General features: G+C 35.6%; 11 protein-coding genes and 1 long non-coding RNA gene across 17 annotated transcripts; 5 read left to right on the top strand and 7 right to left on the bottom strand.

Annotated features, from left to right (window-relative positions):
• The first annotated feature begins 5,865 nt into the window (after positions 1 to 5,865).
• LOC109134136 (uncharacterized) lies at positions 5,866 to 9,385 on the top strand. Of its 2 annotated transcripts, none has more exons than XR_008969703.1 (2): positions 5,866 to 8,409; positions 8,500 to 9,385. XR_008969703.1 is itself a non-coding variant. In XM_057395362.1 (2 exons), the coding sequence occupies exon 2, from the start codon at positions 6,344 to 6,346 to the stop codon at positions 7,529 to 7,531; it is 1,188 nt and encodes a 395-aa protein (XP_057251345.1). In that variant the 5' UTR covers positions 5,866 to 6,180; positions 6,329 to 6,343; the 3' UTR covers positions 7,532 to 9,385. The 2 variants fall into 2 exon arrangements, 1 of the variants encoding a protein (XP_057251345.1); XM_057395362.1 differs by having other exon boundaries at positions 5,866 to 6,180; positions 6,329 to 9,385.
• LOC125491532 (uncharacterized) lies at positions 8,408 to 9,965 on the top strand. The gene is made up of 2 exons (XM_057395363.1): positions 8,408 to 9,754; positions 9,838 to 9,965. Exon 1 carries the CDS (start codon positions 8,469 to 8,471, stop codon positions 9,609 to 9,611), a length of 1,143 nt encoding a protein of 380 aa, XP_057251346.1. The 5' UTR covers positions 8,408 to 8,468; the 3' UTR covers positions 9,612 to 9,754; positions 9,838 to 9,965.
• Positions 9,966 to 10,034: 69 nt separating this feature from the next.
• On the bottom strand, positions 10,035 to 10,944 carry LOC104889323 (uncharacterized). The gene is made up of 2 exons (XM_010674520.3): positions 10,511 to 10,944; positions 10,035 to 10,432 (listed from the first exon to the last, which is right to left on the bottom strand). Exons 1-2 carry the CDS (start codon positions 10,655 to 10,657, stop codon positions 10,148 to 10,150), a joined length of 432 nt encoding a protein of 143 aa, XP_010672822.1. The 5' UTR covers positions 10,658 to 10,944; the 3' UTR covers positions 10,035 to 10,147.
• A 4,075-nt stretch (positions 10,945 to 15,019) lies between these two features.
• On the top strand, positions 15,020 to 15,736 carry LOC130591929 (AP-1 complex subunit gamma-1-like). Its single transcript, XM_057395923.1, has 2 exons — positions 15,020 to 15,139; positions 15,473 to 15,736. The coding sequence occupies exons 1-2, from the start codon at positions 15,020 to 15,022 to the stop codon at positions 15,644 to 15,646; spliced, it is 294 nt and encodes a 97-aa protein (XP_057251906.1). The 3' UTR covers positions 15,647 to 15,736.
• Positions 15,737 to 19,003: 3,267 nt separating this feature from the next.
• Positions 19,004 to 22,929, bottom strand: LOC104897273 (protein POOR HOMOLOGOUS SYNAPSIS 1). Of its 2 annotated transcripts, XM_010684119.4 has the most exons (8): positions 22,534 to 22,929; positions 21,073 to 21,189; positions 20,571 to 20,636; positions 20,384 to 20,475; positions 20,122 to 20,303; positions 19,987 to 20,048; positions 19,800 to 19,827; positions 19,004 to 19,163 (listed from the first exon to the last, which is right to left on the bottom strand). In XM_010684119.4, the coding sequence occupies exons 1-8, from the start codon at positions 22,852 to 22,854 to the stop codon at positions 19,105 to 19,107; spliced, it is 927 nt and encodes a 308-aa protein (XP_010682421.2). In that variant the 5' UTR covers positions 22,855 to 22,929; the 3' UTR covers positions 19,004 to 19,104. The 2 variants fall into 2 exon arrangements, with proteins under 2 accessions (XP_010682421.2, XP_048503342.1); XM_048647385.2 differs by lacking the exon at positions 19,800 to 19,827.
• A 324-nt stretch (positions 22,930 to 23,253) lies between these two features.
• On the bottom strand, positions 23,254 to 25,514 carry LOC125498398 (replication protein A 70 kDa DNA-binding subunit B-like). The gene is made up of 9 exons (XM_048646564.2): positions 25,366 to 25,514; positions 25,002 to 25,275; positions 24,801 to 24,888; positions 24,578 to 24,705; positions 24,388 to 24,469; positions 24,160 to 24,289; positions 23,919 to 24,076; positions 23,711 to 23,831; positions 23,254 to 23,600 (listed from the first exon to the last, which is right to left on the bottom strand). Exons 1-9 carry the CDS (start codon positions 25,495 to 25,497, stop codon positions 23,406 to 23,408), a joined length of 1,308 nt encoding a protein of 435 aa, XP_048502521.1. The 5' UTR covers positions 25,498 to 25,514; the 3' UTR covers positions 23,254 to 23,405.
• Positions 25,515 to 25,815: 301 nt separating this feature from the next.
• On the bottom strand, positions 25,816 to 29,684 carry LOC104896527 (uncharacterized). Its single transcript, XM_048646726.2, has 3 exons — positions 29,252 to 29,684; positions 28,971 to 29,154; positions 25,816 to 28,880 (listed from the first exon to the last, which is right to left on the bottom strand). Exons 1-3 carry the CDS (start codon positions 29,498 to 29,500, stop codon positions 25,816 to 25,818), a joined length of 3,498 nt encoding a protein of 1,165 aa, XP_048502683.2. The 5' UTR covers positions 29,501 to 29,684.
• Positions 29,685 to 30,195: 511 nt separating this feature from the next.
• On the bottom strand, positions 30,196 to 33,144 carry LOC125498945 (uncharacterized). 2 transcript variants are annotated; one of them, XR_007275541.2, is made up of 5 exons: positions 32,793 to 33,135; positions 32,558 to 32,691; positions 31,317 to 31,366; positions 30,782 to 31,180; positions 30,196 to 30,467 (listed from the first exon to the last, which is right to left on the bottom strand). It is a non-coding gene; the product is annotated as an uncharacterized LOC125498945 (long non-coding RNA). The 2 variants fall into 2 exon arrangements; XR_008969702.1 differs by having other exon boundaries at positions 30,196 to 31,180; positions 32,793 to 33,144.
• A 35,906-nt stretch (positions 33,145 to 69,050) lies between these two features.
• On the top strand, positions 69,051 to 78,920 carry LOC104897274 (hypothetical protein). The gene is made up of 10 exons (XM_010684120.3): positions 69,051 to 69,534; positions 74,849 to 75,328; positions 75,493 to 75,650; positions 75,905 to 75,988; positions 76,084 to 76,136; positions 76,530 to 76,611; positions 76,863 to 76,970; positions 77,170 to 77,293; positions 77,411 to 77,496; positions 78,489 to 78,920. Exons 1-10 carry the CDS (start codon positions 69,165 to 69,167, stop codon positions 78,705 to 78,707), a joined length of 1,764 nt encoding a protein of 587 aa, XP_010682422.2. The 5' UTR covers positions 69,051 to 69,164; the 3' UTR covers positions 78,708 to 78,920.
• Positions 78,921 to 90,118: 11,198 nt separating this feature from the next.
• On the bottom strand, positions 90,119 to 94,453 carry LOC104897275 (ribose-phosphate pyrophosphokinase 3, mitochondrial). The gene is made up of 7 exons (XM_010684123.4): positions 93,943 to 94,453; positions 92,299 to 92,614; positions 92,112 to 92,207; positions 91,903 to 91,971; positions 91,113 to 91,241; positions 90,789 to 90,888; positions 90,119 to 90,461 (listed from the first exon to the last, which is right to left on the bottom strand). The coding sequence occupies exons 1-7, from the start codon at positions 94,329 to 94,331 to the stop codon at positions 90,328 to 90,330; spliced, it is 1,233 nt and encodes a 410-aa protein (XP_010682425.2). The 5' UTR covers positions 94,332 to 94,453; the 3' UTR covers positions 90,119 to 90,327.
• Positions 94,454 to 116,391: 21,938 nt separating this feature from the next.
• LOC104897276 (glutamate--glyoxylate aminotransferase 2) lies at positions 116,392 to 125,009 on the top strand. Of its 3 annotated transcripts, none has more exons than XM_010684124.4 (14): positions 116,392 to 116,551; positions 117,574 to 117,737; positions 118,483 to 118,548; positions 118,652 to 118,769; positions 119,663 to 119,744; positions 119,859 to 119,946; positions 120,081 to 120,239; positions 120,647 to 120,820; positions 120,920 to 121,051; positions 122,490 to 122,555; positions 122,661 to 122,725; positions 123,525 to 123,616; positions 123,725 to 123,881; positions 124,690 to 125,009. In XM_010684124.4, exons 2-14 carry the CDS (start codon positions 117,621 to 117,623, stop codon positions 124,817 to 124,819), a joined length of 1,446 nt encoding a protein of 481 aa, XP_010682426.2. In that variant the 5' UTR covers positions 116,392 to 116,551; positions 117,574 to 117,620; the 3' UTR covers positions 124,820 to 125,009. The 3 variants fall into 3 exon arrangements, with proteins under 3 accessions (XP_010682426.2, XP_048502246.1, XP_010682427.2); XM_048646289.2 differs by having other exon boundaries at positions 116,410 to 116,551; positions 117,536 to 117,737; XM_010684125.4 differs by lacking the exon at positions 116,392 to 116,551 and adding an exon at positions 116,587 to 116,610.
• Positions 125,010 to 126,958: 1,949 nt separating this feature from the next.
• Positions 126,959 to 134,704, bottom strand: LOC130591881 (uncharacterized). Its single transcript, XM_057395828.1, has 7 exons — positions 134,212 to 134,704; positions 129,995 to 130,167; positions 129,636 to 129,707; positions 128,434 to 129,552; positions 127,899 to 128,346; positions 127,477 to 127,796; positions 126,959 to 127,210 (listed from the first exon to the last, which is right to left on the bottom strand). Exons 1-7 carry the CDS (start codon positions 134,702 to 134,704, stop codon positions 126,959 to 126,961), a joined length of 2,877 nt encoding a protein of 958 aa, XP_057251811.1.
• Positions 134,705 to 144,179: the final 9,475 nt, after the last annotated feature.

Genomic DNA, 144,179 nt, shown 5'->3' with positions numbered 1-144,179 from the left:
CTCTCCCACCAACCCCTCTCCCACCCTCCCACCACCCCCGCCCCTCCCCCAGCCCAGCAGCCCCCTTCCCCAGCCCAGCAGCACCCCTTCCCCCAACCGCAACCGCCCTCCCCTTCGCAGCCCCTCCCCCACCCCTTCGTATCCCCTCCACCCTCCCCTACCCCTTCGCATCCCCTCCACCCTCCCCACCCTTCGCAGCCCCTCCCCCCATCCTAGTCGAGTTTCTCAGCCCCTCCCCCACCCCCGTCAAGTTTCGAAGCCCTTCCCCTACCCCCGTCGAGTTTCGAAACCCCTCCCCCCCACCCCCGTCGAGTTTTACAGCCCCTCCCCCCACCCTCGTCGAGTTTCGATTTTCTGGGCTCGAAACTCGACGGGGGTGCATGGGGTTTTAAACTCGAGGGGGGTGGGAGGGGAGGGGATTCGAAACTCGACGGGGGTGATGGGGGAGGGGATGTAGATAGATAGCCTTTTTGAATACAATACAAGTTTGTCACTTGAAATGCAAATATTGTACATCATTACGATGTACTAGACACAGGTGAATTGAGGGAGAAAAGAGATGTAAAAATTGGTAAAAATAAGTTCAGTCTTGAGCCATATACATTGCGTTCAATTTTTACTAAACTGAAATTATTTAGTGACTAATTTGCTTTTTTAAAACTAGTTTTTACTTATTTAAAGTTATTTTCATTAAAGGAAAATTTCTAACTCTCCTTATTTATTTTTCCCTTCAAATCATGTTGATCAATACTCCATTAAGTTATCATTTTACATACATACGAGATCAACATGTAATGTTAAAGTTATTAATATCCATCATCACTTTACTATTAAGTTTTACGTATGGGATCAATATTAAATTTTAATGTTCTTACTCGTCATAAAAAAATGTTAATATTCAATTATCATTCTACAACGAAGATTTTTTAACCCATATATTGGTTTTAACTCTCTTCTCATATATAAATGTTAATATTCTACTAATATATAATCATCTTCTCATGATGAGTTTCAACTTTATGTTATAGTTTTTCTACTAGAAGTTCGTTTATTAGATAGGATTGATTCAATCTTCCAACAAGTAACAATTATTTATCTACAACCAATTAAATCATATCAAACTCAACTTCAAAAATAAACTAATTAACTATGGTCCTCTTCATGAATTTTATACAATAGGGTTGTTAAAGTTGGCCCGATCCAGACCTAATTCGAAATAAATGGCTTTTAAAAGAAAATTTAATGCATTTAAGTAATTGGATTTATCCGATCCCGATCCAAAATTAGTTGGTTTAGGTTTTGGATTGAAAATCACAACTTAAAAATAACGCATCATCTAACTCATTTAAAATTTGGTTTATGTATTTATTGTTTTAGTAAAGAATTTAGATTTAATGTCATATTATTTGCAGCCCGTTTTTATTTAACACCGCTTGTATTTATATTTATTTTTCTTTTTCTTCTCCCTCCTCTACTTTTTCTTCCTTTTTTCTAACCTGCCACCACCACCCTCACAACATATCCCACGCATCCTCATCCTCGCCACCACCACTATTTTAATCGCCTTCCTCGTTCCTCCTCCCTCTTCTTCTTCCTCTTTTTTCCTCCTCCTCCTTTTCACCAGTGCAGCCCCCACCCAACGCAGCCTCCCCCCCTATGCCACCACCATTCCCGCACCCCTAGTAGCGCCACCACAACCATTTAATCTCCTTCCTCCTCCCTCTTTTTCTTCTTCCTCTTTTTTCCTCCTCCTCCTCCTCTTTTCTCCTCGTTCCTCCTCCGACATACATAAGCTTCATTAATTTAAAAATAATAATATGTCATACATGTGAGGCTCGGGTCAACCCACTTGTTTGCAGGTTGTATTCAAGTTTAATTTTCTAGTCCATTTACACAAATAGTTTGGGTTTAGGGACTCTTACTTATTTACATAAATATATAGGTAAACCAAAACCTAAATCGACTATACTGGATTGCCACCTCTATTATATAATGCACCAATGATATGATATAGGGTATATAAAAGTGTTAGATCTTCATCCACCATAAAAATATCAATAATAGTTTTTCCAGGTGGGGATTTATATGATTTAGTCTAATGAGAAGGTAAATTGGTCGGATTATGTCAAATTAGTTTTTCTAGGTGGGGATTTATATAATTTAATATGATATAAAGAGTTGGTAAACAAGTTGAACTCTCTCAACTCTCAACCCTAACCCTCGTTTATTAAACATATCCTGTTGGGTTAGTCATCTTACTTAAACTTACAGGTTGTTAACCTCAATCCAAACAAATCTTTTGTCGAGGATCGAGTCGAGAGTTAAGAAAATATGCTCAAACTATTACAAGCAAAACTAATAATATTGAAAGTGTGGGTTCAGAAACCACAGCCAGGGAAGGATGGATTTGTCACTGTTACTGGGAAGCCAAAAGAAATAGTGATAGATTCTACTATAATAACAACACATAATACATTCATGGCACTACAGAGTGAAGAGGAACAAATGGAGACAGTCCATGTTACTCAGGGTGAAAAATAAGTGAGAGTGGTTCAGGTTGGTGATATGGAGGTGGTGGTGGAACCTGGGGTATTAAGGCAAGGAGGGAAACTCCCTAGTCCTCATGGATAACATTCTTTCATGGAATGTGAGAGGTTTGAACAGTAGAGATAAGCAAAGGGAGGTGAGGAGCTTTATTGCTACTCACAATATAAAGTTGTTCAGCCTCTTGGAAACAAGGGTGAAAACCCCTAATATTGGTAATGTATATTTGAATGTGTGCCCTGGATGGTATTTTTCTCATAACAATAGCTACCATAGTATTGGGAGGATTGTGATTGGGTGGTGCCCAAGATCATTTACACGGAATATTCTGAAAGTTCATAGCCAGTTCATACACTGTCAGGTACAACCTAAGGGTGATGAGTTATGGAATTGTACTTTTTCTATGGGCTCAATGATAGTAATGAAAGGGAATATTTATGGAGCAACTTGAACCTGATTGCCTCTGGTCTATGTAGTCCATGTTTGTTGCTAGGTGATTTCAATGCTTTGAGTAACATGAATGACAGAATAGGTGCTCCAGTGAGACATGAGGAGATTTCTCCTATGGTGGCATGCTTACAATATTGTCAACTAATGATGTGAAGACAACAGGGAGATATTTTACGTGGAACAACAAGCAAGAAGGGGACAAAAGGGTGTTCTCAAGGATTGATAGGGCATTAGCAAATGTAGAAGTTGTTTGTCTTCCATAGGGCACTTTTGACCACACTCCATTGCTGCTCTGTATCTATCCTGATATAGGGCTGAAAAGACCATTCAAATTCCACAATATGTGGTGCTCTCATCCTACATTATTGAGCATTGTGAGGGATGAATGGATAAAGGAAGTTAATGGGTGTCCCATGTATGCTGTGACTATGAAGTTGAAAATGGTGAAACGGACTTTAAAGGAGTTGAATAAGGGTGGTTTTGGGGAGGTGGAAGCTGCTTTTGTTACAGCAAAGAGGGAGCTGGGCTCGTATTCAGATGGAAATGCATGATGATTTGAGTAGCATAGGTTTGATTGCCAGGGAGAAAGAGGCTCAGGTGAATTACAGACAGGCTGTTCAGAATCATGTGTCCTTCCTTAGGCAGAAATCCAAGCTTTTGTGGCTTAGAGATGGTGATGAGAACACCAAAGTGTTCTACCAAGCAATTAAGGTAAGGAGACAGCATAATAGAATTCATTGTATTCATACAGAGGATGGTAGATGGGTGAATGATAAACCTCTGGTGGAAGAAGCTTTCTTGGATTTTTACAAGCAGCTATTTGCTTTTAAAAGGCAAAAACAGGAAGTGCTACCTAGCCTAATTAGCAGAGGGAGGATACTAATAGAGGAGCAGAGGCAAAGTTTGGCTAAAGAAGTTACCAGAGAGGATGTCAAGAGAGTCATCTTCAGTATCCCAGATGACAAGGCTTCAGGAACTGATGGCTTCAATAGTAAGTTCTACAAGCACTGTTGGTAGATTGTAGGGGATGATGTCACAAGAGCTGTCCTAGATTTCTTTCAAACAGGCAAACTCTTGAAAGTAATTAATGTGACAACATTAACTTTGGTACCAAAAGTTGAGTTCCCTGAAAAAGTGTCTGATTTCAGACCAATAACTTGCTGCTCTATTCTATACAAATGCATCACAAAATTATTAAGTGAGAGACTGAACCAAGTGTTGCCTGACATTATCTCACCTAGCCAAGGTGCATTTGTCTCAGGGAGAAGCATCCTCAATAATGTGATGATTTGCCAGGATTTGGTGAGAAATTATAAAAAGAAAGGGAATGCTGCAAGCTGCCTCATGAAGCTTGATCTTAGGAAAGCTTATGATACTCTGAGCTGGGAGTTCCTTGAACAGATGCTGTTGGGTATTGGCTATCCTAAGAAGTTTGAGGAGTTAGTGATGATCTGTGTTACAACCCCAAAGTTTTCTCTCTTTCTCAATGGATCCGTCACTGGTTTTTTTGGGTCACAAAGAGGGCTAAGACAGGGAGACCCCATGTCCCCCCTGTTATTCGCTTTGAGCATGGATTACTTGGATAGGGTGTTAAATTATATTGGTGATTTAGAGGGATTCAAATTCCATGCAAGGTGTAAGGAACTAAGACTGATGCACTTATGTTTTACAGATGATCTCCTATTGTTTTGCCATGGGGATTTCAGATCAATTTACATGATGCTTCAGGGTTTTAAAATGTTCTCAAATGCTTCAGGGTTGGAGGTTAATAACACTAAATATGGGGTGTATTACTCTGGGGTGGCTGAGCAGGAAATCACCAGAGTAACTGAAGTTAGTGGCTTTAAACAGGTGCTTTACCTTTCAAATACTTGGGTGTACCTATTTCCACTGTAAAACTAAATAAGAAGGATTATCAAGCCTTGGTAGACAAGATGGTGAAAAGAGTGTGTATGTGGAGCTCAAGGCACCTCTCCTTTGATGCAAGGTGTCAGTTGGTTAACAGTGTGCTTATGAGCATACATGTTTACTGGGGGCAGATATTTATTTTTCCTAAGGGTGTGATTGAAGACATCAATTCTGTTTGCAGGTGCTTTCGACTGGCACATATAATGACTCAAAACCTAGGGCTGTAGGGTGGGAGCATTTGTGCAAGTCTAAAGAGGTTGGGGGTCTGGGATTCAGAGACTTATACTAGTAGAAAAAACCTCTTTTGCTACTTTACAAATGCTTGGGTTGTTTTAACAACCCGAGCATTTGATAAGTTTTTGGAAAATTAAAAATAAAAATTCACAAATGCTCGGGTTTTTAAAAACAACCCGAGCATTTGACTAATTTAATACTTTTTTTTTTTTGGAAAGGAATTTAATATTTGGAAGTTGGAACACAAAGTCTAAAATTATTCCCCTCTAATCTCTGTTCTCTCTCTCTTTCCCTCTCCACTCACTCACAATCTGCTTCTCTTTCTCTCTCTTCGCCTCTTCACTCACTCTCGATATGCTTCTCTTTGCATGTCCACGAAGAGCATTGCCGCATCCTGCCGCCGCTGCTGAAGAACCAAATTTTCACGAACAGCAGGAGGTAGAATAGTTCGTTGATGTCGTTAGATCTCAAAGGTAACCCTAATTCTTGCTTTCTCTCTCCTTGTTCTCAAATATGAAGGTAACCCTAATTCTTGCTTTCTCTCTCCTTGTTCTCAGATCTGAAGGTAAAATTGACTTTCTGTTGGTGCATTTTTATAGGTTTTGCGAATTGATTCTTCATTTATTTTGTTTAATTCGTGAATATCAATTTGCCATACTTGACTTTCTCTACATATTTTAACAGTCAGCCGAATTGATCATTTATTCGTAAAGTATTTATATAAGGAAAAATTCACAGGAATAATCCCAACTATTGAACATCTTCCATAATTAATCCCAACTATGGGTTATTCCTGTATAATCCAATTTATAACCTCATTAATCCAAAAATACTCCCCACTAACCAGGAACTTGTTTATCCGGTAAACTTCTCCTTCCCTCCAAAACTAGGAAGAGAGTTAATGAAGGTAGTTAATAGCGTGTCTTTTTCACAACCACCATGAAAGTTCTGCAAATCTTCTTCTTCTTCAACACAGCAAGGTGAATTTTGAATTTCGCAAATCTTCTTCTTCTGCAAAATCTACTGAAGGTTCTACCATTGTAGGTAAGTAAAGTGTTGAATTTTGAATTTCGCCATTAATGTCAATTTTTTTTCTTCATAAAGTTTTGAACTTTGATCAATTTCGTGCATGTAAACTCTCTGAATTTTGTTGTTTTTAATTGTTAAATTTGGTGTGTTGTTTAATTTATAGGTTTAGTTGATTCCTATGGATACAATTGTTTGTATAAGAATGTGGCATGGTGGTCAGTTTAAGAAGAATAAATACGGAAACCTAGATTTTGTGGGAGGGGATGCCAGGACTTTTCAGGTGGATGCAGATGAACTCTGTTGGTTTTATTTAGAGGAATTGGCTAACAAGTGTGGCAAATACTCTAGCATTTCTGAGATATATTATTTGACCCCCCATTGTAAGTCATTTGAGCAGGGTTTGAAAAGGGTGTACAATGACTCAGAGGTTAGGATAATGACAGAACTTGTGCTTAAAAATAGGTTTATTGATTGCTATGTAGTTCATGGGGTAGACACAGCAGAGGTAGTTCTTGAAATTGAAGGAGGAGAGACACAAAGCCAAACTAAGGTCTCAAATGTAAGTGAAGGAGGGAGTACTAGACCCAAAAAACTTACCCCTATTAGAGGAGGGAAGAAGGGGCATAAAAGTCCAGTGGTCCCAGAAACCCAAAAAGCTACCCCACTACCAGAACCAGTCAGCAACTCAGGGGGAACCCTTCACTTTACCCAAGCAGAATCTACAGCTACACAACAAAATGAACCTCATCTCACTCATGTTGACTCACCTACCCTAGATAACACCTTCACAGAAACTATATTAAATGCTAGTAATCAATCTGAAACTGAACAAAGACAACAACCAGAAGCTGAAGGTAGCCATCAGCCTCTTAGTGAACTAATCCAACAACCTGAAACTCAACAAAGCCAAATAAATCAGTACACTGAAAATCTTGAAGAAGGGTATGAGACTGATTATGATGAGCATCCAGATGATTCTGAATTTATCCCTGATGATGTGGACACATCTGATGTTGAGACAGAAGTAGAAGAGGAAGATTTTGAGGGATTAAGTGATGAAGGTGAGGAAGATATTGCTGGTGAAGGTGAGGAATATGTTGAGGGATTAGAGGTAGGATCTGATGGAGGGACTGATGATGAGGAATGGAGGGTGGCCAAGGATAGCCTCAGGAGTTGGAACAGTAGGATAGTTGGGATTGCAAGAGATCTGCAAAAGGAGGCTGCATCAGGTAAGCTTACTGGACAGCAGAAGCAGCAAAGGGTGAGCCAAGTGGAGTTGAAGAAACCAACAATGAATTCCTTAGTGAATATGAAGACACTGATGAAGAGGCAAATACGCCAGGTTCAAGTGATGAGGACAACATAAGTAGCAGAAAAAGGAGGGCTAGGGTTCAAGTTGTGGATGATAACACTGACTTCAACACTTTGCAGTGGAAGGTTGGCATTAGGTTTCAAAATAGAGATAAGTTCAGGGATGCCATTGTGAGGTTTGCAGTTGCACAAGGAAGAAACTTGTTTATTGCAGTGAGTGACAAAAAAAGAGGACAGAGGCTAGGAGCAAAGTGTGGCAAAGGTTGTCCTTTTAGGATCTATGCAAGTTGGGACAACAGTAAAGCATGCTTTGTAGTTAAGTCAGTGAAATCTGAGCATACTTGTAATAGAACCATGGAAGCAAATAGGCAATTGAAAGCTTCTTAGGTGGCAGAGCAGTTTCTTGAAGTGTTTAAGAGCAGACCCCATTGGCCTGCAAAGGATATAATTGAAACAGTAAGAAGGGCTTACAAGATTCTTGTGAAGAAGAATTGGGCCTACAAAGTGAAGTATTTAGCTCACAAAAAGCTTCATGGCAGCATGAAAGATCACTATAACAAACTGGGAAGGTACTTAGAAGCACTGAAACAAGCTTCACCTAACAGTTGCTTTAAGTTGGAAACTGATCCAACTAGGGGAGTTAATCCTCCTGTATTTCAAAGATTTTTTGTATGTTTTGAAGGTGTAAAAGATGGTTGGCTTGCTGGGTGTAGAAAGGTATTGTGTGTAGATGGTTGCTTCTTGAAAACCTTCTTAGGAGGCATGTTACTATCTGCAGTAGGTCGTGATGCTAATGACCAAATGTATCCTCTAGCCTGGGCAGTTTGTGAAGGGGAAAATAATGATAGTTGGCAATGGTTCATCACTGAGCTAAGAAAAGTGATTGGAAGCATTGATGGTGAAGGCATTACAATAATTTCTGATGAACATCAGGTAAGCACTTTGCCATTAATTTGTACTTATACATACATTTAACATATCCTAAACATGCTATGAATACTAAAACAAGCTCTTTGGTGGCAGGGAATACTCAATGCAGGCATAGTGTCCTACCTAAAGCAGAACATAGGCACTGTGCACGCCATATCTTTGCACTATGGCACAAGAATTACAAAGGTGAGGAGTTCAAGTTTATGTTTTGGAAAGCTGTTTGGGCCTACAATGAGGTAGATTACCAGGATGCACTGGAGGAGATGGGGAAAGTAAGTCCAAGTGCAGTTGAAGCTTTCAAAGGGTATGATCCAAGGTGCTTTTGTAGAGCATTTACAAATACAGTGACCAAGTGTGATGTTGTTGTGAGCAATATGGCAGAAACCTTTAATGGTTATATACTTGGTGCAAGGACAAAACACTTGATATTCATGCTTGAAGACATCAGGACATCACTAATGCAAAGACTAATAGCTAAGAGAGAAGAGTTGGAGAAGTACAAAGGGAGTATTTGCCCTAGAATTCAAGCAAAACTGGAAAAAGAGAAGGATTGGGCAGCTTCTTGTAATGTGATGCCTTCTAGCAAAATGGTATTTCAGGTGTCCCATAGGTTAGACACTCTGACAGTTGATCTAACAAGGAGAGTGTGTACATGTAGAAAATGGGAATTAACTGGAATTCCATGCTGCCATGCTGTGGCTTGCATCTTTTTTTTGCACCAAGAAGCTGAGAGTTATGTGCATGAATGGTACAAGAAGGAAACACACTTGCTTTCATATTCATCTGCCATTCCCCCATGTGTTGGGGAAAGGCACTGGCCAAGAGTTGAATTGCTAATTGATCCACCTCCAATTAAGGTTGGTCCAGGTAGACCAAGGAAGAACAGAAGAAAGGATCCACATGAAGATCCAAAGAAACCTGGAAAGTTAACCAAGCATGGGACTCAGATGACTTGTAGCTTGTGCCAATCAACACAACACAACAAAAGAAGGTGCCCTGAAAAAGGTAAAGAAGTCCAACCACAACCCAAAAAGGGCAGAGGCAGGCCAAGGAAAGTTGGGAATGGATCAATGGATGGCACTCAGGCTATGAGCTTTGACCACCACAATCTCTCAGCACAACCCACACTCACTGGCAAAGGAGGAAGAGTTTTGTACAGAGGAAGAGGCAGCAGGGGTGCTAGCACTAGTAGGGTGCATCCATAAGCAGAGTTGCTAGCAACAATATAGGAGGTGGCAGGGGAGCTAGCACAAGCAGAGGTGGGAGGGGCACATCTACTAGAGGCAGGAGAGGTGCATCAACCACCACAAGGAGAGGTGGGAGGGGTTCATCAAACACCAACAACAGGGTTAGTACTAAGCAAGCTTCACCTATTAACAGCAGCAAAGCCTTTTTTCATAGTTTCTAACCTTCTGTGTTATTGTTTTGCAGTTGGCAAATTTAATTGGAGTGACTACTAGCACTGCTGCATGTGATATGAACATCACCCACCCAAATTGATCAGTTCAGAAGAAGAATTTGAATAGTGTAATGTGTAGTTAGTTGCTTTTTTCAGCATAATTTAGTTCTAGTTATGAACTTGGATATTTGAAGCTGTTTGTTTTGAAGCAATGTAATGAAGGTTGTATTGGACCAAAATTATCATATCATATCATTATGCCATTGTTTCAGGCAATAACAGTTACATAGTAGCTCTAAAGTACTGTCTTCATGTGGTAATACATGAACTAATTGACATTAATTAAAATCCTTTCAAATACAGCACAAGAGCAAATAAAACCCAAGAAAAAACTAGTGCAGTCATTGCATGCTTTTCCCTCTTTGTAGTGTTTGAAACAACCATCTTCATCTCAGTTAGGGCATCCTCCAGTTGTTCTTTCTTCTTCTTCAGCCTCTGCACTTTTCCTTCTAAAACCTTCTTCTCATTCAGTAATTCGTCAATCAACATTTCTTTCTCTCTACTATGGTCTTCAACATCTCCAATTTGGTTTTCATCTACCCATAAGAAAAAGCCACAATCTGATTTCTGCAACATATATAAATCATAATCAAAAAAAAATCAAATCTTGCAAAAAAACAAACTTCGAATTAGAGTTGTACTTACAGGCCATAAAGCACATCCATAGAACTTTCTTCCATAATTCAGACCCCTTGTTTTCGCTGTCCTCAATTTGGGGGGAGTATTGTGATAACAAAGTGTTACCCTCTCAGCAGACCTCCAAGAAGATGATCCAGAAGAAGCAGATTTCATGGCAACTTTTTGGGGAGAGGAGATTTTTTACCGTTAAAATGCAAGCTTCTTGGTGAGAATTCCCATTTTCTACAAGAAGCTGAGAGTTAAATAGATTTGAGAAGAAGAAGTAAGTCATGTGAGGCTCACATGACTAGGTAACCGGTTAATATAGGTTGCAGTAGGTGATTGGAGTATTTTTGGATTAATGAGGTTATAAATTGGATTATACAGGAATAACCCATAGTTGGGATTAATTATGGAAGATGTTCAATAGTTGGGATTATTCCTGTGAATTTTTCCTTTATATAATTAATTGATACTTTTTGACTTGCCGAAACTAAACTTTTAGTTACCCCGATTTATCCAATTCAAAGTACTCATAGGAGATAGCAATGGATTATCAAAACAATTGGCGTAGCTAAGTTTTGTGTTTTTGCCTTTAACTGTATATGCCTTAAATCTGAGAAGCTTGCAAGATAGGAAAAGATTTAAAAATATAAAATTATGCAGAATTATATTCATATACCGTGCCGAGATAAGATTAGCCAACGAAAACATACAATCATGAAAGATAAAACTTTAATGGTGCAAGTGATTATGCTAATTTAAGAATGATACATGGAATAAAATGGCGCCATGCTTTGTGTGAGCTGTCACAATAGATATACATGTTAGTGTTGTAAGTATCAGGGCCTCATAGAGTTCTTTGTCGGAACTGCTTAGAAGAGCATCAAGAAGCTTTTGTTGGCCTGTTTTGGAAGATTATTTGTCATTGACCTTGCTCAAAGAATTGAACTTCTATGGCTTGCTTTACTACTCATGCCTCCATCAAGGATCTTTGCTTATGTTTACCAAACTTCACTTTGTTTTTGTAAAAAAGGCTCATCGTATCGTATCCACTTCAATGCAGAGAGGTGCAAGAGCCCACAAATCCATCTTTTTGAATGCGCGATCATTTATTCATATTTATGAAAGAAAAACTTCAGATGAAAACTTTCTTTCTAAAAAACTAATGCATACTCTCTTCGACCCAACCTAAACTTTATCAATTTGGACATGGAGATCAGGATAGTTGTTAAAAGTAGAAGAACCAATTGGTTGTGGTTAGTTAGAGAACCAAGTATTCAGATGGATAGAGAAAGAGGTTGATAGGATGGAGAGGAAAAAGAGGAAATACGTGAATAATAAACTTTACCCTAATAAGAGATAAAGTTTACGTTAAAATAAGGTAAAAACAGAATATGAAGTCTATTTTGGGACGGAGGAAGTAGAATCTTTGAGCAAACCATTGCCCTTATTTTCTGTTTTTTTCCATATTGGTAAAGGTCTCTCTTGTACACCATGTTTTAGATTGTGTGCATTGATGTATCATTATGGTTAATGGTACAAGGATGCACCGTCAGAATAGTTTAACAACCTGAATTAGCAAATTGTGTGCCCATATTTGTTCCAGGCACCAAAATATGTCGTGTTCTATGTAGGACCTACGAAGTTCAGACTTGACTACTGGTGTTAGAGTTGGGTATGTGTCGAGGTGTCAGGCTCAGCCAACTTATAGAGTTCTGCTTATAATATTCTTTTATCTAAAATGAACACATCTATGCTAGAGTTTGGAGTATGCAGTACTCAAGGAGAAACGAAATAAAATGACATGAAACCTTTTGTATAAAGTCTTCATTTCTTACCAATCTGCTTTTTCTTGGTGAACTAGCAAAACTTGTTGATTTCCCTCTCTCGACTATTAAGATTCTTATGTTTGTGTGATCTTCAGGCCGGTTATACAATGTCGGGTTGTTAATTGCTGGGAAAAACAAAGGGGTCTGCTCATTGAAGCTTTTCATGTTTTTCTTGGTAACTTCCTCTTTACTTTCTTGCCTTTCACTACTTTACATTGACAAGTACGTATAATCATTGATGATGATTTGTCCATAACCTAAATGTTACATAAATGTTCGTGAAGATTTTCGCTGCAACTACAACATTATCTCTAATTCATAACATGTCTCCTCCCAAAAGATCATCTTGAGCCTCCATGTTTTACTAATAGATTTTCTCTATAGAATCTTTCTGATTCTCAGAATTTTTAGTTCCCTTCAACTAGGTTTAAGGATCTCACCAAGAGCTCCAAAACCTTGTCATTTTGTATACTACACTACTCAGAAGTGAAATGATATGTTTGTACCATTAATGTTTTGATTTGTTATTTGTGAAAGTGACAATAATAATTATATCACCTAAGGCAAAGTTAAAAAAGAAACACATTATTCACAGTTCTCCCTCAAAGATTTATAATGTACTTCTACTGTCCTATACAGCAAGCTTTTTAAGCTCAAAAGCAACTGATACTATATCATCTATTCTTGATTTTCTTCCGTTCTTAAAAGAGTTCTGTTTTTGCACTTCTTGGATCGACAAATCTGGGGCACCTGTTTCTATCCTTCTGATGGTTTATGAAGCAGCTAGGTGCAATGCTGGTGGGCCACGATGTTCAACAGAGAGCAATGATTCAGGGAGCTTGATGTGGAACATCTTTATGATAGCAACTTGGCCTCCTTGACATGTCTTGGGAATGGGGTAGGACGCGTCTTTGTTGAGGTAATTAATAGATTTTTTAAACTTTTTAAAGAAGTAATAGACTGTGTCAACATAAACATTGAATGCAGCATAAGAAAGAGGTGTTAATCCTTCTTCATCTTTAGACTTGATTAGCTCACCTTGATACTTGAGTATTGTTTGTACCATTTCTGTGATTTGACAAACAAACAGTCAACAAATTTAAAAGCTTTGAATAACTGTTCTACCATATTAACTCTGAATATGAAATAAAACTTTATTGTTATTATTAGCATTATAAGATAGGTAATATTGGATTGAATCCCAGTGATGATAATATTTAGTTATCCTAAACAAAAAGTTTTGTGCCTTATAATAGGCTACTAAACAAACAGTAGAAGAGAGGCAGGGGAAATAATGATAGATAGACCAAAGTTTTGTGCCTTTAGTTCTTTAAAAATAGAGGCATATAAAGTGGTAAGGAATAATAGAAGCAAATAAAGTGGTAGGGGAAATTAGAGGCAAATAAAGTGGCAAAGAGAGTGATCATATAGAGGGAGGGAATCCTTGGAAAACCTCACAGAGGGAGGGAATCACTAGATTCACTACCTTCTACAACGATTCTAATTGTGCACCCACTGAATGAGGTTTTCAAGGAAGGTATCCAATATGGAGGAGTCAGTCTCTACTATGCACGATATCGGAGAATGTGTATATAGAGATGCTTTTGGAAAGAATAATTTCCTAGTTTGTCACGCTGTCACTTCATTTACCTCAAGTGTCGCGTGTCGACACTCTATTTGAGTTTGAGCAAGTAACTAACGAGAATTTGTTCTTTGGTTTAATTTGTAAAATATAATGATTTACCTTGTGAGATAGTTGTTCTTTTTCTAAGTTTTGTTATTATACCAAGTGACTGTAGATTTGAAAGTAATGAGCCGAGTAATAGAAGGGTTATGTAGATTTTCAGAGTTAGAAATTTATTGATAGCGCATTCAACTCAATGTCATGATAGGATCCACTACTCCCTTTTATATTTCCATGTTTTTTTCTTTTAAAACGTTGTGATTGATTTTGAACCCAGTGACTTATTATTTACAGGTGAGCTTGATGTTAATATGTGAAGAGTTTCAGAATTTTCACGTGTTGGTTGAAATATCTGTGATTTCTTTTCCCTTGGATGCTATAACCTTAGTCCCTTTGTATAAGCATACTCCTTCAAATAGAGAGACTGATACAGCAATAGGTACCTGCAATCGTCAAAATTAACTCTCTTTTCATTTATATGGTACTACTATATAGTATTAAGTTCTCATGTCGGAAGTTTAGCTCAAAGTTTTCTAACAAAGTACATGTATAATTCAGCATAAGTATTATCATTACGTCCATTTATTATTGTGTATAGCAAATGAGTAAGTACACAGCAGGGAATACATACACATACCTTGAGAAGTTGAATAACAAGGAAGCCCAGCCAAACAAATGAAAGCAATGATAGTTCTTTCCAGTATATGTTGGATAACATAGGAACCTAATAATCTTCAGTTTCAAGCAGCAGTTTCAAGCTCCAATGGGCCTCCTTGAATTGTCTTCAGTTTCATCCATGCCTGTGCAAGTATCCTCTCCTAGTGGAGCTGCTCCTATTGTTGATTTATTGGATGGTTTATCTTCCACTCAACCAACTTTAGGTGTGATATTTTTCTGTACTCTATGTGTTTGCAGTCACAACCAACCTGTATGTATTACACTGATTGTTGCTTTTGAATCTCAGAGATCAATGGTCCACAATTCCCATCCATAGCCGCATTTGAGAGCAGCTCCCTGAAAATGATGTTCGACTTTTCAAAGTCTGCTGGAAGTCTGCAAGTGACATCAATCAAGGCTACATTTACTAACTTATCCACTAACATCTACACTGATTTCCTATTCCAGGCAGCAGTTCCCAAGGTAACAATAAATAAAACAGTGAACTCTGTGATTTTGCTTCTTGCTTACGCTCTGACTTGCAAGTCTACATATTCTAACGTGCTTTTATTTAATCTTAGGTCTTGATTTTGTTGGTCTTTAAGATAGTTTTGCAGATGTCATTCAAGATGTGCTTTTATAGAAGGCCTTTTGCCTCTATGATTTAGGACATATTGTCTAAAGTTCTGTCTTCAGATATTCTTGTCCACGAAATATTTGAAATTTGCCCCTCATGCCTGAAAATTTGTTCATAAAATACGCCATAAAGGCTTCATGGCAAAGTGATCTGATACATATTGATGTTTTGATTCTCAGTTTCTCCAGCTGCACCTTGATCCAACTAGCAGCACTAGTCTTCCTGCCAATGCTAATGGCTCCATCACTCAGACTATGCGAGTTACTAACAGCCAACATGGGAAGGTTGTTTACTTTGGTCTTCGCCTCTTTCAGCTCCAACGATATTTTAATATGTTCATATGGATATATTAGTTTACCTTAATGTTAATTGTTATTTATTTGTACTATATCTTGTATTTATGAACAAAAATATTAGAAATAGAACTTTTATCTACATCTAAATGATTGTCCATTAATTTAGGATAAAAAAAGGCAAAAAAATTTTTTTTTTTTTTAAATTTTTAGGGGCTCAAATGCTTCGGTTTTATCTTAAAAATCGGAGCATTTGTAACACAAATGCTCCGGTTTTTAAGATTAAACTGGAGCATTATTTGTGTTACAAATGCTCTGGTTACAACCAGAGCATTTGCAAAAGTCTCAAATGCTCGGGTGACATCTGCTACGCGTCAAATACGGAGCATTTGTGGCCTAAAAAACCGGAGCATTTGAGGTTTTTTCTACTAGTATATGTTGGAATTTGGCTGCTATTAGCAAATTAGCCTGGCATATTGCTAATGATGACAAAGAGAACTTATGGGTCGAGTGGGTTAATAGTGTGTACATAAAAGAGACAAGCTGGAGTAAGTATGTTGCTCCAACACATGCTAGCTGGATATGAAAGTTGATCTGTAAAAATCAAAAAATACAATCAATGAAAAATTGCAACACATATAGTGGCTTGAAGATAGTAAATTCAGTATCAAAGAGCAATATCAGAAGCTGCAAGACGAAATTAGAACCCAGGCACCTTGGGTTCAGCCTATGTGGAACAGATACTTTACTCCAAAGCACAGGTTCATATTATGGTTGGCTGTTCAAAATAGGTTGAAAACCAAAAGCATGCTTGTGCAGCTTGGGTTGAGCACTGATGACAGCTTCCCTTTATGTATGTAGAGGCCTGAACATATTCAGCATTTGTTTTTTGAGTGTGAATTCAGCAAAAGTTGTATGAAGGAGATTATGTTGTGGCTTGGCATCAGGTGGGGTGGCAAAAACCTGATCCAAACTTGTAGATGGTTGAGAAGTAGGCATGCAAGCAATCAGTTTAAAAGGCAAATTGGGTTAGCTGCAAGTGCTGCTATTGTTTACAAGATTTGGTTGAACAAAAATCAGGCTGTATGGAATCAGATTGTGAATACTATTTGTCACACTGTTAAAGAAATTAAATATATAGTGAAAAATAGAATTGTACAAAATTTGAAAACAAAGGTGAAAGAGAATGATAGGAGATGGATTGAAAATTTGTAATTACTGGGGCCTGTCCAGTGCTAGGTTTGGGGCTTGCTAATTTGTAAGCTGCCTCTAGGTGTTGTCTGCTTGGTTTTATGTTATTACTTAATTACAAAAAAAAAACTAATAATATTGATATTAGCATAGACATTTAAGTATTATGGGTTGGTATGTCCAATTTGTGTTAGTAAGTTCAAAACTAACCCAACCTGTTTAATAAACAAGTCGTGTTGGGTCAACCCGCTTACTGAAATGGGTTATAAACCTTAATCCAAACCCACTAACTTCGTGTAAGGGTTGAGATGGAGTAATGAGTCGTAGCACTTTTTACCACCTTTACAACTTTACTTATATGTATTTGTTAGATTTATTATATTGTAGATGTCAGTTTGACTTTTACTAAAAACAAAAGAATTTTTTCATGTTACTTGCTCCATCCGTCCCAAATTACTTATTATGTTAGCTTTTGGTGAGAATATTATAAAAGAAGATAGAAAAAAGTGAATGAGTGGGTATAGGATCAAACGTTTTTTTAAAAATGTACACACAATTAAATTGCCAAAAAATGTATACCAAGTAATCTGGAACATTTGTGAAAAAAATACACTATACCACGTAGTACTTAGTCACTTGGTAAGACTCTTACATTAAATCTTTGAGGTACTATGTTCAAATTTTGCCCAATGTAGTATTTTGGAGTAAGAATTCCCTCATATCCTACTCTCAAGCACATGATCCACAAATATAAGATTAATAAACTATAAGGGGGCGTTTCGTTGAGGGGCTTCAAGAAAGGGTAAGGGAAACAAGGCTCTTGATTTCCTTTATTGATGTTTGTTGGGTCCTTTTAATCATTCTCTTTACCCCTTCCGTTCCCCCAAAGTCCTCTACATCCATTCCCCACATCCCCCTAGGGTTTCACTTACCCTTTCCCTCATGCTACTCTACGGTCATCTTGACTCATTATTAATTACCACTCAAGCCACCACAACCACCACTCATGCCACTGAACCACCACTACAGCCACCCCGCGACACATTGAACCCGCCCACCACCCAACCACCCCGCGACATATCGAACCACCACGAAACCAACACCCACCACCACCCAACCACCGCATGAAAAAACCCAACCCCCACGAAACTAACACCCACTGCCATCCAACCACCACAAAAAACACCCACCACCATCCATCCACCACACGAAATCAACTACCCACCACAAAACCAACACTTACCACCACCCAACCCACCCCACGACATACCAAACCACCACGAAACCAACCCTCACCACCATGTAACCACCTCGCTGAACATTCAGCCATCACAAAATCAATATCTACCACCACCTAGGCTCCCCACGAAACCACCAAAAACCCGAAACCAAAATCAAACCACCACCCCACCACCATCACAGCCACAAAACCACATACCAAGAAAACCCAAAAACGAACAAAAAACAAAGTAAAAAAATTTACCTTTTCTTTGATTATGGTTTTATATGGTTAAATTCGACCATGAAAACTTCAGATCTGAAGTTTTTATGGTCGAATTTGACCTTTAAAACCTAAGATTTGAGTTTTTATGGTGGTGGAAAAACGAGACGGCAAAAGGGCACCGGCGGCGGCAACAAAGGAGAGGCGTTGATGGCAGCAAAGAGGGGGTAGCGCGCCGGCGAGATGCCGGCAGCGGTGAGGTGGTAGCGGCGACGAGGTGGTGGCAGTGGTTATTGGGAGAGAGTGTGTATGTATGTTAATAGTGAGAGGAGAGATATATTGATACTAACCAAACAACTCTTTTAATTAAAGGGTTTACCTTTCCATTCTCCTTGTTTCTCTTTCCTAAACCCTTTCCCTTTCCCCTTCATAAACCAAACACTCCCTAAGAGTCGAGCCGTTGACAAGGTCCATCATCTCCTGACCATTTGAAAAAGAAATTTACAGTTTGTAACAAGTTTAGTTAGTTTCCTTCCCATCAGTTTTAAAAAGTTCGAATCGCATGCCTGATAAATTGGTAATTGTATATGGGGTAATAATAACTGATAACTAAGATTCGGGTTTAAAACTCGACTGCTTACAATCGAAAAAGAGAGACACAGTAATTTGAGATACAGTTTCAAATCAAGTAAAACATTGATCACATGCATAGAAACTCAATTTCTTCCATCTTTTTCCAAGCAACAGTAGAAAGGACGTTATATATTCATTTCAATGTTCACAGATTACCACATAAGAATATGCTGCTATATTGCCTATAAAGTATATACCCAAGTGTAGCACTAGCACAACAAATGAATTAACGTTGAGATTAAATCTAGGGCTTTTACATCACGAAGTCACCTCCAAGTTCAGTGATGACCTCATTCACTTTATCCACCATATCTGAAATAGAAACATTGAACAGCAGTCTTAGCACAAACTAATGAATAGCGAAACAAGTCACTGTTCTTCATTGGCAGTGGATTTAAGTCTTGAATATGGAATCATACTGGCAGATAAATCTTCACATGGAAATCGTCAAGATTTATCTGCCAGTATGATTCCATATTCAAGACTTATCTGCTGCCATGTAGTTATGATACATCCTTTAACTGATAACTAAGAGAGGAATTTAGTGCTGAATAACACCATATAGTTTTGATACATTTTTCAACTATCTTGAGCAAAATTTGTCTCGATAAGTCGATAACCATGTTTTGTCTAGCATATGGGCAATCACTCACATAGTATGATAGAAAACCTAAGAAACTATGCTCTAGGAGTCAAAGCAACTATCTAACTGTTATCTACTTTTGGAAAATATTATGATCATCAGTTAGACAAACTGCTTAAACATGTTATGTGCCTACGTATTAAAAGTGTTAGTTTATGTCACTGGGCCAGGATAATCGTTGCATGAAAATTCACAAATCGAGCATTGCTCTTGCAGAATGCTTTATCAAATGGCATGACTTACAGTAGAAAATCAGATGAAAAGTGATATGGAATCACCAAAAGCAAATCAAAAGAGCTACTTACCAAGGAAAGATGCATCTTGCATATATTTCTGCAAGGACATGTAAGTAAAGGAAAAAAAAATACCAGAAGGAAGTGTTAGGACTCATAGTCAGATACTGGAAGCAGTACCAAGTGTTCAATTTTGCTTCAACATGATAAGAGGCTCCATATTAGTATCAAGATAGAAAGAAAAGACAAGAACACGTACCGAAATTTGAGCTTTCAGATCAAATGACCGAGGTTCAGCTGCAAGAGCAAGAGCTTGTTTACCTGCGACCGTGGGAAAGACATTAATGCACTGTTAAAGGAGCATGAAGTTTCAGTTTCATGACAAAAGGAATACCCTGTTCGAGCTCAGCAGAGCAACTGGACACAAGCGATGTGAAACGAGGAGGAAATGCTTCAATATTGCTTTGAGAATCAGCAACTGTATCTTGGGTCAGTGAGTCCAGCTGATCTTTGTTATCCCAGTTCTTTGGTGTGGGAGAATCATATATGGGGTTCCTCACGCTTGATGTGTCAGGTCTACAAATGGATTTGGTTGCAGTCAAGATCTCCTTGGTGCTTAAGAATCATTCAAATATGTAGGTAAAGGATAACTTTACCTATATGGAGGAATACAGTCAGACTGAGAAGATATTGCAGAAATGACATCAAGAGCCACATGTCCACTAGGGATCTTATTTGAAAGCATATCCTGCAAATAAAATATGACAAATTTTGTCTTCAATGATGAAAGCATTTCATCAATACAGTTTCATCATATTGAAAAAACTTGGTTTCAGATTGCACCTCCAATGAGGTAATAAAGTCTTGTACTTCTGAGACTCCTGAAAATCGCATGGCAAACTTCTGCTTCTGCAGATAACCAAAAAAATTCAGAAGTTTTAGACAGAAAAGCATTGCAAAAATAAGCAAGGTTTTTTGATGGCAACAAATCTAGGTCGATCATGACTTCAGTTCCTGATGTTTACTAGTACTTCATGATTGAAGTTTTATCACATTAACAGAAACTGAAATGATAATACCTTTTTAATGTGTAATCTCAAGAACTATAGTAGAGAAATGGAAAAGATTTCTTCTAAACTGCTAACTGATACTTCTTGATCAAGGGAGGAAACCCAATTAATCAATTGCTTTGGCAAAACAATATCCAGATCCTTTTTGCAGTTTGAACTAAAGGGACTTGCTTTCACATATTCCTGATTCCAATAATTATCACTCACATTGAAGAGCAACTTAATCCAAAAAGGATAGCCATCTGAGCATCAGAATACACAATGAAACAGCATACCTCATCTAAATTATCAGTGTAGCTCGCTAGAACAACAAGGCTACCTCGAGTAGGAAACCCGGAGAGACACGACACCTGAGGCCAGACAAAGTGCAGCTTGGAGATGAAGTGCTCTTCCTGCAAAAAAGAAAAATAAAGTAATGAAAAAGAAACCTGTGTCAAGCAACATTCAAGTTAGCCAGTTTAGCAACTTGCAAAGTAAAAACTAATAATCAATCAACTACTAGCTTGAGTAACTTTTGGTACTTGACTTTGCTAATACTCAAATTTGCTAAGTAAATATCATACTGAAGTACACAACCTATAAGCACATCCAGTAGAACCTCACATTAAATGTGAAAATTAATTGATCGAACAAGTTTTGTTATGAGCTTCAATTGCTCATCATTAGCTCATCAATAGTGACATTTATCCAAAAATTTGGTCAATTACCATAATTTCAACGCAAAGATGAGAAGAAAGTGAGCAAAAAATGAATTAAACTCATCATTACTATAACACCAAAATTTCAGTTAAGAACCCTTCTCCTCAGTAATCAATCAAAATATCAAGCCACAGAAGATCAGGTTAAATTGATTAGGTGAATCTGAAGAAACTTCAGAACCAAAGAAAAACTCAGCTCATATATCAACCACAATAACAGTAACTTTGAACTTCAATTATCTCATAAACCAAGTAATATCTACTATCTAAAGCTCAAAATGGACATATTACATAATCTGAATCGACATACCACAAAAGAAGGTAAAGTATGCTCGAGATGCAAACAAAATGATTATTGGGAGTCACCTCACTAAAATATGACCATTGGTGAATGTCGTTCTTCAATTACACCGAGATTTAAAAATTCTAAGTTTGAGGCCAAGTTCAACAAAAGAATCATGATCAATAATCAGTAATCACACAGAAGAACATCCAATACATTCAACAGAAAAAGCAACATGCTAGCAACAAAACTTAGCTCAATTATTAACCAGAAAACGTCAAAACACAACTAACTCAATCACAGAAAAGAACATCCAATACGCCAAACAGAAATCACTCAGCAACTGCGGAGCAACATGTAGCAACAAAAATTAGCTCAATTTTTAATAAGAAAACACAACTAACTTCTTCTTGCATAAGAAAATGAAGACAAACTTGACGCAAATGTCTCGCAACAGCAAAGCAAAACTCCAGCAACCAAATTCAATTATCTCGCTTCAACAACATTCATCAAGTTCAGCAACCAACCGAAATCCATCATCGATCGCAAAATCACAAAGATCTTCCGTATTAAACCTAAATAGTGATTCTCTTAAGAAAATCAAGACAAAATTGAACAGAAATCTGTGTCTCAAACGCAGAAATTTTCAGAATCACTTAGTAATCAACTGAAATCCATCGACATTCGCATAATTAAAAAATCATAGTAGCTACAAATTCTCGAAACATTCATCATTCTAGAGAGAGAAAGCGTACAATAATAGTTCCTTGTAAGGAGACAGTGAGGATGGAATCAGCAGCAGAGTCGCCATCAGCGGAAGGATGAAGAGAGACGGTGGAAGGTCCGGATGAAGATATCCAAAACGGCCTGAATTGACTTCGCTTGAGAGGAGAGAGAAAAGAAGGAGGAGAAGGAGAAGTAGTAACGGTGGTTTTAGAAAGGTAAGAAGAAGGATAGGTAAAGCAACGAGCATATTGAACCTTCCATTGCCATTGATTTTGCTCTAATCTTGTCGTCGCCATTATCGATTTCTCAGTTTCTCTCTCTACCATTTGTAGTTCCAGAGCTCCCGCCATTTTCTTTGTTTGATCGTCAATTTTTTGAATTCCAATGGGTATGAGGTTATTATGTATGCTGTATTGGTGTCTGACTGTTATGGGGATTGGGGCCTCGGGGATTCTCAAACTAATATTTTCAATCTAGTTAGCTATAAATTAAACGGTTATTTCACCAAATACCCCCGACAAATCGCGAAATTCACAATATACCCCCAATGTTTCAACAATTCACCATATACCCCTAACTTTTCATTTTTGTGCACCAAATATCCTTTTTTTAACTGCCGTTAACTCACAGTTAACTTTATTTACCACTAGCTTTATATGCACGCTATGCGTGCGAAGTAGTTTATGTAGTTAAATTATTCCATACTTGCATCTAACTCTTTCTATATAAGTTTTTTGGGTTTTATGTATATGCATGTGAAATCATAATCGGATGTATATTAGTTGCATAATTACATCTAGTATTATCTTAAGGAAAAATTATTTACAAAATTCACCTACAAAAAAAATCTCTGTAATGTAACAATATAATAAGAAAGATAGTAAATGAAATATCTAGTGTTTCAATTATGAAATTTGCCTTCATAAAACTTGGTTAACCACATGCATTCCTCAGCCCAATCGACCTGCAGCACATAGCTAACTGTATAAGAATGTTCCGGATTGAAGTCTTGTATTGGTGGAGGTATGATCCAACAGAAGGTTTTGTATCCAAGTTTTGAGACCAATATTTCCATGACTCGTTTGCGTCCATTTGGCTGCAGTAACACAAACAATTGTGCAATTATTTTCAAGGGTGAGATATGGGATTCGAAATTATGCAATGTATCCAAATGCAATGTGAGCTAGTTTGTAATAGACCGAGAACCTGTTGAAGTATTAATTTTATGTCCGTAGCCGGGCATCCCAAAATGAGTTGTGCAAGATCATGAAGCATTGTGATTTTTAAAGTACCACTTCTATCACATATCTCTATTCGAACTAACAATCTGTTAATAATATAAGATAAAAGTTTATCAGGTTAAATAAATAATGGTTGTTTGATGATCGTGATCATATGAGATCGAAAATTATACCTTGGAATGGTTACAACATCTGTAATATTGCAAGACTCACATGTGGGAACTCCATGGAAAGAGTTAACTTTTTTGAGACAACGATGACATGCTTCATATATGATATTGTCAACATGCTCAAGGTGACACGTATTGGCAATAACTCGACAATATTGTACCTGTAAGACAATTGTAATATATTTATTCATGTATAGGTTTATTTTAGTTTTAAAAAATAAGGAGAAAGGGTCTAATTACTTACTTTTCTCATAGCATGGAAGCTAGCTAATCGAACCCGATGAGCATTTGAAATATCAATGGATGATTGTAAGGAGAAAGGAGTTGAGCGAAAACAGGCAACCCTTTTCTTCGCTAATTTATCAGATTCATACCTATAAATTTAGAAGATAAAATTAGTCAATAAAACAATTAATTTAGGATACACATTAATAAAAAAAAGTAGTATAGGATCAAATTATATTGTGCATACCATGTAGATAATGAAGTAGTTAAGTCATCTACTTTGTTAACATAAATCCTGGAGTAAAATCCTGTTGTAAGATATGTCCGGCCTATGTTTAAGATTGAGATAAAAATATTATCACATATTAATATGACACTTATAAATATGAAAAATGAAATGCAAATGATGACAATTCATATATAGTTTAATAGTGTACCACGAAAGCTCTTTACATGTAGACCACATGCAAATAGAATTGGACAAAAATCAGCTTCGGTGTTAAGATGTCCATCATCAAGTATGTGCACAAATTCATTCCAAATGGTGAACTTTATAATCGTCAAACTGCGAGTAAGAAATTCGATATTTAGGAACATTTTGTGTTAAATTAATATAGAGATAATATGCAAATCTCTATTATTTAATTATAATAGACTTACGTTTTATCCATTATGGCCAAATCTCTTTTAACCGAGTTTTGTCCAACTGACTCAATTGGTGAAACATATAGAACTAATCCCGTTGCATCTTAACACAATCAAAATAGTATAATTAATGTTAGTTTCCTTTAACGTGAATAGAGGGGTAGTAAAAGTAAACATAGTATTAATTTAATATAGGTAGAAGGGTAGTAAAAGTACCGAACACCATATCAGTACGATTGGCATGAACATGGAATCGGTTAAAAGCAACTAAGTTGTAGAAGAATGTGGGAATTGCAAGGTCATCATGCTCTTCGCGTATCACAACTGTTGTTGATGTTATTGTCATTTGTTTCCAGTTTGGGACGATTTTATTATTCGCATCGGCGTGTACTACTTGTACCCCACGTAGTACATAAATAAATCCCTCGTGAAACATTCCTAAGAAGTTTTCAACATGGGGAGAAAATATAGTGCATTGTACGCACTCACCCTATCATTCAAAATAAAATAAAAGTTGCTAAGAGTGTCTTGTACCATTGTGAAATAAATTTACACTACATTAATCTAAATTTTATTTTACCTCGACATCAACGAAAAGCATTTTCCATATCTGCTTAGTTGTTCCGCGGTGATTGTAATTGAATACATCGTAGTTACGAACCAATCGAGCCTTGACATTATACCGTCGTACCCCGCAAGGATATAAATGCATAAAGGGTGGATAATGGATCTCCATCCTAAAGAGATATATTAGACATAAAAATATAGTTACATGTAATTTTAAAATGAATAACATGATATGTACATCTACATCAAATTACAATATGTTAGGTATCAAAATAAGATCATAATCGTAATGATGCAATTCAATCAGTTATACGATCACGATATGAGCATGAGATTATTATGAAGTAACTCATAATAGTAAAATACATAAATTAGGTAGAACCATGACTATATTTCATTCAGTTACATTGTGCTATTATTACAAAGTGGTATTTCAAGCTTGTACACAAAAGGTCGGCTACGACTATTCAGAAGGCAATAAAACTTCTTTATATATAATATTCTTTGTAAATACCCCTTGATGTCCTTGTACATTTCCTTTTTTTACCACAATCTTTGTTGTGTTCTCTGAGGTTCCGCGTGATAATGCCACATAGAGTTGCCTGTGGCTGAATACATGATCTGGTAGGTAGATGCCAACATTGGGTATAGTTTGCCCCTGAGACTTGTTTATTGTCAAGGCAAAACTAACCTTCACTGGAAATTGCTTTCTAACCAGCTCAAATGGCAATTTTATATCTTCAGCACTCTTTAATGGAATTCTGGGCAGGAAAACTCTACTTCCCCTAGAATGCCCTGTTAAAATCTCAGCATCTATAAAATGATCCTTTAGTCCACGACAAAGCAATCGTGTTCCATTGCAAAGCCCATTCTTAGGATCGATGTTTCTCAACAGCATTAAGGGTACACCAGGTTTCAAAGTGAGAGCATGCGGAGGCAATCCCGAAGCTGAAATTGAATTTAGAAACTCTTGCTGATACAAATTTCTCCTATCCTCGGGAACAGAATCAATCGAATAGTATGTTTTTCCTTCTCCAAGAAATTTCTCAACAACCTTATCATTAATCTTGTCAGCATCTTCGTTGAGGGGTGTGATGATGGCCCTTTCAACCATATACTTTCCTTCTCCCACATGTTGACTTAGATTTGGAAAAACCTGGTCAATCAACATTTCGATTGAGACATCATCAGTTGATGATGGTATTACCATATGGTTCGGCAGTTTTATCATGTGATCTGACACGGTTGGTTCATCCCCGTTGCCAATTGAGAGCAATCGAGTAGCAAATGCGCTATCATTTCTTGATCTCATATTTTCTCTCAAATGCAAAATACTGACGTGTCTCCAAATAGGGGACTTAACAAATGACGCATCGATCATTTGAGCTCTTGTTCCGTTTCGAACCACTGGTAACACTTGTCTAAAATCACCACCAAACACAATAATTTTTCCTCCAAATGGTAAGTCGTTTTCCATTAAGTCTTTCAGTGAACGATCAACGGCTTCAAAATGATATATATGTGTCATTGGAGCCTCATCCCATATAATTATGGAAGAGTGCTTTAGTAAAGTGGCAGTTTTAGAACGCTTGGTGAATGAGCAAGTTGAGTTGTTATCAGGTTGCAGTGGAAGCTGAAAAGTTGAGTGTGATGTTCTTCCCTGATGCAACAACGTCGCTGCAATTCCAGATGTTGCCGTCGGAACAGCAATTTCACCTCTTCCTTTTACGGTTGCTAAGAGTGCTCTGTATAAGAATGTCTTGCCTGTACCTCCTGGACCATCAACGAAAAAAGCTCCACCAGTTTTTGAAATCACAGCATCCATAATTGTGTTGTACGCAAGTTGTTGATCGCTATTAAGAGTGTCAACACACGTTAAGTCTTCTTCCGGTACTGGCACAGAAAAGTACTCCTCCATGATTGCTGGAAGATCATCGATGTCCTCAGTACTTTCAGGTAAACTTGGCAACTCTGTGAAGTCAGAAATTCTTTTTCTTAGCGGTCGTAATAAACGATCTAAATCCTGCAAAAGCTTGTGAGTGAGAACACCATTGTTAGTTGTTGTGCTTGAAGATGGATAATCCTCAACCATGTATGTGAAGAACTCATCCCATAGGGCACGTAATCCAGTGGGTTGGCAGTATACCAAGATGGTTGCGAATAATCTTCGTAATGATGATGGCATTCTTACAAAAGACGCTTCTAAAAGACACTGACGGATGCTTTCATCACTCTCAATTAGACCAAGGGATTCCGCAGCAGCTCTGAATGTCGGTTGTGTGACACCATTGACCGTTCTCAGATGTTCAAATGATTGGGGACCTCGCACGTGGTTGAGCAATAATCTCATGTAAAATCTCTCTCCTTCAAGTGGAGAAGCTACATACAATCGACCAATAACTCGCTGATTACTTCTCCTAATCTGCCACTCACACCTAGACTTAATCCACCTGTAATGCTCTGGAAATTCTCTATAAAGAAATCTTCTTGCACCTGGATCAATTTCATTTATCTTAAAGAACTGAGTCAGCATCGTTCTGGAGTTTCTTGGGTCTTCTAATACGTCTGAAATTAGGCAGTTCTCTTCGAATCTCACTTGATGCATGTTTGGCAAATGCACTTGCAAACGATCAACAGATGGATACATTCGAGTTAATGGGAATTTGTAGATTTTCCAAAAAGCTTCGGGTGCACAAATCCATCTCGCATCCACGTATTGTGCAATCTCATCACCATTCTTAACTTCCATGGATACTCTATCTGAACCCTTATGTATATATTTATAGAGATATTTGACACACTTAATGCTGCTGCATATCTCTAAATTGACGTGACAGTCGTACTTCAAGAGCAAAAATGGATTGTAGGGAACTACCCATCGGTTGTCTACTTTTATCCGAGAATTTTGACGCAATGGTACAGGTGGACGATCTTCTCGGCGACGATATAGAGGATATGAGTCATTTCCCTGCATTGTTGCATTAGTAAATGACTTTGGGAATCCTTTTTTACATCCCCCTTGTTTCATGCATGGGGAATCCCTGTTGTGAACACCACATGGACCGTGAATCATGTGTTTAAGAACTTTTTTGTACAACTCTGGTTCTCGTTGTTCATCTGGAATTTCTGCTCTGACAATTATATCGTAGTCATCCGGAGTGGTTAGCTTGTCAGTTTGTTCGAGGATCAACAACATATGTACATGCGGAAGACCCCTCTTTTGGAATTCAACTACATATACATAAGCAACCACCTTTCCAAGGATTCCCCTTTCTAGAACATCTTTTTTTAACTCTTCAAATTTAGCATGAAACACCCTTGTAAGTAGATCTGGCCGATCATTTGGAACTTGTCCAGGCAATAGTTCTGCTTGTATTTCCGACCAAGATGGATTGCATGTCATTGTCAGAATTATGTCCGGCTTGCCAAACTTCTGTACCAAGGCCATGGCATCTTGGTACCTCTGGTGCATATCTCGTGGGCTTCCTACGAATGAAGATGGTAGTATCGTCCTTCGACCAACCTTCTCTGTAGATGTAAATTAATGGAAAAAAATTAATGTTAATTGAAGGGTTTTGTTTCTAAGAAGAGTATTGGTATAGGTAAATCAAAATAAACCTGTGTTATGCTCTCCAGCATTTAGAGAATCCTCTAAGCCCTTGTACAAATCAGCACGTACCTTGTCTTGATTGAGTGCAATCCATCTCAGCTTGGATGCTTGCATTTTGACACAGTTATCAACAACATATTGCTGGAGTAGACGACCACCTCTTAATAGTAGAGAATCAAGATGTTGTCGCATCTAAGGAACAATTTTTTTTGTTGTTGTTAGAATGATATGAGTATGAAGCTGTAGGAAAAAAGGACATACACATATAGAATTTCAAAACAATTTTCACCTGAAACATATATGCATAGAATTCTCGGCATGTCAGCTTCCTGCCAGTAGTAGTACAACTGTTTAAATCCCAACCATAAGAGCCATAAGGAAATAATAGAGGATATTGTAGTGGGTCGTAATAACCGGCCGTATCTTTGATATACATCAGTTGCCCATTGATAGACTCTATCATAATATCTCTCTCTTTTAGGTTAGCCATGTCATCCCCTCCAACGACGACGGCTGCCACTTGGGATGCTGAAGGCATTGAGTATTGACGATTATTAGCAGGTTGCTCTTTGATGACAAACTTGCATTCGTGTATGTCCGTACGTTGTGCAAGATGGCGAAGATTATGAACAAAAGGATTATGGGCATTTAGAATATTCTTAATCCTGTCAATGATGTCGATCCTTAATGAAGAATTTTCAGCTGCACGATTTTCATTTTCATGATCACACAACAAGAATGTCAGCCTTTAGCGTCCGCAAAAATCAGACGCTAAAAACACGGAATCGGACGCTAAACATATTAGCGTCCGCCGACGGACGCTAAACGGCTGATGCAAAACCCTTGGTCGCTAATGTTCCAAATAGCGTCCGCAAAGCGGACGCTAAAAATTTAGCGTCCGATGTTTTGCATTTAGCGACCGCTTCCTTGGAAGTCGCTACTTAGCAACCGCCCACCGCAGACGCTAATTAGCGACCGCCTGGGCAGTCGCTAATTAGCGACCGTCATCAACAGTCGCTAATTAGCGACTGCCTAGGCGGTCGCTAATTGCCTTGGCAGTCGCTAATTAGCGACCGTTTTCAAGCGCAACCTGTTTTTACTTCTTTGTACTCCCATCTGAAATACTACTTGAAAGTCCATATTCAACTCAAAGAAGAAGGAAGCAACCGTTTCACAGACCCTACTCTTGAAAGCTTTTTTCTTTTAATTAATTGATATTATTAAGATATGAAATAATGCAAATACAATACTTCTTTTATTAAGGCAAACAAATTAATCAATTTAATTATTATTGATAATAAATGTAGATACAAGTGAAAAAATAATTTGAGAACTAAATTCTAGTATACTTAGAACAAAATCTAATACAAATCTCATATAATTACATGTACACTAGTTTAAACTCCGCAACAAAAATCTGGAACAAATGGGCTTATGATAACACGATTTGCCCCTTGCTGGACACACAAATCAAAAGCATCTTTTATAGATGGATCTGCCAATTCCTGAACAATGAGAAAAGACAAAACATGGTTAGGAATCAAGATGACAAGCTCAGTGTAAAACAGCAAAGTACCAGAATTAGAATATAGAAATGCATGTACAATTAACAAGCAAACTTAATTCTAAAGTTTGGGTGTAGATATAAATGAATAGCGAATTTCATTGAAAGTTCTAAGTGATGACCAAGTATCAGTCCGCCATATTCCTCAACACACTAGAAAGCTAATGAGATGTTAGCTGCCAAGTCCACTCAGCAATTTCATCTCCATTTGCAAAATAAATAGCATTACAATGTAATAATTAACAAGGTAATTACCATATGAGCAGGCTCAACAATGGGGTATCCAGTTCTGCTTTTAAACATTAGCACAAATTCATCTGCAGTATATGAGTAAGCACACTTATATAATAACTAGAGTATAAAAATAGTTGCAACAATACCCCCCCCCCTTTCAAAGGATACATGTACAAAGAAAAAAAAAACATAGAAGCATTACTCGGTAAGATATTAGACTCTTTCCGGCGAGATCCGTGATCCACGATAATCACACCATCCTTCTGACCCACACCAAAGGCACCCTCATGCACGCTTTTCTGATCCATAGGAAAGCACAAGCTTGGTGACAGGCGCTTAAGTTGAATACTTTTTGGTGGTTTAAAAATTCGAGGTGCAACTTCTGTACGACTTCCTTTTGCTGTTGGTAAAGACACCGGGCTGACCACCACAGAAGAAATAAAACAAGGTGATAAGAAAGTGAAATTATTTGGATAGGAAATGAAGAGTGGCTATGTTAAAGTGTCTCAAAATTTAATACTTTTGAAGGTGAACCCACTGGTTACAGGATAAATACCTTAACGACATTTAAGCTGCTGTTAATCCTGCTTATCATTTATTCATCAGCTGGGAAGAGAAAAAGAATGTATAACATCAAACTTACATAACTCCCTAGAAGAGAGGCCAAACATTATTTAGCCAGCCAACAAAACAAAATTCTGGTACAAGCTCAACAGGATCAAATTAATTAGTTCAATACCAACCCTAAGTTCAATGGGAATGAGGCAACTATCCTCTTAAACCTAGTAAATACCAAGGTGTCACATCCAATTTACTCAAAGACACCAACCGCATCAATCAGAACATTCAAATTTAGATAACCAAGTGGCAGTGATTAGAGCACAAAAATCACCACAAATCAGAATGAGAAGAAGAATATGATAAAGCAAAATATAGCATATCATTAACTCCAATATTTTTTTAACTCAGCAGGTAAGAGATCAAAGATCAATTCAATCCACAGTCCACTATGCAGTTCATCAATCGCAAAAAACACCAAAAGGATACGCAAGTCAATGTAAACAAGAAATTGGACAGGACACGACGATAGTTCCATTCCACGGTCAAACCCCACCCACCCGGCCACCCCCCACCAACCCCCCTTCCCCCAAAAAAAAAGAAAAGAATGGACCCAAAATCTTATTGCTTCAGTCACAGAAATATTGTTTCAATGAGCACCTAAAACATAACACATCATCATGAAGCCATTCCTAGTAAGAAGTATACACCGATTTGTGAAACACCTGATGGAAGATCTAACCCCATAAAGTCCAAAGCTTTCTCCTCAAGCTTATCATAATCAATATACCCATGAGTTAAATGTCCACCTAATGGAAGATCTAACCCCATAATTCTATCATGTGGGTTTAAAACTGCTGTATATACGCAATATTTGCTGGACTACACCCCATTTTTCTAGGTTTAATCTGTAACATTCAAGTGCTCTTGATCAATGTGTTCATTAAATAACGATTTCCGGGCATACCCTCTGAGTATTTGTTGTTAAAGGACTTCCTAAAGCTTGAATTACTGCAAAATATGTGAAATTTTCTGACGCAATAAGTTCAATTCCTCTACATTGACGACAGTTTTCTTTTTCAATGAGAAAAAAAAAAAACATACGAAAAAATAAGGATTCGAAATTACAAATAGAAAAAAGAGAGGATAAATATGGGGTTTTGAAGGAGAATTGAGAAATTAACAAAAAGAAACTAGATCTGAAACAACCCACATAAAAAACCCAAAAAAATCACTAACCCTAAAACGAAAACCTGCGACATTGGCTCAGAAATCGATCGAACCTCCTTCAAATAAGAGAAAGTGCGGGCTAGAGTTGTGCTTCTTTGATCCTCACACGCCACAAATGCAAAACCTTTGGACTTTCGCCATATCTTCAAAGAATTCAATCAAAAAACAATAAATTACTAAACGAATTGAAAATTTGACTAAACAGATAAATTAACGAAAAAAATTGAAACAGATGATTTCGTACTGGGCAAAGACAACAAGAAGATCGCCTTCAGTGAGATCGTAAGGTGCCGCCGACGAAAACATAAGCAGAATGGTGAGAGAGAAAAAAATAGATAAGAACTTAGAGATAGGGTTGGAAATAAGTGGGTCGTGATTTTTGTTGATGACCATTGAATACCGTCCGTTAAGGTAGACGGTAAACTTGTACAACGGACGGTAATTACCGTCCGTTCAAAAGTCGGACGCTAATTCTATAAAAGCGGATGCTAATTAGCGTCCGTCCAAAAACGGACACTACTTTTATAAAAACGGACGCTAATTTGCGTCTGATTGGGCCGGACGGTAAAGTCAGACGCTAAAAGCGCGCATTCTTGTTGTGTCAGTGTCATAAATGTAGAGCTGAAGGAACCGAGGACGATCATTTGAGTTCAAAGGCAGAAGACCGCCTATGCGGTGGTAAATAGACATTTGAGCGCGATATGTGTACACCCCCTTGACGTGCATTGGCCGATTCATCATCTATTTCTACTCCCATTGAAGTGAACGCGAAGACATGATTATACTTACGGATGTTCTCTCTGAAATGAATCCCGTTATCCGATTGATCCGAGAATAGGTCAAGTAAATCAGTCGACAAAGGTAACTCAGGTAGATTGACCTTTCCATTTAAGCAGAAAAGTTCGGGAGATTCAGATCTAAACAGGCGTGCTTGACAATGTGGACACGTTGTCATTGTAGGCGAATTGAATATAGGCACCCCTTGTGACTCGGTATAATTTCTTGCACAATTTCGATAACCATGTCTCCCCACTTTCCAAACCCTTACATCATCAGAGATGAGACTGATATGTTGTTCGCATGGGATCTATTGATGTTACCGATTTCAAAGAATGGATCAGGCAAACAACTTTCTCTCTCAATCTCAGCTAAGCGTGGAATGTCTCTTGCATCGGTTATGAGTTCCAACATATCTACATTTGTTCTACTACTTTCTCCTACACAAAAGGTTCGACTGGGCAAGTTGCATCCATTTGGTAAGTCCCCGTAACTTTCATTGGGCATTTGAATATGATTCTCAACATCGGCCCGTGTGTCAACTGAACGGAGTTCACCAATGGGGTGTGCTGCATAATTGAGAAGGTTTATATTTGATGAGTACATTAAATGGTGTTGTGTGTATTATCACTTTTAATCTATTTACTTTAAAGCTCTTACAATCGTGTATTTCGCATCCATCTCCATTGACAATATGATTGTAGTTAGTAATGTCTGTCATGGGTCTTCTAAGTTCTGAAGAGTTGGAATCATCGTCACGATTTTGAATCATGTTGTGGCCTTGTGCAGATGTTGCTTTAGCTCGACTTCCTTGAAAAGCAACGACATTTTCTTCACATCCACGGGCATATTCAGATCGTCTTTTTGCATTCACGTGTCCTCTTTGTTCAGGTGTGAATGATTGTCTGTGACGTCTTTTCCTATCACTCCATTTCCTCCTTTGTTGTTGAACTTTTTGTGCTTCATTTTCATCCATTACGAAACTACATAACATATCTTAACTTTGTTATTGAGATATACGAAATGCTATTATTAATTTTAGAACTTATCCCTTTATATGTAATTTTCATATAACTTTAGTTCAGTTATATTTTGTTACTTTTTTGTATGTAATTTTCATATAACTTTAGTTAAGTTCGTTTAGTTCAATTAAGTTGTGTTATGCCGAAGAGAACAAACATTTCATATAGTTTATATTCAACAATAATTAGTGATATAATTTCTAAGTTTCCAACAATGAGTTGATACTTGAAAATGATTTTTTGGTTAATCGTAGAAACTAACTATAAGTAATATACGAAATGCTGTTATTAATTTAGAGTAATCCTTTTATATGTAGATTAATATTTTATAATTGTGTTCTGTTACTTTTTTAGAATGTAATTTTCATCTATGTTTTTTTTTAGATATAGACACCTATAAATTTAAATCTTTGCATAACTAATAATTTTGAGGTTTAATAATTTCACTTATAATTTAGTTCACAATCATTAGTGAATATAATTTCTAAGTATCTAAGAATGAGTTGAGAGTCGAAAATTTATTATTTTATAAATCTAATTATCTACCTGTAATTAATGTTTACGTAATAATAAACTAATTTTTAAAAGTTGTTGATATCCTTGTTGTATAAATTTCATAGAACTACCTTTCAACATATGGACACCTATAAATTCTTATATATTTTTTTGTGTCCTATCTCTATTGAGTCTTGACGTATAAAACAGGGATAATAGTTGGAAAAGTATAACATACAAAGGTAAAGCAGACATTTCAATAATACAATAATATGATACCAATATACATGGAAAGACTCAAGGGTGTGATGTAATGATTTCTACATTAACAATAGAGATTTAGCATGCTCAAAGTAATATAATAGAGATTTAGCATGGTCAAAGTAATATGGCAGATATTTAGCATGCTCAATTTGATACCAAATCACATTGCAATGTGATGTAGATAAACTTATATCATGTTACAATCCCTGCCGTATAGCAGATAAACTAATGTTGTAGTCCCCCACTACCCCTTACATAAAATCAAACTTATACCCAGTTTGAAAATAAGTGTAAAAATCTCTCATTTATTATTTTAGCATATTCACTCTCTTTCTCTCTCTAAATATGCATTCACTCTCTTCAAATATGCAATCAATCTGCTATGTTCATCCATCATTTTATCTCACTCACTCTCTCTAAATATCCATCTTCATCCATCATTTTATCTCTCTCTCTCTCTAAATATCCATCTTCATCCATCATTTTATCTCTCTCTAAATATCCATCTCTAAATATATTGAAGGTGTAGCAAAAATAAATTGGAGAAGAAATTCAGTAAATGTCGAATGCAATTGAGCAGGTGAGTTTGAAGTAGTTTCATTTTTTTTTTTTTGCATGCAACATGTTCGAAAATCTGTAAGTTTATTGTAGATTGTTACTGTTTTGAGATTATTTTTTTTTTGCATGCAACAGTGGTTGATGAGTTTTTATTTTTTGAAAGTTCATTAAAAATTTGTAGTTTGGTCGAACTAAAATTAGTTTATGCGAATTGAAAAAAATTATTTTTTCGGATTGAAAAACTATAGATCTATATGAAATTGGTTGATGGAAAATATTTGTATTTTCGAATTGAATGTTCATAAAAAAAATTAGTTTTTTCGAACCAAAAATAATTTTTCGAACAAAAAATAGTTTTTTGAAATTGAAAAAATCAGTTTTTTTCGAAATGAAAAAAAGTGGTTGATGGAAAATATTTGTTTTTTTCATTAAAAAAAATTAGTTTTTTCGAACAGAAATTATTATTTTCAAAATGAAAAAATCAGTTTTTTCGAATTGAAAAATTCAGTGATTTCGATTTTAAAAAATCAGTTTGTTTTCTAATTGAAAAAAAGTAGTAAAGTTAGTTTTTAAAAAATATCTACATGAAATTGGTTGATGGAGAAATTAATTTTTTCAACTTCGCAAAATCAGTTTTTTTCGAAATGATAAAAATCTGCTTTTTCAAATTGGAAAAAGTAGTAAAGTTAGTTTTAAAAAAAAATAAATGTATGGTTGGTGGAAAATATTTGTATTTGCGAATTGAATGTTCATAAAAAAAAATTAGTTTTTTCGAACAATCACTTTTTTCTAATTGAAAAAATCTTCTTTTTTGGGCTGACTACTATTATTTTTCGAATTAAAAGAAATCTATAAAATGAATTATTTGGAGTTTTTTTTTATATATACAAAACGCACATTGTAAATTTATAATGGACATATTTTTTTTAGATAGAGTTTGTTAGTAGTAAAGTTTTTTGTTTTAAGAATTAAATTTGGTTTTTAGAATGGAAAGAAATCTTTAAAATGAATTATACTGATTTGCAATTGCAAACATACCTTTTCCCTTGTTTCTTGATTGACCTTGCAAGTGGTGTTTTATTCTGGTTGATGGTACTTCGTCCACAGTTGCCCTCTTCTTCTGTCGAGAAAAATAACATTATCACATTAAATTATAAAAAACAAAATCCTTATAATGTATATTTGTTGATTGTAAACAAATTAATGTTATATATCTCTATTTGATTACCTGTTCTTGGTGCAATCTATATTCTAATATCTTGGATATTTTGCTTGTTTTTTTTGTGAACTGAATTAAAATGGAGATTATGCGAAAGGAGAAAGGAGAAAGGAGAAGAAGACTAATTGAGAAAGTGATTTCAGTTTACGTGGGTGAAGACTTGTAATTAATTTTTTGAAATTCCTGTTGCAACTGTCGGGCAGTTACTAATTTGTACACGTTCTTTTTTTTTTCTGAATTGTTTGTATTTGTTTTTTTGAACCAATTAGTGATTTTTTTTTTTTAGTATTCTGTCATAGAGGATAAAATGGGTATTTTGTAAATTTGGTGTCCTACCCCTCTTCCCATATAGAATAGAGATTTTGCCACAATTAACTCCTAACCCTAAAAACTAAACCCTAATCTAAATACTAACCCTAAAATCTAAACCCTAATCCTTAACCCTAAGCCCAGCCCAGCCCAGCCCTTCCCCCTCCCCCTCCACCATCTCCCCACCCCTCCCCCGCCGCAGCCGCCAAACCCTCCCCCTCCCTCTACCGCAACCCCGCCAACCCCTCCCCCTCCGATCCCTCTGCCGCAACCCCCACCCCCTCTCCCTCCCCTTCCCTCTGCCGCAACCCTGCCAACCCCTCCTCTTCCCTCTGCTGCAACCCCCACCCCCCGTAGCCCAGAAATTCGAACCACAACACTGACGCAGCAGTGGAGCGAGCGGAGGAGAGAATTTCCGGCGAAGCCAGTGTGGTGCGACGCGACACTGACGCAGTAGTGCAGCAACGTAGGGAGTGGTGCAGCGAATTGAAGGGGATGGTGCAGCGAAGAAATAGAGGAGAGAGAATCTCCGACAAGCCTGGCAAATCGCCGGCGAATTGAAGGGGATGGTGCAACCACGAAATAGAGGAGAGAGAATCTTCGACAAGCCTGGCAAATCGCCAGCGAATTGAAGGGGATGGTGCAGCGAGGTCGGCGAAGAGAGAAGAATAAGGGAAAGGGGTTGGCAGAGGGAAGGGGGCTGCGGCGGAGGGGGATTGGGAGGGGGATGTGTGGGGGTGCTGCACCGGTGAACGAAGAGGGGAGGGGAGTGGTGCTGCGCCGGTGGGGGAGGGGAGGGGGAGGGGTTGGGGTTGGGGTTGGGGAGCGCCGGTGGGGGAAGGGGAGGGTGGGGGCTGGGGCGGGGGAGGGGGCTGGGGTGGGGGAAGGGGCTGGTGTAGGGGAGGGGGTGGGTTAGGGTTTACATTTTAAGGTTAGGTTTAAATTTTAGGGATTAGGGTTCAAATTAGGGTTAGTAAATAGTGATGGCAAAATCGTAAATAAAACAAACGGCAACCTAACGTCCGTTAGAAAAAGGGTATATGGTGCACAAAAATGAAAAGTCATGGGTATATGGTGAATTGTTGAAACATTAAGGGTATATTGTGAATTTGTTGATTTGTCGGGGGTATTTGGTGAAAAAACCGTAAATTAAATTAGAGCAAATTCTAGAGCTGAAAATTATCACTTACTCCTTCAAAAATTTCCGTTCAAATTACTATATGTAAGCTATAAATTGAATTAACAGTTTTTTCACCAAATACCTATGTGTAATTCTAAAATTCATTTGGTATCCTTATAGTTTGAAAAATACACCAGTTATCCTTACTATTTTAATAAAATCCACGAAATGTCCTTAATAACTAACGGTATCAAGTTTTCATTAATAATTAACCCTAATTAAGCACTGTAACCCCTAACCCTGTAACACCTAATCCCAATCCTAATGCACTAACCTCCCCCAACTATCACTACCTCCCCCCTCCACATTGCCCCCCTCCCCCAGTCCTACAACCCCTTCCCCACCCAAATAGAATTCCACGACACGCTTTCCTATGCCATCATATTACGAAATACTTCTGAAAACTCTCTCTACCTGCAAACACTTCACATATTCAAACACTTTTAATTTCCATTAAATCTCCATTCAAGTTTCAAGATTGTTTCTCCTACAGATCGTTATTCAAGACATGCACGGGTGACAAAATGTATAATTTTCGATGGTCAATTCCAACTTATTTCTTATTTTACTAACAACTTACTTTTATAATGTAGATTGTTAAGGAAATTAATGCTCTGTTGTATACATATACAAAGGGATCCGAATCGGACCTAAATGGAAATGACATGAAAAGTCTTTTTCAAAACCTAGCATTAAGGGCGTTACGACAATATACGAGAGGAATGGAGAAAAACTCGTGATTGGTGTGGAGAAGAAGATCTGTTTATGATATAGTTCAAAAAAGAGTCGTCTCATTTTCTTACTTCTTCCTTCCTTCTAATTCATTCACTTCAAGGCTGGTTCTGAACGCTGCGTAACATCATCTTCAACCAACCTCTACCGTACGTACAGAAAAGTCACAATATTAAGAAGCAAAGTCCAAGAATGAAGAAGGGGTAAAATGACTGAATGAATACGAGCTGTGGCTAATACCCGAGGCATAAAAGAAGCATTTTTACGCACTAGTAGAAAAATGACGATTTGTGTCACCCCATTTGCGTCGCATGAAAGGCAAAACGACGCAATAACTTAATTTGCGTCGCACGTAGAGAGGAGTGCGACACACAACATGGGTGCATAAGCACCAGATACGCCCCATTTGTGTCGCACATGCCTTAGGTGCGTTGCAAAAGCCAAATGTGCATCGGATTGCTTGACTCATGCGACGCAAATCATCTCTACCTTAAAAAAATTGAAACTATCTGTGTCGCACGTCTTTTAGGTGCGTTGCAAAAGACCCAATTTGCATCGCAACATTCAATGTGCGACGCACATATTAAGGCCACGAGGCCCAGCTCACGACGCACATATTCAATGCACGCAGCCACGCACCTTTCATTTCTCCCTCTCCCTCCCTCACTCAACCCTAATGTCGCTGAACATATCTCCTTTCATTTCTCAGCCGCTTCTCTTCAAACCCCAACAACTTCGAACACATCTCCCTTTCATTTCTTAGACGCAGATAACCTTTCATTTCTCAGCCGCTTCTCTTCAAACTCCGCCGCTTCTCTTCAAACTCCGCCGCTTCTCACTCCACCGCTTCTCCCAATTTGCATCTCTCTTCATTTCTGGCGAACGAACGACGAGGGCAATGAACGAAAATGAAAAAAACTCCGCCACTTCTCACTCCTTTTCGTTTGTTCTCATGCGACTTCTCAGATGTGTCATTGAAGATCTCATTTTTCATTCAATTTCGTGAACTGCATACGTGAATAAGGTAACTTGTCTAGTTTTTCTTTTTCTTTTTTTTTTCGCCTGTCTTAATTTGTCGTTATTTGTCATTTTTTCCAGATCTGTTTGAAGATCTCGTTTTTTTTATTTTCGTCTCAACATTTCTTCGCTTTCTTCATCAACTCAACAAAAAAAAAGTAGACATTTTTCAGTTTGAATTTCCATAAAATTTGACAAAGAACAGCTGAAGAGGAGCGAGAAGATAATTGAAGAAGAAGAATTTTTTTTGGAAATTCGAATTTCTTCGCTTTTTAGATCTGATTTTGTTTTTTCAGGTTCAATTTTTTATCTTTGTTTTGTATTATTTAGATCTGATAAAGAACTAGAAAGAAGAAAAATAATATTTTATTTTCGTTCAATTTTTAGATTCAATTTAGTTTTATTTTTGTTCAATTTTTAGGTTCAATTTCGTCTGTATTATTTTCGTTCAATTCATGTGTTTCATTCTGTTTTGACATTTTGTATTTAATTCATGTTTGGGTTTTTATGGAATCTCAAGGAAGATGAACGACGTTGAACTGTTGAAGTGGTGATTATATATAAATTTTTTTGTTATCTTATGTTAATTACTACTTTATTATGATTACCGTTTTTCTTATATATACACCGTTTGTTTTTGTTGTATTTAAATCGATCTTGTATTAAATGTATTTTGATTTTGGGTTTCTAGATTTAATTATCATCATCTTTTATGAAGTATATATATTATATATACACATGGGTAGAGTAAAATTCTATGATTTTTTGTGTATAAATCTTGATGTTCTTGAAATTGTGGGTGCTTAACTGCTTGCTTATGTTTTCTAATTTTAATATGTGTTATTTAGGGTGATAAAGATGATAATGTTTGTTTAAGATAATGTACAGATGATGAAAATCAAAATCTTTTAGGTTTAATTAGAACTCTCAAGGATCTACCTACTAAATGTGGGTGCTTAACTGTACTTTGAAGCTTTTAAAGCCTTGAGATTGAATTTTAATTATATGAAAAAGCCAGTGAAATGGTGAATTGATTTTCTTTTTTTTTTTTTTTGAAAAATGAACCATTTGCGTTGGATGTGGCCCAAAATCCGACGCAAATCGTACTTTTTTTTTAAAAAAAATGACACATATGCGTCGCAGATAGCCAAAGGTGCGACGCAGATGAGTGATTTGCGTCGCACCTTCGCTATGTGCGACGCAAATTCCCCTTCTTTGTTGGGCTGGGAAAGCCATCTGCGTCTCACCGTATACAACGTGCGACGCAAATAGCTAAACGATCTGCGTCGTTTCTGCATACGACGCAGATCTACTATAGGTCATTTGCGTCGAGACCTGTGTCGTCGGACCCAAGTCCGACGGAAATAGGGGTCTCAGGTCCGACGCAAATCGACCTTTTTCTACTAGTGACGGGATCCCGAAACCACCAGCCACCCCGACCTAATTCATGATGAGCCCACCAACTTCCTGGCAAGATGCCTACGGTTAAAAAGCACCGACATGTCAAGATCCAAGCAACCAGTCCCCTTATCGACATTAAGTATTTAACTCTTCTTCCTTTTCTTTTATATTTTTCTAAAAAGAAAGAATGTCGTGCTTAATGTCGATATCATTTACATGCTTCTGGGGGACATTATAAAAGCTATACTCCTCGATACTACTGCCGCGCTCAATGCGACAAAGCCAACGAATATAACAATGAACCTCGGCTAAGGAAGCGTCGGGGTCCATACCACGCAATGCTTTCGGAGTTACTATAATATTAGTAACAATATGACGGAAAGCCTCCTCCGGAGGAATTCTTTCCGTTATCTCCGGAAAGACATTCTGTGCCTCTAAAAATTTAGCATGAATCCGGGAATTGCCAGTATCTTTATTTCTATTTCGTTCTTCTTTTCTATCACCCATAGAAGTTCTGGGCCATCTATATTCTCGGCCTCCGTTAATAAGTTCGAGATACTTGCTGTTGGGGAAGGCAATTCAAATATTACGTTTCCTCCCCAGCACAATGGGAGATGGTAAAAGTAACGGGATTATCCCAACCAAAATACTTATATGAGTTTTGGCCGGTAAAACCGCTCTATTCCCACTTCTAATAAGCGTATTCGAGTCAATTCTGCCCAACCTAAATTGCCAGTTGGTTCTTAACCAATCATCCAGAAAGCATAGGAGTCTTTGGGCATAAGAATTGCCTGGGCCGAGTTGTAACACCTCCAAATTACTCATTTTTAAATAAATGATTTAATATATAATATTTGAGTAATTTAGGAGTATAGCCGCCACGTGACTAAGACGCTTTCGGCAACCAACTACTAACTAACTAAATAACTTGCAAAGGAAGACTTTAACAACTTTAACCAAAATAATAGTACTTTTTTTTATTAATGAAAGTAAATATTATCTCAAAATAAATAAAACACCCTAATCTAGGTGAAGATCCCCTTCCTAGTATGCTCCCACGCACCTACAAAATTCACCTGCAAAACTGCTTATCAAAAGGTAAACAGGGAAAATCCAAATAAGGAAATACGCGTCAGTATAAAACTAAGTACGAAATTTACTAGATAAGTAACACATTTGTTAGATCATAACAATTTACATTTCGAAAACTCCATCACTAATAATTTAATAATAACTCTTTAAGAATAAACTATTTCCAAATACTTTAACTAATAATTCAAGAATAACCTTTAAGAACAAACTCTTTCCAAATAACTTGGATAGAAAATAATCTTGAAAACAATTTCTCTTCTTATTTTCCCTTCCTTTTCCTAAGTTTGCACACCCCCAAACTAGTCATCTCATCACGGATCTATATCAAGGGATAACAATGATTGCTAACAAGTGGACTTTGAAGCATGAACCCTTCTTGATGTTAATCAAGCGTTAATAATAATAATAATAATAATAATAATAATAATAATAATAATAATAATAATAATAATAATAATAATAATAATAATAATAATAATAATAATAATAATAATAATAATAATATATAATAATAATAAATAATAATAATAATAATAATAATAATAATAATAATAATAATAATAATAATAATAATAATAATAATAATAATAATAATAATAATAATAATAATATGACTTGTAATTCATCAATAAATCTCCTTTTCTCTTAAATAACTTTTTGAACATTCAAAGTTCATAAAAATCAATCAAACCATTCCTTGTAATAATAATTTAAATTTCAAAAAAAGATAACAAATCTTTTATATAAAAATGATCGATAACAATCATTCCTTCTTTTCACTTCCAAGAGTGAATAATAAAATATTGTAACCATTTAAAACCAAATTTCCAAGCCAATCAAACCATTAAATCAATTAACAACTTCAGCACATAAAACATATTACAAAAGATCTAGCTACATAACGTACCTTGATATTGCACAAAGAGTATATTAGTATATGCACTTAGTATTAATCTTGAACGATCTCCTAACGAACAAATAATATAAAGCTCTAACAAATATCTTATCACATGAACTTAATCATGAATATAAACATTAATAACAATGTTAAAGCTATCCTAAATTTCTATAAAAACATCAAAGCCAAATAAAACAATCTTACTAGAAATATTTAAGGAACAAGTTCCAATGTAATATATGCGTATAAAGAATATCTCAAGGAAGAGATACTTACATCAAAGGGGTTGTTCATAATCCTCGAGTGACTTTTAATTGTGTATAAAAAGTCTGCCTTCACTTGTTCCTTTGAATGACATCGGGTGGAGTTCCTTTCTCGTACGTGTTCTTTCTTCTTGCAGGAACTTAACTCAGCAGGGTTTCCTGCCTATCAATGAGTTCCGGCTCTGATACCAATTGTTATTTCACTAGGAACACTACAAGAGGGGGGGTGAATTGTAGTGTGGAACTTATTGCCCAAATAATGCGGAATTTAAAACATAAGCAATAAGGAACTGAAGTGCAAGAGAGATTTTTACGTGGAAACTTCTTGTCTCAATACAAGAAGAAAAACCACGACCTACTAGGATTAAACTCTTCACTATAATAGGAAATCTCCTATGATTCAACCTATTACATACTCACGTTCCACTCGGAACTCCAACTCTCTCACAATCTCCACTCTATACTCTAGACTTAACTCTAAGTCTTTCAAGAGTTCCCACAACTCTTTACCAAAGGTTTACTCAAACCCTTCACCCCTAGATAGACTTCACCCTAAGTCTACGCATACACAATAAGAACTTACTCAAGTTCCTAACTCGAACTTACTCAAGTTCCTAACTCGAACTTGATACAAGAATTCACTCAAACCCTTTACTAAGTTCCCATTACAAGAGTTCACTCAAACCCTTTAACCCCAAACTCAAATACAGACGCTTGATAATTTGGTTTAACTCTAGTATATAGAAACTGAATAACTGTAAAGGAACATGGCACTCGTAGGAACTTGAAACTCAAAGGAACTGACTCAAACAAGGAATAGAAAATATATTTCTTTTGTAATAACGCTATTCCTTAAGCCAAACTTATGGAATGACATAAGTGTAACACTGTGGAAAGACACCAGTCAGACAATTTGAAACTCAATTGAACTTGTATATTTATAGCATTCTTTTACAATGAACGTGGGATGAATCATGTGTTAGTGGTTAAACCATTATCCCATGATGTTCCTTCCCTTAAGGAACACGTTCCTTAACACATCCCATGATCTCCATGATCACTGTTAAACGTGGGAGTGTTTTTAGTTACTGCTCCTTAATTTTAGCAACGACTTTAAGCATTACTTGAAAATCTATTTTAATTAAAAACATATTAATTATTAAATATGAAATTAAATCATTTTAATAAAAATATTATCTTTAAATTTCTTTATTTTTATTATCTTTTGAAAAATAAAATCTTTTACTTAAAAAGATTTTCCATAAAATCAGATTTTTACTTAAATAAAACGGTTACCTAGAATCTAGGCGTAATTTACTCAACTGACATAAATGAATCGTTGTAATGTTTCATCCTTAGTCTAGTTCCTTTAATAGTTAGTTCCTTTAACTTAGATTAGTAGACTACCACGTATGTTCCTTTAGAGAGGAACAGACAGACAATTTCTTTAACAATACTCATTATACGTATTATAAATCTAGCCTTTTTATTTTCCAAAAACTAAAAAGATAAAATTAAATTAAATTAAATCAGATTTATTGACTCTTAAATACTTTTGACTCTAAGTTCCACGAGTTCCTTTGACCTTACGAGTTCCTTTAGACCTTGTTCCATTACCTTTCAGTTTCCATTACTTACATGAATCCTAGAAAATAAACTCATATTTTCTGCCTTCATGCTCCATGCTGCTCCAACTCAAGAACCGCATGTTGATAGCTCCACCTTTGGAACTTCAGTGTGCTAGTTCCTTTAAGAAACTTCGCACTCATAGTTCCTGCTCAGGAACTTCTTGTTTCAACTCTGAAACGTTATATTGCTGCTCCCACTCAGGAACTGCTCCAGAACTTCATATTCAATGTTCCTCATAGGATGTACCTAGGAACCGCTCTATTTGTGTTCCTTATAGGAACTCTTTTAGGAACTTCACTTGTGGAAACCTTCATGATGTGATATATTCAACCTTTGATGACTTGTTTCATGTTAATGTAATATGCACATCTCAAACACACATGTTAGTTAGATAATCATCATTTGTTTACAATCATCAAAATACTACATGACTCAACAATTTCCCCCTTTTTGATGATGACAAACAAATGATGCTTATCACAAATTAAGCAATAAACGATGTACTTTAATTCCCCATAATAAACAAGTCATGCATGTATATGAAGGAAATATCAATAAATAAACACATATACAAAGAACATTCATCATAGAAGGATCATATTAACTATATTTGACCTTAAGCATCATACATATTCTTCCCCCTTTTGTCATTATCGAAAAGGATCATCTTACACACATTTATTTTAGGTAAATCATATACACATTATTTTATATGCTACACTTACCACCATCTGGTTAAACACTTGTTAGTCCCAAAAGCCTCAAGAATCTCAGTTTTCAAACTTAGGATGCAGTGCTACACAAATTTCCAACTCACAATCCAAAGACCCAACTTCAAAAACCATTGAAGGAACTTGACAGGTAAGAAAATAAAAGTCAAGCAAAAATCAATTTTGAAAGTCAAGAATGGATAAAGAGATAGGACATTGTAATATCCGGCTCAAAGAAATATGAAAGAAGTTTGTGGAAAATTTTGAGTAGAAGGAACTTGAGATATATTGTGTGCTCTATGGTTTAGACTTATAATAAGAGGTTCTCAACAATCATTATAGTTAATCACTTCACCTCACACTTTTTAAATCTCTGTCAAACCCTACACACATTCACCTTGATATAATCTATCAAGTTCACTTTACTTAACTAAGCACCATGAGGAACTCATTGAGTGAAAAACTTGAACAATTCATCTTTATAGTCAAGTTCTTTCAATCATTCGCTTATGTTCCTCTTCTCAAATCATCAAATCCATGAGTAAGCATTTTCACAACCATATATATGACATATTGAATTCTAGAAAATAATAAAGATTGGATCACCCTTGTTTTTTACTTTTTTTTTTTTTTTTCATTTTTTTTTTTAACAAGGGTGTCATTACAAGATGTTGTACTTTTCCTAGAATGTCACATTTACCTACCACAAAGAAGTAAACATATATATATCGATTCCTTCCTTATTCCCCCTGAGTTCTTTACCATTCCTTCATCATTAGGAACTTATATGAGTAGCTCCATCTAATGATATATCTTTCTGAGCATCAATTGTTAAAACATATAATACTTGCTTCTCACTTCTTCCTTAACTTCCCCCTCAAAATGTATTTACCATTTATCACTCTTTATGTATCATTGAACCATAAAAAGTCAGAATTTTAATTTAGAGCACACGGGAATTAGGATATTTGAAGTGACAGGATATGAATGGAATGATAAATTAATTAATCAAAGGGTGTTTGAAGAAATGTGGTGTGAACTGTTGATAGTTGGCTAAGAATAGGTTTGTTCCCTCTAAAAGTTAAATGAAATGAAATATATTAAGGGAATTTACCATCTTGTTCCAACAAGGTTTCTTTCATTGTATCTTTGGCAACTTAGGACTTTCATGTTTGCCAGCATCCACAATTCTATTATGAGACCTCTAACACTCTTAGGCAAGGAATATGCCTTTACGACACAAAAATTAAGTGTAACATATTTACTCTAGTGTGCATATAATCACTTCAATTTTAGTACATGTAAGAACCCAATTCGACAAAACTTTTGGAAAAGAACATGTTTATGCTCAAGTCATACTTCATTAAGTCTTGTTCCTCTAAACAGTCCATGAATAGGTGAAATTATAAAGAACATATATTCACATAATTTAAAGCAAGACTTTTAAAATTTATGCATTCAGATTAATAAATTTTAACAATGTAATATATTAATGTGAATAGGAACATCATAACTTAAGTCATATTTCACCATGAATATAGAATTACCTCAAGTACTGGACTGATTTTGATGACTTACTTTTGAATTCCCGAACTGTTAGTTCCATCATTTTGATGTCTTCACATCTGATGGATACTTCCATTCCAACTTGACTCATACTCATCGTTCTTCAAAAGTTCCTTGACATGTTTTTGTCATAATATCATTATGCTCCAAGAGAGTAGTTGAGTTCCCTTATCATGCTCGTGTACTCATTTGCGTATAAGGTTAGCAAAAACTCTTGCATAAAATAGTTAGTGTACCAAGCATATTATCCATATTACGATGTACAACTACTAAGTCAATTCCTCTTGAAAACAGAAATTATTGAATTTTGAAATCATTTTTCAAGAAGAAACTTGATGTTGTTCCTCGTAGATTTTCAGAAAAAAAATTCTTTTGAACACATTGAAAATCTATTTGGAACGTCCTAAATATCATGTAAGAAACAAAAACAATTAGAATTCTAATGGCTTCTAGACTAGCAACAGGAGCAAAGGTTTCTTCATAGTCAATTTCTTCTTGTTGATTATAACCTTTTACTACAAGTCTAGCTTTGTTCCTAACAATTGTTCCATACTCATCTAGTTTATTTCTAAACACCCATTTTAAGCCAATTATTTTTTTGTTTAGAAGAAGGAACTAGATGTCATACCTTGTTTCTTTCGAACTCATTTAATTTGCTTGCATGGCAGTGATCCAATCAGAGTCAGTTAGGGATTTTTCATGATTTCATGGTTCCATCATTGATAGGAACGCATGAAATGCACAAAAATTCCTTAACTGAGATCTAGTTTGCATACCTTTGGATATGTCACTTATTATGAGTTTCACTGGATGAGATTTCTGATGTCTCCAAGGTTTTGGTTGAAACTCCTTGTATAAAGTTTTCTTTGCCTATGTCTCTGTGAATGAGCCATAGGAATACTTCTTATGTTCCCGTTAGAATCAAGAAACTCGATTGTTGGAACTGTTTGTTCCTACTAATTATGTAGGAACTCGCTTACACATATTCATTGAGTTAAAATTTTATTTGATGAACCTGAACTTGATCTTCATTTTTAAGCTCTTTTCCATATGTTCATATAGCTGACTATTATTACTTTCTAGAGTGACATATTTCATATTAAGAACTCTAGCTCCACAGGAACTTGTGAGTTCAACATAAAAATTCATCTTTAACCTCATCGTTTCTATTTTTAAAGTTCCTTAGATGATTCTTATTGCTATTAATTCCAAAACACTTAAATCAAATGCTTAAGAATATAATACCAATTTTTCTCCTTTGAAGATGTCATAGGATGTCTTGTTGATCAATTATAATCATCCTTTGTTGATGATTTAGCAAGTGACATCGATTGCTATTCTAACTTGTTCCTTGTTCCTGCATACATCATCAAACTTGTTTGGAACTTGGTTCCATGGTTAGATCTTGAATATAATAATTTATGAACACTTATACTTTTAATCTTCTTAGCAATGATTTCGCATTATGTAGAATACTTACTTTGTGATTAAAGGAAAGAATCAAGTGTTCCTTAAATAACTATAAACAAGAAAAATCTCCTTCAAAATTCTAATCTAAACACTTAAAATGCCACGCAAATTCATGTGAAAAGGTTCGAAGAATTTGTGATGCACACCAAATTTTGAAAGAAGATAAGATCACATACTATCTTCATGGACACAATATACAAACGTATACCTTTAGGAACTAGATATAAGATATACCTATAATCAAGTTCCTTGGTCTAAATTTGTCAACCATGATGAAGTTAGAATGTTATTATTTTGATAGATATAAGTAGATCATCCTCAATAATGACTAGTCATGTCATGTTGTTAGGAACCAAATTGAGATCCACAAAGTATGTGTTCCCTACTTGATTCCCTTCAAGTGTGACATTTCTAGCTTTTATTGAAGACACAATTTAATTGCAAGACAACCAGAGTTAGTGAACTTTAAAAACTGTAAACATAAAGTGCTTCATTAACTCGACAATAAATATGTATACAATGAAACAAGAACTTAACTTACCAACATTTGATTATTAAACAGTCTTACCATTTTACGTTGGTTTCTGAAGCTACAATTCCTTCATCATAAGCATATAGCGAGAGTAATGTTGATTTGTCTATCATCATATGCTTGGAACACTCGTTGTCGAGCTATATCTTACGAGTTGTTCCCCTCACTAAATATTGTTTGTTCCTTCAGTTTGGGTTGTCATAAACTAAGAAATATAATCCATAAAGCAAACCAAAAAGAAATACTTTGTGCATTTTAATATTAGTAGGTTAGTCAAAAGAGATAATATAATTAAAGCATATAATGAAATAAAGTTCCTTAAAAAATATAGTCTCATATAAGAGGAACTTCTGCTTTGTTCAAGTGAACTAAGATTAATTTCAAAAGAATTAGAAACTTGTTCCAAATGTTGGTATTTTCTATACCATTTAGTAGTTCCACTAATTTAGTTTACCATCGCTTCCTTCAAATCAATAGTCAATGTTTCTTGATTTGAGAAGCTGATTTTATGCATTTAATTTGGTGGAAATAGAATAAGTAGGCAATAGGAACAATTTGCTATTATAAGAGAATAAAGGCACTGAGACTTTAATTACTTAACTCACTTAATCACTTAGTCAGAGACACTTAGAACTTCATTAATTAAGATCCTATATAATAGTTATTTAGATTAATCATGAGATTAGATCATAGGATCATGGATTTACACGTTTTTCCTTTCCTTGAGGAACAAGCACATCATGCCACTTTTATACGTTTAATTGAACGTGTTATATCCAATATCTTACTTTCCTAAATTCTAGGAAATTGTTAAGCATAAAAATTAATGTTAGTTCTTTTTAATAATATCCAAGAAGGTTTTTCTTTAAATATAAAAGATTTAATTTTTTTTTATTAAAATCTTTCCATAACCAAAAAAAATCTTTAAAATGATTTAACTTAGTCAAAATCTTTTTCGTTAAAACCTTCCTAAATTATAGCCTTAATTAAGCTTCTATTATTATTTGAAAATGAACATCAGTTAATAGATCTGTTGATTCATGCTTAATTACTATACTCATGTGATTATATTAGAGTTCGTTTGAATCAATTTAGTTGTGCCAATAAGTTTGTTCCTTTCAGAGGAACTGATAATCATTCTCTTATTACATCTATAAGTTCCTTTACCAATATTAATTATATCCGTAGACAAACCTACAAGATATAATTTTACTTGCACAAAAACTTGAAGAAAGTTAGATTGAAATAATTCATATATATGTAACGATCATAAAACAACTTCTCTTTCATTACCTTCTTCAATCATGTATTTATAAGAGATATCAAAAATCAAATTTGATAATTATGACCAAGATATATAGTATGTAAAGATTATTACCCAGTTTTCTAAGAAATATATTTCACCTTTTACATACTTTTTCTACCTTTTGTAGTCATAGGAACTCATGTCTAGAACTACATTCTAGAAACAACTAACCTCTACATCAAGAGATGTCAGTTCCTTTCACATTACCTGCAAAATAAGCAAGTTCTTGGTTTTTGGTACCCAAATATATGTTGGGTCCTTTCTTGTTAGTAGGAGAACATAAATATCCATATTCATGATGTACGCACATATCTACCACTACTAACAAGGAACATCATGTACCGACATAAGAAATATTTCAAATATTCATGATGCATAATAAAACTATCATTTGGCAAATGAATAATAATATGATGTGATATAACATGCCAAAAATAATGGATTTTCCTTAAGATGAGAAACCAAGTTCCAAGACACAAATATGCATTGTTCCATATAACTTGTTCCTTCAACTATTTCTAGTATATATTCTTTGATATTTTAAAAAAATTGGAAATCTGAATTTTGTCTTTAAAAACAATGTAAAGCTATCCTAAATTTCTATAAAAACATCAAAGCCAAATAAAACAATCTTACTAGAAATACTAAGGAACAAGTTCCAATGTAATTATGCGTATAAAGAATATCTCAAGGAAGAGTACTTACATCAAAGGGGTTGTTCATAATCCTGAGTGACTTTTAATTGTGTATAAAAAGTCTGCCTTCACTTGTTCCTTTGAATGACATCGTGAGGTTCCTTTCTCGTATGTGTTCTTTCTTCTTGCAGGAACTTAACTCAGCAGGGTTTCCTGCTATCAATGAGTTCCGGCTCTGATACCAATTGTTATTTCACTAGGAACACTACAAGAGGGGGGTGAATTGTAGTGTGGAACTTATTGCCCAAATAATGCGGAATTTAAAACATAAGCAATAAGGAACTGAAAGTGCAAGAGAGATTTTTACGTGGAAACTTCTTGTCTCAATACAAGAAGAAAAACCAGACCTACTCAGGATTTAAACTCTTCACTATAATAGGAAATCTCCTATGATTCAACCTATTACATACTCACGTTCCACTCGGAACTCCAACTCTCTCACAATCTCCACTCTATACTCTAGACTTAACTCTAAGTCTTTCAAGAGTTCCCACAACTCTTTACCAAAGGTTTACTCAAACCCTTCACCCCTAGATAGACTTCACCCTAAGTCTACGCATACACAATAAGAACTTACTCAAGTTCCTAACTCGAACTTACTCAAGTTCCTAACTCGAACTTGATACAAGAATTCACTCAAACCCTTTACCAAGTTCCCATTACAAGAGTTCACTCAAACCCTTTAACCCCAAACTCAAATACAGACGCTTGATAATTTGGTTTAACTCTATATATAGAAACTGAATAACTGTAAAGGAACATGGCACTCGTAGGAACTTGAAACTCAAAGGAACTGACTCAAACAGGGAATAGAAAATATATTTCTTTTGTAATAACGCTATTCCTTAAGCCAAACTTATGGAATGACATAAGTCTAACACTGTGGAAAGACACCAGTCAGACAATTTGAAACTCAATTGAACTTGTATATTTATAGCATTCTTTTACAATGAACGTGGATGAATCATGTGTTAGTGGTTAAACCATTATCCCATGATGTTCCTTCCCTTAAGGAACACGTTCCTTAACACATACCATGATCTCCATGATCACTGTTAAACGTGGGAGTGTTTTTAGTTACTGCTCCTTAATTTTAGCATCCACTTTAAGCATTACTTGAAAATCTGATTTAATTAAAAACATATTAATTATTAAATTTGAAATTAAATCATTTTAATAAAAATATTATCTTTGAATTTCTTCCGTAAAAACCGAATAATATTTTTATTATCTTTTGAAAAATAAAATCTTTTCCTTAAAAAGATTTTCCATAAAATCAGATTTTTACTTAAATAAAACGGTTACCTAGAATCTAGGCGTAATTTACTCAACTGACATAAATGAACCGTTGTAATGTTTCATCCTCAGTCTAGTTCCTTTAATAGTTAGTTCCTTTAACTTAGATTAGAGACTACCACGTCTGTTCCTTTAGAGAGGAACAGACAGACAATTTCTTTAACAATACTCATTATACGTATTATAAATCTAGCCTTTTTATTTTCCAAAAACTAAAAAGATAAAATTAAATTAAATTAAATCAGATTTATTGACTCTTAAATACTTTTGACTCTAAGTTCCACGAGTTCCTTTGACCTTACGAGTTCCTTTAGACCTTGTTCCATTACCTTTCACGTTTCCACATACTTACATGAATCCTAGAAATAAACTCATATTTTCTGCCTTCACGCTCCATGCTGCTCCAACTCAAGAACCGCATTGATAGCTTCACCTTTGGAACTTCAGTGTGCTAGTTCCTTTAAGAAACTTCGCACTCATAGTTCCTGCTCAGGAACTTCTTGTTTCAACTCTGAAACGTTATATTGCTGCTTCCACTCAGGAACTACTCCAGACTTCATATTCAATGTTCCTCATAGGATGTACCTAGGAACCGCTCTATTTGTGTTCCTCATAGGAACTCTTTTTATAGGAACTTCACTTGTTGGAAAACCTTCATGATTGATATATTCAACCTTTGATGACTTGTTTCATGTTAATGTAATATGCACATCTCAAACACACATGTTAGTTAGATAATCATCATTTGTTTATAATCATCAAAATACTACATGACTCAACAATAACTGATATGAGTAATATTTTTTATTAAGAAACATGGAAATCTTTTTCTTAAACTAAAGAAAATTGAAACTTAAATAAGAAATATGAAACAAGAATAGATAAGAAGAGACGGAAGAACCTTGAAGTAAGAGAATATGGATTCTTCAAAGTTTTTGAGTGGAAAAGATGGCTGAAGATATGGGGTATTTATAATAGTAGAATATATAGTACATAATTTCCAAAATTAAATAGTTTGTAACATTCACCATAAATTAAGAGATTAAACCAAGATTTGTAACCTCCATCATAAATTTTGAAGTTTTAGGAAAGCAAACCCCCATTTAGTATAGAATCTTGTAAAAAAGAAGGCAAAAAAAAAGGCTAAAAAAAAACCTCAAAAAAAAATGTTTTTTTCGGAAAACTTATTTAATAAAATTTTGCCTAGGATTTAAAACCAAAATCTTAACAAATCCAATTTTGACGTCATCTCCCACCAAAATAATTTTAAAACGAGTGAAGTTACTAAAATACCCTTTGCTTAAAATATTGATTTTTAAAAATAAATATTTCATTTACTTAAATAAATACTCAAACATATGAGGTACTAGAGTCTATCCCCCCTTAAAAGAAGTTTTGACCTCAAAACTTAGGACAAAAAGTCATAATCCCTTTCCGAAAACGGATAAATCCAAAATTACAGTTTATGACTTAAATGCTCATGTGAAAAATGCATATAATGACTGAAAAATATGTTAAAATGCAATAACTATGGTCAAAGAACGAAACTCTATCACATTCTATCACTCTTAAAAGGAATTAAGACCCCGTAACTCGACAACTAACCTAGGAAAACAACGCCGAATAATTCTTGTGCATGTTGCTTCCTCCGTCTGATGGTTTGACCATAATACTTTGACTAATCTTACATCCTTAGTTTGAGTAATTCTAACTTTACTATCAAGGATTCATACAGGTCTTTCCTCGTAAGTCAAACTATCATCTAACTCAATGTATGGTCTCAGGTTGCAGCACATGAGACACATCCGAAATATACTTCATTAACTGATATATATGGAAAACATATGGACTCGACTTAAGTCATTTGGCAAATCCAACTTATATCCCACTTTTCTAATCTTAATTCTGAACACCTCATATGGCCTGATATACTTTGCGCTTAACTTTTCCTTCTTTCCAAATCGCATCACCCCTTCATTAGAGATATTTTCAATAACAGATTATCTCCAACCTGAAACTCTTTATCCCTCCGCTTCAAATCAGTATAACTCTTCTGTCGATCTTAAGCTGCCTTGATCTTTTCTTGAAGCACTTTCACTTGCTTCACCGTCTCTTCGAGGAACTCGGCTCCAAGCACCACGATTTCACTAATATCATTCCAGCAGACTGGACTTCTACATTTTCGACCATATAAAGCCTCAAACGGAGCCATACCAATACTTGCATGATGACTGTTGTTGTAGGAAAATTCTACCAAATCTAAGAAATCTTCCCACAAATCTTGATACTCCATAACACAAGATCGCAATATATCTTCTAAAGTCTGAGTCGTTCGTTTGCTTTGCCCATATATAGCCAGATGAAAAGTTGTACTCATTAACAAATTAATTCAACCAAAGCCTTCTGCAAACTCTGCCAAAAGCTGGACAAGAACCACGAATCACGATTGGAAACAATGTCCTTAGGCACACTATGATATTTCACCACCCACTTTACATATGCTTTAGCCAATTAATCCATCGACCAAGTATTCTTCATGGGTATGAAAGTTGCTGATTTAGTTAATCGATCTATCACTACCCAAATTGTTTCATTTCCAGCCTTAGTACTTGGTAATGCAGACACAAAATCCATTGATATAGAATCTCAATTCCAACTCGAAATATCCAAAGGCCGAATCTTCCCTTGCGACCTCTTGTGCTCAAACTTGACCTTTTGGCATGCGAGACACTTAGCCACAAACTCTGCTACCTCTCGCTTCATGTTTGGCCACCAAAACGTCTGCTTCATATCCTTATACAACTTATCACCACCTTGGTGTACAGAATAAGGTGAGCTATGAGCTTCTTCCTTTAATTTTCGCTTCAACTCTTCTCTACACCTCCCCTTGAACCGGATACTTTCATCATCAGCTATCTGGAAATCCGACACCTGACCAGTCTAGATCTTTTCTCGAATCTTTTCTAGCTTTTCATCCTTTGATTGACCCTCCCTAATCTCATCATAGATTGAGGGTTGAACTGACAAAGAACCCAACAATTCCTCAACACTGGCTTCTTCTAGTACCTCCAATGACAGTTTCTGAAACTCTACATAAAACTTACTCGGCAGCACCATTACATTTACTGAATGACTCGACTTTCGACTCAATGCATCAACAACAACATTAGCTTTCCCTTCATGATACCGGATCTCCAAATCATAATCCTTGATCAACTCCAACCACCTCCTCTGCCTCATGTTCAACTCCTTTTGAGTGAAAATATACTTTAAGCTCTTATGATCCTGTACAACTTACAGTTGCCCCATACAAGTAGTGTCCCATATCTTCAAAGCAAACACTATTGCAGCTAATTCAAGATCATGGGGATATTTCACCTCAAATGGTTTTAACTGCCTAGAAGCATAAGCAATGACCTTTTTGTTCTTCATCAATACACACCCTAACCCAAATTGAAGCATCACTATAAACATCATATTGCTGACTCTCGTCAAGTAGAGCCAAAATAAGTGTTAAAGTCAACCTTTTCCTTCAAAGTTGAAAAAGCTTCCTCACACTCTGGAGTCCATACAAACTTACATTTTTTCTTCATCAGACTAGTCACTGGTCTCGAGATCTTCGAGAAATCCTTTACAAATCTTTCGATAGTAACAGCTAACCCAAGAAAACTCCTTATATAACACCGTCTTCGGTGTTGGCCACTCACGCACTGCTTGAATCTTAGCAGGATCTACCGAAACTCCTTCCTTTGAGATAACATGTCCTAAAAATGCAACCTCATCCAACCAAAACTCACACTTAGAGTGTTTGGCGTACAACTTATCTCTCTAGGGTGGACAAAATTCCCTCAAATGCACTCATGATGCTCCTATCCTTCGATATATCAAAATACCATCTATAAACACAATCACATATTTAACCAAGTATGGCCTGAAAATTCTATGCATCAAATCCATGAACACTGTAGGTGCATTAGTCAGACCAAACGGCATCACCGTGGACTCATAGTGACCATAACGCGTCCTAAATGCGGTATTAGGAATATCACCCTCAGCAATCCTCAATTGGTGATAACCTAACCTCAAATCTGTCTTCGAGAAAATCCTCGCTCCTTTCGACTGATCAAATAAATCATCTATTCTCAGAAGCGGATACTTATTTTTGATCGTCACATTGTTCAACTCTCGAATGCGCAACCTCAAACTACCATCTTTCTTTTTCAAGAAAAATACAAGTGCACCCCAAGGAGACGAACTAGGTCTTATATACCCTTTTTCCAACAACTCCTTCAACTCAGCGTTTAACTCTTTCATCTCAGCTGGAGCCATTCTATACAGAGCATTTGAAATAGGTTCGGTTCCTGGTATCAAGTCTATGGTGAACTCAAGAACCCCAACAGGTGGCATATATACCCGATATCTCCTCAGGAAGCACGTCAGGAAATTCAGATACAGCTGGAACCTCTCCATTCTCATCTTCTTTTTCAATCCTCTGAAGTTCACATAAGAATTACACACACCCATTCTTCACATAAGATTGAATTCTCATCGCCAACACTATCTTCATTCCCTTCTCCTTCCCAAGCTTGCAATAAGTCACCCTTTCTTTCTTAAGGCCAACTAAGGACACCTTCTAGACCTCATAATCCGAGGAGCTTTGAATCTTCCCAGCCAATACATCCTTAAAACTACATCAAGGTCTGACAAGTCAAACTCAACTAAGTCGGACGTAAAGTTCACCCAAACTATCACTAAAGGTACTTGATTATACAACCTAGTATAATTAAACATCTACCCTGATGGCAATGCAATATCTAATGAAATAGACACTAGACTAATAAACTGGAGCTTTTTCACTAAAGTGCTAGAAATAAATGAATGAGATGCTCCTGAATCAAGAACAATTTGACAGATAGAGAATTAATGAAAAAGGTTCCAATTGCTACCCCAGAAACATTCTCAACCTCACGACGATTCATCACGAAAACTCTATCTTTAGACTAATTTATCATCCCTGGTTTAACACCAGCATCTGGAGAAGCTAACTTTTGTTGATCATTCTGATGGGTCTTACTACTTGGGTCAGGTTTGACTGCAGGTTCTCCATCACATTTTCTAAAGCACTCATACTCCTATTGTCCCAATTTCTAACAATCACGATACGTCACCAAGTTACCCTCGCAATCCTTTCCAGGGTAGTTCTTATCACACCTTTTACAAAAAAAGGTTCTCTCAACTTTCTTCCTATTTCCTTGGTTCCTATTAGGCTTCCGACTAGGTACCTATTGTCTTTCTCAGTTTGGTTAAATCTACCATTGGGCTTAGGCTTCTTATCTCCACTTTGTTGATTCCCATTGCTGTTATACTTCCTCTTTTCTCTAGAGCGTAGAGGAGGTCCCTTCAAGCTCCCTTCCTTTGATCCCGATAAGTGAGAAGATCTACCATATATTTCATCAAGAGTCTCAAAAGTTACACCTCCCAGCTTACTTTAGAGAGTTAAAGTTAAGCCTTGCTTAAACCTTTGGACCTTCAAAGTCTCATATGGTACTATCTCATGTGTGAACCTCATTAACTCCAAAAATTTGCTATAATAATACTCATTAACAGACATAGTCCCCATCCTCATATTGATGAACTCCATAGTCTTTTTCTTCCTTGAAGACGAAGGGTAAAACTTAGTGCCCGAGGCATCTTTAAACTTGTTCCACCCAAAGCCTAGATCCTCTAAAAGATCATCTTTCTTTGTTTACACCATATGTCTATCCCATCTCTCAAATGATAAACAATATTATTAACTCTAAGATTTTCAAGACACACTATGGCATCAAAAAGCTTATCGAATCATCAGATTCAGTATTTTAAGCTAGATGGGTCCTCTTTTCCATGGTAAGTATGAGATTTGGCTGTTGCTACCCTCTTAAAGACCTCACCAAGACTATTGATCTCACTCTTATTGGTTTCTCGATTAGCTATCACCTGAGTGATGTTTTTAGTTATCTTTGCTAGCCTTCTAACCATAGAACTTGTACCCTTTCTTCTTATTTCTGCCATTTTGCTTGAACTATGAGTGTTTGAGGATAAATCTCAACTAACACTCATAGACTAGTTGTGTAACTACCAAACAATTCAATAAATATGTAAGTATAACTAGTTCAAAACATAGTAATCATATATCATGGCCAAATATTAGGCCTTATATATAACAAGTACTAGAATATTTGAGTGTATCAAAATATTCTTAAGACAACTAGGTTGTTTCATGGCTGAAACAAAACTATATATTTCTTCGGTTATTGGAGACTTCAAACTCTGGGTAGCCTGCCTCAATAACTTTTTTCAACTTGTTAATGGCCATATAATCATATTGGCCTGTGTATTCTCGAGGGGTAAAAATAATACACATAATACTACTACTTGTTAGTCAATATAATATGACTTCCTTGCTTATCCCATACAAAAGGAATAACATAAACCTTTTCCTCTACTTCCAACAATAATTATATAAAAGCAAGAAGAATTGAGATATTAAAAGAACAACATCATAAGAGTAATACTAATATATGATAACTAAATATGGTCCAGAACTTGTACTAGATGCACCACTATTGCTTAAAATATTTATTTCAAAATTTTTAAAGCGTACTTGATTTCAAGATATAGAATAGACAAGGTGATTATAACTCCCAGGTAAGGAAGTTACCCACAACGTTGGGGAGAGCCTTCCTAATCCTAGATAAAGCTTGTCACCCCAACATATCTACACCCTTCATATTTTCAAACAAAAAAAATACCTTTTTGTGACACTAGAAAGATGCATCTATTCAAATTGTCAAAAAGAAAACCATTAAACTTAACAAAAATAATTTATAATGCAAATGTCAAACTCTGCCTGCCCAACTTTTGTCTACCCATCAATTTTAATGTTCAACTTTTATCTTTTCCAAACTTGAAAAACTGATACCACTTTGTAACACCACCAAATTACTCACTTTTCAAATAAATAAGTTAACACTTAGTATTTGAGTAATTTAGGAGTATTACCGCTACGTGACTAACACGCTTTCAACAACCAACTACTAAACAACTAAATAACTTGCACCGGAAGAATTTAGCGACTTTAACCAAAATAATAATACTTCATTAATAAAAGTAAATATTGTCTCAAACTCAAAATAAATAAAACACCCTAATCTAAGTGAACATCCTCTTCCTAGTATGCTCCCACACACATTCAAATTCACTTGTAAAACTGCTTACCAAAAGGTAAACAGGGCAAAGCCAAATAGGAAAAAAGGGAAATACACGTTAGTATAAAATTGAATACAAAATGTATTAGGTAACACATGTGTTAGTTTGTAACAATTTACATTTCGGAAACTCCATCAATAATAATTCAAGAATAATTCTTTAAGAATAAAATATTTCTGAACACTTTAACTAATAATTCAAGAATAACCTTTAAGAACAAAGTCTTTCCAAATAACTTGGATTAAAAATAATCTTGAAAATAATTTCTCTTCTTATTATCTCTCTTTCCTTTTTCTAAGTGTGCATACCCCCCAAACTAGTCATCCCATCACGGATCTATATCAAGGGGTAACAATAATTGCCAACAAGTGGACTTTGAAGCATGAACTCTTCTTGATGTTAATCAAGCGGTAAAAATAATAATATAACTTGTAAGTCATGAATAAACCATTCTTGCTGTTAATCAAGCGATAATAATAATAATAATAATAATAATAATAATAATAATAATAATAATAATAATAATAATAATAATAATAATAATAATAATAATAATAATAATAATAATAATAATAATAATAATAATAATAATAAATAATAATAATAATAACAACAACAATAATAATAATAATAATAATAATAATAATAATAATAATAATATGATTTGTAAGTCATGAATAAATCTCCTTTTCTCATAAACAACTTTACGAACATTCAAAGTTCATAAAAATCAATCAATCCATTCCTTGTAATAATAATTTAAAATTTTCAAAAAGGATAACAAATTTTTTAAATAAAAATGATTGATAGCAATCATTCCATCTTCTTACTTCCAAGAGTGAATAAAAAGATATTGTAACCATTTAAAACCAAATTTCCAAGCCAATCAAACCATTAAATCAATCAACAACTTTACCACATAAAACCACATTTCAAAAAATCTACCTACATAACGTACCTTGATCTTGCACAAAAAAGTATACTAGTATCTCCATTTATATTAATCTTGAACGAAAAGAAGGAAGAACCTTGAAGTAAGAGAGTATGGATTTTTCAAAGTTTTTGTGTGGAAAAAATAGCTGAAGGTATGGAATATTTATAGGAGTAGAATAGGTAGTACCTAATTTCCAAAATGAAATAGTTTGTAATCTTCACCATAAATCCCATCATAAGTTTGAAAGTTTTAGAAAATAAAATCCCCCATTTAGTATAGAATCCCATAAAAAAATGGCTCAATTTTTTTTTTTGGGAAACTTCTTTAATAAAAGTTTAACAAATTCAATTTTGAAGTCATCTCCTGCCAAAAAATTTAAAAACGAGTGACATTACTAAAATACCCTTTGCTTAAATTAAAAAATAAATATTTTAATTACTTGAAAAAATGCTTTAAGATATGGGGTATTACACGAGTCTTCAATGGCTACAACGAAAAATCCCTCACTGCACACTTTCTAATCTTTATTTGTTATCGGTTACTGTAGGCATGTTTTTATTTCGCCTACGCGGGATAAGCACGTATTAGATTTGAATATCCCACTGTAATTGTTTTTGTATTGAAAACGTTTTTGAAGTCGCCAATAATTCTTTAAATGAAGAATCATAAACCTAATTGGACATTGGGAAACAACATGGATAAAATAGGGACTTATCCAATGTAGATTTCCCTGTCTGGACTCCATATATGGTTAGGAACCAAAAATAAAGTTCAGGTGTGATGGTACAATACAGTCAGGAACTATATTGCCTATTGCTGGCTTCTACTAAATATCTATTCATTACAGATTTTATGCAAAATAATAATCATTTAACATTTTAATACACTCTAAAAATATTTAGTCTAGGTTGGTTCACGAAACACATAAAAATACTATATTTTTAGTTAAATGTTACTCCTTTCGTTTTATTTTAATTGTTACACTTTGATATTTATTTACAAATTTCACTGTTGACCCTTGAGTTTTGAAGATGACCTAACCACAAAAGACATAGTATATTTTATTTATGTTGTTGCAAGGTAATTCATGCTCGAGCTAAGAGAATACTTGATTGAAGATTAAAGCGGAGAATTAATCAAGATCGAAGTAAAGATGTTCGAGAGATGAAGAATCAAGCATGGAATGAAGATTAGAATACATTAGGGTATTTATTAATCTTCTTGTTAAGGTTGAGTAAAAGCTTAATTAAGTTCGTGGTGAATTCTCAAAGGAACTTGGTTCTGTTCCCTTGAAAGGAACAGACCTGGCACTATAGGAACAAGGCTAAGGAACAAGACTTAAAGATTAGGGAACAAGACTTCAAACTAATTTAGGAACTCCTAAGTGACTCTAATATTGTGCACCTAAGTGAAATCTGTGCCCAATATAGTTGTTAGAGTTTTTAGGGATATTTTGACTAAGATCCATTATTTTAGGAATTTAGTTTAAGTTTGTTAGGAAAAGATTTTAAAAAGATTTTCTGATTGTAAAATTAGCTGATTTTCAAATATTATCTTTTTAAAGTTTATATTTTATCTTTTATATTTTATTTAAAAGATTTAGTTTTCGAAAATTTAATATTTCCGATTTTTAAATGTTTCGGATTTTTTAAATATAAAACTATTATTTCCGGTTTTATAAAAGATTTTGAAAAAGATATTTTTCCTAAAAACTAGCTAAAGTATTTTATTTATTTATTTCCTAAAAACTAGATTGCACGCCTAAAGTCTACAGCTACACGTTTTATGTAGTTAGTGGATTTAGTGGCTTAAGTTAATTATCCTTCAAATATTTATTTAATTGAATAAGTTTAATTAATCTCCAAGTTTCTAAAAACCACGTAATGTGTTATTGCTTCTATGAAGTGAAGTAGTGGATTAGTGGATGCTTTACATGACATGGAATAATTAATTTAATTTAATTAATTAATTAAACATCATGGAGATCATGGGATAATGGTCTAACTTAGTGGTGATAATGTCTTGTCTTAATTGTCTATAAATAGGCGCCTAATTCATTTGAGCAAATTGTGTCTGACTTAGTTAATTTGTCTTAAGTTATCTAAAGTGTCAGTGCCTTTTCCTTAAGAGAATTCATATTTACATTAATCGAGTTTATTACTCTTCCATTATTTTATAAAGTGTATTTTTGAGAAAAGGGTTTGAGTGAAGTCTTTGTAAGTGTGACAAAGCTTTGAGTGAAGCAAGAGAAAGAGAAAGAGAAAGAGAAAGGAACTTCGAGTGAAGTTTGAGTGAAAAAGTCAGTTGTGGGAACTGTCGTTGGGAACTTGAGTTGAGTGACTTAAGTTGAGAATTGAGAGAAAAATAATAGGTTGTAATCAGAGTTGTTTTGGCCTATTATAGTGGAAAGTTGTTTAAAATCCCTTGTGGTCGAGGTTGTTTCTTCCTACTACGCCTAGGAAGTTTTTCTTCGTAAAATCTCTCGTGTTCCCATTGTTTGTTCCCAAGTTTACTTTTAATTCCGCAAAAAGTATAGCTTATTCTCTCACTATAATTCACCCCCTCCCCCTCTTATAGTGCTCATATTATACAACATTCACTTTGACCATCATTTGTGACTTATACGCGGATGAAAATATAGTCATGTGGGATATTGTTAGATTCATCATAACATGTATTTTATTAATATGTACTTTTTATAATTTTTAGAAATACAAAACTAAAGTTATATGTTCTCAAAGTTTTGCATTGGCATGCGTGAAAAGTGTAGGTGTGTAGATTAAAATGAAACGGAGGGGGTATTACACAATCATTTTACATGGAACCTAGCAGGTTATCCAAATTAATCTGGTTAATATTAGAACAGTTCTTTAGGTCTTGATTATCAATAATAATATATAGGTGATAAAAGCAATAAAGCAGAACAATCATATAATAGGCATAAAATGATCACGCAAGCATAATATAATGTATGAAAATAAATAAAAAGAAAGAAAAAGGTTTAGAATATACATTAGAACGATTTTATATTAAATATCTATATCTTTACATGCAAAACATAAAAGTGCATCTAGAAAAGTGGTCATGGTTGAGTTAGGAGCGTCATGATTGTCTACCTCTTCCCATTTCATCCCTGTTATCCCTGTCAATCTTACCTTACCATATTCAATCAATTCCCAAAAAAAAAAAACTTACATTCACTAGGGAAAAAAAAAAAGGAAGGGCTGCGCAGGAAGGGCTGCACTTTTTCAACTAGCGCAGCCCTAATAGTGAAGGGCTGCACTTTTTCAACAAGCGCAACCCTAATAGTGAAGGGCTGCACTTTTCTTCAAAAGCGCAACCCTACATAACAGAAGGGATGCGCCTTTGAAGAAAAGCGCAGCCCTAAAGCGCAACCCTTCTGAATGTAAAAAGGGCTGCGCTTTTTCTACAAGCGCATCCCTACTAAGTGAAGGGCTGCGCTTTTCTTCAAAGGTGCATTTTTTCTGTTATGTAGGGCTGCGTTTTTAAAACAAGCGCAACCCTTCTTAAAAAAATTTGAAATAATAGATTCGCGGGCTTCAAATATTAAGCGGGCTTCAAATATTATCCCTCCTTCTCTCTCCTCTCTCACATCCCTCCTCCCTTTTCCTCCTTCTCTCTCCTCTTTCACGTCCCTCCTCCCTTCCTTTTCCTCCTCTCTCATCCTCTTTTCTCTCTCAAAAACTTCCAGAAACGCGACAAAAAGCCTGAAATGATTTGCGCTAATCGGGCCGACGGAGTCCGATTGCCTATTGTGATACCTTTTCGGAAGCGGAACGGGCCAACGAGTCAAACTCACTGCTATGCTATGATGTATAGGCTTTTTGAGCCATCCGAGTTCGTTTAAGGCTCGAAATAGGCATTTTAAGTATTTTCGAATTTTATTATTTCCTTAATACATATTAGGGTTTTGTTTTACGTATTTAAACATTATTAGGTCAATGTTTGGAGGCAGTTTTTGACTTTTCAGATCTATAATTTCTTAATCTTTGTTTTGATTAATGTTCTTGTATTTTCAGATCTATAATTTTTTCTCTTCTGTATTTTAGTTTTTGTTCCTTTTTTTTTCATTTTCGTTTCGTTCTTTTTTTTTGTTTTGGGTTTAGTTGCATTGTATAATTCTCTATGTGATAACATTTTTTGATTTCCTGTTTTAGTTTTAGTTTTCCTGACCATATTTCCTATTCCCCTTTTGGATTTGGATGGTTTAATTTAAAGTTAATGCAAATGTTAAAATTCAGAAAATGTGAGATTAATATATGAGTAAAAAAATGTCAAAAAAAATTTTTTTTTTGGTAGGAAGGGCTGCGCTTTTACCTAAAAAGCGCAGCCCTTCAAGCTTAGAAGGGCTGTGCTTTTTAGGTGAAAGCGCAACCCTTCGTTGTGAAGGGTTGCGCTTGAAAAGCGCAGCCCTACTTAAAAAGTGAAGGGCTGCTATTGAAAGGACTGCTGTCAAAAAGCGCAGCCCTAAGGGCCTTTTTTAGCGCAGCCGTTCCTTATTTTTCCACTAGTGATTTTTTTTTAAAAATCAATCCTACACCATATTCTATTCTACTCTTTTTCGAAAAGCGTTTGTTAAACACCATCATACATGACATTAAAAAAAAAAAGGAATTTTTTTATAATTAAGTCAATCTTTACATGGTAATCTCACTTTAAGTCTACCTTTTAATTATCTATGATTGAGTTAGGTTTGTATGTATGTACTTGAAGTTCTCAGTTGTCCTACCTTTCTCTTTTCTTCTTTCTATACGAAAAATGGCCATCTTGTAGCACCCTTCTCTCAATTTTCTTATTTTTCCGAGCCCCCCAGAAAAAGCTCAAAGACGAGTGTAAGTGTATTTTGCTTGCTGAAAGGTACGCACCTATTATGTTCACCATTCCTAGGGATGCTGGCTTTAGGTCGTTCCCTCAATGGTCATTTTGTTAGGAGTGTGAGTTCGATCAAGAATCGCAAGTTATGCATGGACTCCCCTACACCGCATGGAGTAGGATATATTCTCTCTACGCGTGTGGGATCGAGCCATCTTTTAGGCGCTTTAGTTATGACTCCAATTTATATCCCGCCTTTGGCCATATAAGCATGAATTATTCGAGTGCGCAATCAACTTCCTTCACTTCACTATTCGCTTATTTCTTATTTCCTTGGATCATCTACCCGGTGACATGAATCCCGACGATAGTTAACTTTCCATGGTCAATGTATACTCAGGTTAAATTCCAGGAACTAGTTTACTGTCGTGCAAATGCTGATCAAGCAGGTATTTTCGAGTCTATTTTGAGATCATGTAGGAAAGTAGCCCAGGTCAAGGGGTTATCTAATGATCAGTTGTTGAGGCGATTCCTATTGTGAACACTGGCTTTAAGGATGACGGATATAGTAAGCTAAGGTATCTCCTGAACGTATTCAAGCAAGCACTAATGCGTTTGACCCATGATTGGTGTATGGCCGTTTTAGAGTGTATAGCCATGGCCTAATAAATAGATAGAAAGCATAACTTTTAACCAAACTCGACCTCTTCCATTTGCAACCTTCTAACCTTTAGGTAAATCTGATAGGTAATAATTTGAGTTTTCCTACGATTTATCTTTTGCTACTGATATCTTTCCTCTATCGTTCCAGGAGACATTAGTTGATAGACTAAACAATAAGACTGTTCGCTTTTCATGGATTGTTTCGAGATTAGGTTGCAATATCTTTCTTGCTCCAACCTCCCAAAAGCGTTCCCCATTTTTTGTCCAATTCCATACTAGTCAACAACCTTTGGGGACTTATTTCCTTGTCTAACTGAGACCCGTAGCAACCTGAAGATGGGATGGAATAACTTGGGGCATTTTTTCATCTAAGTCCCTTTTTAATGGATCAAACTCGTCCTCCAGAATTGCTAAACAACCTAGCACATTCTGAAACTCGTTGCCGAAACTCTCAACCTTGTCCAGCAAGAATCTCTTATTCCGTTTAACGCCCTCTCTTCTTTGAATGAAGTTTGCCTTAAGTAAGAGGAAAGAGTAGTTTTAATATACCTTCTTGTCTTAGCTTTCCAACTGAACTTAATAGCCTTGCCTCCCCGTCGCTAGCAGAAGTTAAGCGCTTTGAAAAACGCGCTAAAAATGTTGCTTCTATCGGCCTTTCTGTGTAACAGTCCACCAGTAGCGGAAGAGAGGGTTATATCGTACATAAAATACTACTCCAATTCTAACGGAAGCTCTTTTTTACCCGTTAAGTAGCACAATAGTTGTATCTTATAACCCGGCGCGACGGGTCACCTTTTGACTTCAGTAGATAGAAGAAATTCTTAGATAGATAAGGAGTAGGTGAGTGAGTCCTCAGTGACCTAAGTGATTTCGATCACCTAGCAGGCTTTTTATTTAGTATGTAACATCGTCGAAGCGTATTAGCTGATTTGACTACGAACGATGATTGAGAGGGCACTGTTTTGTGCAACGCAACAATAGTTGGCCCTCTATCATCTTCTATCTGGTAGACTTGGTAAAAGGGCCCTTACTTTTTCCAGAATTAGAGTTCGACCACAGCTGCTCCCCTTTTGGGGGGAGGATCAAGTTCCTTGCCAACTATCGACCCCGATCTCTTTTCATTTGTTTTGGATATTTCCAAACCTAGCCTCCATCAATCACACCAAAGTAGAGCACCCAACTATGCCAAGGCCTCCCTTAAGGGTTAGGTTAGTAAATCCGGCTCGAGACGCGTTCGTTGACAAAACTGCCGTAGGAATGGAGACCTTTCAATAGAACAAAGGCGAACTGATCAACGAGAAAGAGGCCCTACTCACTACAAAGGAATACACTAAAAGATCGGAACTGCACTCATGCCTTTTCCGCATCAAGTTGACCGCTCCCCCCGCCCCCTACGTAGTGATTCTATCAATCATGTACGTGGGTAGGACCCTTCATCTGCTTGGTATATCATGAGAAAAGAAAGCCATTTGTACCAGGCGCACATCGCTTTCCCTTTTCCAGATGTTCGCCTCTCTAAGTCAAGTAATGGTGACCCGACGAAGACTGACTTTGCCTATAATATCACCGCTCTCTAACCGACCGATCCCGCTGATCATATAACTGGGAGGAACGTGTCATATTAGGGGTGAACGATCAGAGGTCTCCTCTAATATGTATGTATGTGTGTGTGTGGGTGGGGGGGGGGGGTTGAACACATAATTTAACTTTTTATACGCTTTCGCACGCATGGCGAGCATATAAGACTAACTTACCTAAAAGAAACGACTATTGAGTTTTGATAGGATTTCTTAGTTGATAATTGACTGTCGATTGATTTGATTCCTTGTATTGATTTTTTTTAATGAATTCAAACGGTTTAAAGTTAATAAAATGATTCTCATACATTGAGTATATGAATATTGAGTCGTGTGTCGGCCATTGTGCCGACAAAATTATTGGTTCTGCCATCAAATAATTTTTAAAACACATTGTATTGGTGGATCTTGTTTCTTGTAGTCATATCTATTGATTTTCATCCGAAAACAATTTTCTAAAACCAGCCACATAAATATATGAATGATTTGCTTTGATACCACTAATATTATCATTATTCAATAATAAAAAAAACTAACCTTTAAATTCAAATTTCTCCTTTGACCAGACTAAACATAAAAAAATTTAATTATCCATCACAACACCAACTATAAATCACACAAAAACCCGAGTATCGAGAACTTACTATATTACTCAAAGTAGAACCAATAAATCACTGCACAAGGTTGTGAATTTTAGCAAATTTTATTTTCTTCTCACCCACTACAATTGTGCCTTACAATGTGCATTTCAACAAGGAAATTTAATTTCTAACAGTATAACACCGCACGCACGACGTACTACTTTCACCTAAGTCCTAACTGAAAAACTTGTATTCTATTTATTCTATCAATATCAATCTCTCCATTTCGGACCTTCCTAGAAACCAAAATAAACCAGGGGCGCATTAGCGCACACCAAAATCTCAAAAAATGAAACTACTCTTAAATCCCGATCGCATATATCCGTTAAACTCGCCGGTGCCGGCGAAATTTCCTACCGTTAGAACGACAAAATCTCAATTTCTTCAATTAATTTCAGTGAAAAACTACTGTCGGATGAGATGCAGGTTGACAATCAATGCCACAACGATTGATTCAATGAAAATGGAAAAATTAGGGTTTCCTGATGAAGATAACGGTCGAAATCCTGCGTTGTCAACGACGTATCGTAGTTCGGAACTTCCGAGGCCAAATCAAACAGTGCTAGAAGCTCAAGGCAGAGTTTGTACTGGTCCTACTCAGACGAAGCCTCTTACTCAAGAACAAGCTTTTAAGGTCTTGGATATTATATTGAAATCAGGTCCAATTCTTTGCTTTTTTTATACAGTATATATATTTTGTCTATCCAATGTGGTGTTTATTTTTCCGGTTTTTCAAGTGAGTTGTGCAGTCGACTTTGTTTTAATGGGATTGAGGCTCGGACATTGTTGTGGTGGTTGTTGTAGAGTTAAAGGAGATTTTTTTTTAGTGAAATGAATACACTTGTTTGGGTTATAATGGTATTGTGTAGGAACATGATCATGGAAGAAAAAAACTTAAATGGACCCGGTGCATACTAACTTAGTATGCACCGGGTTGGTAATTGATATTAACTTCATATAGTAAGTTTTATAGAGATATAGTGTACTTATAAACGATATAGTGGATTTTATCAACTGAAAATATATAGTGATATTATATGCAATATAATGAAGGATTTAATTTAATATAATATTTTAACATGCATGAAGATGTAAGTTGTCTAATATATATCGTGGCACGTGCTTTAACATATAGAAGTATGTAATTTCTAAATGATACAATGCTAAATGACATAGTGTCTAAATGATATAGTGATTGTATGCAGGATATAGTGAGTTTCTAAATGACATAGTGTGTTATTCAGAAATGATGTAAATTCTGCATGATATAGTATGTTTGTGAATGATAAACTAAGGTTTTTCATGATATAGTGGGTTTCTAGATGATATAGTGGATGGTTTAAAAATGATATAGTTTTTGCAAGATATAGTATATTTTTGAATGATGTAGTGAGTTTTTGTATGATATAGTGGGTTTCTGCATGATATGTAGTGGGATCCAACATGATATAATGGGTTTCTGAATGATATAGTGAAATGATACGTGAACCGGGTCATTGATCATGGAAAGGAATTTTAGTGATCTTGTTCGATTATAAAGTAAAAGCTAACCCACTTATTAATAGATGATGGTACAAGTGCTCCCTTTGTTTCCCTTATAATTTATCCTCTTTGTATTTTGGCACCAGTTTTATTTTTCACTTTGACCATCGTTTGTCACTGAGTTACCGTGACAGAGGGGAGACGAGTGAATGCAAGCGAAGAATGAATTCGCTAGATCCTACATGATATAATGGGTTTCTGAATGATATAGTGAAATGATACGTGAACCGGGTCATTGATCATGGAAAGGAATTTTAGTGATCTTGTTCGATTATAAAGTAAAAGCTAACCCACTTATTAATAGATGATGGTACAAGTGCTCCCTTTGGCCTTTGTTTCCCTTATAATTTATCCTCTTTGTACTTTGGCACCAATTTTATTTTTCACTTTGACCATCGTTTGTCACTGAGTTACCGTGACAGAAGGGAGACGAGTGAATGCAAGCGAAGAATGAATTCGCTACATGAGGTCAGAGAGAAGAGAAAGTGTGGTTGGGGTAATTTAAGGGGGGTTACTTTCGTAATCTCACATTGGAGAGATTTGGAGGGAATAGTTAATCATAGTTAGGAAATTCTAAATTTGGTATTGCTTTTTTAAGTTTTTCCACTTGTAAGGTAGTTTTGTAAAATAAATGTGATATAAGGTAGTTTCTTTTAAAAAAAGTGTCTTTAAAAGGTAATTTCTAACAATTTTTCCTTATAGTTAAAATTGTGCGTTCGCAAGCGTAAAGTCAAACTATCATTGGTGGATGAATGCACGTGGAAGTGAGGTCACTTGACCCTACTTGGGAAAAATAATATGAGAAAAAAACCTAAACTTTATTGTATAAATGTAAATAAAAGTGTTAATTTAGTAGTAAAATGGACCCCACTCAATAGTCTAAAAGGGACCCCGTTCTACATTAACATTATTGTTTTGGGTACTTATGATTAGTGACCCTGATGCATATAATTTCTGGACTCGCCAGCAAACTATGTACATTAGAAAAACAGAGGTAGTATTGTTTTTGGAAAGATGGTTTAACGACAATGCATATAGTATTGAAACTACATCACTAAAGTGTGCTTTTCTTCATCAATTATGCTTACCTCTCAACCACATATCTCTAGATCGATAATGGATGGGGATGGAAATTGATGAAGATAAATAGGTATTTGAGGATGGAAGCATTATCATGAATATTGCTATGCCACTTTCCTACACAAATTCAATAATAAATTTATTAGCATTATCACCATTTAGTTTCTGTATGACTAAACGCCGCCCTAGTTTTTCTTAGTATCGCCCTAAATACACCCAAAATACATAGAGGTTCCACCTCTATGTATTTATAATATTACCACTTCCCATTCCTTTTTTTAATCCCCCTTCATTCCTCCTTTTCACCTCTTATGTTCTCTTTCCTCATTTCCTCCATTGGACGTAGCTTGACATTTTTCGGCGAGCGTGACCCTTCGGCGACACATTAAATTCTCCAGCGAGTGAGACCCCTCCCGCGACAAATTAAATTCTCCGCCGAGTTTCATTATCGCCGACAACCCAAAAGAATGATGCTTTTTAAAAAAGAAAATATGGTGAGGCTTCTATGGTAGAGCACACCATAGCTCAGGCGCCTATTAGACGCCGCACCATTGCTTCCCATGGACGCTTGAGCCTATGATGGGGCGTCCATTGTTGACGCCTCACCATATTTAAAAAAAAGTTTTTTCAATTTTTTTTCTAATGATTGGAGGAAATGAAGGAGAAATGAGCATCAAAGATGTTGGAAAATAGAGATTGCAAAGGAATTAGGCGGGAAGAAAAGTGTGAGGTTGAAGGTGAAATGAGGAAAAAGAAGAGGAAGTTACTTCAATTGCATGAAATTTTGGGATTAAATATGGAGCAGCACCACGAGTTCTGGTTTGTGGAGTTACTGCAATTGCATAGAATCACAATTGAATTAAATATGAAGCAGCAAGAATTCTGGTTTGTGGGATGTGAACAACAATGAAGGAGGATTATTGACAGTTAAGTTTGGAGTGTTCAATCCAGTTGAGTATTGAATGTGAAGAATACTGTGATTATGGGATTGAATTATTGAAATAAGAGAAGAAGGTGAAAGATTTAACCTTAATTATGGGATTGACTTATTGAAATTAGATAGAGATTCTTTTTATTAAATAAGAGAAGAAGGTGAAAGATTTAACCTTAATTATGGGATTGAATTGGAGCGGTTGATTGAATATTATGGAGGTAGGAAGTTACTATATTCATGACAATTGATCTTAATTTTTTTTTCCTTTTTTCCCCTCACTATTTAACCCTATTCCGTTTCTTGTCTGGCCCTTAGGCAACTGCCCCTCTCTCCCATGCACAAATTTGGGTATGGAAAAAGGCAAAGTTATCAAGATTTTTGGCGAGGTGGTCAGCGCCGACGAACTTAGGTGCCGGAGTTGGGTGGAGGTATAATGGTGGCAGTCTTTAGTAGTGGTTGAAAAGTGGGAAAAGGGAGGAAAGGGAAGCCTGTAAGGGGTATGGTAGGTGTATAAAGTATAAAATACGGGACGAATGGGCGATACCAAGAAAAACTAGGGCCCTATTGAGCAAAACCCTTTATTGTTCCCTACTGACGCGTCACTAGAGTTTCTAATTATCTTATAATTGCGACGACATTAGTGGTGAAAGTTTGGTGTATAGTTTGGACTTATGCCTAGTCCAATACAATCCGAACAAAATTTGGATTTTAATTTTGCAATCCAAATCCAAACTAATTAGAAATTTGAGTCCAAACCAATCCAATCCAAATTTTCAAACAATATATTGGATCAAATATTTCCAAAATTTTAAACTCTATTCTTTTGATATAATAATTTAGGAACGAGCAGTCGAGCATAATGATAAGAGAATTAATTCATATAATCCCATAAAAATTCAGCAATATTAGCTAATGATTCATACAAGCCATAAATTTTATAAAAAACACTTAAGCCCAATCCCAAATATACAAATATACAATACAGAGAATATCTGCTATTCGGTTATATTGGATTTTTGAATTCAACCACCCTCAATCTAATCTAATCCAAAAATCCAAAATTTCAAAAGGAAAAAAAAAACTCAATTTGAATCCAATCCGAACATAGTTTGAGTTTACTAATTCAGTTTGGATTGGAGTGAATTTTGGTTTTAATCTGAATAACTTTCACCCCTAGACGGCATTGAGAATTCAAGCTTAAATAAACAAGTATTAATGCGTTGATACTTTATGTAGGATGTTATGTGGAACAAGATAAGTTATACCTGGTTGTTATGAAATGAAGAGAGTAATAAAGTACTTATATTGTTGTAATAATAACCAATGGACTTGCCTCTATATCCTTAGACATAGGTTCATCTTTTCTTGATGATGTGGTGCTTGGGATGAGTTTTAGTAATGCCACTTAGAGATGGGAAAAGTCATCCGATCTCAGGAATTCATCTTTCTGAAATACCCTCCTAGCTAGTCTGGAAAAACTATGAAGAATCTGCCACATCACTGCGGCTGTGATATTGGGCTGCATTTGCCGCAACCCATCCGCATTGACCATGAAAGTAGTTTGGTGACCACATCTGAACCTTGAAATTCTGGCCAAAATACGCATATATAAGAAATGTAAAAAATTGTCTTTGGGATTGTTTTTTTTTCCCCATCAGTGATGAATTCTTCATCCCTCTGGTTAGGAGTTAGGACACCCCTATGGTGATGCATATAGGGTGTGTTCTCTTCACCTTGAGTTGAGTTCCAATCTTGTAAGTTCCAATAAGTTGAAAAAGTTCCAATAAGTTGAGACAAGTTTCATTAAGTTCTAATAAGTTATAAGATAAGCTTTAATAAGTTCCAATAATTTCAATTTTGGTAAGTTCGGCAATATAAGGTGAGGAGAACTCGCCCATAGTTTTTTGTTTGGTTTTCTTTCCTTAAAATAATCATTTGTTATGGAAGAACTTTGCATTGTGAGAAGTCTGTAGATAAGTAGCTTTGTATTGTTTGAAGGTGCAGTTTCAATTACAAGAATGATTTAGTCAATTACAATAGGGAACGAATTGGGGTTTTGTGAATTTTCAAATAATTGGCCTATATAGATGAAGTAGATACATTTCCCGAGTATATATTAAAGTTTATCACAGTAAAGTTAGTATAGTGTAAGAAATACTCAAAACTGGAATACAAACAAAAGGTTCGCCTATGGTGAAAGAAGATGGGTTTTATTGCTTGTGGATGCTTAGTAATAATGACGCCAGCATATGGGGGTTATGAAGTTTATTGCTAGAAATCTGAAAGACTGTAGTGCTATCTATTCCATGACAGAACCACCATACAATGTCATTTAAGTTTCTCTGATCCTTTCTCCTCTGGCCCTTATGTACGGGGGAAAATGAAGTTTTTCACAGTGTTTTTCTGTGTATGATCAGCCAAGGGGGAGCTTAAAGATGATGATAAGGTCTCCAGAGCTCAGCTTGGTGCCTTCTTTGCAGGAATGACTATCCGGGCGAATGCCTTTCCTGAAGCTACTCAGTGGAGTGAAGGAGAAAGGCGCGCCATGAATGCTTTCTGGCCAGAGCTAGTTCGTAATCTTCCGCATGATGTGTTATTTATAGCTGATCCAGAAGGCTCTATAATGGGTTTGGGAAGTTGTGTTGGACCACAATATACAGGAAAAGATGCTGGGGAAATGAGGCTGGTTGGTGCTCTACGAGAAGTTCTTGCAGGAGGTCATCTAGGATACGAGGAAGTTCAAGGCGTTCTAAGAGATGTTCTACCTTTGGGATCTGAAGATACATCAACAGGGGTGAGCGAGTCATTGCTTTCAGCATTTTTGATAGGTCAACGCATGAACAGGGAAACAGATCGGGAGCTTAAAGCGTATTGTCTTGCATTTGATGATGAAGTTGGTAATGCCCCTCATTTGACAATTTATGGGGATAATACCCTTCTTGGCATATCCTTTAGAAGCTTGTTATGCTTACCTCTTTAAGGGGGAGTGTTTAGGTAAATGATTGATGAGGTTAATCATTTGAAATGCACTCCTTAACTCTTTCTTTTACTGGCTAACCAGGTCCTCCTCCAGTTGCTGATGTGGATTCCTTGACCCATTATGGTGAACCTTATGATGGCAATACACGCTTCTTTAGGAGCACGTTATTCGTAGCTGCTGTGAGGTCATGCTATGGTGAATCGTGCTTACTTCATGGTGTAGATTGGATGCCACCAAAGGTAAGTTTTTTGTGATAAGATTTACAAAGTCAATTAGAGAATTCATAGAGTTGTGGTTCTCTTTTATTTTAAATCTTCATCTGAAAGTGCCTAAAATCTGATTCAGACAATCTGTCTTATGATTTTACTCTGTGTTTCTATGATCTTTGCTAGTAGTGGCTGTACTGCATAATGGTTTTACTAGCATTGTGACACTATGGATGTGTTCTTTTACGCTGCTGTTCTTTTTTAAAAAATTAAAGAGCTTTGTATAGGGTGGTGTGACTGAAGAACAGATGCTGCAATTCATGGGGGCAAATACACGCTTGACAACATTGCAAGCAAAACTACTTCTTGAGGTTATCCTCTCTATTATGGTTTTGCACAATGTAAGCTTTCCTACTTGTTACTTGATCTTGACTTCATGATATTAACTTCTCCTTATTGCTTTCAGGATCCGAATGTGGGCTTTGCATATGTTAGCCTACGAGAAGGTCGGCCATCTCTGTAAGTGATAGTACTTGTAATTCTTCTACATATAATTTGTCTACTTGAAAAGAACTGTTAATGCCCTTTTCCTGTTGCCGTTTACACATTTAACAATTAGTCACTACACCGGATATAGTAGAGTGTAGTCATTAGACCTCACTGCTTGTCTTGTATCATGGAGCTTGGATCATTAATATGTATTCTTAGGCTTATTTGGGAACATGCATGTACTAGAGTTGTCATTTTACTGACCAGAAACATACTGAAGTGTCTAGAGTTTGGCCCGTTAAGCAGCTGTTGATTGTTCACCATTGACTTGTTCTGTGGCAAGTCACTTCTTTGTTACACAGAGTTCATTTTAAGGTTTAAGTGGCTTGGAAGCTACTGATAAAAACTTGTAAGTATCTGCAGATACTCATTGATTGGATTAAGAGAACACATAAAGAAACGTCCACCGCTGGCAACATCTGAAAAGGTTCAGCAGTTCGTAAGGGTGAGTTTGAGTCATATATTTCTTGCATTGCTTGTAGATTGTGATTGAGATTCTAGTGTGCATCATCATAAGTTCAGAGCTAGCCTTGTCTGATATGACCTTTGAATTGGGAGCTGCTGTGTTCTGAAGTTCACAAAGTCTCATTTCAGTTATATACGTCTACGTCTACTGCAATCGCCATAGTTAGTAGCATGATTTGAAGGACTTATTATTCTGAACTAAGATTACAAGAAGTTAAATGACTTGAACAGGCTCGGGGAAAGGAAGCAATTGTAGCTGGATTTTATCATGAAGGATATGAAGAACCACTATTAATGCTTATGAGGAGAAGAGGCATCCATGCTGGTTTAGTTGTCAAGGTTACAAAGCTCTCCTTGTTTTTCTCTTTATTGATATCTTGATTCTTGACTTTGGTTTGTTTATTTTCCTTTATTGAGCACTTTCTGAGAATGCTCATCTTAATATTCTGATCGGAGATGCCAATTTTTCGGCACATAATCTATTTATGGCAGTCCACGTTAAATTTTCAACCTGCATGATTCAGCTATTTTTGTTTAGGGTGAAGAAGGGGCGCTTTCTATGACAACCAGATTACGGCTAACAAATGCATCTAAAGGACTTCCTGTCAACTATTGTTCAGGATTTCGCTCATCAGTCAATGGAGCTGCATTGGAAGCTGATGGTCCTTTATTTTTCCCACCAACTATTTAGTGTCTAATATTCATCTTTGTTAATGGCTATTCCAGTTGTCCTTGTGATTAAACTTTTTAAGCTTAGAGGTGGCTTGTTTATGCTTCAGGAGTGTCACGGGAGACTTTCCGTTTAGAAGTGAATGCAAAAGACTATGGTTTTGATCCCTCTGATACTCCAAGGACTGATAGATCGGTAAGGGAGCTTAGTTTTATTTCTATTTGCATTTTATTCTTATTTTTGAGATCAGTTTTTACTTTGTTTATTTGCTTTCCGGATTGAAACTTGAAAGCTTGTGTTTGTGCCACATAGATTGCATGTTCAATATATCCTAATCACAAGCAATTTCAAATCAGCACAGCAGATATTCTTCCTGACATTACTGTCTTATAGTCCACCTTTGTTTGAATTACACATACAAATCTGATGTAGAGAAACACCTTCATGAATCTATGTTGAATCTTTGTGTTGTATTCTATCCATTGTGATCTCACAAGCAGTTTCTAGGTTTGGAATGGGGTCTTTCCACCAAAGTACCTATCGAGATTATTGAAACTCCAACATTGGTATGGTCACTTTGACACTTTTGGCACTCTTGGACATGTACTTGTGTCCAACACCAGTACCGAGTCCATTACAGTATTTTGATATTTTTATAAAATGTAATGTTGGCAAAAGAGTGAAAGAGATTGTCGGCGAGTTTATGTTGTTGTGGCTTGATATGAATACTTATGGGTGTCTTGGAGTAGGACATAAGGCATTTGCCTTGTTTTTGAAAAGTTTGAGATACATCAATACATGTGTTTGACTCAAGGCCAACTGAAAATTGAGTCCAGATGTTGATCTATTTAAAATAAGGAGATAAAAAACTAACCTCTGCGTATCTTATGTTTGGTTATGTGCTGTGTTATCATTACCTTTTTCCAACTCTTCACCCAAGTTTGAACTTTGAACCATTGGAGAGCTGTTAGAGAAGTAGGAAGAGGGTGGAGGGGGGGGGGGGTCTTTCCTCTTGCTCACACAGCCCACTTTACCATATTTTGGTTTAGCCTGTGATGGCAGCCCAGTTAAGGTCCAAGTCTTGAGAAAGTATATTTACTATAATTTTAATCTAAGATCATGTAAAGCTCTTTACAATTTGGACCTCTTCCAAAGGTACGCGTTTGAGAACTTTGGCAATTCTGCAGGTAGCGAAGAACATAGAGCTTGGTATAGCAGCACTTAGTGGCGAGAAGGGACCTGCATATGATCGAATTGTCTTAAATGCTGGAATTGCGGATCACTTGTTAGGCAGTGATGGTGCAGAAGATATTACTGCAGCTCTGGATAGAGCTAGAGAGGCCATTGACAGTGGGGAGGCCCTGAAGAGGCTCTTAAATTATATCAAGATTTCACATAGAGTGTAGTGAAGAGCTCTCTTGTGTGCTGGTGCTTTATGTATATCAAATCCAAATGTGTAATTAGATTCTTTGTTTCTGTAATAGTCTGCCACTTTAGTGTCGTTGAGATGGTAATTTTAGGCTCCATGTTTACCATCTTTCACAAGAAAGAGCTTGTGATAGGTGTGTTGAAGTGTCAGAAATTTTGTTAATGTAATTTCATACAACCTATTTTCTAAAGATGCCCACAAGGCCAAGTCAATTAAGGATAAAATGTTGGAACCTCATGGGTAAGGATAAGGTAATGAAATTGATAGAAAAATTCATAGATCTAGGTGGGATAAGAGAATTGATAAAGGGAATAGAGATGATGATAGAGATCATACTGAAAATAGAAAAATTCCTTACGAGTATGACTTATTTGCACGAAGTGAAAAAAAATGCGATATTTGTTATTTAATAGAACAAATACTTATACCTTAATTGAATATGTCAATGCCAAATCAATAGTAGCAAAGAAACGGTAACTTTTCGTATAACCTTTTGAGTTGCAATGATTCAACTTTATTTTGTGATGCTTCCTTTGTATCGGTAAAAAAAACTAATATGAATTCGATGCATATTGAGGGCCTGTTTTTCCCAACTTATTTTCAGTTCAATCCAGTTCAGTTCAATTCAATTCAGTTCAGATCAATTTAGTTCAATTCAGTTCACTTCAGCTCTGGAAAAATACTTTTACTCTCACATATCACTATTCATTTCAGTTCAGTTCAGTTCAATTCAGTTCAGTTCAATTCAGTTCAGTTCAGTTCAGTTCAGTTGAGCTGTTTTATGCCGAAGAGAACATGCTCTAACTTAGTGTACAACTTATCTATCTCACGTGAGTTTTGATGATTACAACTTTCCGTTTTTCCCCCGTTCAGTCTTCCGCTCTTTTCTCTTTTCTGATAACTTCTCTCTCCTCTAATAACTTCACTCTCCTGATAGTTTATTTTTAAAATAATATAGTGTATTTTGAAATAATATAGTGTATTTTAAAATCATAGTGTTTTGCTGAGTTTTTCGGCATGATAGTGTTGCATGTTATAGTGTATATTGACATGATATAGTGTATTTTGAAATGATATAGTGTATTTTGAAATGATAGTGTTTTGTTGTATTTTTTGAAATGATAGTGTTGCATGATATAGTGTGTTTTGACATAATATAATGTATTTTGAAATGTTATAGTGTAGTTTATTTGTATATTACACAAAATTATCATAATCGATCATTATAGTGTTTGACATAATAGTATATTTTGACATGATATAGTTTATTTTAGAATGATATAGTGTATGTTTGTTCTGAACAATTGTTTTTGTTAAAATTTTAGGGCGAAGATCGCCCAGATTTTGGAAGGCGGGAGTGACTAGTTTGTAGTGGGGACACGAGTCTAGACTTGGTCCACACTATTTTTGATGTGAATCGGATCCACACAGACGGATTGTTGGATCACAGTTATCATATATTTCTTTAATGTTTGTAATAATCGCAATGCACCTTTTATTATCAAGTGTTCTTTTTCTCCTTACACATGGGCATACTAGCATTTTTTTTGCACGCGATGCGTGCTTGAATTCTTTTTAAGATAGAAATTCGGTTTTTTTCGACTTATGTAAAAGTCAAAATTTGAACATGAGATATACAAAATATAATTATTTTTAGTTACAAAATGTAATTGGTTTAGTCTCTGTCACTTAAGTCTCTCACCCGTCCTTTTTTTTTTTTTTACTTTTCAAGGTCAAAATTCTATGAGCAAAATAGAAATTTTATTGAATTTATCTATGATTTCTAATATTATAATTTTTTAGTTGATTTTTAGATTAAGTACACTACTTCATATATTGTGAAGAAAGTGGACACTTGGATTTCAAGTCAAATTTTTGTGAGTATGTATTGACGTTGTAGTGTATTGGTTGTAGTTTGTCAGGTAATTTTTTGGTTTTTGTAAAGTTTCATCATTTGAGTGATTTGTATAATGTAAATTATGCAATTCTATGATTTAAGTTGACTTGTGAGTGACTGTTATAATTTTATTTCCAATATTTTTATTTGAATCTCCCTTTGGTTTGTAAGTGGATTTGTAATTTTAAAGGAAGAGGGGTAAAATTTCACTCGGGGACAACAATCCCCCCCCCTTCCCTTATATAATAGAGATATGTTGTACTTTAATTCTTGAATGATATTTTACATAAACCTTTTTACCTTGATAATTAATCACTATTATATAATAGAAAGAGATAGGTCCAAATATATGTAAAAGTTTCATTATATATAGGAAACACTATGAAAAAGTAAATAATTTTTTTCCTTGTCTAACTTCTAAATTATGATTTCACTACAAATACACCTCAATTTTTTTTCCTTGTCTAACTTCTAAATTATGTGTGCACACATTGATATTTAAAAATTTTCATCGTTTCAATTTTTGTCCTTTATTTTTTAAAATTTTAACACTTTGAGCTTCAATTATATTTGAAATGAAATTTTGATTTTTTTTCATACACAATTTGATATTGGATTTTTTTTATAGAAAAACATAAATCGTTACTTTTCGCAAATTGATTTAGTCTTTTTTCTGAAAATGGATTTTTGCAAAAATTGTTCGCAAAAAGTTTGATATTGTTTTGTTTTTCAAAATTTATTTCAGAACATGGACTTTTTTCAAAAGTTATGGGCAAAAATTTTAATATTGGCATTTTTTAGAAAAAACTAAATTTGTTTTATATAAAAATGAATTAAATTTAAGTCTGATTGTATAAAAGCCCTTTTGAACTCATTGTTGTCATCTCCATTTTTTTAACTACATAACAATCAACTAATTTGCTATTGTTTATTTCAACTAATGTGAAATAATTTTGAAGTTTAAAAGAATTATGTACCTTTTTCGAAGTTCGCAAATTGTCGATGGAGAATGTGCGATACCGTCAAAATTTATGTTTTTTCAATTTGTGTTTATAGGTAACTTTCTGAGTATGTAATTGTGAATGGTTCTTGAGAACAGTGATTTGTAAGTAAATTTTTGTAGTAAATGTTTTTGTATGTATTGACGTTCTAGGTTATTAGTTTTACTTTGTATATTAATTTTAAGTGTTAATAAAGTTTTCTGATTATTTGAGTGATTTGCATGATTTTACTAATGATTTTCTTAATTGTATGAGTGATTTGTAAAGTTTCTTCTTTTAAGTGATTTGTAAGTGAGTGTTAAATTAATTTTCGGTAGTTTTTTTGAGTCCCGATTTTATTTTTGAGATTCCTTTTGTAATTTAGAAAGGAAAGGGGGGCATAATAGTCAGTCCAAAAGAGGACACCGTAACTCCTCTTTCCTTATATAATAGAGATTACAACGATTGAAAGAGGCAAAAATTGCTGGGACATATGTTTGGAAAAGCCCTCTGTCGATGTTGTTGGATTGAGATTTGCTCAAAATCCTCCTTTGACTCAACTTTTGATCAAAATGGTGTGATGATAAGGGAGATTTTCTTTGTTTTAGTTGTAATTATGTTTTGAACCGTTGAAAAGGTATTCAAAGTTTAGGAAAGTAATGATCAGTATAAATTTTGGTTTAGCCTTCAATCTTTTGAGTTCCGATTTTAATTTTAAGATTCCTTTTGTAATTTAGAAAGGGAAGGGGGGTAAAATAGTCAGTTCAAAAGAGGACACCATAGCTCCCCCCTTCCCTTATATAATAGAGATATGAAATATTGTGTATCCTTTCTCTATGTTGCAATTATAAAACGGAGGAAATACCATTTCAGAATGTCCCAATCAAAAGTTAGAATTTAGTTAACATACTATTATTGTTAATTACTCCCTCCGTTTTTATTTATTTGCTCATTTTTGTTTAAACAAGAATTTAGGAGATATCCCTTTCATTTTTTTTGGTGTACTTTTTGACCTCTTTAGCATTAAATAAGATAGGAAAAGGAAATAAAAGTAAAACTTTTTGGTGGAAGAAGAGAGGAAATAAATATAATACTATTACTTTTTGGTGGGCCAAGTCTCCTAATAAGAAAAGTTGAAACAATGTAGCAAATAAAAAAACAATCTGACTTGTGTGGACCCGGTTCAAGTTAACATTAGTGTGCACCAGGCAAAACAACATATCATTACTGAACAATCCACTATATTATGCGAGAACCCACTATATTATGTAGATTTCCACTATATCACTCAGACCCACACTATATCATGCAGAAACTCACTATATTATTCAGACACACTATATCATTCAAACACACACATACTATATCATACAGAAACTCACTATATCATTCAGACACAAACTATATCATACAGAAACTCACTATATCATTCAGAAACACATTATATCATGCAGAAACTCACTATATCATTCAAACACACAATATATCAAGCAGAAACTCACTATATCATTTAGACACTCATTAGATCATGGAGAAACTAAATCATTCCATATGTTAGAACACGTGCCATGATCTATACTACGCAACTTAGATCTTCTTATATGTTAAAATATTTTAATTAATTCCTCTATTGTATCGCATATAATTTTACATTATGTTTTTCGTTAATAAAATATACTATATTGTATATAAGTTCACTATATCTCTGTAGAATTCACTATATGAAGTTAATATCTTACCAATCCGGTGCACATTAAGTTAATGTGCACCTGGTCCATTTGAGTTTTTTTATAAAAAAAAAGTAACCTTTAAAGAAAATGTAACAAATAAATAAAAGCGGATGGAGTAAGTTATCTCTCTACTTGTTTTTATCTTTTATGCCCTATAGCAATGTTAATTAGCTTTTGAATAAAGGCGTACTTAGTAGCATTGGTACTCAGAGCATCCACAATGGAGAGGATTTCATCTCCTTTTAGCTCTCTCTCTCCTCAAAAAGGAGCTCCTCTCCATTGTAGACCAAAGCAAGAGGATCCTCTTAGTAAGAGGATTGAAGGAAATCCTCTTTTTGTAGAGGAAATGGAGTCTCGGCCCTTGTGCCGAAGAGGGTGATGAGTCAGCTGCAAAACGCAGCTCCTTCCCCTTGTCTGCGTTTTCACAAAAAATGCTGAATTTTTTTTTTTTTCTGTTGTGGGCCCACTTGATAGTTGTTTAAGTTTTGGTTGGATATTGTCTTTCTCAAAGGGTCACTAATTTTAGCAACAACTATAAAAATAATTTAGATTCAAAATTTTATATAATAAAATATACTATTGGACATGTTTTATTTTTCTCTATAAATAGAGTCCAATTTTACCATAGTTTGACACACTTTTTTTTACCACATTTCTCTCTTTCTTTACTTACTCTATAATAATCAATTCATCCCTCTTTAAAAGTTTGATAATTATGGATGACAATAATCCAAATTACAGAAATAATTAAACGCCCAAAATGATCCAAACTTCCATCACAATCCAAATAATATTCAGTTTATCCAAGTATTTTTAACAATCCTCAATTCCAGATGGCATTTCAGTTTTTTAGTAGTGAATCAAGGCAAAATGATGTTCAAATAACACCACAAAATCCTCATTACTCTTCTTCAAACCAAAATGAACTTGATACTTCCCAAAATATTCCAATGTTTCCCATGTCTCAATATTTTGGTGGTGAACCAATTGAGCATTCTCCAGGAGGGGACGGTAGTAGTAGTAGGACCCCAAATGAAGAAATAAGTAGAGCGCAACATCTAGAAGACATTGATGAAGTTGTTGTTCAATTATTTCCGGAGGAAGTACCAAAAAGAGACTCCGAAGGTGACTTTCAATATAAAAGAAGATGAAGCTCTAGTCTCTGCTTACATCAACGCGGTGGAGACACGGGGAAAGGGACTAATCAATCAATGGAGTTTCATGGAAAACTATTTTGGAACTTTATGAGGCTGCACGCCATACTAATCCAACTGAGTTGAAAGAAAGCACTATAAAATCATTGCAAAATCGTTGGGATCACATTAATCGCACTGTTTCAAGATGGCTCGGTGTATGGCAAGTGTCTAAGAGACAAAAAAAAAGTGGACAAACAGAGGAAGATGTGGAGGACAACACTCATGAGAGTTATTCGAAATTGTATCATGGTAATAGATTTAATTTAATGCATGCATGGAAAATCATGAAGACCAGAACAAAAGGCAACCCACTGTGGCATTCAATGTTCCTCAGAGAGTGGGGAAGCTCTAAGAGGTCGGAACCAGATACACAGACTGAAGAAATTGGAAAGGTAGGCCGGATGGCCAGAAAAAAGCAAAGAGGAAAGCAAAAGAAGTTGCTACTGCCAGTACTATAAACCTTGACTCTTTTCAAGCATCTCTAGAAGACATTAATGATAGAAGGAACAATATAGGAGAACAGATGCTAGAACTCATGAAGGAACAAAGTGAAGAGAAGAAAAGGCAAAAACAGCAAGAGGCAAAGATGCGTATGTTAAGTATGTTGATGGCAAAACCCGTTCTCGACGAAGATGACAAGGAATTGTACTTGAAACTTAAGGAGGAGTTTAAGAATATGTATTATTAGTGTTAAGGTGTCTAGATGTGTTGTAATATGTTAAATATCTTAATGTTTGTTGTTGTTGTCAACCTTTTAAATTAGTGTAAGTGTGTTAAGTACATTTCCTATTTTAGTATGTTAAGTATCTTATTGTTTGTGGGTTATTGTAAACTTTTCAAGTTATTGGATGTGTTGTTGTTAATTTTTGGTGGAGTTCAAATTCTATTTTTCGTTGTTCAGCTAAATCATATAATTTACTATTGGAGTACTTGAAAAAATTTTGGTAGTGATTTGTCAAATCATGTCATATAGCTAAATGATGGTGTATGTCCCCTACAACTTTTTGCATTGTCTAGTCATATCAAATAATTTACAGACGGTGTAATATAATTTTTATTTCAGTCATATCTGAAAAGTATTCTAATCATTTCAAGAGTTGTCCAATATTAACTTTTACTTTCCAGTCAATTATCTGAAAAGTGTTCCTAAATCATTTCAGGAGTTGTCCAAAATCTTATCTTCTCCCTCATTCAAGATTTTTTTTAAAAATTGTGTGGTTAGAAAAAAAAAGGCATGTAAAGTATTAACATTCAAATTGTCTATATATTCTGAAATCTATTCAGCACTATCTACACAACAATCTACTAAAAAGCTATTATCCTTTACTTACAAATTCACCTTCAAATATATCTAAATTAAAATGATTTGACAATAATTCTTCTAGTTCAAGTGATGAAATATATGATAACATGATGTTGGATTGGGTTGAAGAGAGTGAGAGTTTGCGACTTACAGAGCAGGCAATAACTTATGTTGTTGCCTCAACCATTCAACAAAACGTGCCAAATAGGTCAAGTAAGAAGAAACGAAGGAAAGTTGTTCCTAGAGATCGCGAGGGGGCTAACGAGAGATTAATTAGGGACTACTTTTGTAACCAGCCGTTGTATGACGAAGGCCAGTTTCAGCGAAGGTTTCGCATGCGAAAGGAGGTTTTCCTTCGCATTCTAATGCTTTGGCTGCAAGTGACTCCTTCTTCAGACCGAGCCAAGATTCTACTGGGCGATTAGGTGCATCAACTCTACAAAAATGCACTGCAGCAATACGACAATTAGCATATGGTACTTCAGCTGACCAAGTTGACGAATATCTGAAGTTGGGTGCAAGTACGGCAAGAGAATGTCTTACCCACTTTGTTAACGGGGTGACAGCTCAATTCTCGAACGATTACCTAAGAAGGCCCACGGATGAAGATCTTCACCGTCTTCTAAGTGAAGGAGAAGTCGTGGATTTTGGGATGATAGGAAGCATTGATTGCATGCATTGGAGTGGAAAATTGTCCAGTTGGATGGAAAGGAATGTACCAAGGTAGATCTCGAACAGCTACTATCATTTTAGAAGTGTTGCTTCTAGAGATCTTGGATTTGGCATGCATTTTTTGGGATACCTGGGTCGTGCAACGATATCAACGTACTACAACGTTCTCCTGTGTTTGATGATATTCTTAATGGTCGAGCACCAAACGTCACTTATACAGTTAATGGAAACACCTATCATATGGCATACTATCTCACAGACGGGATATATCCAAAGTGGGCAGCATTTGTTGATGCCATAACCGCTCCTCAAACTCCTAAACAAACGATGTTCACCCAGCGACAAGAGAGTGCTAGAAAAGATGTGGAGCGTGCCTTTGGGGTGTTACAAGCTCGATTTGCAATAATACGTCAACCAGCACTAGCATGGAGTATCGACCTACTATGGAAAATCATTATGACATGTATTATCATGCATAACATGATAGTGGAAGATGAACGAGATACCTATGCAAATTATCAAGATCCAAGTGAATTTGCCCAAGAACGACCTTCAAATCAAGGTGAATCATCCAGAACCGTTGTTGAGCCATTTACCATCATAGATAGAGGACGGTATAGTGAGGATAGAAACTTCATAACTTTTTCACTCGGAGGGAAGTTCTTCATGATAGGAATATCCATATGACTTTAAAGAACGATTTGGTCGATCACATATGGAACAAGTTCGGGGTTCGACATGAATAGTAATATGTACTGTACATCGGCTTTGTGTATTTTTAGTACACTAGGGGAAAAAACAGAAAAGGCTGCGCAGGAAGGGCTGCGCTTTTCGTAAAAGCGCAGCCCTACTAGTGAAGGGCTGCGCTTTTTTAAAAAAGCGCAGCCCTTCTGTAGGTAAGAAGGGCTGCGCCTTTTAAAAAGCGCAGCCCTACTAAGTGAAGGGCTGCATAAAAAAGCGCAGCCCTTCTGCTATGTAGGGCTGCGCTTTTTAAAAATGCGCAGCCCTTCTGCTTAGTAGGGCTGCGCTTTTTTAAAAAAGCGCAGCCCTTCCTGAAAAAATTTGAAATTTCGGAATCGCGGGCTTTGAAATATTGAGCGGGGATTCGTCAAATATATTATCCCTCATTCTCTCTCTCTCTCACGTCCCTCATTATTCCTTTCCTCCTTCTCTCTCATCCCTCTCTTCTCTCTCATCCTCTCTTCTCTCTCAAAAACTCCCATAAACATTTGCGACAAAAACCTTGAAATGATTTGCACTAAACATGGCGACGGAGTCCGATTGCCTATTGTGATACCTTTTCGGAAGCGGAACGGGCCAACGAGTCAAACTCACAGACACGCGGTGACGTTTAGGCTTTTTAAGCCATCCGAGTTCGTTTAAGCCTCCAAATAGCCATTTTAAGTTTTTCCGAAATTTTTTTTTCCCTTAAATTATGTATTAGTGGTTTTGTTTTATGTATTTAAACATTATTAGGTTAATGTTTGGAGGTAGTTCTTGTATTTTCAGATCTATAATGTTCTTGTATACTTCTCTTTGTTTATATAATTTGATTAATGTTCTTGTATACTTCTCTTTGTTTTGATTAATGTTCTTGTATACTTCTCTTTGTTTATTTTGATTAATGTTCTTGTATACTTCTCTTTGTTTATTTTGATTAATGTTCTTGTATACTTCTCTTTGTATATAATTTCTTGTATTTTCATCTTTGTTTTGATTAATGTTCTTGTATACTTCTTGTATACTTCTCTTTGTATATTAGTTTTTGTTCCTTTTTTTCATTTTCGTTTCATTCTTTTTATTGTTTTGGGTTTAGTATTTTCGTTTCGTTTCTCTTCTCTTCTGTTTAATTTCAGAAAATGTGAGATTATGAGTAAAAAAATGTCAAAAAAAAAAAAAATTTTTTTTTTTGGTAGGAAGGGCTGCGCTAGTTAGGAAAAAGCGCAGCCCTTCTAGCTCAGAAGGGCTGCACTTTTTCCAAACTAGCGCAGCCCTTCTAGCTTAAGGGCTGCGCTTTTCTAGCGCAGCCCTACTTAAAAAGTGAAGGGCTGCTACTGAAAGGGATGCTGTCAAAAAGCGCAGCTCTACATGCCTTTTTTAGCGCAACCCTTCTTCATTTTTCCACTAGTGGTATTTAAATATTAGTGTATCGTACATCGTGTGTTCTTTTATTGTTCGTCAAATGCAATTTATGTTTTTTTATATAATTGTGTTAATTTATTTTAGGGATTACAAATTTATACAAGCGTAGTAGTTAAAGATGGCATTAATAAATTTTAATTATACACAGATTAATAATATGAAACATACCATCAAAACTATAATTATCAAAATAAATTAGAGAATACATTGTGGGGTATGTGTAAAGTAAGAAGAAGAGGATCCTCTTTGTTGTAGAAAAATATATGGAGATGTTAAAAGGAAGAGGATGAGTTAGTGGGAAATGAGGTGGAGGAAAGAGAAAATGAGGTGTCAAGAGGAGAAAAGGAGAGAGAAAATATAAGAGGAAGATGACCTCCTCTCCATTGTGGATGCTCTCAATACTTAAGCCTAGAGCCGACAAAAGAGTTAGTTATGTCTTTTCGAGTTCTATCAAAAAACAAAGTTGAATTACCCTCAAATCCTCAATTCTTTCCCGACTCATTAATAACTCAGTCACCTGAGTCCTGACCAGTATGTTTATCCATGGCCCGCATATATACGAGTAAGTAGGGACATTTTTACCGTGTTCAACATGTTTCATAGAATAGGGTCTTAGTTGTGAGGACCCTAAAATAGAGAAAGTCCAAGTAGTAAAAAGAAAAGGTTTATTGACTTTCTAGTTCCCACAATATTCATACGTATTTTTAATCTTCTACAAGTCTTAATTCCCGAAACCGTTCACCTTCTCATTTTTTTTGGGAAAATGCATTCACCTTATATTGATTACTCGTAATTCAAGCCTCTAATTATCACTTCAACATAATTTTTCAATCCATATTTCCAATTAACCTCAAATGACACACCGAAAAATATGATTTAAACTGGGAAATTCGTTTATTAGCTATTTATATGCAATCCATTTCATAGATATCCATTTCTACTTACATAAGAGTTAAATTTATCTTTTAATCATAAAAATATGGTCCTCAACTACTTATTTGGACTACTCTTTTTTCATAATCTGATTATATGAAATGAAGAATCATAAATGGATAAACTATTACATTATTGAATTTTTCAAATGAGTTCACACAGGGCCTCTAAATAATTCGAGACGGGCCTTAAGCAAATCAACCTGATCTATTTTAACTCAACTTTTACATACGAACATCATACGTAATGAACCAAATACAATAAAACAGCAAACAAATCTTATCTAGTTAAGAAGAAAATTTGAACCAGTACAAGCCACAATAATAATACTAATTATACTCTTGAACTAAATGCATTGCCATGTTGAATTCAAGTTTAAAAGTTCATCCTTAACTAAAACACTTACTCAAGCGGGTTGAAAAACCTTAACCCAAACCCGCTAATTTTGTGTCACCTCCACTCAAATAGTCAGAATGATACAAGGAAGACTGAGCCAGTTGCGGCAAGAATTCAGTCAGTTTCAATAAACAAAGTATACGTTTGAAGCTTAAAATTGGTGTCATAAAATCATTGCTGTTTACACAACTGCTGAAATTCTGCCAAAACCTACATACAATCTCTAGAGATTACAAACTCTAATTATGACAACATACCACACGTCAAATTAACCACACTGGATGCACCAAGTGAATTAAAGTTTGTTCTGTGCTATTGTTTGCTAATTTTTGCAACATGCCAACATGCTTAAATCTGAAGAGCGCTAGCTATGGGCCCAGCAAGGCTAATGACTTCAAAAGGGGGCCTGTTCTTCACCTCCTTCACTGTAAGGGGACAAGAATCTGTGATCCAGAAGTATGTCATTCCCTCCTCAGGGCAACCTGTGGCATATTGTGAAGGATGAACATACCCACAATCAACATCAAAAGAAACAATTAGTAAAATCTTATTTCGGTTGGAAAACATGAAGTAATAAATTGAGTTCTATTGATGGTAGAATACGCAAGTATATCCTATAGTATACCAATAAGTATAATATTATCTTTATTTTATTTTGGTAAGAAGTAAGGTACAAAAGAAAGCTTGAATATACACTATTCTCGAAGCTTAATCCTAACTTATCCAAAGCGATAATAGTAAAAGGCTGCTTCTCCATATAATCTTGCTTTGACAAGTAAATAAGTTTGTTCCAGTTTAAAAGCCCATACCTGCATTATCAGGTTGAAAGCGTTCCCATGTTTTATTCGGAAAGATTCCATGTGTGACGTATGCACTGATCTTTGCAGCTCCATGAGCAGCCAATACTTTCTAGAGAATATTGAAAGAAAGACCGAGCAAAAGAAATATGAACAGGAGAAAACATGAAGCTAATGGACACAGGAAAAATAACTGCATTCAATTAATTTCAAATCACTAGTGTTTCTCTATTTTATGTTTTTTTTTTTGTGTGTGTTAAAGAGACAATCACAAGTATTGAGATGATAGTGAGGTAAAATAAGTGTGAGAGATGCATAGCTCACAAGAGAATCTACCTGGCATTCAATAAGGGTGCCACCTGATTGTACTAGGTCATCAACAATCACAACATGACGTCCTCTAGGGTCACCTTCCTTCAGACGAACAATACGTTGATCACCTTCACGAACTTTTGCACAAACAATCTGGAGGTTGGTTGAATAATCAAAAATCATTCATGCAATGAGTAATACCTATGTCGACATAACAAAGAGTATGATTAAACAGGAAAGCAAGAGAAGAAAAAGAAGGGAGCACAAGTATTACCTAAACACTGTGCCCCTCTTGTTAGCAAAAATGTGCCAATTAGTCTTTCTTTAACAGAAACAAGGATACATCAACATCATTACACAATTTAGTCTTTTATTTGCCAAACCAGAAGCAGCAGACTTTTACAGTTGACAAAACTTAAGAGCTACACATGTCACACAAGTTGATCTGACCATAATCTCAATCAGACACTACTGACTAAATTTAAGAGCCTTCTAAAACTGACTAAATTTAGAAACCCTCTCTTTAACTGCATTTCACACTACTCTTGCAACTCGTTCAGACATGCTACAAAATGTAATAAACATTCAAAGGTGTTAGCCGATGTTTGAATGTTTATATGTAGAATTAACAGCTCATCCACAACAAAACGCAGCTTGAAACAGACAGAGATTTGAAGGAAAACGATAAGATACGGATTAGATAAGACTAGATAAGAATGCATCAATATGTCAAACTACATGCATGTTACTGAAACATTGTATGTAGCAAGACAATAGAATCAAAGAGAGATGTCTTGTGCAGTAATAGATATACCATAGGAAAGTGTTGAAGCTGCTTGTGAAACCGTTTCCATGCACCATCATCAGGAAAAGCGATAGATATCTGAAGGAAATAAGGGAAAAGGCACCATAACTATCAGTAACATGTCTCCTAATCACAAAAATCAGGTTCGAGGATATAACTAGCTTGAAAAGATAATTCAAGACGTGGAAAAAATTTGGCTCTACTCCAACAGACCATACGTTGTCAGAATCAGGCAGTTGTTGCAGCCTCTTTTTGAGCAAAGGTATTCCACTCTCGAAGCATGGCAATATATTGTCACCAAAGTAAAATCTTTCCTAAAACATGTAGACAATAAATACAAAAAATCAGTATGAAACATGAAAGAGCATCAAAGGGCTGAAGGCTGCACAACAGAGTACTGTAAACCTGCAAGGCATGTATATCGAATGTCACCAAGCTGGTAGGGCCTCCTCTTGAAATTGGTATATTTGATAGAATCCTAGCAAGAGTGAAAGCAGTTGCAACGTCCCCTTCATCTTCCATCCGCTCAGAAGTGCCAGTAGGAAAAAAGGGAAGAACAAGCGTGAAGGAGGCAACAAAAAGCTTCGGAAGAGCATATATCACTGAGAGTTGCTCAAAAATTACACCAGGAGAACTAAATGATGCCAGAAAAGCGACATGCTTTCCACGTATACCTTGAGCATTAGATATGAACAGGTTCGGGAAGCCATCTTCAAAAGTCCTAAGTACAGAATAGTTATGAGTACTGTAAGACAATTCTCCTCAAAATGTCTAACATAACTCACCATCTTGACTACTACTAATAAATATTCAAATCCCTAATATCAAGCAAAATAGTGTGCAAATTTAGAGTCCCAAGTCAGGGCAGATCATAACCCACCAAGTGCTCCCATTAACCCCCCCCCCCCCCAGATTCTTGCTTCCGTTATGTTGGCAATGATGAACAACTCTCCGCAAGATTAACTTCATGAAACTCCTCAGCCCTTGACCGCAACTTCAAATGTTTCTCTTCAAAACAATAAAGTCTGGTCATATACTGCAAATACTATTGATTATCCTTCTGACTAGAATCAAAGATCAAGGCTCCATTCTGCCAAGTGCCAACAATGATTTAAGTATGCCAAACCAACTTTAGGACTTGATATTGTCTGCTTAAAAATTTCTCCTCATTACATATTCATTCTTAAACATGATCTTCATTTGCTCTTATTTGAAGTAATGCATGCTTCTAATATGAGCAAAATGTAAAAAATAAGCTCAGTAAAAATGCATCTTATAGACCCTTTATCAATGCCATACAAGCAACCTTATCCTAAATCAGATATATGTAATAAAATTCCATTTCTTTAAACCCCTCCCCCCCCCCCCCAAAAAAAAAAAAAAAACCTAAATTTTTAGCACTATGGTAATTAATCCCACTAATCAAACTTCATAAAAGAATTGTTCCTTTTCCAATGATTAGGAAGTACACATCCCAAGAAAACTTAACATGGGTTCTAGCAAATCACCCATTTCGCTTGATTGGTAAAGTCTAGCTAGAGTGACACCCAGGATCAAAGACCAAATCCCGTTTATCTTTTTCTTTTTTGGTTAAAACGACATATTAGCATAAAAACATAACCAGAGCTATGAGCTGGAAGCCTACAACAATCTCAGTGCACTTAGTTGCTCCCTAGCACCTCCCAAAGAATAAAAATTACCCACATTGTTCAACCAAAACAGCAAACCACACATTACAATCTACATTCTCATGTATAATAGTTTTCAATTTTAGTTATATAATACTCCCGCGTCCCTTAATAGATTTCTCATTTCTAATTTCGGCACTATTCATAGGTAAAGTAAATCCTCAAAAGAAATTTCCAATATATAAGAAAAAACATAGTCGAGTTGGGTCTTGTTTGATTCATCTCATTGGGTATATTAGGACATCAAACTTTATAATTTTTAGATTATGTAATCAAAGAAATTAACGATACAAAAATGGGAAATCTATTAGGGGACAGAGGGAGTATAACGATATAGACCTATTAAAGAATAAGAAATTACCTCCAAGAAATGCTACGAAGCTGAATAGCATCAGATTGAGAGGCAATTCTCTCAGCAAGGGCTTTGGTATCAGGGCAATAGAAAAGGCAAACTTTCTTAGTATATTTAATGGATTCTTCAGAATTTGAAGCCATTGATAAAGTAGAAGAAGAATTGGGTATGATTTGAATAGGGTCGATTTTGGAGATAAGATAATCGACAGTGGTCCAATTGCGTTGATTTTGGGAATGGCATCGAAATGTGGGTGAACTTTTGATGAATGTAATTGATGGGTTTAAGAAGAAAGAAGAGGGTTTTAAGGGAGGATTAACAGAAGAAGAAGAAAAAATGGCGTGATATTCGCAGGGGTGAAGAAGGTGAGAGTGATGCTGATGAGGGATTGCTGCCATTTGGCGGCTTGGATGTTGCTTTTTTTCGCTAAGCTGATGATCCCCAGATCTTCGGTTTTTTAACTGACTTGGGGAATTTAGACTTGGGAGTTCGTTGAAATGGTTGGATGCTATGCAGTCGCGCCTAGTTCCAAACTTGATACACTATAATATTATTCCTAGTATACCAATTATCGGTTTAATCTTTTTGGTTGAGTTTATCTTTTGATATTAAAAGTTTTTGGTTGAGTTACTCTTAAGTCTTAAGGGTGCTAATCGAGTCGAGCAGCTCACGAGCAATTTAAGATCGATTATGTTACGCTCGGTCAAAATTCGACTCGCTCGCTCAATTAGCACTCGTAGTTGGTCCTCATCCATCCCTCTAAAAGTGTAATATTTAGCACCAAATATGAGAAAGACATGTACTGCATCCAAACTTCATGCGTGAGGGGTTGTTATAAACAAATTAGTAGTTATACGATGAAATTCATTCTACCCTCTTTTTTATGAATACATACATATATTTCTATTTGTTGGATATCATATAATAAATTTTAGATATACAAACTCACCATCTTATCTCTATTATATAAGCAAGTGAAGGAGAGAGAAGATGGTGTCCCCCTTACAAAGAGTCTAATATACCCATAAAGAATTTAGATTGTCATATATATACTTCCTCCATTTCTTAATAAGTGCAACATAGAGAAAATGGGGGAATATCAAGGAATGTCGAGAGAGAAAATTGGGACCAAAATAAAGTAGAGCAATTCAAATGATGAAACAAAAAATTGTGGTCCCCTTTTGCTTTTTGGTGGCATATTTGTAATAATATTGAACTTTTTATATCATTTTGAGCTTGGTTGCACTTAGGGTGCGTTCTCTTCAACTTATTGGCCCTTAACTTATTGGACCTTATCTGAACTGAACTTGTTGAACCTAAACTGAACTTATTGAAACTTATTAAACCTGATTGGACCTGATTCAACTTATTGGACCTAATTGAACTGATTGGAACTTATTGGACCTTATTGAAACTTATTGACCTTATTGAAACTTATTAGACCTTATTGGTCCTGGTTGAAACTTATTAGACCTTATTGGACCTGATTGAAACTTATTAGACCTTATTGGACCTGACTGTTTCCAATAAGGAAAGTGTTGCACTTATTAAAAAATGGAGGTAGTATATTAAATAGTCTGTTCTTCTTCCTAATTGTCATATATATTAAACAAGTAATAATAGAATAGAATTTGAAATTTCAATTTAATATTAAAAGAAGGAGGATGATGTCCTCTTCTTACATATGTGTGAAAAACTCTGATAAAAAATTAAATTGACAATATAACTTGATCAACACAATTAGAAGAGAAAATAAAAACTTGAATTTTCATATTAATAATTACACTGATAATATTTTAAAAACCAAATGTTGATTATTTTTTCGATAGTCTCTATTATATAAAACAAACTCTTCTAGTTTATTAATATTTAACGAATGAATTTGATACCCAAATTCTTCTATTTTATTTGAGCATGAGCTTTCTTCTGCTTTATATTACCTTATCTCAATAATGTATTTGAATGATGATGAACAAATAACTAAAAAAAAAAACCAACAATACATTGATTTAAGAAAAACATATTTAAAAAATATAAATGTTTGTTTGAATCCAATTTTTGTAACACTGATGAATAACTAATTGAGAAAAAACGTTAATATTCACATGCACGCATAGCGTGTCAAAAATACTAGTAACTAGTAATTGGCAGGCGTTGGTGAGCATATTCATTAAGAACAAAGAGGTTATGTGTTCGAGTCTTATCAACTCCAAACATTTAAGTTATGCAACATCTTATATCTAGCCTATGTGTACCCTAGTTTTTATCTACAACAAATAAAAATTCAATATGTAACTTTTTTCGCATATGCAAATACAAACTGATTTGAAGAAAAATACATTTTTATATTAGTTATGAATTCGGAATTTCATAAAACATAAGGATATTGGGTGGATGGTTATCACAGTTACATAGATGTCTTAGACTCTTAGTTTAGGGCAATGACGTGGTGAAAACTGAGTATTTTCAAGTTACTCGTTAGACCATGTGAAGTTATGATCTAAAAGATAGTCAAAGTAGATTATGACCTACGAAAAAAACCTTTCGCTCATGATCTTTTAAGTCATCAAATAGATCATGGTATGAAAAAATTAGAAATAGATTATGGGATGACAAACTTAGAAATTGATCATGTGTGGTTCTCAAAAACAAGATTTATAAATTTCGAGATGGAGCAAAAACTAATTTTTTTAGAAAATTTTGTATCTACTTGACATGGAGAGATGATACACATACTCGGTGTATGTGGACCACACATATATTGGATGTATGTGTTATTACTAAAATTTATGTGTTACTACTAAAAAATTACAAACTTACAATCATTTGAACTTGTTTTGTTATTCAACGATATTTGAATTTACATAATACATCAACGATTGAAATACTATATTTTGAATTAAATTTATTACATTGTAGGGATGAAAATATATTATTTTTCTACAAACAAATTAAATAATTGAAAACGACATGAAACTTTAGTAGAAATCAATAGTAGAAAAATGGTGAAGATGAATAAGATGAAGCTAATATATGAATAATTTGGAAAAAAAATTATGATTCTTTTTTTAGTTTTAAACAAGGGATTCATACAAATCTAATTTTTTTTTCATAAAACAGATTTTTTGAACAAAGATAAAGAACAAATCATTAAAAACAAAATTATCTGTCGAAACATTGTAAGTTTGTAATATTTTTAGTAATAAGGGCCTTTAGATGAGGGCCCTGTGTGAGGACAGCCCAGAGAAATTCTTCTTACCGATTTTAAAAAATATATTTGACCCACTTACACCTAGTGTATGCATAGCCTTTGCGACTTGACATGTTATAATCCAAGTTCCTGACTAGCTGAATATGTGTTCACATGAGTATAATATGCATTATCTTCTCAAATTTTCTTTTATTACTTTTTCATTCATGAATTAAAGGATAACTAACTTGTTGGCAAGACTAACACCGTAGGTCATTATATTTATATGTAATATTATTTAAATCAAGGAAATATAAATTTATTCAATGTAGTTTGATATTATATATAGAAGTAGTTGTTTGTAGTTTATAATTGCAATTTTATCTAAAGTATAATATAAACATTGATATTTTTTTTTACCAAAATTAAGCGTAAGATCAGTTAACCAACCATTAAGCAAACTAATTTCTAGAGTAATTTACTTAATTAGATTTAAGTTGCATTTACTATTATTCTTCACCATTATAAAATTATTTGAACAATGAATTGTACATAAAATTAGAAGATGTTTTGTTGATTAAGTTGTGTGACCAACAACATTCAGTTAGTTAATTGAACAATGATGTAAAATTATGTTATAAGAGATTGGAGTCTTGAACTAAAATAAGTTTGAGTAATGAAGAGTTAGATTATTTGATCAGTATGAATTTTCTCTTTTTTGATCACTTTGCTATAAGTATTAGTTGTGACATTGGAGTAATGGTATAATTGTGTTATATGAGATTGAAGTTTTGAACTAAAATAAGTTGAGCAATGAAGAGTTAGAATATTCAATTTTTTCACCAGCTACCCCTGAGATTTCACGAAATGCACCAAGTACTCTCGTTGTTTCGAAAATACACCAAATGTCCTTGTGATTTGCATAAAATGCACCAAGTACCCTTACTGACTAACACCGTTAAGTTTCCGTTAGCCTTATTTACCATTTTGCCATTATTAACCCCTAATCCTAAACTCTAATCCTAAACCCTAACTCTAAACCCTAACCCTAATATTAACCCCCTAACCCTCCCCCACCACCCAGCCCTCCTCCCCCACCCCAGTATCCAACCCCTCTTGCCCTACCCCCTGCAGCAGCCCCCCTCCCCCCACCCCCGCAACAGCCCCCTCCCCCACCACCCTAGTCGCCAACAACCCCTCCTCCCTATCCCTCGCCACAGCCCTCCTCCCCCACTCCAACCTCGTAATAGCCCCCACCTCCCCACCCCGTCGAATTCCCCCCCCCCCCTTAAAAAATACACCATCAGACCCGCAACAATTAAAGTGAAAAAAACGTGATCGGGGGTCGTTGGTTGAGATCGACGAGGGTGGGGGAATTCGATGGGATCGACGGGGGTGGGGGAATTTGACGGAAATAGACGAGGTAGGGGGAATTCGACGGAAATCGACGGGGGTGGGGGGAACGGGGGTGGGGGCTGCTGCGGGAGTGGGGTGGGGAAATCGACGGAGGAGGGGCTGCTGCTGGGGGTGGGGGGCTGCTGCTGGGGGTGGGGGTGGGGGTGGGGGTGGGGGAGGGGAGGTGGTGATGGTGGAGTGGTGGTGGTAGGGTTAGGGTTTGAAGTTAGGGGGATTAAGGTTAGGTTAGAATTTGAAGTTAGGGGTTAGTTTTAGGGTAGGGTTAGAAGTTAGGATTTAGTTAGTTAATTAGGAGTAATCAGGGTTTAATTAGGGTTAGAGGGGTTAATTAACCCTAAATGCTAACGAAAACTTAACACCGTTAGTCATTAAGGGTACTTGGTGCATTTTATGCAAATCACAAGGGCATTTGATGCATTTCCGAAACAACGAAGGCACCTGGTGCATTTCGTGAAACCTCAGGGGTACCTGGTGAAAAACCGTAGAATATTTTGTTAACATGACTTTCTCTTTTTTTCTTACTTTGTTATCATTAGTTGTGAAATTGGAGTAGTGGTATAAAAGATGAGGTTGTGCGATCAAGTATTGATATTTACAATTTTGCTATTTAACGTGAAAACAACAAGTGTTTATGTGTGTATATGATGATGTAGCGGGTCATGTTATTTGTATGTGAAGGTGATACATGGTGTGATAGCATTTCGAGGACACACATTTTAATATACTACCTTTTTTCCACAATGCATGTACTAGTTTTGTCCTTTCGATGTTTCACAATGCATGCATTGTTTATGCTTTTGGATGTTTCACAACACTTCCCCTCCTTTAAAACACAATCACATGGTTTGAAAATGCAATCGCAGCCCTTTCTTTCCTCACCCTTAGTTTGTGTGTCATACATAAATGGTACATATATTGTCATATGGAGGTAAAATATAGTAGATTTGACAATAACCACCTTATAAACTCAATTTTTTCTAGATAATTAACCAACACATATCAGTTTTTCTCAAATTGATTATCTTATACCACTCAAAAAAGATTTAGATCAACACCACTTAATGGATCTGTTTATGGGGCCTACTATTTTTGGGTAGTTAATTACTCCCTCCGTTTCAAAATATAGTTCCCATTTCCATTTTGGGTGTCCTAAAATATAGTTTTCATTTTCATAATTAGTTCCACATTTTTTCGTAATTTGTCTAGAAAAATCACGTAGCATCATTTATTTGCTTCTTGAATTTTGTTTTTTCCTTTGTTTATTCAACCAAAATATTACAATTAATGCTCTTTCAACAATTATTCTCCATTCTCTCTCCTAAAATCATATTTCCCATACAATATTTATTAAAATAAAAACAAAATCTCTTTACTATCCCTTTTAGATTCTACTTGCATAAATTACCATAAAAAAAAAGAGAAATGAAAACTATATTTTGAGACAGAGAGAGTATATCTTTTTACCTTCTATTATAAACACGAATTCCCCCATCTTTTATGGTGGGCCTACTTTTTTTTTATCTAACCTAAATTGACCGAGTGAAAAATTGGTGACATCTATCTCTTTGTGAAACTGTATCTCCTCATGCAAACATCTAAAGAAATTGCACCTATGCCTCTTACTTGACTTACAGTGTGTTCGGTTCATTTTTAGTAAAGGAAAGAAAGAGAAGAGAAGAGAAGAGAAAGGAAGGGAAGAGAAAAGAAAAGAATAGAAAAGAAAGGAAAAAAAACCTTAACTTCCCATGTTTGGTATAAATTTTCTCTTTCCTCCCAAATTTCCCCACTTTTGGGAGGAAAGGGAAGTGAATTTTTATTAAAGAGTATTTCCTTCCAATTCCTCCCATTTCCTTTCATTTAATTCTTTTTTAATGAACCAAATATTGAAAAGTAACAAATTTTCTTCCACTTCCTTTCTTTTCCTTTCAAATTCTTTCTACCAAACAAATCGTTAGTCCCAGATTTGTAAAATATACTGGCTTAGATACTTCTGGTAGAGTTATCATTTTTCCATGTCTTCAAATTAACAACTAGCAAGTGCACTTAACACCTTCGATTGGTGAATAATGTGATAAAAAAATAGATATTTTAACCTAATGACATCAAGCATGAAAACAGTTTAGGTTTTGTCAAGATAACTAAAGAGACTAAGTTGTTGATTTTTCGAAAAATTTATTGCAATTCACGAAATAATGATGATTACCTTCTCATAGAGAGCTATAACCTCTAAGTTGTTGCTTTGGATTCAATTGAGCTGCTACTATCATTGTAAATATGATGATTTATTTTCTAGCTTCATCGTTCTTTGATTATAATTAACGAGTGATAAGTGCGTTTCTAACGTACTTTACGGACTCTTTTTAGCTTGTTTTGATCCTCTTTCTCCCCTTTCTTCCTTCTTTCTTCTTCATTTCTTTCTCTATCTCATTCACTTGATCATTTTTTTTTATCATAGTGACACTTTGCTAGATTTTCGGATAATTTTGACTAAATTTCTAGTACATATGCTTTCACGGTGTTTTCTCATGCTTTGATTGAAGGTGTGACGAAAGTTGGGAGATACGGCATAAGGCGAGAATTTCGAGGACCCTGCCCGCGCGAAAAGAGAGAAAAGAGGAAATTTGAGTAGGGCTTTTGGTGCTCCCGCACAGCCATATAGGTCCCCACGACATTAGTGCGCCCACACCATCCAGCAAATTTGGAATCCTCAAGATCAGTAGTTGTGGTGCGTCCGCACTAGCCACTGAGGTGCACCCGCACTACTTAATGGTGCAGCCGCACCTTTTAGACGAATAGACATTTTCTGAGATCAGTTACATTGGTGCGTCCGCACCATTTAGTTCCATCAAAGAATTTTGTAAAGTTGGGTGCTTATTAAAACAAGATATTTTTATGTTATTCGACTTATGCTTTTTTAAAGAGTATATAGTTATTCCAGGGTTGATTTTAGAGAGAAAAACTGTAACAGCCCGCTCTTCCGAGCTGCTAATGAAACACACTCGACAACCATAAACTAGAATTAACTCTTAATGAAATTACTTTGCAGCGGAAAAACAACCTTAATTACACCAATAACTCGACTAATATTCCCAAATATTATACATCGAAAATATCAATAACTATTCTCAAACCAACTATCTCAAATACAAGCTTAATCCTTAAGCCACTATGACACCTTGATCTTGCTCCACTTCGAATTCCGAACTCTTGATACCAAACCTGCAAATTAAGGGGAGAAATACAAAACAAACAAAATTCCAAAGTGAGTGGAAAACTCGTAACCTTTACTTCAGCCCGTTAAATACATTTTATTTCTCAAATCATTTTCATCTCATTACAACGCTGGCATAGCTCACTCTCTTAAACAAATCAGTGGCAAGTACGAGCTTTGGACAAAGGACAAACACTGCCTCCAAGGTTCGTTATGGAGCCCAGCAATACTACCCCCAAGGTTCGTTATGGAGCGTAGCCGACCGTATCAGGTCAAAAGAGTAACCATCCTCCACCCATACCTTGCCCACTTTCTATTTTCAGTTCATAAACTAAGCCAGCAAAATAGTTGCATATTCATAGTCAATCAATAACATTTCATCATCACATTCATAGCTATGGCCATAGTACGAACTTAAGTATCAAAAACAGAATAGAGATCCAAACACACATGGGCATGAGTAAATGATTTTACTGAACATAAAAGTTACCTGAACCGCAATCCAATTTCACCAACATAATCTCCTTCATAATCCCAAATGGTTCTTCATTCCAAAATCATCCTCCAATAATAACCTCACAATAATAACAAGACTAATTACTAACCATTCTCACAAATTCTCAATATAGAAATTATCTACACCAACTTTCTCCTCTCCATAATCTTCAAATCATACTCAGAATTCTAACTATTAAACAAAACTAGCTAAACTTAACTCACAACTTTCACCTAATCAAGAACAACAACAGTACCACAACAACCACAACATAACAATACAATCACCACACCAACAGCCACAACTATACCATCACAGCAACAACACCACCACCTCCACCACCAACAACAGAACAAGAACCATGCTCCTATAATTAAATACAACAACAGTAACAACAGCGCGACAACGATAACAAACAACATAGCAATAACAATAATATCAACACCAACTTGGGATTAATTAACAAATAGGAAAATCAAAATTTAAAGAGGAAAACAGAGGATATTTTGTCTTTACCTCTGCTTCAAGAGCAGGGAAGACATACGGCAGGGGAGCTCGAAGCTCCGGCGAGGCTGCAAGGCACCGGCAGCAACGGTGCACAACACCACTGGCCACGAACAATAACACCAAATACACAACAAACAACAACAACATCAACAGCGACGGCAAACAGAGGCAAGGAAGGAAGAACACGAGCAGTGGTCTGCTTTCACGGTCGCACCACCAAAGAGGGTGCGCGACCCATCACCGGTAAAGGCGCAACAACATCGATTCAACACAACAGCAACACCGGCGTAGCAGCGGCGCGAGTAGGGGGAAAACGAGAACAGAGCAGCAGCGACGACAAGGCTACGGTGGTTCGACGCGGCTCCGGCGAGGCAGAAGAGTCGTGCGGCGACGGCGAACGAGAAAGAGGAGGTCAGGTTCGCTAGGGTTTCGCTGGGGTTGGGGTTTCGGTTCGTCGAGCAAAAGAACAGAGGAGGGTTTCATTTTGGGTTTCATGGGAGAGGTTTACCCATTTGACCGACAACAAGGTATTGGGGTTTATCTCCAAAATAACCGACAAAGGAAACATATGGGTTGGGTTCTATTTTGGGCAAATACTCCATAATAAATTACACTTAAATCCAAAATATAAAATAATAATAATAATAATAATAATAATAATAATAATAATAATAATAATAATAACCACATAAAATTAATTAAATAAATAAATACATTACAGCATGACAGATAAGAATCACATTCCACAACTCAAATAAAATATGAATTTTCAGAACATAATTAACTTAATAATTATGATTAGCTTTTAATAAACGCTTTCAAAAATAGGGCTATTATATGACATTGTTTTGTCTTGGATTCCGGATTTATAGATCGAAGTTGAATCAGATTGAAGGTACTTTTTATTCAATCAAATTGCAAAGTTTTAGTATTTATTCTTCCTTTTCATTATCATTATATATTATATTCATCCACAATATTAGATCTCTTTTATTATAGTTTCTTAATTGCTTATTGTTATTAGATTAATCATCTCTTAATCATGTTTAGCCCTAGATTAGTTATAAATTTCATGTTTTATGTTTAGATTCCATGATTTGTCAGTAGTATTCTATCTAGGGTTAGGATGAAAGTATGAATTACTCCCTCTGTTTTTTTTATCATTCTCACTTTCCTATGCACGTCTCCCAATGCACTTCTTTAAGCTTAAATATCTTTCATTATATATTAGTAAAAATTATAACGATTGAATATTAATAATGTACTAATTGAGACGAATCAAACAAGATCCCACATGACTATGTTTTTTCTTATAAATTGTGAAACAATTAGAAGATTCTCTCTAAGTATGAATAGTGCCAAGATTCTAAGTGAGAAAGATAAAAAAAAAACAGAAGGAGTAAGGTTTTCATGTATTGTTAATATGATTGTGATCACCTAAAGATGATTATGCATTGATCTTGGTATTTGAGGCCTTAGGACATATATTGATCACTTTCATGCTTTGGAATTTTAATTTCAAATGTTCTTAATCGAATTTTGAACTCTTTTATCATTCCTATGGATCAACTTAATTTCTAGGCCAAGATATTGGGTAGAAATTATGGAGATCCTTATATTAGGGGGTTTTCCGAATTTATTGGATCTCTTAATCAATTGACTAAAGAACAACCGAGAGAGTATTAGTTGATTGAGTAACTGATCACTCTTGAGAATCATTTGAGAGATGACTCGAGTATTTTAGAGGAAAATTAAACCTTGCGTAATCGGCGTCTTTGAATTACAATTGTATTAATGATCGTTGTTCTGCTTTGATTCATACTAGTAAAATTAACTCTAGTGTCTTCCTTACTGGTAGTTCATCTTGTATTTATTTTCTAGTTCTTTGATAATAGTTAGTCATCATTTGTTACCAAATCATTCAAAACCCCCAAAAATCCTTTAATTAGTGTAACACCCCCAGGGGTGCTAATCAGCCAGGGTGGCACGCAAACTATTTGAGCTCAACTCGGTCAAAGCTTAGTCAAAACTCGACTCTAGAGGGCTTGGCTCGAATTCAAGATCGGCTCGCGGCCTTAATGAGCCGAGTTGGACCCTAGTAGAGTTCAGCTCGAAAGCTCGCAAACATGTTCGAAAAATTTTAAAGTACATATTTTATACATTGATTTTTAACCCAACTTGGATTTTAATTTGAAGTCCACTTCAAAAATATAAACCAATTTAAAATTTCAGCCCAATTATAAACACACACACTAAGGGTTTTCTTTTCAGCCCAATTAAAACATACAAACTAAGAAAGAGTGGATGAGGTAAAATTTTCTTAATATTCGTTCAACTGTTCAAGGGTTTTCGAAGAACCCTAAATCCCCAATCTCGAGTACCAGTTGAACGATCAGCTTCATGGTTTATCTTAGTTAGAGATGATCATGGGCCGGGCCGAGGCAAAAAAAATTTGCCCATTGGCCGAGCCGGGCCTAAATTCGGGCCGAATTTTTGTGCCCAAAGCCCGCTATTTCGGGCCTAATTAGCGGGCTTTTGCGGGCCAAAAAATAGGCTAAAAAGTCTTTTTTGGGTTGCCCAAAGCCCACCCAAAACCAAAAGAAATTCGGGTCAGGCCGGGCATGACCGCGGGCCGGAAAAATCTGACCAAAACACGGCCCAAAAACGGGCCGGGCCAAAATGATCACCTCTAATCTCAGTGATCTGGGTGGTTTATCTCAACGGCGAGCTGCGTGATTTATCTTGACGACGACCAGCGTGCGTGGTTTGTCTCGGCGGCTAGCAACATCATCTTCGGCGGCGAGCAAGATGACAAGTAATGTTCATATTTTTAGTTATTTTTGGTTTTCTTTTTTGATTTCTCGATTTAATCTAAATTTTCGAGCAGGATGACATGTTTCCTTTTTCGATTTTGGCTCGCATTTATTGAATTCGAGGTTTTTATGTGCCATATCTAGGGTTTTAGTTTCTTATTTTTTTGATGAATTCTCGATTTTGCCATACATTCTTCGAGCCTTTTTTGATGTTAGTCTATAGTTTCGTCTGAGTATGATGAATGGTTTTGGATGCTAGTTGGTTGTTTATGTTAGCTCAATTCTTGACTTTGTAAAGGGAGGATCAATATAATGAACTTATGAATGCCAACCCACTAAATTTTTGAGAGCCTACACTTATGAATGCATGCCCACTGAATTTCTATGCGTTACTAATTTAGTTTTAGTTTCTTGTAGAATACAATCTTTCAACTCTTTTGCAGCAACTATCACCAACTGATATGTTCATGAATGATATGTTTGTTTATGTAATTGAATTGAAAAGTTCTCAATACAGAAACTGCTTTCAGAACTTATTTAATTTGTTTACCTCTAAGATGTTTTGCAACTTGGGTTGATTTCATGTGCAAGGCATTGTTGTGTGTTTAGCAGATAATGATTCCACTTGTGCACCATCATCGACTCTTGGTTGCTCTTTTACTCCTAATGTGAAAGAATTTTTTGTACCTATTGATGATGAGATCGAAGATGAATAAATGGAGCAAGAACCACTAGAACCTCACATTGACTCTAATCAAGAGTTAGATGGGGACGGGCATGGTCATCCTTTCAAGAGACCAAGAAAATCAAAGGTGTGGAAGGATATGGAGGATCCCATAAAAATAAATGGGGATTGTCAATGTAAGCATTGTAAATCTCGTGTTACTGTTTCAAAGAGTGCCACTACGAGTCATATAAAAAGACATTTGTCTAATTGTGCTCAAATAATATTGAAATCAAAGCACCAAAGTATGATTAACTTTTTTCCATCTGATTCCAGTGCGGGTAAACCAAATTCTAGGTGTTAGTGCTTTACATAATGGTAAACTAGATATGTTATCTATGAGGGAAGGGATTGCTAATTGGATTGTCATGCATGAAAAGCCTTTAGTGTTGTAGAAGAAGAAGGTTTCAATATGATGTTAAAGATGGGGATATCTCAATGGACATCTGTTTCACATCACTTTATTAAAACTGATGCTTTTAAAGTCTATGAGGCAGAGAAAAAGAAACTAAAGGCTCTTCTGAAATATGTAAATAGAATTTCCTTGACCACCGATCTTTGGTGTGCTAGACCACAAGGATTAAGTACATGGTTCTTACAGGTCATTTTGTTGATCGTGATTGGAAACTCCAAAAGCGAGTTTTGAGCTTTGTCCATATACCTCCTCCTCGAAAAGGCAAAGACATAGCAAATTGCATTTTCAAATGTTTAAAGGAGTAGGAAATTAAGAATAAAGTAAGGGTTTGTCAAACTCTTTTGAATAACATGTTTATTCTTACATGCTAGTTGATCTTTACTTATGATAACAATTACGTTTTCTTTCAAATACAGGATTTTATGATTTCGGTTGACAATGCCACCGCAAATGATTCATGCATACAAATTTATAGGATACTTTCTCACTTAAAAATTAAAGAGGTTGTTATGTGGTGGAGCATTATTTCATGTACGTTGTTGTGCACATATAGAATATGATGGTGCAACATGGTCTCAAGCAAGTCAAAGCCATTATCAAGAATGTTCATGATACCTTAGATTATCTCAATGGAAATGAAGCAAGAATGAGAAAGTTTGCTGAAATTGTCCAACAATTCAATCTTAAAAAGCGGATGTTGGTTCTTGAATGCAAGACTAGGTGGAATTCCACTTGTGATAGGTTATCATGTGCCATCAAGTTTAAGGAGTTATTTTCTAGAGTTGCTTTGGAGGACAATGATTATGTTTATTATCCTATTTATGATGATTGGCAAAAAATTGAAAAACTTCTTGATATCTTAAAAGTGTTCTATGATATCACAAATGTTATCTCATGCTCTGAATACCCCACTTCCAACTTTTTCCTTAGTGAAGTTTTTTACATCAACGAAATGTTGGACAAAAATTATAGTTCTACCGACCCTTTTGTCAAAGATATGGTGAAAAACATGAAAAGAAAGATTTGATAAATATTGGGGTGAATGTAATTTACTCATGGCTATTGGTGGGGTGTTAGACCCTCGTTTGACAATGAAGGTTGTTGAAATTCCATTTCCTCATACGTGTCATTCAAATCTTGTTAGGAAGAACATTGATAAGGTTAGAGATAATTTGTGTAAGTTTTATGATGAGTATAAGGCTTTGTATCCTCCTTTAAATTATGAAGAACTTAAAGTAGGAGTGGAGCTCCACATATAGTTCAAAGGGGAGCTTTTCAAGGATGTCAAGGGTTTTACAAGTTGTTAGAAGTAGGGAAAGAGTGGAGCCTAGAAAATCAGAACTTGATGTATATCTTGAGGAATGTACTACAACTGATGAAGGACATAGGTTTGATGCCTTAAATTGGTGGAAGGAAAGAGCTAGCAAATTTGTTGTTTTGTCTAGATTGGTTGCTGATATGTTAGCTATTCCTATTACCACTATTGCTTTAGAGGCTACATTTAGTGCTGGGAGCCGAGTTATTGATCCTTATCGTTCTTTATTGGTTATGGAGACCTTGCAAATGTTGATTTGCATGGGAGATTTGTGTAGATCCACTTTTGGAATCAAGAGAAAGAACAAAGTAAGACTAAATTTTTTCTTTTTTGTTTTATGTTTAAGGATATTATTTTTATAGCTAATTATAATTTCATATTTATAGTTTGTTGATGAATATGAACCAAAATAAATCATGATTCCTATTCCATGAATTGCGTTCTTCTATGAGGTTATTTTTTCACTCTTCTCTAATCTTATACTTTCTATTACATAAATGAATAAGTTATGATTTTATAAAACTATATCTTCATAAATATTGTTTTAATGTATGTGTTAAACATATTTTCTAGGTCTTATGGGAGAAAAATAACCATGAAGAATGGCTTGGACTTGGAAATGAATGTCAAAGGAAGAGAAAAAGTTGTTATCTGTGTGTTCAATTATCAAATGAGATATTTGTGTAAAACTTTGTCAAAGTTGTTGGGACTTGTAGACTTTGTTAAATTTGATGTGAACTTTGTTAAATTTGTTATCGACTATTTTCTTTCTTTTTAAAGCTTACAGTATGCGTTTTGTTCATTGTAAAAAGATGGAAATTGGAAACTGGAAGCAAGTGTGCTGAAATGTACTACAAACATTCTCGCGCTTTCTCGAGCCGAACAGTTCGCAAACTCTCTCGAGCTGTGCCGAAGATTTTTTTTCGAGCTCGATGAGCTCGGACCCTCATATTCACGAGCCGAGCCTGACCATGTTCGGTCTCGGCTCGACTCGTTAACACCCCTAGGAGGTTGCCTTATATCTTGGCTATCCCACATCGGAAGTTAAGGAGAACGAAGCCATCTTTATATAGAGGTGGAGACCTCAACCTAGTAGAGACCTTTTGGGTAGGACTTCCAATCTACACCAAAGAAAATCCTTGCGGGCTAGGGCCCAAAGAGGACAATATCAACAAGTGGATTCCTGCACACCTAAGGGCTAAGGGTGTTACAATTGGGTATTCTAGATTTTTTAGACTTTGATTAATCCCAATTTCCTTGTGGATTGACTCTTCACATACCTTTACTAGGTTCTTAGTGATTGCTTGTTAGGTGTTACAAATATTGTTTGAAAAATGATTTTTGGTGCCTTAACGACGCAATAAAAACCTCTTATCAAAGGTCGCCTTTTTAATAATGTCAAAAGACTATCCATTGACGAAGTGTGTGATGTGTTTGGGATGGATTCTGGTGCCCCGTGCTATGCTCATTTAGGGGAGATTTGGGAGGGGTATGATGAGCATGTATGGTGGGCCAAGATAACTAATGGCACCACGCAGTTTGGGAGGAATTCGTCTAAATCCTCTGAGATCATCCATCCTGCTCTTCGCTATTTTCATATGATGTTTGTTTATACCATATTTCCTAAGCAAGAGGTGGGACAATTGAGGGAGGAAGAGCTTTTGATTCTTTGGTTGGCCACTGATGGGGCTCACCTTGGAGCCCGAATTACTTTTACCTATCTTTTCCTTCATCGATTGCAGGGAATTTGGGACGGTACTACGATATCCGGGGAGATTGTTTGTGGTGGAACAATCACCAGGATAGCGGCGTACCTCAATTTGGAACAAGACCTAACATGCTTACAATCAAGTATGCCTTCTTTTGGTCAATCCAACTAATTGGATGATGCGGTTTTGCAGTAGATGAAATTTCTGCGTGGTTTTAGGAGGGGTCATTGCATTGGGAGGCAAACCCTATTGTTATCAAAACAATAAGTTCATTTGGAACCTATCTGCTGACTGTCCTAATTGAAGGCGAATTCCTCCTACCCCCATTGCCCATCGGTATTGCTCCAAGATGACCTACCTTCAGTCCACCATGGTGGAGAGGGTACCAAGGGATCCAAGTCCCGACCGACACACTCCCGTGAGTGAGGAGGTCGAGCCTTCTTCCTCGCAACCTCTGTCATGGCTGCCATATCCTAGATGCAGTTCACTCAAGTGGCCAATCACCGGTAGGTCACAAATACTCTTCGGGGTATCCAGACCGTCCTAGACCATGTGTCTAGGGTGGATTGGCGAACTCATCTTGCCAATGTCCAGTCTGGGAATGAGCCACCCTTCCCTATCCACCCCCACTACCCTTCTGCATTTGACCCTCGTGAAGGGCCATTTATGCAGCCCCTTTCCGCCCCAACCCCTACTACATGCCTTACTACCAAGTCGGGTATTCGAATGAGTTTTACCCTCCTAATCCCCCTCTAGATGAGGGCGATGGTAGGTCCTACTACGTGCTCTTTTTGAAACCCCATCTTGTTCCTTACTTTTGCAACTCCGAGCGCGAAGCTTTGCTTAAGCTTGGAGGACCTTGCATATATGCCTATGTTTTTTGGAGTTTGGGTTCCTAGGTGGTTAGTTATATGAGAATCTATTGGTCTAGGTTGTGATGTTGGTGATTGGTTATTTTTGATGATTCCTAACGATTCTATTCGGTCTCCCCCCTTATTCCAAATCACCGTTGTATATCTTGTTTTTATTTCTTTTCTAATTAATTGGTAGGTTTGCATAAAAAACTCAAAAAAAAAATTCTATCTTTTTTCTTATTAATTGGTTATTTGACCAATTATACCTTCGTGATTTGAATATTAAAAAAAATGCTCAACATCAATATGAATATTTGATATAGAATAGAAAATGTAAAATGAAAAAAAAAAAATGCTATTTAAGTTATTATATATCTTGATTTTTTTATTGACTTCTTTCAAAAGAGGCACGAGCCTACGAATCGTAAACAAAAAAATTAATTAATATAAAATTTTTCTATTCCATTATGGAACATATATACCAATATGCATGGATCATACCTTTCCTTCCACTTCCAGTTCCTTTGTTAATAGGAGCTGGCCTTTTCTTTTTTTCCCATGGCAACAAAAAATCTACGGCGTATATGGGCTTTTTCGAGTATTTCGTTGTTAAGTATAGTTATGGTTTTTTCCATGAAACTGTCTATTCAGCAAATAAATAGTAATTCCATTTATCAATATGTATGGTCTTGGACCATTAATAATGATTTTTCTTTAGAATTTGGCTACTTACTCGATCCACTTACTTCTATTATGTCAACTCACAAAAAATTTCTATCTTTTTTCTTCTTTCTTTTTCTACATTTAGGGTAGCTTGGTTACATGCATGATATTTTGCTAAGAAGTGTTCATAACTTGATTGGATACCTTCCTTGCATTAGACTTGATGATTTAGGAAGCCTTGTCGCGACTTTAGGTGATCTTTGAGGTCGTAAGTTTTGGTAGAGTCTTTTTGAAATTAGGTGAGTTGGTTGATTGGATTGCCTTGTCCCTTGTGTGATGGATCCTGAAGAAGGGCCACGAACCTCGTAAGACTCAATTATAACCCTCACCATTGATTGGATTGCCATGTCCCTTGGGAGATATGACATAAGGCGGGAGTTTTGAGGATATTGCCACATGAAAAGAGAAAATAGAGGAATTTTGAGCAGGGCCTTTCGTGCACCCGCATAGCCATATAGGTTCCCGCACCACATTGGTGCCCCCATACCTACCACTATGGCGCGCTCTCACCATCCAGCAAATCAGGGATCCTCAAGATCAGAAGCTGTGGTGCGCCCGCATCAGCCACTGAGGTGCGCCCGCACTAGCCACTGAGGTGCGCTCGAACTAGCCACTGAGGTGAGCCCGCACCTAGATGGTGCGCCCGCACCACTTGCAATGGTGCACCCACACCTTTCAATTGATAGACATTATTTGAAATCATTAACATTAATCACCCGCACCTGTTTGTGCGGTGCGCCCGCACTATATAATTTCGTCAAAATTTTTTGTAAAGTTGCGTGCTATTAAAACAAGAGATTTTTATGTTATTCGACCTATGCTTTTCTAGAGAGTAGATAGTTATTCTAGGGTTGATATTAGAGAGAAAACACATCGGTTTGTCTTAGATTTCGGATTTATAGATCGAAGTTTGTTGATTTCTACAGATTGAAGGTACTTTTTATTCAATCAAATTGCAAAGTTTAGTAAATTTTGTCTTCCTTTTCATTGTGATTATATATTCTTCCGAAACTTTCTCACTTGCATCGCAGAATAACCCCAAAGTTCTTAGGCTTCCCAAAACGTCTATATGAGGTCAATTTCCCCAAAGGGTTTCTCAAAACTACTTTCTGAACATCACAGTCTATCTTGGCCTTGTGGAAACCCAACCAGTTCATCCCAAGAATAACATCTAGGTCTCCCAAATTGAATTCTCTTAAATCTAAAAAGGAAATACATAGTCTCCTATTTTCAGAGGCAAATTCTTTAACAACTTGGTACACCTTTTGATCTCTCCAGTAGGTATACTAATAGGCAAATCAATTACGTCAAAATCTACTAACCCCAGACTCTTAAGGACAGACAATGAAACAAAAGAATAAGTCACCCCTGAATCAAATAACGTTTTAACGAGAACGGAGTTAATAGAAAAAGTACCAGAAACTACATCGGTAGCAATTACAAGTTACTAGACCTCCTTTAGAGTCTCTACTAGGGTGGTTCTTGTTACACTTCGTACAATTGTAACTTCTCTCAGACTGGCCCTTACCATTAAAGCCTTGACAATTCCTTCCTTAGAAATTTTCATTCTCATTTCTATTCTTATTAAAGTTTTCCTGATTTCCACCAGAATTGCAATCTTTTCTTTTCTCGCCTACTACAACATTTTTCTTATCACGCCTCAACTGAATACCATAAATATGGGAAGCTCTCCCATAAACAACATCTAAGGACACAAAGGTCTCACCACCTAACCCCAATTGAATTTCCTTAGTCAAACCTTGCTCAAATCTCTAAGCCTTTTACTCCTCAATGGCTACTACCTCAGGTGCAAACCTAGACAATGCTATGAACTTGCTATAATACTCATAGATAGTCATACTCTCCATCCTAAGGTTAATAAACTCTTGGCCTTTTGTTTCCTCATAAAAGTAGGGAAAAATTATTCTCTTAAAGTATAAATAAAGGAATCCCAATTAAATTCTTCAACATCACTAAGTCTAGTCCCATTCTCTTTCCACCATAAGTCAGCCTCATCTTTCAGATACCGTATAACTTGGCCTACTTTCATACACTCAAGGGAATTCATAGCCCCGAAAATCTTTTCAAACTCCCTAATCCAATTCTCTAAGAAGGTAGGATCAACTTACCCTTTAAAGAATGGTGGTTTAACCTTGGCTAGCCACTCAAACATGTCCCTATCAGAATCGGGACGTTCAACTCTTTCCTGAGTCAGTTTCTCCGCCAAGAGGCGAATAGCAACAGCTAAGTCGTAATTGTTGCTATCCATTCTACTGCGCGACTTGAAATTAATGTAACTCTACTTTAGGTTTCAATACATAACTTACATATCATTCTCTAGGAAGGCAACAATTGATTTGATCATACCAGATCGCATCAACAAACAATTTCTCAAGAAGGCATAACAACACCACAAAATACTCCTCAATTACCACATAATCATTCATGAAAAGAAAAAAAAATCACATCAAGAATACACATGTGCTGATCAACAAATAGTAATTCAATCACAACAAATAAATAAAATAAAAAATATTCCGTTCACGTGCCCAAAATAAATTCTTGCTCAATGGAATAAATAAATATTTGACTTTATTTCTCAAAGGATGCTTATAATAATTGTCTTAAACCATAAATTTTATAAAATAAAGCAAAGGTACTATGAAATAAATTTAAACACTACGGGACAACTATCCAACATTATTTTTGACCATAAATACATAAATAAGTAATCTACGGTGAAACATTATTTTTGGCTGTTAGAAAGCGACTATTTGCAGTGATATAGATAAGATTCTTTTTATATCACAAGAGTTTACTAACTAAAGTTAATGGCATCAAAATAATAGTTGGGTTTAGATATTAACACTTACATCTAGGTGACACGGCGCATGCTAACATATTTTTACTACATTATAAAATAATAGATTAGATTTTTTTTTTGGCAACAAATACAAAAGAGAACAAAAAAACAAGATGAAAGAAAAATAGCCTAGTTAAACTTACCACTCCTAGCTGTAATAGCCAGGGAAGAATGGCTTTCCTAAATCAAACACCTATCAACCTTAAGGATTTCAAAATAGCTAAACTTGCCATAGACTTTATATCCTATAGAATACTAGCTATCTGAAAACGTAATTGATTCTTTTTCAAAGATTGCACAAGAACTAACGGATCCTTGAGAATTTTGATACTCTTCATGTCTCGATCAAAAGCCTCCCTTTTTCCATGCTTCACAATATGTCCTTCACTTTGAAGAGCCAAAGTAGCCATGATCTTATTATTTTCATTCAAAACCTTTATTCCATCTCATATACCTATCCATCTAGATCCTGTAAAGGGACAATCTTTTCTCACATCCTTCTTCCAATCTCCAACAACGAGGACCATACAAACTTGTCCCTCCAAGCAGTAATGCTTTACTCTCCACTCCAATTCACGAGATTCATCCTTTAACCTCTTACTTTGGCATAAAATATCCATCCTTTCCCTTTGTTCCTCCTCATTACATTTCCTTGCCATATGCAGGATCTCAAAAGGATCTGGTTGGCATCCTCTAAAAACAATGTTATTCCTATGAAGTCCACCTACAAAATCGAACAGATTCAATTCACTCAATCACTTTTTTGGAACCACCCTCCTTCCATAACAACCGCAAGAAATTAGCAACCCAACAACCAATAGGAATATTTTTCTTTTGAATAATGAACATTAATCCCAAGCCAGAAACACTCCACACTCTAAAAAAGATCTCACAATATCTGAAGAAATGAACTTCATCCTCATCCTTTTCCTTACCAAGATAGCAAGGAGAGGACAATGCACTATTTCGTTTCCCTAGATTCACATTTGAGGCTAACGAATTATTCAAAAATTCTCATTAAAAACAATCTCCACTTTAGCCTAACATCCATAGCCCATAACTTACCCCAAAAATTCTTATCCAACTCCCATGTCTAAGGTTGAATTGCTCCTCAGCTAGAAGAGAATAAATGTTCATTGTATTGACTTTACTCGATCTCTATCAAATGTAACACTCTTCCATGTCTTCATGAGGAATATGCGTTGCCAATATTCTAAAGCCGATTCTTTTGAAAAAGTTCTCCAAATGAGCGGCGTGTTCCAGCTCGGATCATTTGAATTCATAAAATCCTTAACTTTTTCAATTCCCGTACTCACCAATGAGACACCATTTCTTAGCTTAATTGGTAGATTCTTAACACAAATGTCTAGAATATGATTATTCTGACCATTTTCAATCATTTTGAAAAACCCATTCATGATGCATTTCCTAGCTAATAATAGTATAGATGCATACTAATGTTTTGGGGTGTGCACTGGTACAAAACCAAATCCAAACCAGGATTAGTTGGACGACTGGACAAGAATCAGGAAATTCTGTGGACCATTTTGCCTAGTCTGGTTTTGGATTGGAGTCCATATTTCTTAAAAAAAAATTAGGTTTTGCTTAGAATTAAACATATTTATAAATTTGCTACATTAAAATTTAAGAGTTCTAGAGACAATAATCCTAAAGGTACATGAGAATTAGGTTTTTAGCTTTTTAAACTTTTTTTTAACCCTTAAAATCTTTAATCACTAAAAAAAAATTCCGATCTATCGGTCGAGTTTGGAAAATTCTGGATTTAAATGGGAATGTAAACCTGGAATCACAATTCTTTATGGATCGGAGACCGAACCAAAATTCCGACTCAATCCCGCATGTTCAACTAGTATGATATCAAGATCGCATCATATCACATGTGTACCAATCACAAGGAGTTAAAGAAAAATCTGAAATACAATTTTGGAAGCTTATAAGATGTCTTTGCAAATCTTTAAATACCATACACATAATTTGTGTCCGAAAATGGATAAAACATTGGATCAAAAGAAAAAAGTTTTCAATATCTGCCAAGAGTTATTAGTACATACAAGCTACACCACACCTCCACATTGAACTTTATCTCTTTGTAACTCTATCCCTTCATTGTAAAACATTATTCTTTTCAAAGATTGGAATTATAACAAAATAAATTTAACATATAGTTCAAGTTCTTAATCTATCTCAAAATTTTCTGGTGGTTGTGGTCTTACCACACTACTCCATGCTGCCACGTGTCCTATTTTCAAGCTAAAATATACAAAATTTCGCCCATTTTGTATATTTTCCAACTTTATAATATTTCAACAGTTGACAACCCAAAGTTTTCTTCGCTACTTCACTCTAAGCAAGAACTCTCAGGTACTCGCTTCTTCAGTTCTTCTCTAATATACAAGCCTAAATTTTTCTTTTTAAAAAAGGTATCTTTATGATTATTTAAAGGAATTAGTTTACATTATAAATGATTTATGATTAAATGTGATGTTTTAGTATTGAGATTAGCGCGTTAATGGGGTTTTAATAATTTTCAGTTTTTTTTGGGTGCTGACATGTTTGATTACCCAGTTGGGATTTATGCATTTTGTTGGGGAACAATTTATTTCTGCTTGATTGATTTTGGTGATTAGCTATTTGATATTACATGTTTCTGTAGTTTGGTTGATGGAATAAGTTGATTATGGTTTTATAATTAAATTAGTTTGTTCATGAAATTCAGTTGATTGTTGTTTAATAATTTGCTTGTTAGAAAACAGGGTGTAGACGAAGAAGAAGAATAGGGATTTTCTTTGATCAACTTCTATTGATGTGTTTCAAAGATTTTGGGAATTCAAAATTTTAAAATTTCTTATGTGATAAAGGATGATTGTTGCTCCTCATATCCTAATTATTTTTGCATGTTTGAATTTGGCATGGAACTATCACTTGTTTAAGGTTGGAATTAATCAATGACCCTTTTGTCCGAATGAAATCGTTTATTCGGTCGGAGGGCATTTGATTAATTCATCGTTGATCAACTCCAATAACTTCATCATCTCGAGATGAAGTAAACTAAACAACAGGAAAAGTCAATGATTTGATTTTCTGCATGCATATTACATTTGAGTGTATGCATCTCTTCCCTTTTTGTCATTGAATGTGGACCAACTAATATCGGATTTGCTTGGTGATGATTAAGCGTGTAATATTTATGATGGAGTTTGCAGTTGTAGAACAATGATGTAGGAATGAACATATCTCGATATATACTTCTAGTCTTCTGTATAATTGATAGATTTGTCTACCATTATTGCTTATGTTATGTCTATCTTTCTTGCTGTATTTGATGTAATTACCATGTTTGGATAGGTTTTTGACTTGCGCTCATATTTCTTGCTACTTTCTAGTCTCTGTTCTTCAAGTTGAGGGATATCAGCTTGAAATCTTGGCAATAATGTCGCACAAGGGACTTGATTATGAGTTATTGAATGAAAATGTGAAGAAGTGCCAGTATGCTGTCAGGGGTGAGCTGTATCTTCGCGCTTCTGAGCTCCAGAAGGAAGGGAAGAAGGTAAATGAAATCAATGCTTTGTACTCAATTCTTGGGTTTGTCACGTTCTTGTAACTCCCACCTGAACCGTGAGTCTTTTGGTGATTTGATTACAAGTCTCTTGCATTGATTTGATTCTGTCGCACATTTATATCCGCTAATGAAAAAAATCTGCACAAGCAACCTCATCTGGGTTGGGAGTAATAACATTAGTTTGAGTGCCGTGTTTATCTTTATCTAATGCTAATGTGGCAAACAATTACTCCACAGACATTCTTTCTCAATGGTACCCCTCCTGAAGGGAATTTTTTCTCTTTCTTATACCATCTTAAACATGAGAGCCTAAGACAGGTGTCTAAGTGTCTGCTGCTTGTGCATTCCAGTGTTTGATTTTGTGAGCAATCTGGTTAACGACATATTATGTCGTTGAAACAACTTAAACGATGTCACAAGGCCAATATATTATAGGGCCCGTACTGAACTATGGTTTGAGTTGGTACTTGTGCACAGTGTTACTCCGACACCTTCATTTACCTCAAAATCAGAACACGACACTTTGCTTGGATACTTCATTTTAAACTAAAAACTTAGACTTTTTTCTACAAAATATCCGAGTCGGACACTTGGACACCCATATCCGAGTAGACACTCAATCCGTGTGTGAGTAACACAGCTTGTGCACATGTTTCATTCTAGAGATTCTAAGCTACATTGCAGTTGCACGCAAACCCAATCTTGTTCTCTAACCATTGTTGTAACCATGCAGATCATCTTCACAAATGTTGGAAATCCCCATGCATTAGGGCAGAAGCCATTGACGTTCCCGCGCCAGGTTTATCTTGATAGGATTTATGTTAATTTCTTTTAGTGGTTATATGCACTCACTGTTGGATATTCTAGCCTGTCTTCTAACTTCGAGAAATGTAATCTTCCAGGTAGTTGCTTTGTGTCAAGCCCCATTTCTACTTGATGATCCTAATGTTGGACTAGTATTCCCAGCTGATGCAATTGCAAGAGCTAAACATTACCTTGCAATGACTTCAGGCGGTCTAGGTACATAATTAACTTCTATTTTCCCATATTGATATAGAATTGGCGGAAATTCTACAAATATCTGAAATCATATGGGAAGATTACAACATGGTGGCATCTATGTTCTTTTCTATTCTTGCTCGTTTCATCTAGTCAGGGATGCGGTTGCATGCATCTTTCTTAACAGTATGTCCTACCAAAAATGGTTTTAAGCTACTTTGTTCATTAATATTAAGTCAATCTGCATTTGTCACCCAAAGCCCACGAAAGAAGAGGAGTATATATTAGCAGTTTGGGATCATTTGCCTTCATTTGGAATAACGTTGATGACACTGCTGTTATACTAAATAGTGCTGGATTGGCACAAGCATTGCCTAGTTAGCTTGCTGACTTTTGTTGATATGCCAATGTTGTCGTCTCACTTATTGAAGTCACTCCATGTTGTCGTCAAAATCTCTCTCCTAATCGCATGTGATATGGCTATTTGAACTTTGAAGTCAGTTCTTGTTTTTATAGGCTGCCTTCTGCTATAAACTTAATAGTAGTACTATATTTACTCCTAATACTTTGCTGATGTGATTCATGTAAGTAAACCTCCCTCCTTTCCTGAATCTTCCAAATGCCAATTTTACCCCTTTGTTCATGTAAATATTAAAGTAAAATCTTCTGTTAGATGAGTTTGCTTTATCTTATCTCCCCTTTCAGCAGAACATTTTCTAAGGTTAGCATGTTTTGACTATCATCTCTCTTTGTCAACCTACATTTTTCATAGTACTATTATTTGTTCACCTCTCTTGACGGATCAGCCTTTGGCTGTTTTCAGAACCTTCCTAATTTCGACCTTCTATATCAGGTTATTCTGTGGTCAACGTAAATGGGTATGTATAACATCTGCTCTTCTGTTATTGGATTAGGCGCGTACAGTGATTCAAGAGGCATTCCTGGCGTTAGGAAAGAGATTGCAGAGTTTATTGGAAGGCGGGATGGGTATCCAAGGTGATTAACTGCATGAGTGTCGTCACAATAATATGTATCATGCCGCACTCAGTCTCAACGTATCGCGGTTTGGGAACTCAAACTAGGCTAATATTCTCTCTACCTGATTGACAGTGACCCAGAACTCATTTTCCTAACTGATGGTGCCAGCAAAGGAGTGATGCAAATCTTGAATGCTATCATTCGAGGCCAAAGTGATGGGGTATTAATCTTAATATTTTTCTTCCTATTTTTCTCTTATTATCCTTTTTCTTTTAGGTTTTATTGCTTCCTCTTTTTTGGGGTTGAAGTGTGAATCTTTGATTATTATTGCCTTACTGATTCATTTTCTTCCAGATCTTAGTTCCTGTTCCTCAGTACCCACTTTATTCTGCTACGATTTCATTATTGGGTGGTTCTCTTGTTCCTTATTATCTGGAGGAGACAGCTAATTGGGGTCTTGATATCAACAATCTCCGTGATTCAATTCGACAAGCCACATTTAAAGGAATTACTGTAAGTAATTCTTGCAGCATCCTGTTTGATGTGTGGAATGATGAGAATTTATAATTAATTCAGTCAAAAGTACATTGTAGGAAAGCTATTGTATGATGCATAATAGTTATTCCTAAGAGATTTATCCTCTCTTGTAAACCGACAAAATTACTTTAGTTTAGTATGCAATAGTTAAGGGTCAAAGTTGAGATTGCTGGACTATGTATGTGAAGTAATTACTATGATTATCTCTGCTAATAGGAGTATATCTGATTGTTATTGTATGATTCACTTGCATTCTGATACTATACCTAATGAAGTGATCAATGAATAATTAACTTCTGAAATCTGGTAGATATTTCAAATTGGTTAATAACTTAATGTTTTGCAAGATAGTGCACCTTACTGTAAACAATCTTGTTGATCAGGTACGTGCAATGGTCATTATAAACCCTGGAAATCCTACGGGGCAATGCCTCAGTGAAGCCAATTTAAAAGAAATAGTGAATTTCTGTATCCAAGAGAAGTTGGTGCTTATAGCTGATGAAGTATATCAACAGAACATATACCAAGATGAGCGCCCCTTTATAAGCGCAAGAAAGGTATGTCCATCCTTCAGTAAGTCAGTGGTTGGAAAAAGGCAGTATGGGTTTTCTTTTATGTTATTGCCCCAAATTTACCTGATGTTCTATTCCTGGAAGGTTTTAATGAACATGGGCTTACCAATGAGCAAGGAGCTCCAGCTTGTGTCTTTCCACACAGTATCAAAAGGATATTGGGGTGAATGTGGACAGAGGGGTGGATACTTTGAGATGACAAACATTCCCCAAGAGGTTTGTCTTTGTCTCATTTTGTTTGCTCGAGTCATGATTTATTACTCTGTTCTCTGTCTGTGGCGTCCATAGCATTTACAAAGCTTCTAAATCCATTTTGTGGCACTAGTCAGTCCTTTCAGCTAGATTTATGAAAATCCAATAGGTCTCTAACTTAAGGGGGTATTAGATACAGTAGTATATTTTTAATACTAATTATGCTGTTTTATTTGCTTTCAACAAAGGGAGGAAAATTACAAACAAAGATACATCTCAAAAACAAACAAATAAAAATAAAGAATAGACTACCAAATGAAGATTTTGTGAGGAAGAGGAATATGATATTTGAATTGGTTTTATATGATAGTAGAAGGAATATACCTTTTACTTGGTAGGCAGGGCCGAGGAGGGGATCTTAGATCTAAGCTGCTTTTGTGCTTTACGGTGGACTAGTTGTGAATGTTTTGTCCATCAGCTAGGAACGGCAATGCATTGGGCTCGAAGCGAATTATGCGTAATCCGACTTCGACTCAACAAGAAAATCGAATTTTGAATTCGGCTCCGACTCCGACATCCGACTCCGATAATCCGAATAGAACCCGACTTAAAAATCCTAACCACCGACTTCAACCCGACCCTACTTCGATCTTTTTCTCTGCCCCCTTTTTTTTTAATAGAAAAATCTTGATATAATACAAATAATTTAATTATTACTATTTATAATACATGATATGATGTGTGTGGCTATATATCTTTTGGCTTATACATAAGATGATATTAATATAATAACAAAACCAATCGCCTCAAAATTGTGGTCAGAGAGTATCCATACATAATATATTAATGTAAAAAAAATAAAGACTAATTGCCTAAAAGTCGGAGTCGGATCAGATATTCGGATTTTTAATGAGATCCGACTCCGACCCTTATCCAACCGGGACTTGGCTTGGATTTTTTCCTTCGGATAAGATCGGACTAGTGCTAGATCCGGATTGAATTGCCATCCCTACTGCCAGCAGCCCAAACAGCTTTGGTGATTGATGGAAGCAAACAGAGAAAAAAAGTTCTTACATGACAAGAATTCGATAATTGTAACAAGTGACTTGGCCTAATGTCAAAGTTAAACATACAAAGTTGTAACAGCGGAAATCAAGCAACAAAGACCCTTTTTATTGTCTTGAATGGATAAAACAAAGTGTGGTGATAACCTTAGCAAGAGATCATAGTACTTTTTGAGCTTCATTATCGCAAGCCTTCTGTTTTTGTGTTTACTTCAAGGAAAAATAATCATGGACGTGGTCACGTTCGCGGTAACTGTTCCGTTGTCGCAGAAGCATCTTGGAACGAATGAATTGATTGCAACTGGACAGATTTTCAGTTTCATAACTTATCTTTACACTGTAGAAAGCAACTAGAGTAGAAATTGCATGTCATCTCTGATTTTGTTGGTCACTTGCAGTCAGTTGATGAAATATACAAGATTGCATCAATCGCACTAAGTCCTAATGTACCAGGGCAAATATTTGTAAGTTTCTCCTACTTATTTTGCAGTTTCCCATGCTCTAATTTCACAATGGTTGAGATTCTGGATCCTGTATTTATGTCATCGCCTCTCTTTCTTCTTTGATAGCTAGGATTGATGGTCAATCCTCCAAAGCCAGGGGATATTTCATATCTCAGATATGAACAAGAGAGGTAAAGGGTCTTCACTCAATTTTTTTTTATATCTAGATGACATGTACTCTCCCTTGCGCTTCTATTTACCATTTCAACTAGGAGGAAACAACTCTCACGATACAGTGAAACAGAGGACTTTATGTCTTGTTTGTTCGGGGGATAATTGGGAGTAGAATGTGGGATGGGGATGGGAACCCAGAAGGATTGATGTAAATACATCAAGTTTATGCTTTGCTATAAAGTGTTTATCACTTTATTGCTTTGCTATAAAGTGTTTATGCTTTGGTGTATGGTGGTTTTATCTCTGAGTTATTATGTTGCTTTGATATCCCTACATACCAATGCATATCCAAATATACCAAAGCATAAACACTATAATTTTGTGTTAGATGCAGTTTTGGCATCTAACTATTGCAGATTTATACATGGGATGGTAGGTATTAGGGGCATGGGAATTTTGATAGACTAAAAATTGACCATGTTGCTATCAATGAGAGGAAGGAAGGAGGGTAATATATAGGGTAGCTTGGTGATTTTCTGATGTGTCCCAATCTATTTTCAACCCAGACAACATAATGGCACTATTTTAATGAAAGTCCACAAATTCTCAATCCTAATCCCAATCCCACTCTCTGATCCTGAATTTCTCATTACCAAAACCATATACCCCGTTAAGTTATTGTAATCAGGAAAAATAAAATTTTGTAGGGCTTGGTACAGTTTTTAGGTTGGGAGAAGATATATTGTGCATGGTTTTTGAACAATTATTCTTTTGTGCATTTTGAGTTTTATATAGTAAAATGCATTAAATTTGCAGCAAAGGGATCCTGGAATCATTGAGGAAGAGAGCGCGAATAATGACAGATGGATTTAACAGCTGTAGAAATGTTGTCTGCAATTTTACTGAAGGTAATGACTATTTCTTCCAAGGGCTTTTATCTATCTGGGGTGTTTGTTTGGTCCATTTCTTTCTTCTTCTGGACAGAAATTCAACTGTGACCTTAATCCTTAATGCAGGTGCCATGTACTCCTTCCCTCAAATATGCTTGCCACCCAAGGCAATAGAGGACGCCAAGAAGGCTGGGAAACACCCTGATGTTTTCTACTGTCTCAAGCTCTTGGAAGCCACCGGCATCTCCACCGTTCCTGGATCAGGGTTTGGGCAGAAAGAAGGGTATTCAAACATTACATCTGTCTTTTCAAACTATCATGCAATCTCGGCTCTCATAGTTTAAATCCTTTTCTTTATTCCAGAACCGGATTTTGTAGTACTCAAAATCTGTTTTCTTTTTCCCCCATACTTAGTGCTCTCGATACCTGAACAGAGTTTATCTTGAATAAACTACGTAGTGTTCCGTAATTGGGTATGATATGCACTGACTCGGATTCAATGAAGCCACAGAATAAACAGTCAACAAAAGTTTATGATTCAGCTAGGAAATCTTTATCCTTCTCCAATATTTTTGTAGGAATGGTTCTTTTTTTGTTAGCCTTTGGAGTTTTTACTGGGAGAACGGGAGTCAAATTTGTAAATTCTACATCATATCTACCACTTTTAATTAGCGTTTTCTGGAGTCCTTTCCTAGGGAAGAGCAGCTGCCTCAACTTAGAATATACCTTGGTCTCGCATACTTGGTCACTCTTTAAGCATGTTAGATTAGGAGGAAAACAGTTTAGAGGATAAGTAATTTTCCCAAGGATAGAAAACACCATTTTCCTTTCTATAGAAATGAAGTCCGCATTCTCCTCCCTATTCCTACCTTCCTATTTCTCTTCTGCTGTCCATTTTAATTTTTCTTTTCTCTAACTTTCATTTTGAGGAACCGAATGGAGGTAATTAATATACCATTGTGTTTGTTTTTCGAAATCGCTTCTCATGAATTTTTAACTCTTTTGTTTTTTTGCTGTGTTTCCTGCCTCCTGTACCAACGCCTCCCCTCAATCCATGTGTTGCTGATTAGGCTATATTCATTTTGTAACAGGGTGTTTCACATGAGAACTACCATCCTACCAGCTGAGGAAGACATGCCTGCTATCATGGACAGCTTTAAGAAGTTCAATGATGCATTTATGGAGCAGTATGAAGACCACCGAGGATACTCGAGGATGTGATACTGTGAGAGATTTCCTTGAAATCACTTCTTTTATTGCTTGTCATGAACAAATTAATGTATGTATACCCTCCCCCCCTTCACCCCCCAAGTGGTGCTTGTAAAATTTAAGGCGAATTTGATGTAAACTATGCAACCCATGATTGCAAACTTTGAATGATCTGTAAACAAATTAGTCCCTTTCATTTTCACCTTGTGACTTTGAGGTTATACGTAGACCTTCCAGCTGCTGTTCTTGGGAAGTGGAAATTCCACCCACCCACTGGCAAGGACTTGGTTTGGAAAGTTACTTATCAGAGATTTCAGTTCAGTACGACCCTTTTCCTTGCCATATTATTTTTTTTTTCTAAATAAAGTATCGTAATACACAGTGGTGGATTTTGACCAACTATTTAACAGGAGACAAGTAGATAAATTTTTGATGAATAAAAATGCTTATAAAAGTATACCAAAGTTTAATATACTATTATTAATAACCGCAAAGAAGTTGTAGGCTTGTAGCTAATGTAGTTATTCTAATTATTAATGACCGCAAGAAGTTGTAGCTAATGCAATTATTCTAAATCTCAATTGTACTCATTCAAATTCTAACCAACTTTTTTCATTTATATGTTTGACCATTATCAAATTTTCAAGGAATTCAAAAAAATAGCTCATAAGTGGATGAATTTTTAAGAAATTGCACGATTAGTTGATCATTAGTAAATAAACTTTCAAACTGATTTTAAGTCACAACAAAAAAAGTAGCTTATATTATATGATTGTTAGGAATGATTTGAGAAAAAAAGTACGAATGACAGTGGGAGAAACATAAGCTTTGTTTTTTTTTTTTTTTTTGAAAAAAAAAATAGTAACAATAGTGAAAAAATCGTAAAAGAAACAAAGACACTTAAAATAAAGAGAGAAGAAACTTTGTAGACATAGAGGTAAACTTAAAAGAAAAACACTAATAAATATAATGAGAAGAAACTTTGATAAACAAAAGAAACCCCAGATGTAGGTTGGCAGGTTGCAGGATTCCAACATTCAATCTAAGTTTTTCCTTGGTACCTAAACTATCCTTCCCACGACGTACCAACAAAGATGTGTGAAATGTATCGTAATACACAATAGATGAAGTCGTCAATAGAGTATAGAGTATTTTTTTTTTTTTGGATTGGGAAATTAAGTCAGCCCAACGGCTAACCCCTACAAAGGCTACTAGCCTTGTAGGAACTACCAACACGTTGGTTGGTAATGCATGCAAAGCATGCTAAGGATACCCCAACATAATGTTGGGGGTAAGGATCGAACCCCTGACCTCAGAGATCAGAGGGGAATGCTCTACTACATGAGCTAGCTCCTCATCCTTTAGAGTATAGAGTATAGGGTTAGAAAAAAGAGGGAGGTACAATGGTACATAAAAAAGGAGATATAGGAATAGGATGAACATTTCTCACATGTGTTCAGTAACTATCCCTATTCCCTCCCACCACCAACAAATATATACGTTCATTCTCTTCATCGCTATCCACTTATCCCACGTCAATAAAGTCAGATTCTGCTTAACTTATTCATAATTTTTGGTATTGATCCAAAAGAAACAAGTCCATAGTCATCGAAGTACAAATTATGAGGGTTAGGGTTTCATGTTTTTCAAGGAAGATACACGCTTTCTTTCAAGGGAGAGTATTTAGTTTACATATGTCTGACTTTTTGTTGCATGAATACATGAAGATCTTTGTGAACAAATTTATGTGTTTCGTTTTTTCTATACATAAAATTAAGCACGTACCGTGTACATATATGACTAGTAAGATTATGAGTGAGTATGGTAGTATGAAGGGGTGAAAAAAAGACATATATTTTTGACTCGAAATCGATGATAAATTTCAAAGTTTTGAAATTTGAAAATTCAACTAAAAACTAAATTAAAACTAGCTAGACAATAAATTTGAAACAAAAGTTTGAAACTTACTTTCACTAAATTTTCCTTAGTTACAAATATAACAATACAAACAAATTTGAGAAAATTGATCTCATTATGAGTCTTCCGTTCTACAAAATACGGGGAACACAAGTTATTTACTATTCCATTAGTTGAGATGGTTTTTGAAAATGACGTTTTGACATTATTCAAAAATTTGTAAGATAAATTTCACTAATGTTTTGTCACAAAACACGTTAATTGATAGGCTAAACCAACTTTGTGAGTGACTCCATATCTCTTCAGTAAAGCTTTGAAGGTTCGCTGGTGAAAGTGAGATCCCCCATCACTGATCAAGAATCTCGGGACTCCGAATCGAGGGAAAATGACCTTCTTGAAGAGCTTCATGACTACCTTAGAATCATTGGTAATGGAAGCCACAGCTTCAACCCACTTAGTCACATAATCCACAACAACCAAAATATCCTGTTCCCACAAGAAGAAGGGAAAGGTCCCATGAAATCAATCCCCATACATCAAAGGGTTCAATCTCCAAAATACCCATCTGGGGCATCTCCTGCCTCTTTGAAATATTACCCGTTGGCATTCATCACAAGAGAGACAAAAAACACGAGCATCTTTGAAAATGGTAGGCCAATAAAAACCACTCTGGAGAACTCTATAAGCGGTGGCTTGTGAGCCCAGATGTCCACTCAAGGCATACTATGACAATGTTGGAGAATGCCAACTACCTCCCAATCAGCTATACATCGTCGGAACAAGCCATCTGAACACTTCTTGTATAAGAGTGGGTCATCCCAAAAATAATGCTTGGCATCATGATAGAACTTCTTGCGCTGTTGGTATGTCAAATCAGGAGGATGAGAACCACTAACACAATAATTAGCAAAATCAGCATACCATGGAGATTGAGTAGACACAGCAAAAAGATGGTCATCTGGAAAAGCATCATCTATGGGACCGTCAGCACTTGACTCAAACCTCAACCGGGAGAGATGATCTGCAACTACATTCTCAGCACCTTTCTTGTCACGGATCTCCAAATCAAACTCTTGTAGTAACAGTATTCATCGTATTAGTCGTGGTTTGGCCTCTTTCTTGGCCAAGAGATATTTCAGCGCAGCATGGTCAGTATGGACAATCACTTTCGAACCTATGAGGTAGGTCCGAAACTTGTCAAGATCATACACAATGGCCAACAACTCTTTCTCTGTAGTAGCATAATTGACCTGGGCCTCATCTAAGGTCTTGCTGGCATAGTAGATGGCATGGAGGACTTTGTTTTTCCGTTGACCAAGCACAGCACCAACCGCATAATCGCTAGCATCACACATGATCTCGAAAGGAAGACTCCAGTCTGGAGGTTGTATGATAGGGGCAGTGATCAATGCTTCCTTAATCCTGTCAAAAGACTCCACACACGCATCAGTAAAATCAAAGGTGGCATCCTTGAGCAACAATTGAGTAAGGGGTTTCGCAATTTTTGAAAAGTCTTTTATAAATCTGCGATAGAAACCCGCGTGACCCAGAAAACTCCTCACTCCCTTGACATTCACAGGAGGAGGAAGTTTCTCAATCACCTCAATTTTTGCTCTGTCCACCTGGGTGCCACGCTCAGATATAGGTGTCCAAGTACCACTCCGTCATTCACCATGAAGTGACTTTTCCCAATTAAGAACCAGATTAACCTCAGAACAACGTTTCAGAATTTTAGAGAGATTATGCAAACACACATCAAAGTCAGAACCATAAACACTAAAATCATCCATAAATACCTCCATGATATTTTCGATGAAATCAGAAAAAATGGCCATCATACATCTCTGAAATGTGGCAGGGGCGTTGCACAAACCAAATGGCATTCTGCGATATGCAAAAGTGCCATAGGGGTAAGTGAACGTCGTCTTCTCCTGATCAGCTGGATGAATGGGAATCTGAAAGAAACCTGAATATCCATCCAAATAACAGAAAAAGTTATGTTTTGCTAATCTTTCTAACATCTGATCAATAAAAGGGAGAGGGAAATGATCTTTCAGAGTGGCAGTGTTTAATCTGCGATAGTCAATACACAACCGCCAACCTGTAACAGTACGAGTAGGAATTAGTTCATCCTTATCATTCTTAACAACAGTAGTCCCCCCCTTTTTAGGAACAACTTGAACCGGGCTCACCCACTTAGAATCTGAGATGGGGTAGATGATGCCCGCGTCAAGTAGTTTCATAATTTCCTTTTTCACCACCTCTTGCATATTAGGATTCAAACGTCTTTGAGGTTGTATGCAAGGGCGGTGATTTTCTTCCAAATTAATTCTATGCATGCAGAAATCAGGACTAATGCCCTTTAGATCATCAATACTATACCCAATAGCCTTCTTGTGCATGCGAAGCACTGTAAGAAGTTGTGAAAGCTGGCTATCTGTGAGTTTAGTACTGACAATCACAGGACATTCCTCAGCATCATCAAGAAATGCATATTTGAGGTGAGAAGGTAAAGGTTTAAGTTCTAACTTCTTTACCTGTGGTTCGGAAATAGAGCAAATAGTCTCCATTACCTTACAATCTGCTACCGTATCAATGTGAAGATCATCAGTGAGATCAAGACTTGTCTCCAATAATTCATCTGACAGAAATTGTGAAAAACTTACTCCAGAGATCTCATCAAGTATGTCAATCCTGCAACATGTGTGCTCAAGTATAGGAGACTTAATAGCATTGGTTAACTTAAAAGTAATAGTATCATCACCAACACTCAAAGTTAGAGAGCCAGATTTTACATCAATAACAGCACCAGCAGTACATAAAAAGGTCTACCCAAAATAATGGGAATTTGACTTCTTCTTCCATATCAAGTACTACAAAGTCCACAGGAATATAAATTTTCCAATCTAACAGGGACATCCTCTAAAATACCCAAAGGATACTTCACAGATCGATCAGCCATCTGTAAAGTAATCTGTGTGCACTTTAAAGCACCCAAGTTCAGTTTATTACAGACAATAAAGGCATAACAGATACACTAGCACCTAGATCACAAAGCCTTATCTATAAACAAAGCACCCACATGACAGGGATGGAAAAATACCAGGATCTTTTAATTTGGGTGGAATTTTATTTTGCAGAACAGCATGCATTCTTCAGTTAAAGCAACCCTATCTATCCACCAAAATCTTTCTTTTTAGTTATCATATCTTTTAGAAACTTGGCATACACAGGTACTTGAGAAATTAAATCAGTGAAAGGAACTGTTACCTCAAGATTTTTGACCATAGACATAAATTTTCCAAGTTGTTGATCGACCTTTGATTTTTGCATCCTATGGGGAGAAGGTAGTGGTGGAGTAGGAGAATCAGTAACCTTCTCCTTGCGTTTCTCTGCGTCATCCACTTTCCCGCGCTCAACTTCAGTTCTGGAGCTATCCTCACCTTCATTGTCATCCACAGAATCATTCTAAACTGGAGGTATTGAATCATCAGTAGGCATAGGTGGGGCATCATATTGTGTACCGCTTCGAAGAGTGACAGTATTAGCAGTTTCTTTAGGAATTGGTTGCCCCGGCAGATGACCTGGTTGCCTTTGTGCATTATTTCCAGCCACCTGAGCAAGTTGAGTCTCCAAATGCTTGGTGGTGTTCTTCAGCTCCTTGATGCTCTCCTCATGATTTTTCTGCATAGAAACCATCATTTTCATTAGATCAGACATAGTAGGCTCTTGAGAGCTGTTATTATGAGGAGCTTGCTGCTGATAGCCTTGGGGTGAAGGCCTATGGAAACCAGGAGGGAGGTTCTGAGGAGCCCCTTGATAATATGGTTGTCTAGCAGCATGTTGTGGTGGGTTTTGATGTGGTGGTTGGTAGGAAGATTGTGGTGGAGGTTGAGGATTTTGGACATTGTTGCTTTTATAGGAGAAATTGGGGTGATCTCTCCAACCTGGGTTGTAAGTGTTAGAATAGGGGTTGTGTGGTCTCTGCTGAAAAGCATTGGCATGCTCCATCTGATTCCACAACAAGAATACGCCTTTTTAGCGTCTGAATTTAGCGTCCGACAGAATAAGTGGACGGTAAATTGAAAATTAGCGTCTGATATATGACAGACGCAGATTAGCGTCTGCTTTCTTGTTTTTTAGCGTCCGTTCTTGTAAACAGACACTAATTAGCGTCCGTTTACAAAAGCGGACACTAATTAGCGTCCGTTTAGTAAATTAGCGTCCGTGTAGCAGATGCTAATTTATTTGCCTTACCAAAACAATCGACCAAACCGTCCACTTCCATAACCCTAAATAAGAAATTAAATCCTCTCTCTCACTCAATTCTCTCTCACCTCAATTCTTTCCTCTGTCTAACTCTACATCTCACCTCAAATTCTCTCGTTTAGATCTGGTATCATCGTCGTCGCTTCTGTCTCTGAGCATCATCGCCGTCTTCAAGCATCACCGCCGCTTCTTTATCAGGTATATTTTATTTTATTTTTAATTGTCGTTTGAATTTTCATTTTTGGATTTTCAGTTTTTGAATTCTCAGTTTTTGGATTTTCAATTTTCGTTTCTGAATTTTCGTTTGGATTTCGGTTTTTCAATTTTCAATTTTTTTATTTTCGCTTTTTAAATTTTTCAATTTTCAATTTTTTTATTTTCGCTTTTTAAATTTTCAGTTTCTTAATTTTCTTTTTTTGAATTTTCATTTTTGGTTTTAAATTTTCAGTTTTTGAATTATCGCTTTTTAAAATTTTAGTTTTTGAATTTTTGTTTTCAATTTTCGTTTTTGGATCTTCGTTTTTGGATCTTCATTTTCGCTGTTGTTTTGTTTTGCGTTTTTCGATCTGTTGTTTTGGTTTGGGTGGGTTTGTTCGTGGGGTTGTAGTGGTTTTTACAGGTGTTTTCTGAGTTATAATGTGTGTTTTTTTTTTGTGGTGTAGGAGTGTTGGAAAGCGGGTTAAAAGCGCGGTGTTATGGGTGTCGGTAACTGCAGTGATTTGTGGGCTTGTGCTGGGAATTTTATATGGTGAGTTATTGATCTTTACTGTGGTTTTGATTAGTAATTAATTGTGCATTTTTTAATGTGATGTAAGAGAATCATTATCGACGAGCTGTGTTTGAATGGGATGAATGAAGTAATTTGATTGATGGGAGGAGGTGGCTGTTAGGACTTGGTGGAGGAATAGTTCATTACTCTGACTATTGTTGCTCTGATCTTTTGTCTATGTTGCGGCACCGGTGTTAGATTTAGGTGTGATCATAGATTATTAGTAGAAAGCCTTGGTAAAAGTAGACATGTTCGTGTCGGACTTTGACACTGTATAAGAGTCTCACACTTGGAAAGTCTGATTAAGTTAGTGCAGACTCTAGGTGGGAGTAGGGGAACATAAACTCCAGTTTCTTTCCTAATACTGATAGTTTAGTAACCTCCTATATTAGTTTTCATGATTAATATGATGTGGGAATTGATTCCTCTCGTTTGAAGTATGGCTTTTTAGGTGAAGTTTTCACCCATTGAACAGGTGAACTTTTATGTTTTGCTTATGATAGAATAACTGATATAGCCTTGGTGCAATAACTGCAATTTGGGAGTGAGGCTGACCATATTTTCCCCCTCACTAACCCTGCCTGAGGCACTATGTTGCAAACTAATTTTTTTACGGCCTCATATATAACTGCATTCCATTTTTGAATCAGTAAGCATGTATCTTCAATTCTGCTATCTTCATTGAGTTTGTGTCTTTGTGACACGACAATCATTGGTCTTACTGTAATAAACATGTCTGATAGTCTTTTGTGGCTTCTATAAGGAGTATGATGAATCTGTGATGGGACTTGGTAGTGCTATCAGCTATGCATTTTTGGCATTGAAACTTTGGAAGTGCACTTCGTTGGAGGCTCTTGTGGAAAGTAACTGAAAAGGCTAAAAGAGTGTGTTTATGTTACGTAAAGTGCGATTTTAAATTTAAACTAGATGAAACTCAAAAAATGGTAAACAACAATGCCAAAACTTGAATTCAAATAGTAAGACCCAAACTGAAGTTAGGATTTTATTTGTGGTGGTCGCACACATAGATTCTTTTCCATGTTTTATCTTGTTTTTTGATGCATATATCATAACTGTGAAATGATGTTATTGCGTTAAGATATGATTCAAATGTTTTTTTTCTTAGGTTGATTGGGGTTTTAATTTAGTGGATTTATTGTTTGGTAAAAAAAAAAAGGGGTGGAATCTTTTTTTTTATTTTTTTGTAGAATTGGTTTTTAATTGATGTTTGTTTTGTACGAGTATGAGTTTGTTGTGCTATAAGAATGGATTGTAAAAGGGGATTAAGGGAAGAATTAATGTGTAGGTAATTGCCTATTGGGAACAGGTTGAAGAGGCATTAATTTTAGTAGACAATTTCAGAAGAATGCAGCTTCAGGATGACCGATTGGCTTAGACTTCCCTTTTGTTTTTTTTTTGTTTTGAGTGGGTGAGTCGGGTCGTGTGGGTGATGGGGGGCTGGGTCGTTGGTTGTGTTAGGGTTTGGGTGGACTGGGTGGTGGGTTAGGCTGGCTCGGGTGGAGGTAGGGGTAAAATAGGTTCGAGATTTATTTAGTTATTCATTCAATTCTTGTTAATTAATAATTTTTTTTTCTAGTTAATTTCATTAATTTCTTTGTTTTTGTTGATTTGCAGGGTTATGAGATTTGCGTTTGAGTTCCAGATTTGAAGTTGGTTTCGATCCAAATACCAGATTTGAAGTCTTTTTTTTCCAAATTTTTGTTGTGGAGTTTAAATTAGTGTACATGTAATTATATGAGATTTGTATTAGATTTTGTTCTAAATATACTAGAATTTAGTTCTAGAATTATTTTTTCACTTGTATCTACATTTATTATCAATAATAATTGAATTGATTAATTTGTTTGCCTTAATAAAGAAGTATGGTATTTGCATCATTTCATATCTTATTAAATTTAATATCAATTAATTAAAAGAAAAAAGCTTCCAAGTGTAGCGTTGTGAAAACGGTTAATTAGCGACTGCCAAGGAATTAGCGACTGTAGTTGGCGGTCGCTAGTCGCTAATTAGCGACTGCCGAGAGCGGTCGCTAATTAGCGACTGCATGGGGCGGTCGCTAATTAGCGACTGTCTGGAGCGGTTGCTAATGCCTAGGGCGGTCGCTAATTAGCGACTCTCGAACAAGCGGTCGCTATATTTGATATATCGGACGCTAATTTGCGGACGCTATTTGGAGAATTAGTGACCAAGGGTTTTGCATCAGCCATTTAGCGTCCGTCGGCGGACGCTAATATATTTAGCGTCCGATTCTGTGTTTTTAGCGTCTGATTTTTGCGGACGCTAAAGGCTGACATTCTTGTTGTGTTCGGATCAGGTTGACTGTAGGAACAATCATGACCAAAGTGGCCTTGAATACCACACACTTCACAAAAGGAGGAAGTAATAGGAGCCATGGAGGACATCGCATTAATACTCATGGGAGGAATACTAGACTGCGAAGATTTCAGTGAGTCCATCTTCATGCTCAACTGTGCTACTTGTGAGGACAACAAAGCATATGCATCAGCATTCAACTTCTTCTTTGTAGTGGTCCTGGAGGAACTATGATCATTCGCTGCTAAGTTGGCCAGAAAATCGTATCCTTCATCTACCCCCTTATCTAGGAAGACACCCCCTGCAGATGAATCAATCGTGCTCTTGATATGAGGTTGTAGACCATTGTAGAAGGCTTGGCTGATGAACCACTTATCCAAATTGTGGTGTGGACATTCTCGCTGCAGATCCTTAAACATATTCCATGCTTCCTTCAGTGTTTCATCGGGTTCTTGTTGGAAGGTGGCAAGCTTGTGTCGTATTTCTGCAGTCTTGGTGGGAGGGTAGTACTCTTTCAGGAATGCTTCAGATATAGCACTCCACTCAGTTTCATTGACATCGTTCAGCCACTTCTGTGTCTTGTCCTTTAATGAAAATTCAAAGACCATGACCTTCAACTGATCAGGAGTGACCCCTTGGTGCTTAACGGTACGACAGAGTTGTTGAAACCGTTGTAAATGATTTGCAGGGTCTTCAGATGGATGCCCGCCAAACTGATTCTGCTGAATCATGTTGATGAGGGCAGGCTTGAATTCGAAGTTGGCTGCTTGTATATCAGGTATAGTAGGGCCTGTGGGAACATTGCCAGGAGAAGGTACCCCATAAGATTTCAGCGACTTAGGGGGTATAATTGGTTCAGTTGGTTCTTCCGTGGCTTTTTCCTGATTAGCAGACTGCTTTTTCTTCTTTTGTGTCTTCTTGAGCTGCCAGATGGTTTTCTCAAGATCAGGATCAGTCTGAACTGGAGAACCTGTTCTTTTAGTCCTGGGCATAAAAGAAACAAAGAAAAATGTGCAGTGAGATGGCCTCAATTGGAACTTGAAGTTCCAATGAGACAGCAGAAATAGTCAAAGAATTAATCAGAAAGCTATAGAAACTAGTCGTCTCCCCGGCAACGGCGCCAAAATTTGATAGGTTGTCGTACACCCGTCAAAAATAATTCCTGCAAAACTTTCTAACAATGTAGTAGGGTAAGTAGGGTCGAATCCATAGAGAGATGGTCGTTTTAATCTAGTTTCTAAGGTATAGAAAAACTAAACAATATCACAAATATCTGAATTAAAGTTCTAAACTAATCAAACTACGAAAATCAAACTAAAAAGGATCTAGGGTAATGGTTCACCATGTTTATAACTATAATCTATCAAAATATTATCACAGTTCAATTAATCATATATCTAGAGCACAGGTTAATCCTTGGTCAGGCACTAACGCTCTCAAATCAACATATGCTAGTACGGTCGCTCAACATAATCAGATTTGCTAATTGTAGGTAAGCCTCTAAAGAGTACTATCTATCTCTCGATCTATGACTCGATATTAGCAATATTTAATCAGACAATTGATCAGATTGCAAGATTAACAATAAAACACTAATCAATTAGAGAAATCAATAACTAATCAAACTATGAATAAATATCAATCAAATCATAACATATGAACATGGATTCCCAAAATCCTAGATATAAAAACTACTCTATCATGAAATAAACAATGAAATCTAAAACTATAAAAGAAAACATAATCAAAGAAATCAATGAAAGAAACTAAAAGAAATCATGAATTAATGAAGGAGATGAAAACTAGGGTTTACAACTAAAAACTAGAGAGAAAAAAATGGAGAGAAAACTAAAACCTAGAATAATAAGAAATAACGTGAAAGGGGGCGGAGAGAGAAAAAGAATGAAAACTCATCTAAATAATATCCTTTAACCTAATATGACTAGGAAAGTAATTTACAAGATAAGGAAAGTCTTAATTAAATCATTAATGGGCGGATTAGTGATCCGCGCGTACGCGTGGCAGATTCCAGCAGAAACTGTGCAATCTTCCGAAAGGCATAACTCCTAGACTAGAAGTCTCCTCGGGGCTTGCCACCTATCGTTAGAAAGCTCTTCAAGTCTAGTTTCCAAATATGCTGGAATTACTCGATTTTAAGAAGCACATAAAAAGTTATGATCAGAAGAGTCGACATGACTCTTTTTCACATTTCTTCTAATGATTTTCCGCTTCGTTTTGGCTCAAACTCGTACTATGACATATCCATACGATCCTTATTCATTGTAGCTTCTTTCCACGTGCTCCTAATCCTCAAGTTTAGCTAATCATACTCCAAATACGTTATCAATGCCTTAAATTCATCAAAAACAAGAAAACATACCGAATAGGAGTAGAAATGCAAAACTTAAGAATATAATGCAATAAGGAATCTAAATATGAAACTAAATGCTCTAAAATGCAACCTAAATGCACCTAAAAACTATATATAAAAATGACTTATCATTAATACAACGAAAGTTTGAAACTTACTTTCACTAAATTTTCCTTAGTTACTTTCACTAAATTTTCCTTAGTTACAAATATAACAATACAAACAAATTTGAGAAAATTGATCTCATTATGAGTCTTCCATTCTATATAATACAGGGAACACAAGTTATTTACTATTCCTTTAGTTGAGTTGGTTTTTGAAAATGACGTTTGACATTTTTCAAAAATTTAGTAAGATAAATTTCACTAATGTTTTGTCACAAAACACTTAAATACAGCGAAAGTTGAAACTTACTTTCACTAAATTTTCCTTAGTTGCTTTCACTAAATTTTCCTTAGTTACAAATATAACAATTCATACAAATTTGAGAAAATTGATCTCATTATAAGTCTTCCGTTATACATAATACGGGGAACACGAGTTATTTACTATTCCATTAGTTGAGGTGGTTTTTGAAAATGACGTTTTGACATTTTTCAAAATTCAGTAAGATAAATTTCACTAATGTTTTGTCATAAAACACTTAAGTACAACGTACCCTAAAGCTTTTTAACTCCCCTTTATAAGAATTGAACCCACAACCTATGGTTGGAAGATGAAAGGACTCGCCAGCCTTCTACTTCTTATTCTCTAAATATATCTGACTTATACTTTCCCACTAGTAAAATAAACTAGCAAAGGCTAATGGAGACACGATGTATGTAGAACTTTGGGGCCGGGATGTTCTCCCCAACTTATTTTCAGTTCAGTTCAGTTCAACTCCAATCAGTTCAACTCCAATCAGTTCAATTTAGTTCAGTTCCGTTCAGCTCCATTCTTTTATAACCACTTTGTTAAATATTATTATTATATTGGTCAAATTTATTTTACTAATTAATCTTATTATTATTATTTATTTTTATATCATTATTATTAAGTATTATTATTATCATTTTTATATATTATTTTATTTATTATAGCTTTACTCATTATTATTACTATTATTATTAGGAGGAACATGGTTTAAGTCAAAAGCACAAATAAATCCACGTTTTTTAGCCCATAAACCAATCAAAACGGTTTATGATGTAATTTTGCGCGGTCCAATCCAATCATTATTTTTTATTACTAAATACTATTATATAATTAAATCTAATTATTAAAATAGTAATATGAATTTACTTCTTAGATATTATTGTTATTATATAATCATCATCAAGTATTAATATATCAATACAAATAATATAAAATAATAATTATTAATTATCATTGTTATCATTAATTATTATTATTAATAATTTATGATTATTGATATTATTCATTTATCAGTATCATTTAAAAATATCCAAAATACTATTATTATTGTTATTATTATTATTCATTGCTATTACTTATCATTATAATTATTATTTAATATTCATATTAGTCTTGTTTAAATACTATTTATATATGTATTATATTCAATTTAATTCAATTCAGTTTAATTCAGTTTAATTTAATTCAATTTAATTCACTTAAGTTCAGATAAGTTAAGTTAAGTTAAATTCAGTTCCAATCAGTTCAGTTCAGTCCAGTTCAATTGTTTTATACCGAAGATGCCCTTTGTCATAATTTATAGTTTTTTTTGCTATTTGTTTTGAAAATAAATGTATATATCATTTACATGAAGATGACTAGACGAGCAAGTAGAGTAATTTGGCTCTTTAAAGTTAAAAAAGAAAGGAAAAATAAACTTTGTATTATTACCAAAGAAGCGACCAAAATTTATATTATTCTAGTTAATTTTTATTTTTATTTTTAGAGATGTCTAATATTCTAAGAGGACACCAAGAATCTTTGGATTCGATCAATAGTATGGCTTTCTATCTCCCACATGGGAGACCAATCAAGGTTCAAATCTTGGTAGAAGCAAAATTTCTATATTGTTAAGGATTGGGGAGGAGGGGGTTTGGGACTTGTTGGACCTCTGGCCGGGTGAGTGGCCCTGTGCGAGGGCAGCCTAGAGGAAATTCATCTTACCATTATTCTCGACAGATGCCCAAAAAAATATTCTAAGAGGACGTTGATAGAATATACCCATGCAGTAGAGCATTCCAAGTGTAAATTGTAGTAGTGGTCCAAACCAACAAATCTATACTAATATATTAAAAAGCGTGACTAACATGTATACACGCTACGTTGCTCCACTAGAATTGTCAATACATGTGTACATATGTCATGTCAACTAACAAAATAAATTGGCTTGCAACAAGCTAAGATTTGAACCCGTGTCATCTTACTATTATTAATAAACCCTCTCACCCCACTTTTAAGAATGCTTTAAATGTCCACATTATTATATTTGTACCTTTCAAATATTGAATTTTTTTTATTATACTTTAATGCGTATGGAAAAAAAATACATATCAAATTCCGAAAAAATATACCACATGAAGCAACGCCGCCCGAACCAAAATTCTAGTTTAATCTTAAAACAGGGAGCACGCTCAGATTGAAGTAAATGCAAATGTCATCTACAAGGAGATAAGCAAAGAAATTGGTATATACCTCATGAACAGAATTTAATACTTTGCATCATGGATAGTCGGTGTATAACTATTGCTCGTCGGATCTCTTTTCATGAAAATGTAACTAGATCCTCCCAAGTCCCACCCAGTCTTTTTTCTAGCGCCTTGGTCAGTTGGTCCTATATATGTCACATAAATGATAAATGTGGTACTTCATACTTGTACTACAAAATGCCATAAACTTGTATTTATGAGGGTCCATTTTCATACACTAAGGTTAAAGGCGTAAAGACCCCAATTTTTAGTAGAATAAATAGTATTTTGATCCGAGTGATACTTCGAGTCAGTTATAAACAACAAAATGCTATTATTTTTAAATTTATTAATTTATTTTGCCACTTTTTATATTTTTTATTGTATAATTAAGAAATTGAAAAGTTTACGGCATGACCTGATAAGTAAAAACTTTGAGTGGTTTAAGTATGAAAAGCAATAGCTTAAAAGGAATTGTGGTAAGAGAAGATGACATTAATAGTCTCTTGTTAGTTACGTAATAAGAGTGTTAGAGATGTATATACTTGTTTAAATCTTTTTAGTCAGGTATACTTATTATAAGACTTTATCATATTGTATTTGAAACATTAGACAACAAAGCTATATTATCGATGGTTAAGCTACCATATATATATATATATATATATATATATATATATATATATATATATATATATATATATATATATATATATATATATATATATATATATATATATATATATATATATATATATAGTTTGAGAAGTACACATGAACACAAAGCATTTGCATTAGAAGTTTGAGTAGAGCGTCATGTGACACATAGACTTCCTTAACTGTTACGCCACGACTTTTAATATATTTGTATATACGTGATGTGTATGAATGGAGGTCACTTCATTCTCCTTTTTATAGGAAAAGATTTTGCTTATTTCTCAGACTTGCATGAATATGATTAGAGCTGTCAGTTTGGTTGATAAACTGCTGGTTGAACTGAAATAACTGAAATTTGAACTGAATTAAACTGAACTGGGATTAACTGTAACTGAAATCAACCGAAAAATGATAAACTGAAACTAAAATAAACTGTAAATAAAAAACTGCAACTGAACTGCAACTGAACTGAAACAAACTGTAACTGAAAATAACTGTGAAAAACTGAAAAGTTGATTGATCAACTGAACTGAACTGAATATGTAGCTGAATTAACTGAATTGATTCAAACTGAAACTGACACTGAACTGAATTGAAACCGAAACTAAACTGAAATCGATTTAAATTGAAGTTGTTAGAAACGAATTTCTAACTCTAACAAACTGAATTTACATATTACCTAAATTTATGATAGTATTCCAATTCACGAAATTTATGATGATAATATTAATAATCACATAAATTTATGATGATATTATATTATTAATATAAGGTTATGACATTATCGCTATATTTCATTATAAAATGATATATTCAAATCTATTAAACCTTTTATTTTATTTCATTGAAAATTTGAGCCACAACACATTTGAGATAGATCGTATAATAACTTCTCATGACATGATCTTTTTAGAACAAAGATTTTACACGTTTACCATTCTACATTAAGATGATTTATATCTACTACCTAAATTAGTCTTTAATTTCACAACATATCCTTCACAAATTGCATATCAAAAACCTTATACTAATATTTAAATAATTTTTATTAATAAACTTCCCGTTGAAAATGTTATCTCAAACCTTTAGGTAGTTTGAATGCTATGGTTTTTAAAGAACATTCACACTAAAATTACTATAAAGAAAAATATTTCAATAAAGAGAGAAAATTAGGACAAAATTTCTAATTTATTTAACCTCTAATATTCATATTTTACAATCTAAACTAACTATACAAAAATCATAAATTAAAAAAAATACAAGAAAGATAAGACTACACTACATCTATTGCCCTCCATTAGACCAGTTGCCTTCCTCTCAAACGCATGCCCCAATTTTCTACTGTTTCTTGCCAATAAAAGAACAAAAACACGATTAGAACACAAAATTTTTAAACAACTTGATATAGAAAAAACCACTTGATATAAAAAAATAAAGCAGACAAATTACCTTAACTTACCATTGCCATTGAAAAGATTAATATATTTAATGTATTGGGCTCTCAGATCAGATAACAAAGATTCACAAAGCTCGAAAGCCTAACTTTGTTACATGAAAAATATCGTCATCGAGCACCATCCCAAATTATTCCCACAACAAATCAATTTTAGTGCATCCAGCAAGGAGCGAGACCTATGGGCATCTCTTTTATTATTTAAATCCAAAAATACACCAAAAAGAAGAGTTCCCAAGCACAGGAATCCAAGGGTCACAACCAAAACTAATAGTTAAGGAAACCATTCGGGACTTTATTCATCAAGCTCAACAGATTATAGGGACAACATATCTTTATCGAAAACCAGCTCAATGGAGAAAGAGTAATATACCATTACGAATAACCAGCCCAACTGAACAAAATGGGCATATTCATCAAGCTCAACAGAATAACAGCACACCATTAACAAAACCCAAAATACCTCAAAAGGGAGAGTTCCAAAGCATAAGAATCCAAGAGTCACAACCAAAACTAATGGTTAAATAAACCATTCAAGAAATTCTTCTTCAAACTCAACAGAGTACAGGGACAGTAGTATACCAACTTAGATTACCAGCCCAATAAGACAAAAGGGCATACACCTCAAGCCAAACAGAACAAACAACCATTATCAAATCCAATACCATGGCACTGAACCAGCAACCAATGAAGTAAAAACAGGCCCAACAGAACAAAAGGGGCTCATCAAAGTCAACATGTTGACAGCTACCATCACCAAAAAAGACCATCAAAAGATTATATTTATCACCACTTAGTATCCACCAAAAAAATGAGCAACCAAAAGGTGCGAATATCAAATGTTAGCAACTAACACTAGAGCACTGATAATAAACAAAAACCCACTAATCAGTACAGTGGGGACACCATTCAACAATCTGGTGATAAATCTACTTCATCAGAAAGAGCATCTTCAACAATCTCAAAACACTCATCAACCTCCTCTTCTTTTAAGTATCCAAACAACCAGTTTTGGGTTGTCACGAAAGCCTCAACATTTTCGGGAAGGAGAAATAACCTATATTTGGTCAAAACTCTCCCACCCATGCTGAATGAGGATTCCGAAGCAACCGATGTAATAGGGATTGCCAAAATATCCTTGGTCATCCTAGACAAAACAGGATATATAGAGGCAGAAGACTGCCAAAATTTAAGGACATCAAAATCAATGTAACTGCGTGGAATCAAGGGTGCATTTAGATATGCATCTATACCACTTTCAGCATCAGAGCCACTATAATTATTGGCCTCGAATTGCTAAAAAAACAGAATAGATATAATAAGACAACTTATTCACAACATTTACAAAACAAAAAAAAAACTTAATTGGACAAAATAAACACCTGAATCATGCTAGCTATTGTTTGAGTAGATGTAGAACTGGGGTAAGAAGTAGATGAAGAAGTCGTAGAAATGTTGTCATAGAATTTGTAAAGCTCCACAAATGCATCATAAACAACTTTTACTTTTCTCTCCATTTCAACTCCCATAACCAAACAACCAAACATACTTTGAACAAACTTCAACTTATAGCGAGGATCAAGCAAAACAGCAATAGAAAGCACAAGAGAATAATCAGCCCAATACTTCTCAATTTTTTCAACATTTCCTTAGCCATTTCCCTAATACTATCAACTTCATGAACGTGACCTACTTCTAATAATCTTTCAATTGCAATGATATTCTTAAAATATAAATTAGCAGTCGGATATTCAGAACCAGAAAATAAAACACTAATATGGTAAAAAGGCTCAAGAAAGTCACAAACATACTTTACAATCTCCCATTCCCCTAGAGTTAGTCCGTAATCAAAAGAGGACTCTCTAATAGCAAATAAATCAAGCCTCTATAGCTTGGAGAGCCCTCATCATCAACAAATAAGTGGAGTTCCATCTAGTGGGAACATCCAACCTTAACATCCCCGAAAACGAAATATGAGAATCAACAACACATTGTTCAAATTTTGTCAACCTTGAATCGGATTCATCAATATAATTCACAGCACAACGTAACTTTTTCACACAATCATCAACAATATTCATGCCAGCTTGCACAATCAGATTTAAAACGTGGGCACAACATCTCACATGAAAAAACTTACCATTCAAAGGTAAACCAGAATGAGTATGCAAATCAGATTTCAACCTAGTTATCATAACATCCATAGAAGTAGTATTATCACATGTCATTGAAAATGTTTTTCCCTCTAACTTACAATCCTTAATCAACCCCAAAACAAACATATAAATATCAATACCTTTATGTGGTAGGGGAAAGTACTTAAAATTCAGAATATGGGATTTTAAATTCTAATTATTATCCACATAATGCACTGTCAAAGTAAGATAACCACGAGAAGATACACCAGATGTCCAACAATCACATGTAAAGCATACCCTACTATTAACCAAAGAAAGTGATGTTTGCAAAGTAGACTTCATATCATTATGTTCTAAATGACAATACTTCAATATTGTATTCCTAGTAATGTGTCTAACATTCGGATTAAAGTAAGAATGCAATTGTCTAAGCTTCTCATGCTCAACTATTCTAAGTGAATATGCATGACACATTATAGCTTCAGCAAACATTTTACAATAAGTCTTTTGATCAAACACATAACACACATCAGAATTTTCAACTTTGTGCTTTAAATAAGCATGACACTTTTCAATGTGATTAGAAGCGTTAAAAGTACCATAAGAAGGGTCAACACAGTATTTAGCAACATTGCAATACTTACAAGTAGCCTGAGGCATAACCTTACCATCTTTACGTTCCACCATGGAGAAAGTGTAATGAGCCCATATGACTGCCCTAAGCTTACCTTCTAGTGGAGACTGTTTCTTCCTTTTTTGTTTGCTTGACACAACAGGAGAAGTCTCAATTGTGGTCCTATTAGACCCAATAGTATCAATCTCCTC

The sequence above is a fragment of the Beta vulgaris genome, chromosome 6 (genome assembly GCF_026745355.1).
Source record: "Beta vulgaris subsp. vulgaris cultivar EL10 chromosome 6, EL10.2, whole genome shotgun sequence".
In the NCBI taxonomy this organism is placed as follows: domain Eukaryota; kingdom Viridiplantae; phylum Streptophyta; class Magnoliopsida; order Caryophyllales; family Amaranthaceae; genus Beta; species Beta vulgaris.
Note: the sequence above shows the minus strand (reverse complement) of the source record. Positions and strands in the feature narration are given on the sequence as shown.

Coding starts and splice junctions, on each gene's coding strand:
- LOC109134136 (XM_057395362.1), top strand. CDS start 6,344: ATGGATACAATTGTTTGTATAAGAATGTGGCATGGTGGTCAGTTTAAG.
- LOC125491532 (XM_057395363.1), top strand. CDS start 8,469: ATGAATACTAAAACAAGCTCTTTGGTGGCAGGGAATACTCAATGCAGG.
- LOC104889323 (XM_010674520.3), bottom strand. CDS start 10,657: ATGAAATCTGCTTCTTCTGGATCATCTTCTTGGAGGTCTGCTGAGAGG. Junction 10,433..10,510: donor ATGGATGTGCTTTATGGCCT/GTAAGTACAACT, acceptor TATATGTTGCAG/AAATCAGATTGTGGCTTTTT.
- LOC130591929 (XM_057395923.1), top strand. CDS start 15,020: ATGATGTTCGACTTTTCAAAGTCTGCTGGAAGTCTGCAAGTGACATCA. Junction 15,140..15,472: donor TCCAGGCAGCAGTTCCCAAG/GTAACAATAAAT, acceptor TTTGATTCTCAG/TTTCTCCAGCTGCACCTTGA.
- LOC104897273 (XM_010684119.4), bottom strand. CDS start 22,854: ATGGCGGGAGCTCTGGAACTACAAATGGTAGAGAGAGAAACTGAGAAA. Junction 21,190..22,533: donor CCTTACAAGGAACTATTATT/GTACGCTTTCTC, acceptor TCTTTTTTGCAG/GAAGAGCACTTCATCTCCAA. Junction 19,164..19,799: donor GCAAGATGCATCTTTCCTTG/GTAAGTAGCTCT, acceptor TTTCTATTTCAG/ATATGGTGGATAAAGTGAAT.
- LOC125498398 (XM_048646564.2), bottom strand. CDS start 25,497: ATGCATTTATATCCTTGCGGGGTACGACGGTATAATGTCAAGGCTCGA. Junction 24,706..24,800: donor TTGGCCATAATGGATAAAAC/GTAAGTCTATTA, acceptor TCTTACTCGCAG/TTTGACGATTATAAAGTTCA. Junction 24,470..24,577: donor ACATGTAAAGAGCTTTCGTG/GTACACTATTAA, acceptor TCTTAAACATAG/GCCGGACATATCTTACAACA.
- LOC104896527 (XM_048646726.2), bottom strand. CDS start 29,500: ATGCCTTCAGCATCCCAAGTGGCAGCCGTCGTCGTTGGAGGGGATGAC. Junction 29,155..29,251: donor TCTATGCATATATGTTTCAG/GTGAAAATTGTT, acceptor ATTGTTCCTTAG/ATGCGACAACATCTTGATTC. Junction 28,881..28,970: donor TGCTGGAGAGCATAACACAG/GTTTATTTTGAT, acceptor TTACATCTACAG/AGAAGGTTGGTCGAAGGACG.
- LOC104897274 (XM_010684120.3), top strand. CDS start 69,165: ATGAAACTACTCTTAAATCCCGATCGCATATATCCGTTAAACTCGCCG. Junction 76,612..76,862: donor AGGTTCAGCAGTTCGTAAGG/GTGAGTTTGAGT, acceptor TGACTTGAACAG/GCTCGGGGAAAGGAAGCAAT. Junction 76,971..77,169: donor ATGCTGGTTTAGTTGTCAAG/GTTACAAAGCTC, acceptor ATTTTTGTTTAG/GGTGAAGAAGGGGCGCTTTC.
- LOC104897275 (XM_010684123.4), bottom strand. CDS start 94,331: ATGGCAGCAATCCCTCATCAGCATCACTCTCACCTTCTTCACCCCTGC. Junction 92,615..93,942: donor CTTCGTAGCATTTCTTGGAG/GTAATTTCTTAT, acceptor TTCTGTACTTAG/GACTTTTGAAGATGGCTTCC. Junction 91,242..91,902: donor AGCTTCAACACTTTCCTATG/GTATATCTATTA, acceptor ACCAACCTCCAG/ATTGTTTGTGCAAAAGTTCG.
- LOC104897276 (XM_010684124.4), top strand. CDS start 117,621: ATGTCGCACAAGGGACTTGATTATGAGTTATTGAATGAAAATGTGAAG. Junction 117,738..118,482: donor TCCAGAAGGAAGGGAAGAAG/GTAAATGAAATC, acceptor GTAACCATGCAG/ATCATCTTCACAAATGTTGG. Junction 122,556..122,660: donor ATGTACCAGGGCAAATATTT/GTAAGTTTCTCC, acceptor CTTCTTTGATAG/CTAGGATTGATGGTCAATCC.
- LOC130591881 (XM_057395828.1), bottom strand. CDS start 134,704: ATGGTCTTTGAATTTTCATTAAAGGACAAGACACAGAAGTGGCTGAAC. Junction 130,168..134,211: donor ACTGAAATCTTCGCAGTCTA/GTATTCCTCCCA, acceptor ATGACAATGAAG/GTGAGGATAGCTCCAGAACT. Junction 127,797..127,898: donor GTTTCGGACCTACCTCATAG/GTTCGAAAGTGA, acceptor TGTTACTACAAG/AGTTTGATTTGGAGATCCGT.